At 40.8% G+C, this 121,896-nt stretch overlaps 8 protein-coding genes across 15 annotated transcripts; 2 read left to right on the top strand and 6 right to left on the bottom strand.

The window, feature by feature from the left end:
- Positions 1-362: 362 nt before the first annotated feature.
- lin28aa (lin-28 homolog Aa) lies at positions 363-9,241 on the bottom strand. The gene is made up of 4 exons (XM_053881490.1): positions 9,232-9,241; positions 8,414-8,586; positions 3,523-3,707; positions 363-582 (listed from the first exon to the last, which is right to left on the bottom strand). Exons 1-4 carry the CDS (start codon positions 9,239-9,241, stop codon positions 363-365), a joined length of 588 nt encoding a protein of 195 aa, XP_053737465.1.
- Positions 9,242-11,722: 2,481 nt separating this feature from the next.
- LOC128768406 (glycoprotein endo-alpha-1,2-mannosidase-like protein) lies at positions 11,723-30,001 on the top strand. The gene is made up of 4 exons (XM_053881274.1): positions 11,723-12,415; positions 16,633-16,742; positions 28,484-28,560; positions 29,000-30,001. Exons 1-4 carry the CDS (start codon positions 11,920-11,922, stop codon positions 29,634-29,636), a joined length of 1,320 nt encoding a protein of 439 aa, XP_053737249.1. The 5' UTR covers positions 11,723-11,919; the 3' UTR covers positions 29,637-30,001.
- A 508-nt stretch (positions 30,002-30,509) lies between these two features.
- yrdc (yrdC N(6)-threonylcarbamoyltransferase domain containing) lies at positions 30,510-33,929 on the bottom strand. The gene is made up of 6 exons (XM_053880671.1): positions 33,155-33,929; positions 32,237-32,423; positions 32,049-32,163; positions 31,845-31,964; positions 31,641-31,771; positions 30,510-31,197 (listed from the first exon to the last, which is right to left on the bottom strand). The coding sequence occupies exons 1-6, from the start codon at positions 33,324-33,326 to the stop codon at positions 31,128-31,130; spliced, it is 795 nt and encodes a 264-aa protein (XP_053736646.1). The 5' UTR covers positions 33,327-33,929; the 3' UTR covers positions 30,510-31,127.
- Positions 33,930-34,064: 135 nt separating this feature from the next.
- Positions 34,065-45,437, bottom strand: mtf1 (metal-regulatory transcription factor 1). Of its 3 annotated transcripts, none has more exons than XM_053880669.1 (11): positions 44,666-45,270; positions 43,913-44,428; positions 40,652-40,890; positions 40,441-40,572; positions 40,269-40,342; positions 40,024-40,157; positions 39,719-39,796; positions 39,533-39,635; positions 38,670-39,214; positions 38,444-38,513; positions 34,065-37,389 (listed from the first exon to the last, which is right to left on the bottom strand). In XM_053880669.1, the coding sequence occupies exons 1-11, from the start codon at positions 44,687-44,689 to the stop codon at positions 36,947-36,949; spliced, it is 2,358 nt and encodes a 785-aa protein (XP_053736644.1). In that variant the 5' UTR covers positions 44,690-45,270; the 3' UTR covers positions 34,065-36,946. The 3 variants fall into 3 exon arrangements, with proteins under 3 accessions (XP_053736644.1, XP_053736643.1, XP_053736645.1); XM_053880668.1 differs by having other exon boundaries at positions 34,066-37,389; positions 38,670-39,217; positions 44,666-45,269; XM_053880670.1 differs by lacking the exon at positions 44,666-45,270 and adding an exon at positions 45,310-45,437 and having other exon boundaries at positions 34,067-37,389; positions 38,670-39,217.
- An 85-nt stretch (positions 45,438-45,522) lies between these two features.
- On the bottom strand, positions 45,523-58,933 carry inpp5b (inositol polyphosphate-5-phosphatase B). 3 transcript variants are annotated; one of them, XM_053880665.1, is made up of 23 exons: positions 58,681-58,933; positions 57,624-57,703; positions 57,397-57,494; positions 57,297-57,326; positions 57,108-57,218; positions 56,217-56,360; positions 53,228-53,297; positions 51,352-51,522; positions 49,953-50,054; positions 49,764-49,878; positions 49,060-49,176; positions 48,747-48,934; positions 48,524-48,635; positions 48,320-48,429; positions 47,927-48,062; positions 47,735-47,845; positions 47,466-47,631; positions 47,089-47,324; positions 46,904-47,008; positions 46,695-46,779; positions 46,416-46,543; positions 46,215-46,326; positions 45,523-45,917 (listed from the first exon to the last, which is right to left on the bottom strand). In XM_053880665.1, the coding sequence occupies exons 1-23, from the start codon at positions 58,735-58,737 to the stop codon at positions 45,802-45,804; spliced, it is 2,700 nt and encodes an 899-aa protein (XP_053736640.1). In that variant the 5' UTR covers positions 58,738-58,933; the 3' UTR covers positions 45,523-45,801. The 3 variants fall into 3 exon arrangements, with proteins under 3 accessions (XP_053736640.1, XP_053736641.1, XP_053736642.1); XM_053880666.1 differs by lacking the exons at positions 57,108-57,218; positions 57,297-57,326; positions 57,397-57,494; positions 57,624-57,703; positions 58,681-58,933 and adding an exon at positions 56,431-57,088; XM_053880667.1 differs by lacking the exons at positions 56,217-56,360; positions 57,108-57,218; positions 57,297-57,326; ... (1 more) ...; positions 57,624-57,703; positions 58,681-58,933 and adding an exon at positions 55,164-55,724.
- Positions 58,934-59,556: 623 nt separating this feature from the next.
- LOC128768621 (mucin-19) lies at positions 59,557-67,293 on the bottom strand. The gene is made up of 13 exons (XM_053881616.1): positions 67,233-67,293; positions 66,798-66,911; positions 66,679-66,749; positions 66,335-66,399; positions 64,775-64,821; positions 62,731-62,958; positions 62,492-62,587; positions 61,838-61,884; positions 61,657-61,749; positions 61,052-61,202; positions 60,877-60,956; positions 60,672-60,767; positions 59,557-60,264 (listed from the first exon to the last, which is right to left on the bottom strand). Exons 1-13 carry the CDS (start codon positions 67,291-67,293, stop codon positions 60,010-60,012), a joined length of 1,404 nt encoding a protein of 467 aa, XP_053737591.1. The 3' UTR covers positions 59,557-60,009.
- A 1,434-nt stretch (positions 67,294-68,727) lies between these two features.
- LOC128768536 (CAP-Gly domain-containing linker protein 4) lies at positions 68,728-72,613 on the top strand. Its single transcript, XM_053881488.1, has 8 exons — positions 68,728-68,826; positions 68,974-69,081; positions 69,604-69,685; positions 70,429-70,619; positions 70,686-70,761; positions 70,823-70,949; positions 71,123-71,365; positions 71,881-72,613. The coding sequence occupies exons 2-8, from the start codon at positions 69,010-69,012 to the stop codon at positions 71,936-71,938; spliced, it is 849 nt and encodes a 282-aa protein (XP_053737463.1). The 5' UTR covers positions 68,728-68,826; positions 68,974-69,009; the 3' UTR covers positions 71,939-72,613.
- Positions 72,614-73,157: 544 nt separating this feature from the next.
- Positions 73,158-79,186, bottom strand: LOC128768341 (endoribonuclease ZC3H12A). 4 transcript variants are annotated; one of them, XM_053881161.1, is made up of 6 exons: positions 79,151-79,186; positions 77,986-78,366; positions 77,660-77,799; positions 75,538-75,772; positions 75,326-75,432; positions 73,158-75,238 (listed from the first exon to the last, which is right to left on the bottom strand). In XM_053881161.1, the coding sequence occupies exons 2-6, from the start codon at positions 78,327-78,329 to the stop codon at positions 74,358-74,360; spliced, it is 1,707 nt and encodes a 568-aa protein (XP_053737136.1). In that variant the 5' UTR covers positions 78,330-78,366; positions 79,151-79,186; the 3' UTR covers positions 73,158-74,357. The 4 variants fall into 4 exon arrangements, with proteins under 4 accessions (XP_053737136.1, XP_053737135.1, XP_053737138.1 ...); XM_053881160.1 differs by having other exon boundaries at positions 77,986-78,369; positions 79,151-79,176; XM_053881163.1 differs by having other exon boundaries at positions 79,081-79,167.
- Positions 79,187-121,896: the final 42,710 nt, after the last annotated feature.

The raw sequence follows: 121,896 nt of genomic DNA, 5'->3' as shown, positions 1-121,896 counted from the left end.
ACTGTTACTTCTCTGCCTTGTCGAATCATCAGGTGTAACAGTCAGGAAGGAGACAAAAATGTAAGGCAGCATATGTGGAAACGCATCACTGTAAATGGTAGAAAGGAGTGGGGGTCCCACGAGAGAGACAACCCAGATCACTGCTCTTCGGCAGTGAGGCGAAAAGGAGTGCAATAATTCAGCAGTATTCCTGAGTGTTACACCAAAATGAAAAACAAAAAGAAAACTCTAGCAACATTCTTCATGAGTATAAACCTGAGGTAGTTCTGAAAGAAGCTCGGGGTGGAAGGGGGATCCTTCATCCCGCTGCTCCATCTGTGGCCTCTCTGTGCTTCCACCACCGGCTCCAGTGTCTTCCTCGTTTAGTCGCAGCTTTCGGGGGGCGGCGCCAGGTAGCTGTGCTCCTCCTCGTCTCCTTTCACCGACGACGCATTTCCCTGAGAACCCGGTGAGGACTGCTGTGCTTTGATTGGGCAGTGGGCGACCATGTGCTCGATGCTCTGGCAGAAATGGCACTTCTTGGGCTGCGGGGGCAACTTGCACTCTTTGGCGTGGTGGTCCAGCCCACCACAGTTGTAGCACCTGAGAGCAAAGATCACCGTAGGGCAAAGGTTATTCATCAATGCAAGGTCAAAAAACATAACAAAATCTTGTTAATGTACTACCATCCAAAATATACTGCAGTGGTGTCATTAAAAACATTGACAACTACTGTAATAATAATAATAATAATACTGTAATAAAGCAATGATATTGTATTAACTGACAGTCATAACCTTTATGATCCCAAAACGAGTTTTCAGCATAGATATTTATTTTCATGTCAGGTTCCAAACGATTCAAAATTCAGATTTATTGAATGACAGGATTTGACGATGATGAACACTAAGGTTGTGAAGGACGCAGAAAGTTGTGGTCGTCATACTGTGGATGTAAAGTGGCTTGTAGTTTTATGTCTTAGCCACTAAGTGGCAGCACTCGTTTTGTTTACGACCGTGTAAAGGGCATTTCAGGTCACACGACACTGCACGAAGGCAAACGGCGTCCAAAAAACATTCGTAATAATCAATGTTTATATGAGATAAAATCAACAGGAATAACGCCATTTGAGTTGACCACAGGAAAGTTTTTTTTTCCTAAAAATGTTGGAAAGATAAATGAAAAAATAATCATAATAATAATAATAAATGAAACAGTGGTTGAAACCCTGACATGACAAAAGTAAAATAAAAATGAATCTAAAACATTAAGGATATTAGAATTGTTTTTTTAATTTTATTTTATACAGCTATTGCACTGGTCAGGCCAGGGGTGAATGGTGGCCCTGTTCTCGTGATGCCCTCGACCCTTCGAAAGAAAAGGAAGAACTTGCGGTCTCCGCTGAGCAGCTGGACAGAAGCAAGGCCACCGCTTCTGTCGGCATTGAACCCGAGCAGTGATGGACACGTGTGGTCAGCGGCCACCATAAGGAGTCATATCTTTAGAATGGCCACGCGTCCTCCGGGTCGAAGACAGATGCATGGTGGGCGTCCAGCGGTCAGCTACTGCCACTGCCACCATTGAAGTAGCAAATGAGCGGCGGACAGGGGCGTCCACTGCAGGGTCACCGGCTTTGTGGCACCCATGTCAAAGTCTATACCATCACATGGCAGAACCTCCCTATATGAGCATCCATCAGGAGGCAAGTGGAGGGAATGGGAAGTGGTCCTTTGTCTTGGAAAAGCTGCAGTAATGACCTCTGAACCTTGACCCCCCCCCCACCCTTCCTCCCACCTTCTCCTCAGTTCTTTAACCCTAGAGTCCAATCCCCCGCCCCCCGTCCTCTTACATTTACTCATACACTGTTGCTATGACAACAGTGACCTTTCACCCGCTTGCCTCGGCTCTTGCATCTGTTATCAATTAAATGGACAGGAGTTTTTTTTTTTTAAACTTCATTCAGAAATATCCACTCAAAAAAAATGTCCCAGGCCACACATGAACCCAAGAATTCAGACAAGTCTCACACACACACACACACACTCACACTTCCGCCGTTCGAAAGATGATCCGATCCCATCGATGAATGGCATCACAACACAGCACGGTGAAATTTGCCATGGGGGAGCGATATCTTATCCGTAGATCAGTGTGGTCTGCGGAGATTTATTGAGCCACTGCAGGCCTCTCAGGGCTCTTTGAAGCAGTAATGATCTCTGTTCTCACACTGACTACTCTCTGGCTCTAATCACAACTGACAGTGGGGTGAAGTTGACAACACCCCTAACCCTGAAAACCAACGACGTCCAAATATTGAGCCCAAAAGAAGCAAAAACAAGGGGACAAAGGGAATGATAGTTTCCCTCACCGGTCGGAGAGCCACCCAACAGGTCCCTCTCCACCAAGCCCTCCGTCAAATTAAGACCATTATAATAAATTGACTTTAATGTGGTTCCAGAGCGTGATTGGTGGATGAGATTTAGAGAGAGCCGTTGGGTGTGAATTCACCAGGGGCCAGCAGATTTAAACAGTTATTGATCCAGGTCACACGGCAACCCTGCTGGTGTGACCCTTGCCGGTAAAGGAGGTGGGGGTTGGCGGTGCAGGAAGAGGAAGGAAAATTAAAGGGAAGCTAAAAACAGTGTTGGATATCACTGGTCACAACAATGAGTCAGGTTGCAAGAAGGAAGTCAAACAAACCTGTCGGCACATTTTAGCAATCCAACTACAGCGCCATTCGATCATGAGGTGAACATCCACTAATGTGTTTTATTTAATGATAGCTAAGGACTGCAACATTGAGTCAGTCAATTCTCAGTTTAGCAGTATCCACAGCTCACAAGTTGTTCACAGTTCAGACCCAAGGCCTGTTGATCACATCCATCTCACAATGTACCACAGCCCACAACTGATGCCCATAATGCACTGCAACCGTTGAAGAGAGAGAGAGCTCAGATTGCTCAAAAATCCCATGGTTCCCTCTGTGATTTCTCGCTTTTCCACCTAGTGGGAATTGACTTGGTTGCCACCTGGTTACCTTCCTTAGTACGGCTGTAGTCATTGTTCTACTCTAGCGTGAGCACATCTCTCAATCTTGAATACTGAGGTTGCTGACCTAGACATGAACAGGTTGGTTCAAAACAGCCGGACGCTTGGTGGCGCTAATACACCAATGAAATGACAGAAATCTGAAATTCTGTTTCCTACAATGAAGTTTTTTTAAATGGCCATTTGTCTATCGCATTGTGATTTTGGTGAAGTTCTGGAGATCCACTTGGAATGATTTTGAACCGTCAGTCACGTGTCCGCTGCAGCTCATGCTCTGCTCCGCTCAGAACTAAGAAACCCATCTTCAGAAAGCACAGCTACGAATGGAATGTGGTTGTTAGAATTTCAACAGTGGTGCCAATGGTGAGAGTCCAGCGTCTTCACCCTCCTGTTCCCTGGTTTTTCTTCCACTGTTTTTACACTCAGCCAACACCATTTTTGTAGCATGGAAGCTCAGTGTTTCTCATGTACTCATGAGGCACAGTTATCACTTACCGGTCGCCTTTAGATCGTCGTTTCTGCACTTTCTTGCCTTTGGGTCGCCGCTCGCTCCCCAGACAGTGGATGCCCCCTGGTCCCGTCACCCTCTGCGACTCCAGACCCTTGGACGACTTCTTAAAGGTGAACTCGACGGCCTCGCCCTCCTTCAAGCTGCGGAAGCCTTCCATGTGCAACTTGCTCTGCAAACAAATTCAACAACTTTACATTTCAGATCAGGACTAACCGCACCCCATACCTCCCCCCATGTCAGAGGAGTTATCAGGTGTGTTATCAGGTGATAGCCCACCAGCCCGCATGAGAAAAGCCACCATCACTTAATGCTTCTTTGTCTTTTCCCTCCTTGTTTGAGTGGTAAACCTGACGAGGATAACCTTCAACCCATCCCCCCCCTAGAGGAACAGCATTCCACACTCCTGCCCCCAACCACATCACAAAGCTCCACTAACACACTGACCACCAGCGCTAACCCTAAACTGCAGGATGCAGGGGTTAGCAGCGGGGTGGGGGGTGGGGTGAGAAGTCGGCATGAGGAGGTTTGGGTTCAGGGTGACATTCCTTGGATGGTTGTTTGTCAGAAAGACACGCGATCATAACAGTTAGCGAAGGATGACTGGCGTCTGAAGTGAGGATCCTCCAGCTTCGGGCGGCGATGATAAAAGCTGCGGTTTATGAGAAACGTTGCTGGCGGTCGACTCTCCTAATCAATGGAATAACAATGGAACCGCAGGATCCAATTTACATGATTGTAAACAAAAGCCTCGGCTCCTGCTCACCTTCAGCCTCATTTATTTTCCGTTTAGTTGGAAAATCGAGGTTTCCTTCCACACTGCTTTTACGCTCCAGTTACAACTGCATCCTATTGTCCAGCAACACTTTAGTTTCACTTCTACTGTCTTTTTGGAGGCGACCACAATGTATTGTCAAAGGCTTTATTACTATTATTTATTTGCTTTATTATAGGGCAACTCCACAGTGATGACAGAGCATGGATTAAAAAAAAAGATCTACCCTGTGTCTCAGGTGGAGGAATGAGCTTCTTGTTGTATACATAGTTTCAAAAACAGGAGAAAATTGGATTGAAAATTAAATGGAAAAGTGCCACCTGACTTGCCTCATTGGCTTCAGTGCAACATTTTTACAAAAAAAAAAGTCATATAGAACCAAGTATTATCCTGTTGAATGCTGGTCCTCACAGACCAGTGGAGCCAGAAAGATATTTTTCTTTGAAAGACAAGCGTTTTCACCATGAAAAGCTTTAGAGTTTTAAAAGAAAAACAGACCTCTTGATGTAACAGCCCCAAAACGCCTTCGTCAAACATCTTATGATGCAAGACTGTGACCTCAACAGATTTAAGGCCCTTGAAACTCATTCATTCCGTCCAACTTTCAGTTGAGCATCCGCTCTATATGAGCAGCTTTATGGCCGACTCGCATGTCCAGGGAGTTTCATCGGGGCCCTTCAGCCGTTAACCCACTTCCTCTTCCATGTGTGACCGAGTGCCCCCCCTTCCCCACACCCTGACAATGGACGCCACTCACCAAAACATAAAGTTCAGTTATTTCCACAGACAGGTACGGTAAGGACCGGGGTCTTGACATGAAGGGGCCTGATGTTATGGTATTTTTTGGGGGGCGCTCTGGTGCCGATAAGGAGGAGGTGGGGGGGCTCTACTGTAAATTATGTTCAGAATGTGTCTGCAAACTCCCTGAGATAAAGGAAGACATCAGAGCAGAGTGGGACAAAAGCTGCGATGACCGAGGAGACAAAGAGGGACCCTGTCACGGTTGAGGGGGGCTCTTTTCACATGCAAGGGGCTATTGTCCACCTGCACAAAAGGCCCAAGGATCCTGGGAGTTTATTTCCCTTGACACGCGGCCGCTAATTTCAGGGTTGAGGCCAGCTACATTGCAATAACGCCGTATAATCCATCAGCGACACGCGCTGCCAGGCAAAAAGTGGGGGACCATGAAAAACAGGTGCCGAAATTCACCATTTCATTATATTGATTTTTCAAGCTACAGCTATGGATGTGGTCTTTTATTAATAAATAATTTTTAGATGAAAATATCTCATATAAGATCTACAAAATGCCATTTTGAAACAGTTTCAGATAAGTCGTGCATTCTTACAGCAGACATTTTTCAACACTATCAGATACAGAAATAAAATTTAGAATTAAAAAAAAAAAATAGTGAGGCATAGAATTTTTATGTTTGTTCTTTGTTTCAGAAAAGCAGGATATAAAAAGGGAAATGAAACGGGATCCAAAAAAACATGTTTATCTGCATTAAGCTAATAAATTGCAATAACAAGCAGCTGTAGTTGAATTGTCATTAAGGGATTTTTAAATATATGAAAATATTACACATATATTTCAGATAATCTGTCAGATACATTAACAAACCAGAATGATATCACAGGCCTTTTTACGGTCCTTCCAGACCAGAGCCTCCCGTCACAGGATCAGACTTTGTTGTTTGTAGGTTATTTATTTATTTTCATAATTATTTTATCGGAATTTATTTATTTTCTTCTTGTTATTATCATTATTATGTTTTTGTTCATGATTGCACAATATTCCAAAGCACTTTCCTGGTGGGATCCTCACTGACCATGACAATAAGTCTGATTCCTGTTGCGCCACAACTTTATGAACTGAGGATGACTAAACGGTTAATGGATAGGATATAAATCAATCTCTTTTTCTTCACCTATATTCCATCTATGTTGAGGCAGAGCCACAGAGGTAGTCATTATAATGTGACAAATGCATGTGGTAAAATATTATCGCACCATTTGTAAAGTTTATGGAGAGTATTTAAGATGTAACGCTCTCAACTTCCCCATTGTGTGATTTAGATTGAAACCAAACCACCACAAGAGGAGTAGCAAAGTAGTGACAGAGATTGAGCCTGCAATTCTAACCGTGTGGGTATTCTCACACCACCAGGAAGCACAAAGGGAATTACACTTTGGTAAGCTGGTGTCCCACCCCACCCCACCTGGGGGTCTTGTGTGGAAATAAACCCTCTCTTTTCCTCTTTAAAAGCTGCTGTAGACCATTACCACACAGGCAGATGGGGAGGGTGAACTGACTGGGAAAATCTTTAATCATTTATGACAGGAACCTTGAGGTGAATGAGCAGCAAGAGGAGATTCCTCTCATGCTGAGGCTTTATCTTATCAGACAGCAGTGTGGGGACGGAAAAGTTCAACCCCTTTCTCCTTAATCTTCGTTCAATTGTTCAATCGGATTGCATCAGATTTAGGAAAACTTCCTCCAGCTACTATGTCAGATAACATCCATATGGTTGTGTCTTCAGAGTGGCATTATTGTTAGTATTTTATTATTTTTCTACAGTGTTCAATAGCTCTAAAAAGCCTTCAGAGGAACCCTGATGGTGATACAATACTGGGTCAGTGCAGCGCGGGCACAAAGACTTGGATCAAAATTTACTTTCACCACAGCTTTCACTCACAAGTTTTGTTTCCAGATCAAATCTGACCATTGTGTCATCGCATCATGGCTGCTTTGTCATAACCAATGAACAGCTTTACTTTGATAGCCAGAATGTTTTGGCAGATTGCTGCAGTGTAATTTAATTTTCAATATATGAGCCAAGAAAATATATATTGTTTACCTTTTGTAATGTATAATCAGTCAACCCAGAAGGTTTTAAAATGATTAGCATAAAAAAAAACAGATTTTAATATAAGTTATGATGGATAACGCACTTCTGGAATCACAATGAATAAGTTGCATCTTAGCGTTCTAATAAATGTAAGAAAGAATACTAATATTTAAATATATGTAAAAAAAAATCATTTAACTGTGGATACAAAAGAGTGATCTGACTTTATTTCAAGATATTGGTTTGTTTTAAATATGTAATTTAAAAATGCTATTTCAGTTTCACAGTCCCTGAGAGACTCCACCCACCAACTCTTCCATCTCTATTCTGCCACACCAACAGTTCATCTCAACAGATAAATGCTGGTTATTTTCCCGACAATCCAGTTCAGCCATCCACCGACAGACTTCATGAGTCACTACACAATCAGAGCTGAGTCAGCAAACAATCCACTCTGAATTTAAATTATTTCAAAACCTCGTGCCCGTCCTGAGCTGGGGGGGAATGAGTGATCCAATCAATAATGAGCAAAGACATCTGTTTAAGACTCAGTGTGGAGCTTCCCCATCTGTTTTGTAAGAGCAAGAAAAATCTGTTTTGTAACCCCTCAACGTAGAAGGAATAATCCCAAGAATAAACCGACATGACACATGTGATCTCCCACTAAAATGCAAACATTTGAAAGGGTAACCAAAACTATAGACAAATAAAATATATATATATGACATTTTGATTAAGAATATGGCTTCAATATTGATGTTGATTTTATATATACACACTTTTTTAAAGTATCTTACCTACATATATTAAGATACTTATATATTAAGTATCTTCCTCTCAGCATGAGAGGAACACATACAGAAAAACATTCCCATGCAAAATGTACAAGTTTATTTCTGTGTCTTTTATGTCAAAAAAGGATAAGACGACTCGAATTCCACACTGCCTTCATGAAACTAGACAATGTGTTGGGGTGATTTTTGGGCGATATCTAAATCATCTGCAGGTAGGTGAACATCTCAACCACGAGGAGGCCTCTTCCACTCAAACACGTGTTCTCTTCCCCCCCACTGCTCAAGAAGAAACACCCACCTAAAATGTGCATCAGTCACTTCTCCGAATCATAGATTTGCAAACAAAAGAAGACACATTTTAGAGTGGAACACCTGAGTCGGGGCACGTGAATCGGGCAGTTATTGAATGAATTGCTCGCATTCATCGATCGCATTGTGAGTGAGCGGTGTCGACCTACCTGATGTACGAAGACATCAACCGGTTCGTCCAGCGGGAGCCCTTCTCTGTTGGTCATGGACAGAAAGCCGAAGCCCATGCGGACGTTGAACCATTTACACACGCCGAGTCCGTGGAACGACTGTGAATCCTCCTCGGTGCTGGGACCCTCATCCTCATCGGTCCTACAAACCCCTAAAAAATAACACCGTAAAAATGTATAAAAATTAAAAATATATATTTATATAAATAAGAGGCGTATATTTCTTTCCTTCTTTATCGTATCAGAATAAAACAAGACGCGTCCGTGAACGCGTCATCTCAATTTGAATTAAAACTCAAAAGGTTATTACAACGTTTTGTATTTAAAAAAAAAGCTAAACGAAGTCGCTGTAGAAAGGAACACATTTATCACGTGACTGGGTTATTTTAACTTATTTAAAAAAGAAATCAAATAGCATTAATCAACTCCTTGGTTACTGCACCTGGGAATTCCTGGTTGGACACAGATCCCATTTCTTCAGCTTTCCCTTGAGTCAATACAAGCACTCAGGATCCCCGAAATTTCAGCCCACACGCCGGTAAAATCCACGCAGATTGCCACTTTCATGCAAAATGCGAGTGAGAGGGAAAGCGCGTAAACAAATGGGGGCTGGCAACCTTATCCCCCCTAAACAATGTGGGGTGTGTGTGAGAAGGAGGGGGTGGTGGTCATCAGGCCAGAATCTGCTGAAGAATCCCCCTCTCTTCCCCCCAAAAAATGTAAAGACAATGCAAAGGAAACCCAGCCCCCTTTTTTTCAAAGATAATTCCCTCCCCTGAAAGCAGTTTCCAACTCACCTTCTGCCATGTTGCTGGGTTTATTCCTCTGTTCCTGCCGAGGGTCCACTGCTATTCTCTCGCTGTGGTCACTTACAAATGACCATTTCTCATCAATAAACCCCCCACTCACACGCACACGCTCCCTCGGTCATGTCCACGTGATTCCCAATTAAAATTCCCAAAGGAGAGGACGCGGTGTGATGGAAAAGTGGGATCAATGGAAACATGCTTTTCATATTTGCTTAGTTTAAGGACACTGGCCTTACTCAGCAAGAAACAACAGACTAAAAATGCTTAAAATGAGGGTGGAATTTCTCCATAGGATCACATTTCACTGGTAATTGATCATCCGATCATGGTGATTTTGGATCGATAAAAAGGGAAAGGGGGGAGGGGGTGAAAGGTGCGTAAAGGTGTTGCAGGAACTAAACAAAAGGATCCGAAAGTGTCTCTAAAAAAAGCCCAGGAAGGGAAAGATGAGAGGAAAAACAAGCCAAGCTGGTCAAACGGATCAATGCGAGATCGATATTGATTGATCGCCTTCAGATGTTGACGCTTGTCCTTGTGGAATGATGGATGAATCAAAAACAGGAGAAAGGAGCAGCGTTTACCAACACGCAATGATCAATGGCCAGAACTGAAGTTTTAGAGGAGATCTTCACACTGTATTCGATGAGCTCCAATCGCCAATAAAAATTGTTAAATATCCCAACATTTTTTCTGAGAATACAAAAAATGAACTTTTAGACTTGATATGTCTTTTTAAATATTGATTTTGCATTGATTCTTCCGGTTCGATTTTTCCCCTCCGACCACAACGACCCCTTGTGGAGGCATAAACCCCCCGAAACTGACAACTACTGCAAACTCTAATAACGCACATATTGTATCTTAACTTGATCCGATAACAGACTATGATTTGAGTGTAAACACGCAATTTATTTTACTGCTCAAACAATATTCTTTCAACACTTAAAAAAATACTGAAGACAGAATATTTACTTTCGGTAGCAACAGTGCCATAGATTTAAGACCTAATCTTTACTTGTACTCAACTCAAAAAAACTGAAAAATGAAAGAAAAAATAAATAAATAAATAAAATAATTTAAAATAAATATCTGGTCGAATATAAGTGGTAATCAACATAAATCCAACTCTTTATGTGTGCAATATTTATGTATTAAAACTATTTGTTTGTTACTATCATTACGAAAACACAATTCCACTCCACCTGACAATTTTCTTGAGAAATTGTATCATATTTCCGATGGCCCCTGAACGCCGCTTCAACGTGTATCATGTTTGTTTGAACTGAATCAAAAATGAAGCGTGACACAAAGAAGCCTGGCCGATTTAATCCCGGGATTGAATTATGCTCGCCGTCAGGGTCACAATAATGGTGAAAACTACCCAATGGATGTGAGTGCCTCCCCAGCGGCGGGGTCAGAACCTCTCCCCGACACCGCCGCGCGTGTTGGCCGGAAGCCAAGCCGTTTGGATGTCTGCCAAATATATATTCCCGGGTGTCAAAGGTCACTCAGACAGTGAAACGAGCCCAAATATATTTCATAATCGTTAGCGATGACTGACAGTTTGTTGGATGAAACGGAGGATTTTCTCTTTTCTTATCATCGAAAACATCCGGGGACGATGACGCTTAGGTGACTTCTACTGCAGTAAATAGATCCATGAAGAAAACAGAAGAATGATGGTCGTATGCATTTTGTTACTGTTTATTTATGTTTTTTTTTGTACATTTGCACTTTATTTTTTTTTTTTAATTAAGACTATTATTTTATTTTATTGATTGAACAAATCTGTATTTCTTTACACTATGAAGAAATGGTTGAAATAATTAGAAAAAAATACACTAAATATTTATTACCTGCATTATCGTTTTATGATTAATTCGACTAATAATAATAATAAAAAATCATAGTATCCTCAGATATATTTATTTCATTTAAATTTTAATTTTGCAAACCTTAGGGGTTTTCCTCACGTTCAAACTTTTGATATTTTCAGAATAATCCATGTCAGAGATGTGATATGAAATAAAGTTTTTTTGTAAATTCGTTTCTTCATCACGAAGTAATATTTCCATTTATTCCATTATCTGATGACAAAAATACTAATACTTAAATAGGGGCGAAACAACTTTCTTAAGAGGCAGGCAATTTGTGCACAAACTTGTACATTTCAATTATAATAAATGACAAAGTATTTTTTACCTTCAACTCATGTATTGCTCTCATCGCGTCGTTTATCAAAATGATTTCATTCAGTATTATGTCAAATCATCGCTAGAGGTCAGTGTTGCTTCGGAACCGGAGTCTCACTTCAAGTCAACTTTGCGTGAAGGATTTCTCCCCTTATTAAGTTTATATTTCCGGACTACACGCACGCACCCAAGCAGTGATGGGTTAAATAAAGCAAACAGTGAAGTGGAAACATTTTTATCCGAGTCTCTCCAGGAGTCCCGCCTCTGTGGTTCTGACCCAGCCAACCACAGGGAGCAGAAAAGTCACATCATCGCCACTCCAAGCATCAAGGAAACATCTGAGGAGTTGAGCCCGAATCATGCCACTGAATTGGACCGCTGTAGCTATGTAGACGCAGTCCAAAACTCGGGAGGATATTCGCCGCCAGGAAGCCGGACCGAAGGGTTCGGATACAGTCAGAGAAGATTCCTCTCCATCTCGAACATGGCCCGGCTCCGGAGGAGAGCTTGCGTCGCTCTTTTTCTCTTCGCTCTCTTCATATTCGGAACCATGATGGGACTCCGGACCCTGAAGCTCAAGGACGGACTCCCCAGCGCGGTCTCAGGTGCGCAGGTTCTTCCCGTGGTCGCGGGGCAAATGGACCGGCGCTCCGTGCCCCACGAATCCTCCACACCCCCGAACCTGGCCGACACCAAACAACTCAACTCAAACTCCGGACCTCAGGGGACGATATTCTATGACGTTCACATCTTCTACTACGCGTGGTACGGAACCCCGCACATGGACGGGAAGTACATCCACTGGGATCACATCCTGGTGCCACACTGGGACCCCAAAATCGCCTCCAGTTATCCGAGAGGGCGACACATGCCGCCGGAGGACATCGGATCCAGCTTCTACCCGGAGCTGAGCCCGTACAGCTCCAGAGATCCGGACGTGTTGGAGTCCCACATGGAGCAGATCGGAGCTTCAGCCGCAGGTCCAGCCAAACCTCTTTCTTGTTTGTATCTGTAAATAATGGCGAAAAGGCTCGCGCGGAAAGGTTTTCAGAACCACAAGTCAGCGGACAGCTCCGCACGCGAACCCCTTCATCCACTGCATAGTCCATTTCTATAACTTTTCTCTAGTGATCAACTTGTTTAAAAATTCATCGCTAATACATTCAACTTGCTGTTGATGTTTTAGGATTTGGGAGTTTAATCGTCTGAAAACTGACTTGAAGCCAGGAACCATCTGAATGGAAAACTCGAGTCACAGCTCAACATTTGTCGGAAAGATTTCACAAACGTGTCTTAAAACCGAGCGCAGACTGACATAACAATGCTGTCAGTTTGCTGCACAAACCAATAATAAGTATAGACTTGAAGCCTGAAGTCTATGTGACTCCTTGGATACGTTTGTTACTCATACATCTGCAAATATGCGTGTTATCTAAAGTGAGCCGCAGAATATGTTACAGAGACCCCTGGATGGGTATGAATGAAAATATCGTCTAGTTGTCAATGATGTTGGGTTCTAAGGTTGAACTTTGTTAGTTGTACTGTCAAGTTAGGGCCATTGTGAATGGAATGAGCCAACATTTGATCATTTAAAACACATAAAATGAAATAGAATAAAATAGTTATTTTTACTTTTTTAAATCTTATAATATTTGATCGTGATAACTTGATAACTGCTCAAGTTGTTTTAGGACAACGTGTCTCTGGCATTGAGGGTAAGGGTTGTCTGTCATACAGTCCAGTTGCAGACATGACCCGCAGTGTTGTTCCTTTGCACTTGATGTGGCATTTTGTCACTGCAGGAAGTGAGATGTGAAGTTAAATACTGTTAACCATAGATGAGTCAGGATGTATATCTGTCTGTCTGTCTGTCTGTCTGTCTGTCTGTCTGTCTGTCTGTCTGTCCGTCCGTCCGTCCGTCCGTCCGTCCGTCCGTCCGTCCGTCCGTCCGTCCGTCCATCTATCTATCTATCTATCTATCTATCTATCTATCTATCTATCTATCTATCTATCTATCTATCTATCTATCTGTCTGTCTGTCTGTCTGTCTGTCTGTCTGTCTGTCTGTCTGTCTATCTATCTATCTATCTGTCTCTGTCTATCTGTCTATCTATCTATCTATCTATCTATCTGTCTGTCTGTCTATCTATCTATCTATCTATCTATCTATCTGTCTGTCTATCTATCTATCTATCTATCTATCTATCTATCTATCTATCTATCTATCTATCTATCTATCTATCTATCTATCTATCTATCTATCTATCTGTCTGTCTATCTATCTATCTATCTCTATCTATACTCTGCTCTTTATTGATGTTTATTCATTGCAGAAGTATAATTTTCATTTTCAATTTTCATTTTTTTGTATTATCAATACATTTGTTTGCCAAGCCATGATTTAAAAAAGAAAAATAAATAAAATATTTAAATAAAATAATAATAATAAAAATATAACCAAAAACATTCAGGCATGCGGAACCACTGTACTTTTGCTGAATAAATATTATGACTCTCATGACAGTGATAGAGCATGAGGGGACTTCTGGTAAAGTCATTTATGAACTCTTCAAAACAAAGCAAAGTTTCCTGTTGCTGTTGTGATGCATTGCTTTTTGATTTATGGATGTCTGGAGGCAAATACTAGTATCATCAAGTGTGATCATACCATCCAGTCTGCATAACAGAATTTCCTCTCCCAAAAAAAACAGCTACTCAGAGGAGATTAACAAAGTGCTCTGTTCTGAAGAGGGTGTGATGCTTGGAAGTCTGCATTGTTGCACAGATGATGGGTGGCATTGCAAGAACAATTGTATGTTATGAAATGCAGTATTTTATTTAACCTTAAGTGAACATATATGGAGGAGTGACTGTCATAACTCCATCCTGACAGTGGGATCCAAGCGTGTACAATTACATATATGCATTACTTGCACCTTCAGAACATACCAATACAATTGAAACCTCATTTCTAAACTCAAAGGTGTGGTCACTCCAACAGGTGCTAACAGGACTTCACAGTTATCCAAACAGTGCTGGTCTGGTTGGTGTTATACAGAGAGCAAACAGACGTTTCACAAAACCAGGAGCAACACTTATGCCCCAAGTCCGTGTGACTGAGCTCCTGACCCTGATGAGTGATGGACCTCATGATCAATAATCATAACTCTTGTCTTTCCAACTTTGCCAGTCTCCTCCCCCAAACTTGACTCACCCTCCCGACACAAACCTATATAATCTTGGTATCGGACTACCCTCAGGACCCCGGGCACTTTGCACTTTGGTGTCAGGTATCCGCCAGCGTGTCCGACGAACAGGCAGTGGGATGTCACAGGACACCACATGGAAATGACCAGAGGATCAAGCGTCCCTCTAACGTGAGCTGCCATGACAGATGGATCACAGGGGAGCTGCCTCTCCATGTGTACTTAAAAGCAATCCATTTAATTAGGCTCCACACACTGCCAAATACTTGAGTGATTCCCTCTCACATAAATACGCCGCCTGCTATTCATCTTGTTTGGCGCTGCTGTCAGCTTGATATTGTGTTGTCAGAAAGCCCCGCTCTCGGAGCCGGCCACCACAAAGTAAATGAATGAAGCTGCTGTTGGGCATCTCACGGCAGGGCCACGAGGAGTCGGAATTACAGCGTGAACAAGCACTTTTAGGGGAGCTGACGTAGATTCAGAGCGACGGACAAATTTTGGTTCGCCCATTGGGCAGCGAGAGTATAGGACAGTGTCATTAGTGATAGTGGATCTAAGAGTGTGTCCATCATGGTGTCCATCATTTACACGTGATATAAGGCGCAAGAGTGGAAGCCAGACTGCGGGCCAGGGCAGGTTTTATGTTTCATGAGAGGAGATTACTCACCATGGGCATCAAACAAAATCATGGATCCTACTTTTTGGGGACCAATTCTTGACAAAACACTGTCCTTGTGAGGACCGTATTGCATTGTGGGGCCATTTGGCTGGACCCAAATAGAGGTTAAGCTTCAATTTGAGGATGAAGACTTCTTAATAACTGGGTCATTGTAATTGGGTTTAAGCATGGTTCAGAGTCCTGGTTAAGGTTAGCCATGTGTTTTGGATGGTTACATTTAGGGTGAGAGGCTGAGGAAAGGGTTATGTCAATGAGAAAGCTCACAATGTCCCCACAAGGATAGAAAATCAAACATGTGTGTGTGTGTTTAAGCATGTATATCCTAGTGATGTCTAATGTCGGGGAAAACACCTCCTTGTGGGGCCCTTATTTCTTAGTGGGGCCCTTTTGCCAGACCCCACAAGGTTACACATCAAGTTGAGGGTAAATATATCAAACAGCAAGGTCATAATAATTTGGTTTCAGTTTGGTTCAGAGTCCTGGTTAACGTGAGCTATTTGTTTAAGAGAGTGGGAAAGCATTATGGCAATGTGAGGTCCTCACAAACATAGCGTGGGTGGGTATGGGTTTTGCCATACTTGAGTGAGTATCAAGCCTTGACAAGCCACCTTCTTGTGAAAATATTTTGGCCTGTCCTCACAAGGTTTAGAGGGTTAACATGTCAATAAAATTGGATGTACGTTTGGTTAAGAGTGCTTTTAAGGACAGCCATTTGTTTTGGTTGGATAAGTGAGAGTGAGAGAGGTCCTCACAAAAATAATAAAAATGACTCTGTGTGTTGGTATAGTTGTGATGGGTCGATGAGGCTTCATGAAACAGTGTCCTGATTTTCAGAGGCCACCATATGGCACTGTCTGCTGTAAAATGCTTGGATTTGAACAGCTAATTCAATGAAACATCACATCATTTCTAAACCAAGAGCGCCATCTAGTTTATCTAAAAAAAAAAAAGTGATTGCAGGCCACTAAAAATGACTTGGAGGTCCAGATTGAGCCCCCGGGCCTTGAGTTTGACACTAGTCTCATCAATCTGACAACGCCGGCTCTTAGAGGAAGAAACACAGATGTCCTAAGTTCAAGTCTTGCTGGAGTGAAGGTCTAGGAAGCTATAGGTCGAGCTTGTGCTTGTACGTATTCTCTGGGTGGTTGTGGGTTCCCTGCTGTTCTTGCTCTGTCCTCCCAAAAAAATCATTTCTCAAATGTGGAGTTGCAATATGGCCTGTGTTGTAGCTCAAAACAACAATGGAGCTGGAATTGCTTTTGCAGTTTGCGTGTGGTAATGCTGAGCTGCAGCTGTTCCTTTTCCTCTCCAGGGGTGCTGGTGCTGTCCTGGTATCCACCTGGCCTGGCTGATGACAACGGGGAGCCCACAGAGGACGTGGTGCCGGCCATTCTGGATGCGGCGTACAGACACAACCTCAAGGTAAAGCAAGGGAATTTTCCGAAGAAGTGATTTTGAGACATAGCAATTTATCTTTTTACACAAGTCATTCCAGGAAAATAATTCATTTAATAGAGTTGCCTTCTGAACGGAGGAATGTCTTCAGATATGAGTAAATTCAGGGTGTAACTGGCAATAAAAACAAGCAAGAACGTCTAGAGAATAGACATTTTCATCAATTGTGAATGAGTCTGACACAAAAGATGGATGATGCATTTATTAGGAGCCTTTCAAGTCATTTATTCGCGGGTCACTATGTAGGAGATGCTGAACTGACTAAGCAGGTAAAGGGATGGAAAGACAAAACTCTTCACATAGGCAGAAGGAATGTGCGCCTCCTACACACTGCCCACTCCACGCACACTGGAAAAAAAAGGAAAAGTACACATATACACAACAGCTTTACAAACACTTAAAAACCAATGGACAATTTACTGTCATGTAATGTAATGTATCCCAGCGAAGGTGCACTATATTATCTTGGACATTCCTCAACAATTTATTTATTATTGACCATGCTGCCTTTAAAAAATATCCTGCCGTATCTTTTGGGTCAAACTCATTTAATTTAAAGTGAACAAAAACATCTGCCATGATGCACGTTGATGTTGATCCGGGCATGAGATTAAGCTTCTTTTTGCTGGGAAATTCTAATCCCCAATTGGACCTGAAAACGCAGAAGGCAGAAGGCGATGGACTGAGATATTTGAAATCTATGTGGTTAGTGAAGTTACATTTGCGATGCACCATGTTTCGAAGGGACAAAAATATATAAGATCTGTGTCTCAGGTGGAGAGGTGGAAACAGAGAAGACAAAAAATGTACAATTAATTCCAGTCCAAATCACTCCCCCGACACAATATAAATAAATAAATGAAATAATGCTTGAATAAATAAATTTAGCAAATAAAAAATGGTCACGACATACATCAGAAATATACTCATGTTTTTATGGGATTTCTTTTAATTTATATTGATATTTTTTATTTTATTTTATTTTGCCGGAAAAGTATTATTAAAAATAAAATTATTTCAATTGTTGGAGAATTTTAAGACTTGTATCGTAACAAATGTTTACTAGGCAAATAAATTAATAAAAAATAAATGTTTGTTATGGGAAATGACAAATTTAGCAAAATATATATATAAATGTAAAAAAGTTTTAATATAATTTATTTAGATAAGTTAAGGGGTAAAAAATAAAATGAAATTGTAAAAAAAAAGCAGGACGGTTATGTATTTGAGCTCTGTTGTGTTCATGGTGTATTTCTTCATGAACAGCTTTTTTCCTTTTAGCCTCATGAGAGCAAATACTGGCAAAGGGCCTCATGTGGCCCCTAACTGCACTTTGGCTCGATCTGTTTTAAGAGATAATATCTTTAAAAAAAAACACTATTGGACACTTGTTGAGGGTTTGTTGATGCCAAATGGAAATGATAATTGCAGAGCACGCACAACAGATCTGGAATTAAAATCAAGCCGCTTCGCTGTGGTTGACTGCACAGATGTGTCGGAGGAAGCCAGTCTGAAGTGAAGAATTTGCCTGTGAGGACGCAGCACTTTGATATTCTTGACATCAGTGGAGGCCGAACTCCCTCCGCAGCTCTGCGGAGTATATATAAATGCTGCCTTCGCTACTCAGGGACCCGGGATGTTTGCTGCTGTGACAATTTCACCATTAGAGAGAGAAAACGGGTCAAAAGAGCCGCCGCTGCTGAATCAGTGGTTCAGCAGGGACCCAGTCTGAGTTCAGGAGCACATCAGCATATAGTGCAGCAGATGAGGGGGAGGAAAAGGAACACGCAGCCGACTGCCAATTAGGTCGGAAAATGCCACTTTGGAGGAAATAAGTGGTCGACACGGTGCGTCCACTGGCTGTCAATGAAGAAAGGGCTGATGAATGTTTCACGAGGAGTCGCGGATGGTAACACGATACATGCGCTCAGTGTAGAAATCAAGGGAAGGTCAATGAGGGGAGTCACTTAAATATTATATGTCGGCCCTAACAGCCAAAGTGTGGAATACTTTTCCACGCTGGAGTGACTCAAAAGACGTATGTCATGTTAATAATGCAGCGGAAGCTCTTCTGACATGTATGTTCAGTCATACACCTGGCACGGAAGCAGGACCCGACGGCGCCGTTTGAAGGGGAAAAGTAACTGAAAACAAGTGGACTGGAGGTCCCTTTTAAAGGCTGCAAACTGCTGCCTTTTATATTGATATATAAGATCTGGCTGCACTCTGAGTCTCTGAAGGATGATTGTGCCCCTCAACAGGCTGCTTGCGGGTGGCACCCTAATGTCCAATAAAGATCCAAGATGGAATTTTTCAACATGAGCCAGTGTTCCTTTCCGACCATGGGCTTTGAATGAATGTCAGCTGAGATATGAAGTCTTCTGGCTCAGCTCTGACATTTTGAGTCTGGAAAATTACTACAAGTAACATCCGACTTACGACCGGGATCGGTTCCAACCCACTGGTCCTAAGTCAGATTGGACGTAAGTCAAATGCCATTCAAAACACCCGAGGCGAGGGTTATAGGTGCTACTGTAGTGGTAGATCACTGTGTGAGAGTGAGATGCTGGGATACTGTGGTGCTGTAAGTGTCGTACGTGTTGCCGGGCTGCTACCTGCTGCGGTGCCAGACATTGAATAAAAACAAATAAGCATCTGCTGGCTGTGGTCGTAAGTACGGGTGGACGTAAGTCGAGCAGGTCGTGAGGATGACGTCATTCACTGACGCTAAAAATGCTATATCAAATTCCTTTACACTTAAAAGTTCTTCCACTATAGATTTAGACTAAGAATCTTTCAGCAAAACTTCATCTAAATATCTTCAATTTTTAATGTCACGGTGTCGATTTATCTTTCTGCCGAGCCCTAGAAGTGACATGCATGTGTTTATTTTTTTGGATGTATTTTATCCCGAGATAAAAATGATCTCAAGATACAGATTATCACACATAAAATTTATCGCAAGATAACAGTTATCTCGCAGGTTTAAAAAAAAGAAGTCATGCATGTCACATTAAAAAAAAAAAAAAAAAAGACATACATGTCACTTCACGTAGTTTTCCCTCAAATTTAAGAAACATTTCTTTCTGGCCTTCTGTCTTCCCTCCCTCACATTAGTTATGGTTAGTGATGGGCAGATGAGGTATCATGAAACTATTCCAGGGTTGATGAAACAGTGATCCAATTTTCAGTGGACACTAGATGGCGCACTTGGTTTGGAAGTGACGTGACGTTTAATTGAATTCGTTTTATACAGCCGACAGTGCCACCTGGTGGCCTCTGAAAATCACGACACTGTTTCATGAAACCTCATCAACCCTTCCATACGGTGTCACAGTTAGTTTCATACAGTCTTGATCTACTAATCCAGATTCAAGGCCTAACCTGGCAAATGATCCTTTCATCAGTGCAGGTCACAAAATAAATAAAAAAATCTGACATGAAATTAAAAACCCATTCCGTTTTTGTTGAGGCGACCATTAAAACCACATCAAGAATAACAATTATAGTCTGGGAAATTAATTTTATTCAGAATTCTGGCTGCAGGAGCGTCGATGCCGAGGGCTCTTAGCTGCAGTGATAGTCTTATTTCCTCTCTGAGGGAGCCTGGAGAAGATGCTGTTGATCTTGGTGGACTAATATTTACACAGCTTGGGCTTCTCTCCACACGTAAAGCAGTGCATTAACACAATGACAACCACAGTTTTCTCCTTCTCAGACAAGCAGCAGTTGGTCGATTCATCAGCTGATATTACTTCTGCCGTTTGGCTGCGGGCGAAGATATAACGCATCTCTGTGAGCTCGCCTGCATTAGACATGCAAGGCTGGGCTAACAGGGTTTTTACACGAAGCTCAGTCAGGAAACCGCATTGTTAAATTCATGGCCAAAAGAGAGCGTGATACTCATGTGGGAAATGAAAACAGACTTGGGATCCATATACATGAACATGTGATCTCTTCAGGCAAATAGTAAATAATGAGAACACGCAGAATTCAACTCAGTCGCAGAGGCCGTGTGGACATGAGCGAGAAACTGAGGATACATTCCTAACGTGTATCATAGTTTCATTTCTCTAACTACGTATAATGTCACTTGGAACTGAAAAGGCCATTCGATACACAACAGTTGATAAATATTTCATTTATTTCAGTATGTCAACTGAATTATTATTCCAAAGAGTGTTTCTCGGCAACACTCTGAAAAAAAATCGGTCCTTGCTAGCGGCTCGGCTCTGGAGTCTTGCCTTTTGTTGGCGCTTTCATAACTATACAGAGCAGGATTAGCGCTTGTGGCTATACATGTGATGGAAACCATGATGTGCTGCTTGTCCTGCTTTCAAGTCCTTTCATCAAAAGCTACATTTAGTTCTAGACTTAAGTTGGTTTAGCTATCTATGGCTACGGCAAATGTTATGGGAAGTACAATGCAAGACCCTTAGATGCCGCTTCAGAAGACGCAATAGCAATGTACAACCCCACCGATGCAAGGGATGGTCAGGGAACAGTCTGACTGGATGGATGTGAGATGAAGAAGTATAGATGGTGTTGCCTTCCTGAACGTTACCACTGAACACAAGTTGGTGAGACTTACGTCTCAGTGGCCATTGGTTTCTGACGACTTGGACGACTTCCTCCCTCATCTACAGTCGCGCTAGGAAAAGAAGGTCTCTCTACAGAGAAGTGGGTAGTGATGGGCAGATGAGGTATCATGAAACAGTACTGCAGGGTTGATGAAGCAGTGTCCTAATTTCCAGAGGCCACTAGATGGTGCTTTTAGTTTTGAAATGATGTGAGGTTTCATTGAATAGGCTGTTCAAATCCAAATATTTTACTGCAGACAGTGCCATCTGGTGGCTGCAATACTGTTTTAGGGCGTTACATGTATTCATAGAACTGAAGTTACGTTTTAGTAACTTAAGATTTCAATATCATATGTACGTTTATTGGTTACCTCCACTCTGAGGCCCCGCGCTTGAGTGGACCGAATATAGCCCACTGGAACATAAGGTTGCTGGTTCGCGTCCAGTTTAAGTTAATACATTTACTGCATTTCGTCATGAGCCAGTTTGAAATGTCAAATCAAATAAAAAGGCCATTTCCTTATTATTTTTTTTACAACTAATCAACAATCCAATAGATTGATCCTAATATAACGTATTAATATTGGGATCACTAGAGAGTAATTTTTAATCTCAACAATTTAAGAGCGAGGGAAAAAACAGGGAATCGGGGAGGAGGCACTTTTAGCTAGCAGGAAAAAGTGTGAGTGCTACGAGGGGTCTACCTGTGCTTGTCGCTGGACTAGACCAGTGATTCTTAACCATGGGGCTCAGACCCATGGTTGAGCGCCCCCTAGAGGGCTGCTAGAAGTGTGATTTTTGCTGCAACATGCTCAGCCTTAATACACTTGCCACACAGTGCATCACTGAATTGACTTGGAAGCTGCAACTATGGAGAAGTTCTTGAAAAGAAAAAAAATGATAAAGTGATGCTGCTCCCAACAGTAAACACTGTTGAAAGCGCCTGTTGAAGCAGTTTTTAATATCAGTTAAAAAAAATTTAAACACTTTTTCTTCTTTAGTTTATGTTTTGAAAAAAAAATCTGTTATTTTTATTTCATGATATCAAGGCATTGTTTTATTTGACAAATTTGATGGCTGCTTCTGCTGCTAGTTGGACTTTTAGATGACAAATAAATCTCTTTGTGCTGATCGCGTGGTTTCACAAGGTTTTGGTTTGTTTACGTGTAAGTAGATTAAACATAGTTATTGTACACAAAATAAATCAAGAGTAATGAAGCAGTTCTATTCCTTGAATGGGCCCCGGGCCCATTTGTTCTGGGAAAGGTGGGCCACCTTAACACGAGGCTCCCATGAGCTGAGAAACAACCCCAGGGCTTTATCTGTCTCCCTCCGCGCTTGACTGTTGACTCCGTGTCTGTTGGCTTGAAAGCCTCACCTGTCATTCTGGAAGGGGGCGGTGGTAAATCCAACAATGAGCTCTATGAAGGCTGTCCTTCTTCTGCTCTCACTCAAACCCTCCACGGTGTCACAAGGTTCAGTATGTGACTGTCAAAGCAACTCAACCTAAGTGAGTGACCGTTACTGTCAGTGTCCAGGTCGGGATAGATGCCCTCCACTTTACTGAGTGACGCTATATTTGTATTTCCAGATTCACCAATAGATGAATACAGAGAAAAGGATACACTCCCAAAACAGACCTCCATCCACATCTGACAACACACAAGCTCTTCTTTGGGAAAAGGCTAAAAAAGCAACGTACTTTTTTCATTATATAAGTTGAGTATTGTTTCACCCACACACTGGTGGAGCAGGAGAGGTTGAGAGCAGAGCTGACTGGAAGCCAAAATAACCCTTTCAGGAGGGCGGGGACGAGAAGCAGAGGGGAGACGTTCACCCTGGGTCTGAAGCTTCTCTGAACACCCTCAAGGAGACGTCCGCCTCCTGCCGTGGAGAAATATGGAGCGCACGGGGGGGATGTGACCCGTGGGGCCCACTAATGGCATCAGCTGTACTTATTTTCCTTCCAAGTAGCGCCGATCTGACGGAGTCGTCCTGCTGCTCCGGCAACTACTGACACGAATAGAAATGTCTGTTTTATGACGAGCTATAATCGTTGTCAGTGCCTCTGGCGCAGATGCGAGGACAGATGGTCTATAAGTAAACAGGAGAAATGATCATGGAAGGAGACGGATGACAGAGGAATGGGGCCGCAGACGATAGACGTGTATCATGTATAGTCAATCGCTTTGCAGACAGTGAGGTTTGCTGGATTTTAAAATGCAGTAAAGGATTGTGTGGAGTTGAAGTAGAAAATTCCATCTGAAGCGCCGTAAGAGCTTCAGCTGTTGTAGTGCATTGCGAAATTACGAGTTGAACTGGGCGACATGTGGTCCCTGACTGAGGCTTCGCGGCACCGTATGAGGCTGTTCAGAAAACCTACAAGAACAGAACTGAATTTTTAACTTGAATTATTTACAGTAATCCCCCATGTTACGCTTCTAAAAACGCTCGTATAGACATTTCCCTCCCCCCTCCCTCACCAGTTTGACCACCTCTGCTATGCATAGAAAGCGTTTTCTCTGTTACTAGTCAAAGGCATTCATCTTTCATTGTGAATGTGGATGTGAAGTCAACAAGGGGTGAAGGGCAGTGCTTATATATATGGGCTATTCATGCTACCTTCCTGATCCGCAAGCTCCGAATGTTGCGTTGCAATTGAAAGTGTTACACTAACAAGCTTAAGTAGCCTGAGCTTATACAAAAAGCCAATGATACACTAAGAAACTTGCTGCTACCGCTGAGGTTACTGTGTGAGTTTGACTGCAACAAAAAATAATTCAGGGACATGTTTTGAAGAGATGGGTCGAGGTGCGAGTGGCAAGACTTTGGGGCTAGTTTACAGGGCTCGAAAAGGTGATGTTCAAGTACGGAACAACAGCAATGTACAGTGGTACCTCGGTTCTCGACCACAATCCGTTCCAGACGGCCGTTTGAGAAGCGAATTGTTCAAAATCTGAATTGATTTTTCCCATTACAATGAATGGAAAAAGAAATAATGTGTTCCAAGCCTTAAAATAGTCTTTTGTAGGAGTGAATGTAGAGTGTCTGCTGCAGGTGCGCTGTTCCTCGATGTGTGTGGCCGCTGCATGTGGGAGGGGTTGCCGAGTGAGTGACGTCTCTCCAGAAGTGAAGAGGTGCCCGGTGCGTGTCCAGCTCTGAATGTGCGCTTCTGTGTAGTTTCACTGTGACAAAGTCATAAACCAAGTCACGCTCTGTCCCAGACTCGCCTCATCCCTGTCCCAGCTCCAGCCCACAACAGGACATCAAACCCTGGAGTGAGCGCTCCAGCCTCGGAGGTGTGGAGAGCGAGCACCTGTGACACTCTACCACGGTCCAGTGTGGAGACAGGAAAGGTTTTACACCTCAATATGAAGAAAAAACTAGAGCTAACGGGACACGTCTGCATACAGAGGCTGTGTTATACACAATAACAAAGCGCGTCGCGGGTCAGCTGATCGGTCCGCGCACGTTATGTTTTTTCCTGGCTTTTTTCGGGGGCGTTCAACTCTGGATGTTCGAAGTCCGAAGCAAAAAAAATCTTGAAATTTTTGTTTGAAATCCGATTTGTTCAAATTCCGGGACATTCGAAAACTGAGGTACCACTGTATTGTGAATTTATACATTAACTGCAATGTATTCACCATACTGTCACCAGCTCTCAGCGCGGTTTGTCTGTTTAACGTTGATCATGAGCAATTGTGCTGAGTTATTAACTGCCACATTCATTCAAACAATGGTTTGCAATTGTTCTCCCTTCAAAAGTGGAGGTGAGAGCCAAGTGCTCCGGGTCTCGGAAGGTAGCTTGAGTAGCAGCCACATGACGGCCCAAACATCACACGTTGACGGAATCACTTGACACGCGTTGGTGTGTTTGTGGCAATTTTAGACTGTTTGAATCAACAAGATGTGAATCAGAGCATGTGTCATGCTGTCTCATCAGTACAAGGTAAGCTACCGCCAAAGTAACTCACCTAGCTTCACTCAGCAGAGATTGATTTGTAGTTTATTGTTTTTAACATCTTGAGTTCATGTTGTCTTTTACGCAAAGCTTGTGTTACTGCTGTGTCATAAGTAACACATAACATACGTGGTGATGCCACTTGTTACGTAACGTTTTTCAGCAACTCAAGTTCACGACATGCTCAATGAAATCATGACTCAAAACCTGTGTTATGTGTGGAATAGTGATAGAGTGACAAATTAAGGAAACAAGTGAGGAAATAAATGTGGTAATATAAAATGAAATAAAGGGGGAAAATACACCAAGTGGAAATAAAAAAGGAAGAATCAACATGAATGAATATGGAAATCTACATCGAAATACGCTTCCCCATTCATGTCCTCATGTATTTTTGATGTATTTTGTTTGTCACACCCAGTATTCCATATTTATGCTGCATCACAAGTATCATGCAGTAGTGCCACTCGAGTTAGCACATGTAGATGCAACAAGCATACAGAAGTCGATCATCCTGCTTCACTCACAGTAGAATTATTTTAGTTTAAGAAATGTTTTAATTTCAAATTCCACCTAAATATGTGCTGTTACATAAGTTGCAGCATTCAAAAGCATAGCCCGCCTCTATTCAGTCAATGTCTCTGCAGTTTCTAAGGAACTGAGCCTTTGTACATGGGTCCAGTTTGTCCAGAGGGTCCATCGACTTTTTCTTTTTTTCCTGTTGCGTTGATATAATCCTTTCTCGCAGCGCTGCATTTGATAATTGTAAACAAAGTCTGACGACTGTCTACATGCCGACCGCGGCCCACAATGCATTGCCAAGTCATGCGGTCTTTCAAGTCCTATTTGGATTTTATGAATGTTCTAAAGCAGTGGTTTTCGAAGTGTGAGATGGGCCTCACATTAGAGGTCACCAGAGGACAGAGGGGAAAAACTAAACCTGAAAAAAACGAAATATATTCAGAAATATGTGTAACATGCAAATAGAAAAAAGGTCATTAAATAACACAATATAGAAAAAATAGCCGTGACATCAGTCTGCAGAATGTTATTGACATTTGGACTCATACTTATATAATAGTGTGAAGAATATTTCAATCACCTGCAACCCGCAGCATGCAAAACGTCCCCCCTTTTCCCTTTACCCATCAGTCTGACTACCACAGCTCCTTGCCGCTTGACTTTATGCTTTGTGAAGTGAAGCCCTTCTATTATATCCCACTTGGAGCCAATACAGACAGCTGGAAAGAATACACAACATTAACTGATTAGTTCTTGAAAGTAGGTGGTAAGAAATACTTCAAACACAATTTGTTTCAATATGTTTCTTACTCAACGATTCAAAGAGGTTTTGCTGCCTCCAAACATCTTCAGCTCATGCTGTTTTCCTGCCCCTCATGGTCATGCTTTCTGCTTACCACGGCAAAAATATGACTTGGCTCAGCATGAATCTTTCTGCCAGTGTTTGCAGTCAATTCTTATGAGGTATAAAAATGCATGAACTCTGTTTCTCACCAAAATTACCCAACACTAATGGTCCTGTCAGCGTAGTTTGTTTCCTCACATGGGGGATCGCTATTTTAAGTTAGGATGGAATGTTTAACAAGTAAAAAGTGTCCCACTGTCGACCCAAATCTAGACTTGACAAGAAATAAACAAGCTACACATCAATGTAAGCAATAGTAGATAGGTGGCAGAAGGAAGTGCTGACACTTTGGTGTGAACAAGTTGACAGATTCATTGTTGTACGGGAAGTGATCTGAATTTTGATGCACTTCAACTTTGCCATGACCAACAGGGAAAGAGGAAGGGCCAGACTTGGCCCCTGGGCCTCGGGTTTGACACGTGGTCTAAAATAATCGACCAATTCCACACCCATGACCTCCAACTGAGTGTTTGAAGGTTCCATTTCAAAGCTTCTCTGGACCAGCTGAAGGTAAATGAAGAAGCTTAAACATCATAGTCGACAACGTTAACAAGTCGGTGACATCACTTGAAGCCGTGTGACACCGGCAGTCAGTGCAAAGGTATCTGAGAACGAAGAGTTCTGGCAGCATTCAGACAAGAACGCACCATAAAACAAGCGTTGCAAGTGAGACATGTATTACCCTGAAAGTCGAGTTGCATTCTCATGCAGAACCCATTCCAATCACACTGTCCCGTCGCCTTGCTCTGCTCAGCCACGTCTTCCCTGCATTATTCAGAGTCGCTGAACTACGGCCATTCCTTAAAAACGTTCTGGAGCGTGTGTCACTTTGGATTCCGTGTGCTTTTGTTATTCAGTGCAGAAATGTATACAGTGCCATTCAGCATGTCTCCAGAGTGGCACCACTTAAACTCTCCAGCAGAGCCTGTGTGACGGGATTTGTCACAACTGGAGAAAAAACAAACAGAACAGATGCAGCGAGTGGCTTCTCTGTCACTTTCTGTCCTGGAGAAGCTGCCAAATTGCCTGCGCCTTCCTTTGGAGTGAGAGATTTTAGTGAGCATTTGACATTTTTCATGACATGTACAACACTTTTGAAATATCCCCCACCCCCTTTGAATTTAAATATATATATAATACATATATAATACAATATATAATACAATGTATTTGTGTTTTTATAATAGTAGATGGATTATTATTATTACTAATTTTGTTCAGTTACATTCATTTTATTTTAGATTTAAAAGTATTTTTCTTTTTTCCTCTTCATAATATTATCCTTATTATCATGCCTGCAGTCTCCACCTGCTCCACCCTGCCTGCACTTTCTTCTTCACCACCCCTGTCCATTGCTCTGGTTTTTTAACTCTGCTTCAATCTCCATATTTTTGGCAAGCATTAGCATCCATGTGGTCTCCTAACTTACTGATATTAAATATTTCCATTTTTTGCCCCCCCCCCCAAAAAAACAGCTGCCAGTCCAACAATAATACATATTTACAAGGGTAAAATCGATTATCGATACATGATTTTTGAGCTCCAAATACTGCCACATTTATTTTATCATGCACCGGATCTCACAATAAGCTTCATTGTCCTAATGTTTCTGCATCATATTTCATCGCTTCTCAAGGGTTTTAATATGATTGCGTGCTGAGGGAGCATCTCTGGCGAGTGACAGTAATGATGAACGGCAGCCATTAACTTATGTCCGTGCTCCCTCGCTTGTGTTTTCCAGGTTGCGTTTCACATCCAGTCGTACCGAGGGCGGAGCGACCAGAGCGTGCACGACAACATTAAGTACATCATCGACAGGTAGGAGCTCCTGACAGCAGAGCTCCCCGACGCACACTCGACTGAGGGGCATTAAGATGTCATGTTTACTTCGGCGCTGAAAGACTTGTGATGTAATTCCTGATCATGTCGGATCAGCTCAGAACAAGCTTGACTTTGACTTGACGTTTCAAGTCAGCTTCCCCTCTCTCTCATGTTTTTCTCTTCCTGTATTCATTTTTTATTTATTCATATACTTGGATCTTTCTCTGCCGAATCTCCCCACTGTGGGATGAACACTATCTATCTAAACTAATATTACAACCATATTTTAGTGTTGTAGTTGTAAATGTAGTTATAATACACATCTTTATCAGCTTTATCATATGCTTACTATTTAGCCCCAACCTGACATTCAAGTGACTGTCTAATGTTTATCAATGATGCCCTTTTTGTGCTGATATTTTTTCTGTCTCCAAAGATATGCTGACCACGGGGCCTTCTACAAGTTCACCACTAGCAATGGGAAGAGCCTCCCCCTGTTCTACATCTATGACTCATACCTGATTCCTCCCGAGTCCTGGTCTGAGTTTCTGACTCCCACTGGCTCCCACAGCGTCCGTGACTCGGCCTACGACTCGGTCTTCATCGCCCTGATCGTGGAAGAGCGACACAAGCACGACATCCTCGCCAGCGGATTCGACGGCATGTACACCTACTTCGCCTCCAACGGCTTCTCCTTCGGCGCCTCGCACCAGAACTGGAAGGCCATCAAGGCTTTCTGCGACGGCAACAATCTGCTCTTCATCCCCAGTGTCGGACCCGGATACATCGACACCAGCATCCGACCGTGGAACAACCACAACACCCGCAACCGGGTGAACGGGCGCTACTACGAGACGGCCCTGCAGGCGGCGCAGAACGTGAGGCCGGAGATTGTCAGCATCACGTCCTTCAACGAGTGGCACGAGGGGACGCAGATCGAGAGGGCCATGCCCAAGAAGACCCTCATCAGAGTGTACATGGACTATCAACCGCACGGACCGGAACATTACCTGGAGTTGACCCGGCAGTGGGTGGAGCAGTTCAACAAAGACAAGCAGCAGTGGCTGATGTAAAAAAAAACCCAACTGGACAAGTACAGTTCAGAGGGCGCCAGACAAGCAGCGAAGCTCTAGTTTCTGCTCTTAGAGAAGCTGAGCAACGTCTCATAAGCAAGTCGGGAGTTTTTAATGATCCAATTGTTGGCAGCAAAATGACTGAATGAATGAATATTTTCTCCAGTACATGTGCAGAGTATTCCGATACCTGTCACCTGGTGTCAGGGGTGGGATGCTCCACGTACAAGGACAAACCCAGAGCTACTTGCTGAATGATAAATCTTCGAACATGATGTTGCTGAACTACTACACTCTCACTACTGTAATTCAACAACCCGCCATGCGCGTTCTCTGAGAGACGGTATTTATCACTAGATCAATAACAATAATAAAATGCTGTCCTTCATTGGACATGTCAGTGTTTTTCATATTGAAGGTAATAAAACCTCAACTACTCAGCACATATGAGACATAAGGCAGAACAATGTCGACAGGAAAAATGCTCTTTTAAATAAATATATTGATAGATATTCCTATACTGTTCGAACAAAACTACAAAATATCTTTTTTAATTAAAAGACCCACAAGTGCTATTGCTTGACTGCAACACTGCTCAGGAGCCTCCTTTGAAACATTCAATGCCACAGTCCATCTAACTTAATTCTCTTTTTCCTAAGTTAACTGTGACAATCCTTGTTTACAGGAAAGCTGTCTCCCACCAAAGCCTGAATATTACCCAATGTGCAGTTTTTTGTGAAACTTTAAATGAGTATTTAAGTGAATGTACCAGTGCACTTATTGACGAGCATGAAAAAACACAGCGTATAAATATATTTTAATGAAACAAAAAGAAAACAGCATACTTTAAAATGACAGTTTTACAGTTTGATGTTCCAAAAAAAAACAAACCCAAAAAACATTCCAGTTCCAGACACATTTAACAGTCAATGTGAAACCAACCAAATACATTTTAAAATATTCAACATTCCAACCAAATTCTGAATAATATATTTCCATAAAACAAAGTAAAAACTCACTTTTATACACACTGGACCATCTCTTTGTGAAGAGGGAAATATCAATAGAAAGCTATATACAGTGCAGTTTTACACAGCGAATATCAAAACTGTGAATAAAATATTAACTCTAACTTAATGATGTGAATTTCCCCTCTGATACCACAAAGTTTTATAGCAAACGCACTGACTATTTAAATAACTTTTGCCCCTGGTAACTTTTTAGAATCACCACTTAAAGTAGACCGATAGCATAAGTGGCTAGTGCAGTTGAGTATGGAGGTGACCCCGGTTTGGTTTTGCAAGAATGCAAGAAAGACAAAAGAAAAGGGTCCCAGGGACAGTTGCCACAAGATAAATAAAGAAGAAGTTCCCCTCGAGGCCATTATTACTGGACATCAGTAGGAGTTCCATCCTCCGTGTCACGGCCACACCACCCATCCAGCCCTCTCTGGCTTTGGTTTCAGCAACAGAGTTCTGAAGCGGTCAGAGGTCATTTTCCTCCAGAATCCTCTGACAGTCCGTATTTGTGTTCCAGCACGTCAACCGTGGCGGAGAAGGCACTGGAAGGGAGTTGTTTGTGAGTCCCATTAGGATGTGAGCGAGCGGAGATTTAAGCAACACAAACTAAACTGAGCTCAAAACTGAGTACATCATTTGGCCATGTTAATATCTGGGCACTGTGTTTTGCTTTTAACCAACTCTAAACCTTTAAATATAAATTATTCAGCATAAAACTGAGTGGAAAACATGAGATGATACTTCAACAAATTTAATGTTGTTTTAATGATCAAATCTTCTGGCCACAGCAAGTCAACCACCTCCAATATCCAACCCCCTGCACAACAGCAAGCCTGACAATATTTCGACGCGCCCCCTCGTGGTTAGTCTTAGTAGTACAGCAAAGATAGCTCCCAAAAGTGAAGTGTGTGGATGTCCTCCATCCTGTTGAATCATCTCAATAACCTTAACTGTGGGAAAATGAATGACTTCTTATGACACTCACCATCCCGGCCTTATGATGCGGTACCTGCTGGGCACTGACAAGTCGACCACTGTGGACCCCAGGCGATTCAGGTCTCCTATTGGTCCGCCGTCCACCACCACTGCTAGTTTAGGCCAGAGATCCTGAAACTCCTGCGTTACGAATTAAAGAGAAGCTGTTTTTTTTCTATCATATCTTCTTAGCAGGAAGAGCCCCATGACTCACGTTCACTTCCACTGTGCTGGTCTGGGAGCTGATGTTGGCACTGGTGAGAGCGAGCGGCTCCTCACACATTTGGCAAAGACGCCTCATGAAAGGGTGGTCTGGGATCCGCACACCCACAAGCTGAACATGACCATGAATAATAAATAAATAAATAAATCAATACACACTTGACAAGTTAGATCTGCTCAGGAAAAAAAGACTCACTTTTGTAAAAGGGTTGAGATCTTTGTTAAGAACTTCAGCTCGTTCGAAAACCAGGGTCACCGGCCCCGGCAGCAGGTCCTCCAGCAGCGCCTTCTCCACCTTCACGTCACAGTACCTGCCCACAACCATGTTTTTGACCTTTACTTTACTTGTTTGTGTTGTACGCTGGTTCAAACCTCGACGCTCACTTGTAAATATCCGGAATTTCTCCGACACAGATGGCGAGCGGTTTCTGCTGGTTTCGGCCTTTGATGTCGTAGACTTTTTTGATGGCGTCACGGTTCTGAGCCAGACACGCCAGGCCGTAGATGGTGTCCGTGGGCACCCCGACCACCTGGCCTTCCTTCAGCGCCTGCACGGTGCGGCTCAGGATTTCTGAGGACAAGCGAAGACACCAAGTCCGGAGCGTGTGAGTTTCACGTCTTCCCACATGGCAGGTGTAACGTGGGTAATCCGAGTGCGTGTAGCCGAGTGTGAAATTCAAATGCATGTTTCCCAGGAAACATAGAAACGCAATTATGATAGTTGTATTCTCTTTAGTTGAGTTGCTCAGAAAGACTGTGTAAAAGTGTGAACCTCTATTGGCCAATGCAGATTCTATAGTATTGAAAGACCAATGAGGCTAAAGTTAAAGGCAGTTGAGAACAAATCTATAGTCTTGAGTCGCAAAAAAATAAAGTTTAAAAATATGCATTCTAAGATGTGTTGAATCATGATTGTTCATGATTTAATATGGTTAAAACATGATCATATCTCAGTTGGTCTTGAACACAAACTCAAAAAGTTAGCGACAATGATTTAACTTATAGCGATGATATGAATTATTGTTCACAACACCAACCTAAAAACTCCTTGGAATCGCATTCATTTATAGTCCTTCAAACAAAGGTAACTGCCAAAACATTTTGGATGGATTAATAAAAATGTTAATGTTGTCCATTTGCGTCACTCATCTGTTTCATCAGCACGTGGGCAGGGCTGAGTCAGGGAACGCAGGAATCTGACGTAACACAATGCAGGGTTTGCGCGATTTACGGACAAACATCCCGAAGACTTTCAAATAAACTCCATCTATTTTCCGTGTCAAAACCTCAAAAAACGCTCACCCGTGTGGGGCGCCTTCAGAGAGAGAGGTCCATTGCAGTTTGCCGGTAGCAAACGCAACACTTTCGTCTTCAGCTCGTTACACATCTTGCCTTCTGGTCGTCGCAATAAAACAAAACCGCGACTCAGTCGGGATGTAACTAATTTAACCCCCGTGTCAAAAACAAACTTCATAAAACAGCAGGAGTCGATTTGACATCTTCCACAACCATGCAGCTCAAGAAGCGAACGTGCCTTCCGGGTTACGCCCACAAACAATGACGTCGATTTTCTTAAAGAGACAGTACTACTGAATTAAATTCACCAGTCAAATATTTGTGTTGTTTTAGTTACTTGGCGTTCAAATTCGAGAAACTATAGAAATCACTGGGAAGGAAGAACACCTGTGAATTCAAAGCCCACCCACACACACTCATTAGAAGCTTTGAAATCACCTGTTTGCGCTGAACAAAGCGCTTCAGGATCCGCTTCATCATGTCGTCGGACGCAGGTCAGTTTGTGCCCAACCCCACATGACCGTCACATTCCTCATTATATTTCAAACTTCAGTTTCAGATTCTGAAGAAGACCAGAAGCTTCTGCAAGAAGATAAACAAGATGGGCAGGTCCTTTAACTTGTGTTTTGTCTAGACAATCCAAATACACCGGGAGGTGATGAGGTCACTGACAGCATGGCACGTGTTCAGTTGAATATACAAAATGTCTTGCAGTTTTTGGAGGAACTCGACGAGAAACTGGCTCTGCTGTCGGACAAAATATCGCTGAGCAAAAAAATCCTGGAAGATTTGAAGAGCCTAAAGGCATTTCTGACGGTGAGCTACGTCTCTAAACCATCTGCTTAAAATCTCCAACCTCTTCCACTCTTGTTTTACAGAAGAAATCTCTACAGGATGTGACCTCTCCAAAGAAATAATTTTAATCCTTTAATAAAATGCATTTTTCCACTCTTGATTGAGCACCAGAAACGTTTCAGTGACAAGTATAAGTTTTTATTAGTATTATATTGCTCTTCGGAAAGTATTTCTTATATTACTTGATACGAAAAAAAAAACAGGCAAACTTACACATTCTTAAAAAAAAAAACCCACAAAATTCCTCGCTCTTTGGGTGACTTGACATCTTTTTGGAAGCATGGTCTGCTTCCAAATTAACGTCTCCTTCATTGAACCAGATCCCGAAGGAAAAAAACAAAAAAAAATCACGACACATCTCGGCAGCTTGCACGTCATCAAAAGCCGAATCAAAAATCAACCACAAGCGGTGAGATTACGTACAACGGAGTGAGCCCAGAACAAACACGTCGAGGGGGAAAAGTGAGGAAGAAGGAGAGAAGAAAAAAAAAAAAAAGCTGCGTACACTTGACCAAAGTAATTCTTAAAACAGAATCAATAACAAACGCGTTCATTGAAATAAATCCAGTTGGTTTAAAACCAGTTACCTCAGAGGCAAAGACGGCAGGTACAAAAAGAACAAACACTTTACACCACTTCAAATGTGAAATAGAGCTGAGGTGAATATTAAAAAGCATGCACGTCACGGATGCATTGGAAAGGCTACCATTGCCACTAAACCTCTGCATATAAAGCAAACATTTTCATTTCTTTTGGACCCTTCTGAATGCCAGTTGCATAGTTCACAAGTGGTTGACAGTATGAAGTTGCCTGTTTCACTGATGCTAACTTCAAGATGTAGAACTGGAATGTTCAATGACAGCTTTGTTAGTCAACCATAACTGCACTCTCGGCCAGGCTGGGTGAAGAGGTGACCGGCAACTTTATATTTCATGAACGTTCTACCAGCAGTTATTTTGGGTTTCAGCTGTACTTGGGGAAAAAAAAAATAAGAAAAAGAAAAATAATGCCGTCAATATGGTGCTTGAAAAACTGATGTCCCACATTTTTATAACTCTTTTCTACTATTAGTTGTCCACAAGCCTAAGTTCACAGGTTGAATAACTGTGACAATGTCCATTTGTTGTCATAAAACTATAAAGCCATCATACATTTGAACAATAATCGTCACCCAGCCTGTCCACAAGTGTCAAAATCTTACCCCTCACAATTAAATAAATCTTCAGCGTTGCTGCATTTTTAACAAACAATCTGCATCAATGAAAATGAAAAGTTGAACTGTAAGGCCAAGTAACTCACATACATGTCCCTCTTCTGTCATTGCATTGTGTCCCATGTGAAGGAATACTGTGAAACTATTGATTAAATATATTTATATATTTATAGATATTATATTCTGGGGTCAGTAAAGAAATCTAGCTGCTGGTCAAAACACAACGATAAACTGCATAAACGCAACAACAGGGAGTACACATAAGCTCCAAACTCTGCAAAAAATTCTATACAAAAATACAAATTCTAGAATACTCTACACTGAAATGTACTGTATTTACACGGTCGCCAGGACACCGTCTGGGTAAATGCTACTTTACAGCAGTTGTGTACAAAACAAATCTGTAGTGGTGCTGCACCTCAGCTGAAGAGTTCTTGCGTGTGCAATAAAGAGGGAAGAGTGCAGCAAAAACGAAGGGCTACTGCGAGTGAGAGGTGAGGGAGGGGTGGGGGGGGAGCCATACCAGTAACAAAATTCAAACATCTGGGATCAGTCGTGACTTGATGCGTCCCTGAGAGGGTCACAACCCTAAAACACATGGGATGATGACGGCAGTTCCCATTTCACATTACCAGGCCCGGTCACCGCTTTCTCAATTTCAACTGTCAATTCACTTTTATTCTGGTAATGTGAACGAAACAGCACACATTTCTGCAGAATCTTCTCCCAGCCGAACTTCTTTTTTTTTTTTTTTTTTTTTTAAACAAGACCCAGTTGAAAAGCAAAAGATTCAGTAACAAGTAAATAAAAATCAGAATAAATTAATAAACTATTCTCTTCTCTCATTAAAACACCATAACCAGAAATGAATCATATATATAAATAAAGAATGTACATTTTTAAATTAGTTTTAAGTTACAGGATTATTTGATTTGCTTGGATCTTTCAGGCAGATGAGATCAGGAAACTTAAACGTCTAACAGCCGCGTCAAGAGGAAACCTTGCTTAAATTTCAGCGGCAGCTACAGTGCATTCTGGTCGCCAGCGTTCTTTCAGCTTCTGCAATACAGTACAACGATACCATGATTCCAATTGAACCTCTTGCAGGTGCCATTTTAACTCAACCGATATAAGGCCAAACGAAAAGTGGGATAAATCCTACTTTTCTGTTGAAGTTCTCAGAGGAGAGCAGACTATAAAAGCAATAGTATGTGAGGGGTATTTCTTTTTTTTAGGCCTAAAACACCACACAATTTCACAAATAAAAATGAATTATCCAGTTATTATTTGGTTGCTTGTCTATTCAGTTATTTTTTTTTCAGAAAGACTTCAAATTTGCAGTAAATATGTAAAATATATATATATATATGTTTTTTATTTGAACACATCCTGTTGTAACCAAATATTTCAAGTGTGACACCTTAAAAAACAATAACTTTCTTGACACTTAAATCACTGGCTTCTTTCTGTCGTGCACTACAAGTTCTCAACTTTCTGAGCTAAGAATGTGTTCTGTTCCCCTTCACTTTTAATGTGGTAGTTAGCATTAAGCTTGTTCATGCTTCCATAGAACCACTGAGACTAACCAGCAAACAAATTCATATCAAGTGTTTCCACCAGAAACTGAACATAACTTCAAATGCGAGGATGAGGAGTTACTGACTGGAGGTGTGGGTGGGCTTGCGGCAACAGACGATCACATGACTCCACGCGCAGCTCAGAAGGCAGCTCTAGGGATTGCCATCGGTGGACATGCTGAAGTCCTCGGGGACGAGGACCAGGGCTGTTTCGGGGCTCTGCAGGGAGAAGAAGTCGGACACGTCCATGTTGGCGAGGGAGGCAGGGTTGTTGGAGGTGTTGCTCTCTATTCTTGAGAAAGTCTCAACCGAGGAGGCAGGCGGGGCCTCCAGCCTCGCTTCACCGGCTTCAGAGGAAGACTCCGGGAGGCAGCATGAGGAAGATGAGGTGTTGGGAGGATATTGAGGCTCTGTGGGTTGTGGTGGAGGTGGAGGAGCTTCTGGTGGAGGGGGCTGATGCGTGGAGCTAACAGAGGAGGCACTCTTAGAACTCTTGTCTTTCCCTGAGTCCCTGCAGGCACACTGGCACTGGCAGGACTCCTCCTGTTTGATGATGATGACTGGCAGGCTGAGCCCGATCTGCTGCACAGAGTTGCCTGGAACACAAATTCAGCAGGTTGTCGACTACCGTAAATTCTGGACTATCGAGCGAATCGGAACATTAGCTGCAGGTTAGTGGTGCAACCGGCTTTTAAATGCATGAGGATCACTTCTAAACTAGTTTTGAAAACAGGGTTCTGCATCGAGACTGACTCATGAAACAAACCCAGCAATTTTCTGAACGTGAATCATGAACTCCTCACGTCTTTTATTTACATTAAAGTGCTCATGATATGGTGTTTCGCCCGTATGTCCAAAGTTCCGACACCACCGCCGGTCTCAGCTGCCACGTCTCGTCTCCAGTCCTCCAGGAGATCGGCTCTGTGGACGGAGCTGAGGACACGCGGGCAAAAACAGCGCATCTTGAGCGCTTTAAGGTAAATGAAACGCCTGTGATTTCATCAGTTTGGTGTGACAAGGCTCAGTATTTCGGCAGCACAACGCTCTGTAAATATCCCTATACCTGCCGCGTGGTTGTGTAAGCCGCAGGGTTCAGACCACAAGAAAAAATAAATTACAGCAAGTACATTAATATTTTAAACAAGACTGTATTTTAAGGTATTTATTTTCCCTCAAAACAAATGCATAAAAGATATTGAAAAAATACTTTATACCACTTAAATGACCTTACAATATATATATATATATATATATATATATACTCATATTAGGAAAAAACATGTTAACCACAGTGTCATGGGGTAATTACAATTTTCCCCATTTTTCCCATATTTTATTTATTCAAAATTTACGTTAAATTTAACACTGCTCTGTCTTTCGGTATGATGGCCCCTCACCACAGTTATTTTTTATAAAGTGGCTCCTTCAGAAATGTTTCTGCCCAGCTCTCCTACAGAGAGGTTAGGCTGCATTAAACATGAAATAAAGAGATGATGTGCTGCCTCAAGTCGTCTTTGTGTCTTAATGTTTTCATGATTTAGCATATTTAATGTGTACATTAAAAACCCTTCATCAAAGAGGACATCCAGGAATGATAATTTTCTGGTTACTGGCCATATCAGTCAGACGATAATTCAAACCGTTTCTCACCAGGATTTGCTCCCATTGGAATGGCTGTAGTGAAGTAAACCTTTTCCACTTTTGGAGCTCCTTGATGAGGCTGTCAAAATGAAAGGAGAAATAACTTCAAACTACTTTGTCATCCATGGTTTATAACAGGCTGTGGTCATAAAATTCATGATGTGTAATAATAAAAATAAATAAACCAGACTTAAACCAGAATTAAAAAAAAAAAACACACAAAAACAAAACCTACCGCTTGATCTTGACTTTGCTGGCTGTTAGCAGCGCTGCTGAGGATCCACTGAAGATTCTGGTCCGACATGACAAGGCTGGGCTGCAGCAGACTCTGGGGTGGGGCTATAGTGATCGTGGCTGGAGCCGGCGTCAGCCCGGTCCCGGAAATGGCAACAGTGTTGTTGACCAAAGGCACAGCTTGTGCAGCATTTGCCATAGCATCCGTGGTTACAGCCACAGCAGCAGTGGTGGTGGTGATTCCTGTCGGCGCAGGGGTCAGTGCGGGTGCAGCTGAAGGAGGAGGAGCGGAGATGGGTGGTGGCAGAGGAGTGGGCTGTGGAGCACCTTCCGGCTGAATAAAAGTGGATGGCATTGACATGAAATGTTGAGGTTGGTTGGTGGTTTGGACAGGGGCTGGAGCAGGCAGGTCCGAGATCTGCTGGGGTGCTGTCGGAGGCACGAAAGCTGGAGGTTGTTCAGAAGTGCTTGCAACAGTAACTGGAGCTGGGCCGGAGGCGTGAGAGGAGCAGCCGTTCCGGGGGTGAGATGGCGCGTCAATCACTGCTGCTGAAGAAGTGGAAGGATTTAAGTGTGAAAAATCTGTGTTTCGGTGGAAAAATGTTTTGAGGCTTGATCAAGGTATTTTTTAAAGCTCTATTTTTAACAAAAACGTGGTTGTCACTGAAAACGCACGACAACGCAGGACACAAGTTCCTTAGTGAATCACTGTGTTATGAACATCCATCAAAAAGTTACAAACAAATCATCGAGAAAATCATTTACATTTTATAAGCCAGATTTGGTGTCGGTACATAAATCAACATCTATTTCATTTGACTAAAAATAATCAATTCATTTATTGTGGTGAAAACTTTCTACTACCTTGGTGATTAGCCTCGTCCTGGCTGATGCTGTTGTCTGGACTCTGGAACATGAGCTCAAAGAACCTCACAGGTGTCACGTTGTTGAGGTCCAAATTCTGTGCCTGAGTTAGTCATTAAAAAAAATGAACTTCATTATATATATATATATATATAAAAAAAATCACTCAGAATAGGTTTGACTCACATTATTAACGTTCTCCCGAAGTTCAGAGTCAGTGGAGATGAGGCTGAGATCACTGAGGCACAGGGAATGGTTAGCATCCTGCAGCAAGAAAAAAAAAATTAACAACAAACTTAAAAAATAGACAGGTTCAGGTATATGGCTTTATGATATAAACAGAAGCAGATGTAATGCAAGAATGACAGCTCTGGCTCTCAAAGTCAAATTCTTGTTGACACTGCAAAGAACACGCTCAGAGGCTTTGAGAGAGGAACGTTCTCCCAGGAGAAGCGGGGAAAGTGTTGAGAGACCGCGGGACTGTGACTCACTTCAGACAGCGGGTGGCTGAGAGTGACGCTGAAGGGCTGCCCCTTGTCGTGGCCTCGGATGTGACTCTTCAGGCTGTACTGGCTGCTGAACGTCTTCTCGCAGCCATCACTTGGACAGTTGAAAGGCTTCTCGCCTAGATGTTAAAAAAAAAAAAAGCAGTCAGAACACAGAATTCTGTTCGGAAAATGTCTACATTGTCCGATTGTCAATGACAAAAGTTACAGACGGTTGGCTTTTCAAATACCTGTGTGGGTCCGTACGTGGGTTTTCAAGTGATGACTTGCAGCAAACGCTTTACCACACCCATCATGGTCGCACCTTATGCGATGACATAAAAAGCAGGTAAAAATAAAGGAAAACACAACAAGATGAATGCTACTGTTATCGATCATGACAGAAAAACAAAAGCTTCTCACCGGAATGGTTTCTCTCCAGTGTGAGTGCGAATGTGCTTCCTCAGATCGCTGAGTGTGGTGAAGTACTTGGTACAACCCTCAGACTCACAGTTGAATGTTTTGCCCGTGTGAATTCTCTGGTGTGCTTTTAGTCTGGACAAACAATCCAAAGCATTTGATGAAACAGTGATGGACTCTGGAGGAAAGAGATGCCGGATGAAATGCTGCTCACCTGTACAGTGTATTGAAGGCCTTCTCGCAGCCCTGCACGTCACACTCGAAGGGCTTTTCCTTGGTGTGGACGCGGACGTGGATTTTGAGGCTGTAGGAGGTAAGAAAAGCCTTTCCACAGCCTTGCTGATTACAAACAAAGGTGTATTCTCCTCTGTGGGTCTTCTGGTGCGTTCGCAGGTTTCCTGCAGTGCTGTACGTCCTCGTGCATCCTTCAAACATGCACTGGTAGCGCTTCACCTGTTTCACAGACATCAAGCACAGACAAGACGGCGAGGAAAGTGAGAGTCTGTTCGAGGATCAAACATAATTCTGAAATCGAATAAACCCCTTTTGCTTTCACTATTTCAGCCAAGCAAATGATTCAGCAGCCAACACTCTGCTTTAGCATAACCTTTCGGAGACGACTTGAACTCAGTGACTCAGCCCCCCATCAGCACAAAGACTAACAACATTTAGAGCAGCAGGGACCACAAAAACCATGTGCAACACACATCTCTTTATGCAGTGGTGGACAAATCTCCATCAAAGAGCAGCAGTCTGTCTAAACAAGAGCCCCGGAGTGATGTGCATAAAAGCAGGTCATTTATCTCTGGAGGAGTCCATTCTATCCGAGCAAATGGGCAAGATGAAGCTTGCCCTAGGTTGAATCCCCACTTACGACTGCTTTTACTTTATTAGAGAGTTCCCTTAAGCAGGGAGATTTATTTATAAAAACCCTGCATAAATCTCAGCATTATTGGAAAGCATATTTGACCAGAAATATCTTTAGATTCATGGATTATCTGCCTGCCTGAATGATTCAATAAAATGTCCTAGCAAACCTATTTAGAATAAGGATAAGTTCGAAATGCATGTGCTGCAATGAGACATCGATTTGGACGACGACGTAGAGCAACATTACCAAGGCGACATGAACAAGCTACGCAAATGGCAAACCATTGTCTGTCAATTTTAACGTATTTGCTGCTTACTTCATCACTTAGCTCAAATTAAAATGAAGGTAAAAGACAAGTGAGCTAAAAATAAAAACATAAACGTCCCTCTGCTGGAGACAATGTTGCAGTTCTAAATCCTCAGTTACTTTTGTTTTCAGTTACTGACCGACCTATTTTGCAACTTTCCTCTTTGCCTTCGATGTTTTCACTCGCACTTCTCCCCATAAATCTTTTACAAAAGATGTTTTGGCATTTTCTTCTCACAATTCCTCACTGACTCGCGTTGAAAAAACATTTACAAAGTTTTAAACTTACTCTTGTATAAAAACACAGAGCGATAAAATAACACAGCATGACTCAGGGAATGCTAACCTAACAAACATCACTCAACATTAACAAACAACCTACACACGCGGACAACGTTTACAACGGTATGATCAGGCTTTACAGCTAGATACTGAATACCTCCAAGTCTCATTGCTACCCACAAGACCTTTTGTGGACTATAGCTCAATGAAAAGGGGATATAACCATCAGTTTATGATGACTCACATACCATGAAGAATGTTTGAACACTTCTCTCTTGTTCCTTTCACTCTATATGCAACAAAAACCTTTGGGCAATGCTCTCACAAAATACATCATTTAAAATTCTAAATCCATGGCTACCATTCTGCACCCTTACAGGAGTCATAAAATAAATCTGTCTAGACATTTATTCAGGTCTACATTTCAAAAAACAAAGGCCATGAATGTAAACATGGTCTGTTGTAGTAAGGTGGCAAACAAGTTCAACATGTTTGAAAGCCGAGACCTTTTTAAACAACCAAGGTTTCCCAAAGCTGATAGTTACAGCTGCTAGCGGCACCTCACTATGTCCTCATTCAAAAGAAATGGCCAAACCACAACAACAGATACATAACATAAGCACAATACCTTTCTGTCTATTTCCCCATCAGCAAATCATCATCAATAACAATACAGAAACATGCTCTTGATAGTATCACAGACGACACTTTGTCAAATCCTTCTCAGCAGAGAAGCCAAACACACAAAACACAAGTGACTTTGAAGCAAACTTTTATTTCCAAACCAGAATTCAAGAAGAAATTGAATTTAATAGTATACAAGAATCTTGAGCCATCTTTATTTATCCTCATAGAAACTGCTCACATAGTTTCATTTTCAGCGAATTCTGAGCTAGCTAACACACAGCCACAAACATCACGCCACACTACGACACAGATCATATGCAGATACTACCGACTTCTTCCTGTGGACGGGTCTCAGGCCCACTCTCTCTTTCTCACTCACCATCACACTCAACCACAATTAAATTCCAAAATGAAACCCACAGAACAGTCTGTGATGTTAGCAACACAGTGCATTGAGTGCTTTAATACAAATAAAACATCCGGTTCATTGGTTTGATGAGATGAGTCTAATAATATTGTCTGCATGATGCACGTTTGGAACATTGCATTGTGTATCATGAATTCATCTTGAAGCTGGACGTTGTTTTCGTAACCAGCAAGTTAATGCCCACATTCAGCTCTATATTTAACATGCATCACGTGAGCACAATATGGGCCTTCATTTCTGAACTTCATCCATAGCTAACATCTTAAAAAGGCTGCATGTATCTAATCTAATCCCCACAATAACATGCAGGCATTGATAGAATGCAATATTTTGAAAGACAACAACTTATAGTTCAGATGACTGAATACTGAGCACATGGAAATGTACTCTTTATAAAGTAGTTACACGTTATATGTGTTGCCACAGACCATTTTTGTCATTTTTTTGTCAAATCAAGAGTCACAAGTTAATGTTTGGGGCATATTTTTCATGGGCTCATCACAAAAATGTGCAAGATGAACTCCCATAATGCAACCTGAATTGGAAAACCAAACACTGCAAACCTCAGTTAACATTCAATTCACCACATCTCATTGTAGTCACACACTGCTGAAGCAAATGGACAGATATGACTCACTCACCAACTTACATTTCAAGCTTGTGTGTTCTCAAAACAGTCTATATTGTTTTACTGTTTTACTGTGCGGTGACTCTGCATTTGACGTTACACAATAAAGGTTAGGTAGAACAGAAGGAAGTTGGATTTTGAAACGAGAACAGCTTTGCACAATGAACACCAGCCAACACCATCAACAGTCTCATATTTTCATCAATCAAACAGCCACTTTGATCCATCTGGGTGACCTGTACAGCTCAACTAATACTGTACTCTGGCGAAAGCTGCACATCATCCTTGGCATGTTTCCACAATAAACAAGTCTTAAAATATGGACTCCTCTTACCTCCCTTTGTTTGGTCTCTGGACACTCAGAATGAAGGGTCAGTGTAGCCCCCTCTATGTTGCGTGGCATCGGCGTAGACCCTGGATTGATGGTGAACTGGATCTGGTCTGGAGAAATGGTGTGGTGCACGTAACCCTGAGACATTGCGTCAGGATCCGCCATGAAAGACCCATCCTCTTCATCTCCTTCCACCTCAGTTAAAAAGTTGACTCCATCATCATCACCTCCACAGTGACCTTCTTCTTCACCTTCCTCGTCCAAACGGATGGGGTCTCGCTCAATGAGCACTGTGGTGCGGTCGTACACACGACTGGTGGAAGATGACGGCTCATTGATGTTCTCATCTTTGTCATAGTGGAGTTTATCGTCATCTTCTTCTTCCTCCTCCCGCTCCAGCCGTTCCACCTCAACTTCAAAGTACATGGACGCCTCCGTATGAGGGCCATTCCCACTCATGGTCCCTGGTGCCACTCCTTCCCCAGTGAGCTGGACTGCACACTCACTGGTTGGTGGAAACTGAGTAGTAAAATAAAAATAATAAGAACAATTATAATAAGAATTGACTATTACCACATTCATAGAGCAATGTATATAGTAATGTAAGGGTCTCACATTTAAGGTATGAAGCCACAGGTTTGTATAATACATTTGAAACCATCCTCTAATATGGATTTTTAAAAAGTAGCGTGGGTCAACACAATAGTCCTCCACTTAAATCCTGATCACCTTACAATAAATACCAAAAGGAAGCACCTTGCGTGACTGAAGATAATGCATTACATCATCGCCCTCTGGAACTCTCCGGCTGACAGACACGCCGATACCCTGAACTTGGACAAAGTGAACCGAGTACTGACATAAAACCTTCTAGCTGACACTCAAGTCACGATTGTGACACTCGACATTCATCGCCAACGAAACGAATAGCTCGAATGTAAAAGCAAACGAGTCTTCATTGTGTCGGAGAAAAGCAAAATTGTCGATAATTTCGGAACTAATATCCAGTCAAAGTAAGTATGTCGTGAGCTGACATCTGCTAACATGTTGGAGCTAACATCTCATCGATTCGCTACTCGAAATCACACATTACTGCCCATTACGTTACGGTGTAATATCCCAAATACTCGAGCTCAAACTTGCAAATATATGCAATGGCAACGAAACAATATCCCCAACGTTGTCTTGACGATTCGATGGAAATATTCATATTAATTGCTACATTTAGATTTAGCTGGTTAGCGTTAGCCATATCAAGCAACTTATTTTGAATAGCTTTGCGATCAAAAATGTAGCATGTAGCTTAGCATTTTTATAGTAACCGATAAATTGACGAGAAATGTAATACGCGCAAAAATACAGCTGCACGAAATCAATAGCCAAATACATGACAATTTTACCGTTCTTATTCTTGTGCTTTTTGGATGTTCAGCACACTCCGTCTGTCCCCTCCCTTGCTGCCTAGAACACTATACGTCAGAGCAACCCCGGTGGATTATGGGAAATTATAATAACCATCGCCGTATACATTTCTTGATGTACATTTTGGAATATTTCAGTTACATTTAGACAAAACGGAAAGCAGTCGCAATAAATAGCACCACACCCATACGTTGTTTGCAGGATCTTTATATATATGTATATAAAAAACCACATGCTATTTAGATAACATCAAAATACAAATGACTTTTTAAATAAAATATACATATATTGAAATTTCTCAAGATGCTTCATGAAATATAAACTGTGCATTGACCAGTCACAAACATTGAAATATTTCAGATATAACAACGTACAATTTAAAAACTGCATTATTTTACTCTTAAAAAACAAAAACAAACAAAAAAAACAACTCCACCATGTAGTTCAGTTAGTGTTCTTGTGAAGGTGATCTATGGGGTGGTGGAGCTGGTGATCAAGAAGTGATGGAAGAACTCCCTCGCTTTCCTCTTCTCTGCAAGGTCTTGCTTTGTTGGTGATCTCAGCAGCAAGGAGGCGAAGATGGTGGCTGTGTGGAAGAAAATATTTCATACGTACTTAACTTGTCTATTTTGACAAAGAAGTTTTAATAGAATTTAATTAATTAGCAGCCAGCGCTCAATAATGGACTATTAATGATACATTGATATTTTGTTTCCGTTCTACTTTTGAGTAAAAAAACTATAATAACAAAAACATAAAATGATTCATAAAATCCAGTTTCTTCAGTCAAGATCATAGGTGACGGTGGACAAGGCGAGCCAACGAAGTGATAGAATTCTGTATCCAACAACAGTCTGCAACACCATATTCATCACCATCTTACCCAGGATGTTGATATCTAACTTGTTACTTGAAGAATTCTTCAACAGCTCACGAAGAAAGGCAGCTAGATAGTTGAAGACGTTTTGATGGCACTGAGGTAGCATGGAGACAACCTTAAAGGAGACGTGGAAACCATTACAAACAGGCTTGCTCGGATCACACCAGGCGTGTCAGAGTTAAACTATAATGGACTTTTAATTACCTTCTCACACAGGCTAGGACTTGAGCAGCAGTCCAGTGACTGCTGGTAAAAAGAGAACGGAATCACAGGCTCGGGGAGGGCGTCCAAGAAGAGGAGCAAGGCCTCTGCAACTGAATGGTTGCTGCCAGCTGGAGCAAAAGGTCAAGGACAATTCGGAACTGTGCGTGTCCATCAGGAATTTAAAGCTTTTAAATTTGCTATTTTTTGCCAGTTTAATGAATATAGAAGAAATCTTTAAAGAAATCTAGCTCGGTTTCTTTCATGAAATTCAAAGGATACGAAGAGAATCCGGCATGCCAGTGTCAAGGCAATCTCTAATCTCTGAAAATTCACTACGGAGTCCAGGTTGCTGAAATATGTCTTCCTGAAAAACAAAGGATGACTCCTATGAATTAAAAATGATGACGACCACCCAAATGTGGAATTATTATTTCAAACAAACAAAACTATGATACAATTTAGTACAATACTAAGTTATATTTCCGGACCTGTTTCACTGCATTTCTGAACAAATGGTCCACCATCATCCAGAGCTCTTTCGGAATGTCAAGAGGTTTTTCAGCACTTGACTTTTCACTCCCATCCGTTTCGAGCTGTTGCAGAGAAAGTCGAAGGAATTGTTGCAGTTTGATCAAAACTCAATGATCAACTGTGAGGAATTAGCAGGCCTCACCATGTTGTGTAGAGTCTTCTGTGGCATTTCTCGAATGGGCTCCCTGAGCTGACACAATGATCTGATGGATGTGCCGTAGCAGCTGGGCAGGTAGTTTCCTGTCACTGAGATGAAGTAGTCCTTTCCACGCTCCAGGTGAAGCACTAGAATGTCTTCGATCTGCTGCTTGCCTGAATTGAGTTCGGGCGCAGTTGTGCGGTTCACAAAAACCTCCAGCTCAATGACCACAGAAACACCTATAAAGACATCATGTACACCCAAAGCAGGGATGTTTAACCGAGATATATGCACTGAAAAATGAGTATAATATATTGTGGGATAGAATGAAAGTATTTTCTGAGAAATGGTGATAAGACAGAACCTCTCTTTTCACTCACCCTGAGCAATGAAGCCTTTTTGGGGATTGGCAGTGAGCCAAGCTTTGCAGTACGTGCTTTCATTTGGCTTCTGAATGAACTCAAACTGGCATGGGACCTGGCCGTCATTGAAGAGGCATAATCTCTGTGCTTGGTGCTCCATATACTTCACATCATTAAAGTGGAACTGAAGAGAAAAGAAAAACAAATTCATTATTATATAGTGTTGTTTTTTTTTCAATAAAACAGTACACATTTTAGTCAAAAAAAAATATATATATATATATCACCTCTCGTTTATCCAAAGTTACAGATGGAATACACTCGTTCTCCATTTTGTCAATATTACGAACGATATCTTCCAATGTCTTCTTGTAGGATTCAGCATTCACTCTTTTAATCTAAATGTTGACCACAGTAGGCAGAAACTAATGGTTACAGAGAGCCTGGTGAAATGTGAACACAGACTTTCATCTCCTCACTCCGATGTCCAGCAGGGAACTGACTGGCTTGTGGTCACTGGTCTTCAGTGCCATGTGACTCAGGTAGTGCTGCTGCGAGATATTCTTTCCTCTCCAAAGAATACGGTCGCACCACGCAGGCACCCGGCATTTCTCACTAAATGGAAAGACATGGACATTGAACTTCAACTAATTGAATTACACTATAATTTTGTGTCAATACCAAACACATCTTCTTCAACAGCTGTTTCCAAAACTTGTACAAGCTGTAACACTTTCCAATATTTTTAATGGGAAACACCAAACAAGGACAAATATTTACAGAAACATTTTGCTCAATCCTGGAATCGTGAGTTAGTTGTAATCTCCACCCAGACATATATTATTTTCACAACCTCAATCTCAAAAAATTACCTTGTATCCCACATGTCAGAGCCGGTGTCGTACTTGTAGGTAGGCTGGAAATCAATCTCACCCTCCACAAAGCCTACAAACACAGCCTCCTCATCGATCTGCCTCTTGAGCTGTGGAGAAGAAGAAGAAGAAGAAGAAGCAGCTGAGCCAAAGCTCAACAGCACAGCTTTGCATCTAAAAAAGAAACATGAGACTCGGTGCTACCTGGTCATAACTGTGCAGTGTTTCAAAATCCTTCTTGCTGATGAGCTCCTTCACATTGTCCACAGGCAGGTCACAAATTCTGTAGTTCAGGTCTCCAATCCATAATACTACACTGGTGAAGGAGGGAGAGTCATATTAGGCTTCAACACACGCGCCGGGCAGGTAATGTAGAAACAAAAAAATAAATGTTGAGACGTAGACAATATTTCAATGGGCTTCATACTCATGCTTCATAATGGTAATAGGGGGCTGGGTCGGATCTTGCTGGCGAAACAGCAGACGACTGCAGATGTCTTTGTAGTCTTGATTGCGTCTCTCGTACTCTTCAATGTGGGCAGCGAGATGAGAGTTGACTACACAGATCTCAGAATTATGGAAGCGGAAACGGATGGCCACAGCTCCTTTATTGCCCTGTCAGTCACGAGGCAAGATGGAGACCATATGAACTTGAAGTCTAACAACATAAATATTTTTTCTGATCACATTTGATCGTAGGTTATGTAATAAACCAAAATATATGCGACACAAGAACTCACCATCCTTCCCATGATGCCAGTTCCCACATGCTCAGCCTCCACTTCTGAGATGAACTCGGCATGCTCATTCTTCACATAGAATAGTAGCATGATGCCCACCAGCCGGACCAGTTTCACCTGAGATGAAACAAACATGAGTCAAATGAAAATAAAAAGTGCTGGAACATGGTAACCCAAAAAACAGGGTTCAGGTGCTAATCAGTGGCTGTATATCACAGTTACACAAGCTGAAAGGTAAACTGAGAAATGTCGATAGTTCAGGCCAACCCTTCTGTGATTGATTTTAAACCATAGATCACATTGCTCAACATTTAAGTCCACGAAACGAAGCTGGACGACCTATTTAGTCATTAAATAGTTCATTTCTAAGCAAGTGAAGATTGCCTAGTCATCTGAAATGAAAAATCTGTCCTCTAAAGATTATGCAAAACTATAATAATAATAGCTTTGTCATGATCACACGGAGGCTGCAGCTGGGTACTATGAGGAAGTGTTCAATTTAGCCGGGGCAGCACTTATGACAGCTTTTGTTCACACAGGTCCTTCTCATGGTCATAGAAATATCATATCATTTGCATGTACGGTGTTTACAATCTGCTAGAGGAGATAGAAATAACAATTAATTCATAGTCATACAAGTAATGTAATATAAACCTGAGCTGAAGCTGAATCACAAACAAATGACTGAAACCCAAAACACTCACCAGTGCATACTTGGCATCCGGATGCAATGCTTCAGTCACAGCCTTCAACCACTCCACCTCCTTAGGTGTGTCGTTAAAGAAGAAAGCCTCTTTGCTCAGATCAAGTTCCTGGAAACTGCAAAATGGGATAGAATCGAGTGAATGAACAGCAGATTTGAACACAGACATTGGTGTCCGGGTGAGACATACCCAACGCAATACAAGTCTGGAGGTTTGGATGTGTAGCTGAGCCAAGGACTGAGGCTTTCTTTTGGTGTCTGACCGTTCACATTGTAGGTGCCAAGGAAAAAGCTGTGGGAGAATTGGAGAGGAGAGGCAATTAGACAGTGAACTTGTTACATTATAAGCTGGTTGGACTAAAAGTATTTCATAAATTATTTTACCTTTAGCCTTCCACTGTCGCTTTGTAAATTGAGAAGTCAGTTTAAATAGAGGGCATTTGGACTGAGTGGTAATACTCTTGGAATTATGTTATAAATAGTACATAATAGTGAACTGTTTCATTTAAAATCTTTAAATGTTAGAGGATGAGAGTCGAGGGGGCGTTTTGGCTTCATGAAGTATCTGTTCCCACGCCAGCATCAGTCAAGCTGTTAAAAATTTGGGAAGGCTGAACTGCTTCCTCTTTGCACTTTGCTTGAGAAAAACAGTTCCTTTTATTAACACTTTCCTTCATTGACTAGACAGCAAATGCTACACCACCGAGTCCGCTGTTTTTATTGGTGTACTACCATCATTAACAACATTAACAACTACAATTAAGATGACAATATTAAGGGTTGTCACACACACACACACACACACACACACACACACACACACACACACACACACACACACACACACACACACACACACACACACACACACACACACACACACACACACACACACACACACACACACACACACACACACACACACACACACACACACACACACACATATATATATAACCCATTGTTTAGTATATCAGTTGATATTTTTAAGATACAACATTGAAGTGCCCAAGAATAATCAGCAGGTGGCAGTGTGGTCAAGGAAGTTTGAGAAGTTTTGTAACCACATCAAACCAGAAAGACGAATTTCAAGACCACACTACTATTTGAAAAGTCAACAGCCTGACTCCTTATCTGGGAAAACAGATAAAGTGCGGTTTGCTTAAAAAATGTATTTATTGAAAGAAATAATTAAATTTCAACACTGAATGGACAATGTTGATAAAAGAAGACAGTAACAGTCTCAAGGAAGACAGACACATTTATTCTCGGGTGATATTTAGCCCTGAGCTATTATGTTATCCAAGCATTTTGATAATCAAACAACAGTTACATTTTCTAGGACAGAACTATTTGCTTTTCATTGAATAACACAGAATTCTTTGCACACTGATGAACAGCACAGAGAACATGTTGAAACTGTGCATTTGTGGCCACGGTCTACTGTTTGGGTGATTGTGTAATAGACTCTTGGTACACAACCAACAAGAACTGTGAGTTCACAAGGAATTCAACTTTTTAGATCAATTTAAAATGGTGAGAAGCAGTCATCGCTGACATTAATGCACCAGCCAGTTCAATGATCGTACCTGAAGTCTTCTCTGTAGGTGTAAAGTTCTTCACTCTTGAGCAGCTCACACCTGATAAGGTTATCTCGCAGGCCGAACTGAGGCATGGTCAATATCTGAGCTTTGTTGGATGTTGAATAACTGGAGGAACGCACCAGGTCATCCCTGCCCTCCCGACTCAAGTTGCTCTGACTGCACACAAGAAGAGAAAATGTAACAGTTAGGTGAGTGAGTCACTGCAAGACTCCCAAAATACAAAGACATTTTATCACAGGAGCGTGAAATTACAGTCACTGCGCAGTGCAGTGTAGAAGGCACAAGACCACTGGGACATGAATTACTTCAGTAGCGGACAACCTGGAGTAAGTGTTCTCCAAAAAACTGCAATTAAAATATTGGACTCCTGTTGTAGAAGGGTTAACAATGAAAAAAAGCAAAATAAATGATGATTATGAAAAAAATATTCAGCACCAGAAATACATCAATACAAAAAAACCCACTTCATATAACAAAACAAATATTTCCCATATAGGTAAACTATCATGCTATAATAACCTGCAGTGGCAGAGTTCATAAAATCAGCAGTCGAACTGAACAAATTTACATTGAGGACTGCAGCTAAATACTCGATTTAACCCTTCATTTGACACTGGCAAATGACATGTCTATATCAATATTGATTCCACATAATCTGTTGTGAATGCTGCCATGGTAATAAGTTTTTGTGTTTGCATGATGATGCAATGTACAGTGTGTGTGTTACATTAGTCACACTTTCACTTTAAGCAAGTTCAAATTCTGGATGTATACTTTGGGTGTACTGCCATGTCTGGAGAACAAATAGCTCCCTCAAGACCTTCGGTAAAACGTGACAAAGTCATAGGTGCATGACTCTAATCCTCTTAATAATAATCACCGTTAAACTGTTTACAACCTTCTGTTGACTGCGATGAATATAAAGTCTCAAGCGTTTTCATTTTACTGGGCATAGTTATCACAACAATGTAGACGCTCAAAGCTGATTGGTTCTTTGCAATTCAAGCGGCACACAGATGAGTAATGCTGGATGTAAACACCGGTTTGCTTTGTGTTCCACACAAACCAGTTTCCATGCTGACTATAAACACATGCGTTCACGTCTTCTAAAAGGCAAATAGAAGCTGTCTCACTTTATTTGTGCATCAAACTAGTAACTGAAAGTGTTGGTTCTACACATTAGCTGTAACTAACAACAGTGGTTCAGCCGGGCTCTTTCATGTCAGACCACTGCTGCTGTACAAAGGATGTCAAAGAGAACAAACAGTGAGACATAACAGCAATTTGCGCTGGGTCAGTCAAGCAGCGTTGCTTATTTCAATAATCATTTTCGATTTTTGGAGGGGAATTCTTGATATATATTTTTTTATTTTTCATATAGAAAGCACTGTAGAGAGCACATGTGAGTTCCAACTGAAGCTTTATTTTGATCTTAAATGTCTGCCATACTGCACAAATGTGTACATATAAAACAGACTACATAAAAATGTCACCAATGACTGTCTTTTACTGAGAATCCTTTATGGTTGAATTTGCTTAAGAGCAAGAAGTAAAAGTCAAGCCACAAAGGGGAATCGGTTTGCAAAACAATCTTGATGCAAGACAAGAGGATTTTTTTCAGCAATGGAGTAAAAAATGGCATCACTGCTATTTTAGTTGCTTGGTGTGATATAATAATAAACTGGCAAATACTGGCAAATATTATTTTTGCTTGTAGACTGAGGGAAAAAAACCCAAATTAATGTCTAGAAAAACTATGATTCAGACTGTGCTCAAAATACGCCAATTATATATTCCAGGATTTAGTACTTGTAGTAAAGTCTCCTATATCCCTGAATAATGGTCAATGGCAGTATCTCACCTCTCTGGAGTGGAATATGCGCCAGATGTTTTCTCCTCATCTAAACTCGCTCTTTTGTCAGACGATCTCTCTGTTCGGAAAAAAAAAAGTTGATGAATAACAAAACAGCTAACAATGTTGAAGCTCACAGTGTTGAAGGACACAGAAACTACAGAAATAAATCAGTTGGAAATAGGGATAATCAAAAAAAAAAGATTGAAAGGTTATTTCAGTTAGAGGTGGAAAGAACATCCTTTGCTGTGTTCTGAATTCAGAAGAGCTGGACTTGTTAAGTGAAGCCAATAGGGCCTTTTCTCTCTGGCGGTTTGGCAGTGAATACAGAATACCCTTCTGAAAGTTAGAGCCAGCTGCTTTGGCCAGGATATTAACTCACAAATGTGCTCAAACTACTGGGACTTGCTCACCAAAGTTGAATATGACTTTTGAAATCAAACCAACTGTTGTAAATGGACACAACTGAATTAAAATGTCACTTTAGATTACATATATAAAAAATATTTGGTGACAGAAAATGTTTATATTTTGTGGCAAATCCAGGGAATGTGCTATTAATGAAGAAAAATAAAACTAATCACCAACATAAAATACAAATAGGACTGGAACAGACAACTATGACAAGACTTAGTTTGTCTGAGAAAACTTGAGTTTAAGTGAGAAAGAGCAACAACAAGAAGTGATAAAGTTTCCAATTAAACATTTAAGTGTAAATTAATGTATAAAGTTGGCTTTTTGATCTCTCAAGCACACTACGAACGATATGTTTCCCCCGGTAAAAGATGATGATTACATAAGAAAATTCTGAATCATGTGACTGATAATTTGTGTGTTCAGTTGGTATCTGTTAATTAAACGTTTTGCCACAGCAGTTTCAACATTGCCTTTTTGCTTCAGGCTGCCTTCCAAATCTCTCATATTCTTGGTACATGTGAAACACCAGCCGTGGCTCACTGTCAAGCGAATACTCAACGACGACTGAGATGGAGTTCCATTCCTGCACATACTTTAACACTCCAAAGCTGATCAGCATTCAACCATCAGCAGGTTGCATGAAGGCTGACTGGTTTAGTTTCAAACTAGTACTCCACAGTTTCCGTGGTTTCACTCACTATCATCTGTTAAGGCACTTCCTTATTACAGGCGCGGGCTTTATCAGTTCAACGTCTTTCACAAAGCCTTGGTTTAAAAAATGCAAAAGGCCATGGCAAGGAAAGAAGTCGATATTTTCAACTCCAGAAACATAGACAGCACATCAATACAGGAGTGACAGCTTGTCATTTTGAATATGTTTATATACAGCAAACTTACATGCAAAATGCTCACAGTAAATGTGTTTAATACTGGCATTGACGGTTACATGTGACAAAAACCAAGCTAATAAATGGCATCTTAACGGTTACAATAGTATTTATAGTACGTTAAAGGGCCGTACTTACAGCTTTTAAGCACGTTATCAAAGGTACAGAAAGTTGCAACCATATCATAAACACTTAGTTCGAAGTTGTAGTCACAGCTTGTGTTGCAACCATTCAAAAGTGACTTTATTAACGTACCGAGTTACCAGAGAATGCAACAAATCTGAAGTATCCTAGAAATAATAGCCATAATAAACAAGCAAAATAAGCATACTGAAGTACTAGTTTCGGCATTAGTACACCACGTAATACCGACTACCTCAACAGGTGTTTTACTGCATAGCGACCCTGACACCACTGAATGCCATTAATAATCGAACACTGCAGCACTCAGCTCTATAAATATTGTTCGCATATGCCAAATAAGAAATTATAATCTGGTTTATCTGCATGCACAAGAGTGTTCGAATTCACTTCCGGTCTAGCTTTAGCCATAAAGCTAACGAATCAGAGCAGGCTACAATGAAGCAGCGCGCTGCGTTCACACTTTAAAACGACAATATTGTGGGGAAACCTGATATTACCAGAGTCTGTCATCACCCTGGGCATCTCACGGGATGGCTCCCAAGCATTCTGGAGAATGTGGGCAATGTCCAGAGTCGAAGAACAGAGCTGCCCGTGCTAACCAGGCAGAGGGAGGAGTTTCCTTCCTGCGGCAGAGGGGCATGTTGGCGCTTCACAGATGCCAGATCAAATCTGTTAAAAATAGCCTTCCAGTCTAATTTTGGAGTCAACAGACAACTCATGAAAGTCTTTAAATGCTATATATATAAAGTTTTATCTATTTGTTTGTTTGTTTTTGCTTCCAGAAAACCTGAATTCATTGCATTTTCTTATGGTGCAACATTCCATGAGACCACCATCCTCCGCTGCTCTGGGTTCTTTCAATGGAACACCCATTGTTGGGGCATCCCAGGGGTCAAGGGTCATTATTGGCCTCATTACTAGTGTACTGTGTGACCCATTTTAATTCAGGCCTTTTTTTTCATTTGATGCTGTGCCACTGTAATGGAAATTACTCTATAACTTTCAATTAAATAATAGAAAAGAAGACTCATTTCAAAACTATTTTCGTCTCTAACAAAAACAAGTAAAAACTGACTAAAAAATGAGATATGATCACACTGGCAGCACAATGAGAAGAGATCTGAATGGAACCGCATCACCGGACACACAGTTATAGATGGAAAAAAAGGAATGCGTGGGAATTGTTTCATATTATTATGAATTCTTCAATGGATTGTCAGTTTGTGTTTACATTTTTACCCATGCAAAAAAGGGGATCATTCTGTTTCATGGCTCATTTTAAATTCTTCAGCAAGGGTAGTCCTTTTATTTACTGTTAAAAGAGTCAAATTTCTTTTTCAAGACATTGCCAATTTCTAGTTAAAATGAAGAGTCCTACCTAAGCAGAGTCACATGTGACTAAAAAGACTGGAATGGGTTACCACCAGCTGTTTCATTAAGAGGTGTGAGCGCAGTTAAATAGCCTTCTATTTTCAATGTTTGGCCTTGATTCAAACAAACCTGTTGTTGTGACAGCGGTGAAAGATAAACATACATAAAGAACGACAGACCTGTTTTACGATGCTGGTTGAGCTTAGTGAGAGTAGTCCCGAGGGGCGCGAGGGCCTGTTTGACAACTCCATGTCCTTTTGAGGCTTTCTGGTACTTGCCGATCCACTCGAACTTGGGTTCTTCAGTAGGAGACTTGCACACATCTAGTGGTCAAAGCACACAAGAGTAGATCAAGAGTCATCCAAGCGTCATAACCGAGTTAATTTGGCTTACCTTTATTATTTCTCAAAGTCTTCCTTGTCACAACAGGTGCAACCCCATTAAAATTTTCCATTACTCAATTTGTAGTATCAACAGCCTGCGTGGCTCATGCTAAAATACCAACAAAACACAGTCCATCTCAGACGTCCACGTTCATTTTAAGTAAAGTAGCGAGCCGGTGACTGAAGTGACACTCCTCCCAACTGTTTGCAGAAAGTCTTTTAACCCATTCACGATGATCATAGGAGGTAAAAATGTAACGCGCAGACGAGAGTCGAAGAGGAAGTCTCATATCCTTCTGACAATATATTCATGCCATCAGTCGTGCAAATGCTGACAGTCACAGACAAACCACAGAATGTGAGTCTCCACCCCCAACTGGCTCGTCTTCAGTGACTTTGACATGACGCTACCAAATGTTTGCATATGGAAATTTCTTCCCCAGAAGCAAAGAAGTCACAAAATATTATCCATTTGATAAGTTTAAATATTAAGCCGAAATAAAAGAAGGACATTTCTAAGTCTGGGTTTCGTTTTAGTCAAACTTGCTTGGCAGGATTCCATAACATGGGCGCTGAAAGGTGTTGAGTAAAGCAGCTAAGTGAAAGAAATAACTTGAAAACTCGCACTAGTTGTAAAGGGTTCAGCAGGTTTCCGATTCTGCATCTATTAAAACGAACATCACTCACCGCTCCAAGCCCTGTTCACCTCCGTGAGGAAAAGCCTTGAGTGGGAGCCGAATGGAAGCTTGAGGTCTATGCTTTCTTCTTGGTAGGTGATTCTCACCCGGGTGTCGGCACCTTGACATAATAATAACAATAACAACAGTTATTATCAGTTTTAATGACATAGTGAAGAGGTCAGTAGCAGAAACTTACCCACAACTGCAAGTTCTTCAGGAGAGGAAACTGAAATATACAACTGTGTTATTGTCAGCGCTTGAGAGATATTCAATAGTTTAATATTAAAGTCGCTCACCCTCCACAATGATGAACTCGAGAGAGATAGGAATGATGCCTTCAAGACAGACGTCCTCAGCAGTGATGGCCATCCTTCGATGAGTATAAATAAAGAGTCTATGGAGGGAATATAAAATGATATTATGCTTATAAAATCAATGTGATACGTGAAGAAAAGGATTTTCTTGGGGATAATCATTTTTTCACTTCAAGACAAATTGACAGGATGGATAATAGAATACTCACGCATATTCCTTCGATGACTCCACCAATCCCAGTAGCCTGCTTTCCGTGACATCATCAAAAACCATGTTGCTCTGGACAGCATGTTTACCGATTCATTGAGGAAATTGCCCATGAAAACACTGACTAGCAGCTACATTGCTCTGAACAATGAAAGTATCACTATACAGTAATTGCAGCTATTCAAATACATAAATAAATAAACATATTAAAAAACACAACACAAGCAGAAAAAGAATGTACACGTTAATGGAATACTTAATGAAAATGAAGGCTTTTTAACATTATCCCAGAAAAAAAGAAAAAAATAAAGAAAATAAAGAAAAAGAAATGGCAGTGAAAGTTGTGCAACACAACTTAGACTACACAGGTATGGCTGATCTCTGAGTTAACAATGTATAAAAGTTTCGTTTTGACCACAGGTTTTTACACACACGACCTTTGCTGACACCAGCTTCCCTATTGACCGTAGCCTGAACTAGGATTTGGAACCTGTTTCTCTGTGTGCGTTCTTTACTAGGTCAAGTGGCGAGACTCAGACCTTGCTTTCAAAAAGTACACAATCTTTGTGTACCTATAAAATACATTTGTAGGTAATATAATATCAACATTTGAAATTGTTACTGTGAGTATTTATCACATATCTCTCTTTAGAGAGACAGTATTATTAAATTTGTTCAATAAAAATGAAACGATCTTTTCATCTTATTACTGAATTGAAATAAGAAGTCATTATAAAAATACAGTAAAACTTCGTATTTTGATTATAACAAAATGGCTGTACGCAACGCTTACAAAATACAATGTCGACATCTGGTGGTGAGCGGCTGGTACTGCATATTTTTGAGGTCACACCCGAACGTTCAAGTTCAGAACTCGGAGTTCAGCAGACGAATTAGTTTTGTTAGGAAACACATCTGGATGGTTAAACACTTAAATACACCTCACACTGCTAGTCTGGAAGCAATCATATCGACCTCGCAGTTGGATAGGAGTTAAAAACATGTTTGTCAACCTTGACGTAGCGACATTCCACCATTCTAAAGTGTCAAAAGGATACTATGATGCAGGATTCTGTCTCCTCCAGAGAGTCTTGAATCGCGATGGACTGATCCATATCTCTGTCCGTCACTGGGGAAACTTGCTTCCGACGTTACCGTGCACACGCGCGTCGAGCTGTTTCCACCCGGCCAGAACTTTCACTTCAGAAACTACATCCAAGACCGTCCGAATTGAACACAACGTTCAAATTCCACATGGTTTCTTCCCGTACAGATGCCGTCTTCTCCGTGGGCTCCCACTGCCACGCACTGATTCAGACGCACACCGCCCCCGTGACGTCACCGCGTGGGTGACAGCTCATGTTTGTGTGGATTGTGGACAGTCGAGACTTGAAACGGCTCTCAAGTAAAACTATTCCGGAGTCGCAACGACATAAAACTGACAATGATAGTACACGACATCATTTAAATATATAACGCTGAATAAGGGACGAGTTACCGTACATTTACCTAGCAAAAAACAAAAAGAAAACAATATATTATCGAAGATTTCGATTCATGTTGACTTTAGAAACGTAAACTAAATACAATAAATGCAACTAAAATGATGGTTCTATCTGTCAAACCAATAAAAGAAAACTCTACGAAAGCCATAAAATTGTGATAATCTAAAAGTAAAAAATATATATATTCATAAAGTTATAATAAAAACACATACAGGGGAATTCATGTGTTACTGTAGTCTTTAGCAATAACAATGATTTTCATTTTTTCAGATCCCAACACAAAGCTGCATCATTGTGCTATGAAACATAATAAAGGCAGGATTGAGATTATATTTTAGGAGGCAAAATAAAGAAGACCACTTGTAACAAATGTTTAATACACCATATCAAACATCCAGTTAGTTTTGCTTATGATACCAACCTATGTTTTGAGATAATCGTAACCCTATTGAGAGCATGTACAGACGAAACTTCAGCATATCCGATGGTGCAAGTCTAAGAAGTCTTCCTCACAGCGTCACCTCTGACAGCTCAACATTTGTGCTGCGTAAAGTGCATGTAGTCATAGCTGTTGACGATGGCTTGTAGGGCAGGAACAAATCTTGGTAGTTTCAAAAAGATTAATATGTATTCGATCAGTGCAAGTAAAAAAAAAACAAACAAACAATAAGATTTACATAACTGATTAGCAGAATGATGAACATGCTCTGATGCTGATGTTTAATTTAAAAATGAATTAAAAATGAAATTAATGAACCCCAAAGTTAAATCACTGCACATACGTCACATATTGGCATGAGATAATGACAATAATATATTGAAAAGCCACAGATATAAATCAACCTGGTTCCCTTAAAAGTCATTGAGCTAAACTCTTCGCTCCTACAGCAGGAAACCAATGGCCAACAGGCACAGCGAGGAGGTTACCACTTCTATATGGCCGTGAAGTCGACTTGCAAATGAGGAGTCGTAGACGTTCAATGTACCGTTGAGGAACAAACAGGAACTTGTTGTGGCTGTGCAGCACTCCAGCTGACATGGTGGTTGCGTGGATGATTTACATGCTGTTTGGGCCGAGCAGTCGGTGGTGCAGCCTGCTGTCCACTTCGTGCCAGCGTTTGTAGCCTCCTTTTTCAGCTGCCAAAGCCAGAACCAAGGACAATAACCTGACAGGATTCTATAGATTAACAGTTTCAAAATATTATTTGACTCGAAAGTCAAATAATATTGTGTGAAAAACTTTGAAAACCACTGGTGGGCTGATGAGGTTTCGTGAAACAATGTCCTGATTTTCATTGGCCACTAGATGGCACTGTCTGCTGTGAAATGTTTGGATTTCAACAACAAATTCAATGAAAACTCACATTGTTGCTCAACTAAGAGAATATTAGGACACGGTTTGATCTACACAGCAATACTATTTCATGATACCTTATCTGCCTATTACTACCAAAGGTTATACAGGCTATAGTGCAAACATCAAACTGTAAATTTGCCCTCAAAAACATTCAGAACATTCAACATAAAATGTTTTTTTTTCTTACCTGACAGTGTGACTGTGTGGAGGAGCATTTCTGCACAGTCTTGAAATTGGTGTAACAAGTAGCACCGGTACATGTTGCTGAGTGACATTTGTTTCCCTGTTTAAAAAAAAAAAAAAGAGATTACTTTCTAATTTTTTTGTGTGTATTTCTTCTTTCTAAAAGCATTTCACTGAGAATGAATTCAGAAAACACATGTTGTTCTCACGTTATCTGCAGTTGTTTGCGGTGCCGTGGTCATCATGGAGGTCGTCATAGACGCGGTCGATGCTCCTGGCATTGTTGCCGCTAAGAACAGAACACAAAATTAAAGATAGGATATTCAATATTTGTTTGACATAAACCACATTTGTTCATCATTTGATTCATTCTATTGCGTTTACTTGTCATTGCCATGGCTGCGAAGTCGCCACTGAGGCAGTTGGTTGTGTTGCAGCAGTTGACGGAGCAGTTGGTTTGAGAAGAGTTGGTGCAGGTTACTACACAGGAGGCGGCGCAGCTGACTGTGTAGCACATGTCCATCTGCCGGATGAGCTGGTGATTTGAGGACAAAAATAATGAGGCTCCAGATAATGAAGGTTACCACGTCATACACAAATAGCAAGGACGGAAAATTTGAATTCAGTTCTCCACAACAGCACGGCTATATCCTGCATGTCCAACTTTTCCGACTTTCATTGGTTTTCCATGACGTGTAGGTGCAACATATGAGATGCGGTTAGGTGTTCTTTTCAAGTCATTGCCATTTTAATGGTGCGGCGCTGTATAATCCTGTAACCCTGCTCATCCTTTAGTTACCACAGGGAAATCATCTTGTGAAGCATGTATTTTATTCCAATATAATTCAGTGTTCTAGTGGGAGAATATTTTTGTGACTATTATGTTATGAAAATCCAACATAGATAACCCTAAACTCCCTCTTGCACGTGTAAATCAGATTTATTTCAAGAGTAATGGTCCATTAAAAGCCTCTTGTCTCATCTCTTACCTGACAGTAGCCATCAGCGCAGGCAGTATGATTTGCAGTGGTGTACATCATGTTGCAGTCTGAGTAATTACAGGTGAATGATGGACAGTTCAACTGTAATTGAAAAAAAAAAGGTTGTTATTGTGGAATTACAAAGTCAAGGGAAGAAGAACAGGAACAGATGAGTAATTTATTAACTTGCCATGGTGTCATTGGAGGAGCTGGTCCCATTTACACCAGTGGTGGCACCTTTAAGAGAAGAGAGGCCCATTAAAGTATTGAATTAAGTCAGTAACTTAACTTTGGGACAGTTGACTTCATAGCAGAGCAGCAGAGTTTTTTTTTTCTAAACCTATACATGGAGAATCTCTTCTCTGTAGCTTTACAAACCCCAAAGGAATTGACGGGATTAAGAATAGATAATAAATAAATTAATAATAAAAACATCTTCTGGCCAATACCAAGTAACATTTTGCATTAGGTTCATCTTCATTTATTTAACATTATATTTCTACCTGTTTTCTTCATCTTATTTCATATTACTGGCTGATCTCCCATGGTCTTTCAATGTCATTGTTGTTCCGATCAGAACAGGACTGAAACTATTGCTCCAAACTTAGAGGTAAATTTGAATGATTTAAGGCAGCATCTTGTAAGGTCATATGATGGGATAGGGCAATGTTTATGCTTACCTCCCAGCCCTTTTAAGTTACGTGGTTCAGTCAATTTTGACCACATATTTTTTCGCTCTCATTATATTCACAAAATAAAGCCATATATTTCTTCCTCATCAGCACCAACAATGGTTACTTTTTTTTAAAAGGGAGAATACAAACTTCTCCCAGACAAGACTCACTTTGAATTGAATCCTGAGTTGTCATTATTTGAGTTTGGAAGCTGGAGGTCATGGTGGCTGGTGTTCCCGTCAGACCTGAGGTCATCATGGACGTGACTGAGGTCAAGCGTCAATTGAAAAGATGAGAACCGATTAGTGCTGGTCTGTGATCTTCACTGACAAAACTCCAACTATGTAAAACACTAGACAATGTAAGGTTTGCTACTTTTGTTTATCTTTGGTATATTGTTGCAGTTTACCTGGATCAGGAGTGGACGCTCCGGGCTGAGTGTTGGCTCCTGAGCTGCCAGGGCTCGGCGACATCTGGCTCATTGTTCCAGTGTTGGCTGCGGTCATGCCACTGGCAGTTGTGCCTTGCGCTGTTGAGCCCGCAGCACTGCCAGTGGGCGTGACTGGTGCTTGACCTGACACTAATACTGATGGTAGAAGAAGGCCAAGAACTACAAAACGCATGGCCTCGGAAGAAACTAGTTTGTGGAAACAAAGAAGAGAAACATATTTTTAAATATATGAGCAAATATTATATCATATTAACAGTGAAACATTTCAAGAATGATTTCATATAGTAGTCCAGTTTCATATTGATCATTCAGTTATTCTGTTTTCTGTTTCACACTTTACTTTACATACTTGCACTGTTCTTTGCACTTATAATAATAGTTTTGCCCTCATGAGTATTTTATTATATTATTGTTTGAACCGGAAGCCAAGTAACGACATTTCGTTGCCAAGGTCTCGCTGTTGTGTTTTATTGTGCAATGACAATTAAAGGAAGTCTAAGTGTAAGGTTTGTTTTATGCATGTAGATCAACCCAAAATGATAAGTGGAAAAACGACCTGTGTGAAGTTAGTTTTGGATCAAAGTTACAAAGTGCAGCTAGAACCTCACAACACAATATTACAGTCCAATTGTCGTTCAGCCAAAAAACAAAAAAGAAAATGAAATAGGCAAATGGCAGTTGACGGATTGAAAGTGACTCGGTGACTGTGGGTTCCTGACCCACTAGTTGAGAACATCTGGTTTACTATGATACTAAGAAGAGTGTTGCTACTGTTGCTACTGTCTGCCCTTCGACCTTGAGGTAGTTTTTTAACGGTTCTAACCAACATAGCAAGGTGAGTTGAAATTATTCTCTAAAGCTTTCTACTCCAAAATAATGAATATCTATCATGAACCTGTCAAGATGCTGTGCCCTAGATTTACCATCTTAGCTATAATCACAAGAGGAACCTGGCGGATGAACTCATCCTAAAAAATGTTCTGCAGGTGTTTTCTAATGTGAAAGTCACAGAGTAGGAAGGAGGCAGAATACAGAAGCTCCTGATCCGTCAAACTGAGTAAATCAGAGGATCGAGGGGCGATACTCGAGCTCAGGAGTCTACTTCAAGAACAAAACAGAGAGATCGACCAGCAAGGACGTTTTCTCCAGGAGAAGAGTACTGAGATAAGAAGGTCGAATTGAGCACCTGGAAGTGACAGGACACATGAATGTACAGACAGAAGACCTTCTGAAATCTCCACTGGAAAGGAAAACATCCTGAGAATCAATCATTTTGATCAAAGAGGAAGGAGGAAGCTATGCGTTTTTTGGCCTCTTTCACCTCCTCCCAAGCTCGAAGTACCAAAAAAATGGTTTCAGTTATATTCCACACATTCTGTAGTAGAAACTCCTTTATAAGGGTAAGTAACCGATTCCTACTTACCAAGATCGCTCAGTGGAAACATGGCACAAATGACGAATACAATACCAGAATCATGACTTCTTCATGACTTCACTTTTGAGTGCGTGAAACCACAGAAATGCAAGACTTCACATGGCCAAGTTGGACTGAAGGGATTAACAAGAAAAAGAAGACCCTTCACCAACTCCAAAAAGTAGTGATGGGTAGACGAGGTTTCATGACCAAATAATGTTTGGACATGGCCTCCGAAAATTAGGACGCTGTTTCATCAACCCTGCAATACTGTTTCATGATGCGTCATTGACACTACCAAAGAGTGTGCCCTCAGAGAGGGAAGGAGGTATCGACCCAATGAAGCTCAATAGCAAAAAACAAGAGATGGGAAAGTCACCACAGAAACACGTGAAAACAGACTGTCTGTGAGACACATCAGCTGCAGGAGTCCAAATCTGAAAGCCTTGTAGGAGGAAATATTCATAAATCTTACTTTACAAGCTTTAAGGTCCCATTGTATGTTGAGATTTATTGCCAGCATTGTCTTCGGTTAGTGACAAGTACCTGGAAAAATCTGACCCGTGATTACCAAATAGGTGAACGTACCCTTTTTCAATGTACTGGAGGCCATTCCAGCGAGCTCTTTGTCCGGCCTGTAATGACATCCCAAAATCACAGGAGGTTCAACAAACACTGGTGATTAACATTCTGACACTATTGTCCACAAAACTGCGTATTGAATGACGCCATCTTTGACAAATCCCTGGATTGTTTACGCAGGCGATACGGATTTGAACCTTCAGTTTCGCCTGTGCAGGTCTTTTGATAAGTGAGTGCCAATTCTTCTGCGCTCTTCTCTTTTTACAATTGTCTGTTTGTTCAGTTGAACCCGATATCTTAATTCTTTCATCACTATAGGCACTGGGAAAGGAACGTTATGTACAGATGCTCTGTTTCAAATATTGGAGAGATTTCTGCGATTTTTATCAAGATTTGAAAGTTCGATTGACCTCATTTGGTTATGTTTGTCAGCCAAGGCAATTAAAATGTGTTTGTTCCTCCATGGGCCCCTCTGGGAGGAACGCTAAGCAGCAGTGCTTGTTTTTTGTTCCTCTTCCCCCAGAGAGCTGTGCAGGGTGTCCAAGGTGTCACACGCCACGGTAACAATGACAGCAGCAGACATTTTGGCGCTAGAACATGTCATCGGTTCTGTTCCGAGTTTGTTAGATTCTAATACACCTGAGACAAGAATCGCACGAATCACGCCCAACACACAATAAAGTGTGTGATATGTTATTAGTATTGTGAGGTCTATTTTTAGCAACCTCAGCACCATAGTTGGGATCCAAGTCAAGTCATTTGATCTCCGTAGGTTAAGCCTATTACATTTGAAAATACACTGTACAGTTTTTACATTTTAAAACAATTCACTCACATAACTTTGTTTTCTATATTACTTTTATGAAGGGAAGTCTAGTTTAGAACAAAATTATCATTCCTATTGAGTTTTATAATCTTTATTTTTTTATTTATTATTCAAATTAAAATGTTTATTGTTTCAAAAATATTTTTTCTACTTAATGAATTATCATTATATGTCCACGATTTCATTGTGTAACTTAAATTTAAATTAAAATTAAAATCATGTGTTGTCATTCTTTAAAGTTATTTTTAGCAAATAAATTATCACTCAACAATTAATATAAAAATAAAAATAAGCGAATAAATGAATACATAAATCACAATTTATTTATGTTTTGCAGGAATATAAATATGTGTACATTATTGTATCTTTCTGACAGTCTCTCTCTCTCTCTCTCTCTATATATATATATATATATATATATAGATATATATATATAGATATATATAGTGAATGTTATTTAAGATTAGCTAATTCTAATGATTCAACATAAATAACATTACAATTACAGAATATATTTCGGTTTTCTTTTAATATATTGACAAACAACAAGACAAAAAACACAAAATATTGATTTGTTAATACATTCGGAAACTAATTCATATATTGCAAAACTATAGCTAAGGTTCCAGATGACTTCATCTAAACCTGCTCAAAAGTCCTGGCATTGCTGCATCTAAAATCTGAATTGAAATCCATCACCATACATTTGCGCACTATAGTTTGAGGTTTAGCCTACTCACCGTTTCAGGTCTGATGCTGTTGGCTGTGAATGAATTAACTTGTCCTCATAAACTCCTCTCCTCGGCTGCTCTCAATCGTTTGTCTTTCCAATAAGAGGAAACTCTCACCTGTTGTCCTGGAGGAGGAGGAGACTAAATAACCTGTGGTTGCTGGGTGGGTCTCATGATGCGGCACTCTCACCATAGCATCAATGTTCCAGCAGAAAATGCAACTGAGGCCCACATTATCAGAATTATTCTGACTACACAGCCGAAAAATATATTTAAATATGGACTTATATCCATAAAACTTTGTTGCCACCTCTCCTGCATTTGCTCTTAATGTTTGTAAATCTTTTCCTCACTATAACAAATGTCTCAATAAACATGTAATAACCAAACGTCAGTTGTGTTATTGAAGATGGCCCCTTGGTGACTGGGTGAGAAATTACAAATAGAAGCAGTTGGTTTCATGACACACTACGGTGAGTGAAATCAGAGACCCGATGTCTCCCCCGGGCCACAAAGCCCCCACAGACTACAATTACTTCATTGTGGCAGTGAGCAGCATAGAATTCTTTGGACGCGGCACAAAAGGCTGCAAATCAGGTGACAGAAGTTCTCTGTTTTCACTCCAGTTGCCTTGCAATTTAAACTGTTTTGGGTCAGAGTGACGAGGAATTATTCAACACCACTTACATCCAATGCAGTGTTACTTGAACTATTTCAGGTCACAGAGAGTCCCGAGCCTTTACTTCTCTGGTGTAGAAGAGCGTAATTATCATGTATCGCCTCAGTCAGTGCCTCTATTGAACACTGTTCTGAACTGCTCCCTGCTTCCTATAGTGACTCATAGTAGGCATTGATTTTATCACCACTTTTCATCCAAAAGATCCCATCAAACCCGCTCATAACTTACGGTCTTCTTCCTTCTCTTCCTCAGCTCTTTTATAGAAGACCAAAAAAGAGTTAGCTACCATGTTATGTAACTGCATTTTCGATGAAATCTTCCAAATAATTGCTGCAAATTTTCTCCAGAAACAAGCTTCAAATGCAGCGGCCCGTAATTGGACTCATTCACTGCTGACAAAAGAGGTAGCAGTGATTTACTCTGGAAGTTTGTGTTCGGCATCTCCCAGTCACCAGCACTAATGATGTTATTTAAAACCGACCCCATTCAAGAGCGGCGATGCTGTGTATTTGCTTGTTGTCTTATGTTTCTCCAAGTCGAACAAAAGATGGGATTATTATTTGCTCCCAAGATATCAGATGATGGCGCAAACCCTGCTGTGGCGCAATACACTGGTGTGACAGTGAGGCTAGGTCAAGGTTGTGTGTCGGGCACGTTGATTTGGAACAGAATAACTCCTGGGATGGTTCCACTTGGGATAACTTATAGAAGCACGTTCTATAATACTATCTGCTGAAACCTGGTTTACTAAAACACAACATGCTATCTGATCCTAATGTAGGTTTAGGCTTCTTTCGTGGCTGTTTTGGGAGCTATGTGACACTACTGCCACCTGCAGTCCGACTCAGCGCATTGCACTCCAAATATTATGAGTGAATTATGCAAATACAATCCATGTTGGGCAATAATATTGGGTAGCAGTTAGCCAGAGGTATGAGCCTTCCCGAGCCTTTCTAGTTGTTTATATCATGTAAATTACAATTACATTCAACAGAGAAAAGTAAGGATTATCGTTGCAATGCGAAAGATGATTCATTTTCATCCACAGAAGACAAAGCTTTGGCTTTTAAATGGTTTATTTACTGTATGCTGAGTAATTTTCATAACTTTGTGATGTTTCCATTGTGCACTTTTACACAGTAAAACTAAAACAGTCTCATATACTTACTAGTTCCTGGTAAACAAAATTATGATTACTCTTCCATTGGGTGATGTGATGCTACTTACAATGAAACCAAACTCACTATGTTCTGTTCTGAATGGAAAACATCTAAGTAAACCGAGGTCAGATTGCTTTGCGCAGAAACACTTCATATCTCTAATGGTTATTTTTCCAAACATGACAAATAGTCCACACATAGTTAGGCTTCAAGTCTTCATATTTTTTGCAACACAACTTTGATACTGCAAACTGCTTGAATTTTAATTTTAATTCATGTAATTTTATGTCAATCATGTACACACTTGTGGCAATGTAAATAAATAAAGAAATAAAGTTGATTTCACAATGAAAAAAGATAAATGAAACGCTATTTAGAATTTTAGCTTTTCTCATCAGTTTAGTTAAGCACAAACAAATGTGCTACGTCAGCACTCCGTAATGTGAGTAGAAAACCGCCTTGTTTCCATTGTTTAAATCGACTGGGTTCAACCTGCTAAATCCAGCTACCTGGATGCAACTGGACGGTGCTACTTGGTGACTAAGAAGATTAGAGCAGATTTACCTACACAGCAGTTGCCAGCAGCACCGCTTACACAGACTTCATAGCAACAGGTCAGCTTTCGTGCACCGTTGGAGATGAACCAGGCCACACGCTCATTGGTAAGGAATGAGTGCAGTCGAATATGCTTTGATTTGCTTCGTATGATTCTGGTGTCAAGCTTCACACAAAGTTATGGGATTTCTGCGTCTGGTAGTACAGCAGTATTCACAACAATATTATATATTTTTTTCGTCTACCTCGAACAGATGAAAGACGACGTGAGATGAACATGCATTGGTATCATGACCACCACCCTGTGGACCGTCTTTACATGGACTTTAAAGGGACTTTTGTGCACGTGCAGATTCCTCTGGGTAAGACTGTCCCAAGTGATGATGGCCTCATATTGTTTATTATTTAAAACATTACTCTCATTTAGTCTTCACTGAATGCTACTCTTTTACTTTTTACTTACTCTTTAAATTGATATAGTTTTTCTCTGTGGGTGCATTAGGTTTCCTCTTGAGTCTGTGAAGTGATCTTCATGCTCTGAGCTTCACCAGTGTAGCCTGTAGTAGACTGTTTTTAATACCCTCAGGTTAGTTCAGTTGACTGTCTGCCTCCGTTTTTGCGTCACAAGATCCAAATGAAACAGATGATAGTAACCACTGTTGATTGTACTACCGTACAGTTCCCCATTTGGTGTCAGCCAAATGATTTGAGAAGTTGATGCCTGAAAGGACCTGTTTTGACTATTTAAATGTTCAAAATGTATGAATGTCTGTCTTTGTTTCTCTGGTCATATTATACTGAAATACATTCATATTGCCACGGCATCAACTACACTGAGATGCAATGGTTTATATCTTTGACCAATGTTATGTTTTCAATTACAGGTGTGCCCATACAACGCTGTCAAATTCTTGCCGAGGAAAAAACTTCCCAAAGTTCCCAGAAGCAGTCAGAGGAAGCGGACAAGTAAGGAAGGACAAGTAACTCCATCATTTGAACTCAGATGTCTTGATCCTTGTCAAACATGATGATAAGTTCATAACTGAACCCCTGTGACGGGTAGATGAGGCTTCATGACACAGTGTTGAAGGGCTGATGGGGTTTCATGAAACAGTGTACTGATTTTCAGAGGCAACCAGATGGCACTGTCTGCTGTAAAATGTTTGGACTTGAAAAACGAATTCAATGAAACTTCACATCATTTGTAAACCAAGGGCGCCATTTAGTGGCCACTGTTTCATCAACCCTGCAATACTGTTTCATGATACCTCATCTGCCCATCACTGCGGATGAGTATTTGAGATCAATCATCCGCAGTAATGGAAACAGATGGTGGCAGGCGAAGAAGAGAGTGCAGGCAGGATGGACAAGTCAACTGATAGAGGAGACAAGGGAGTTAGAGGGACAGTACTCGGACCTGCCAGGATCTATGCTTTATAGACTCAGGGAAGAAAAAGCAAGAGGCAAAGTGAGAAGGGATTTTATTGTTATTATTATTATTATTGGTTGCAAAGAACCAAAGTATTTCTTAGTAGACAATCTAGATCTTCCAGTTCCTTGTACATGCCTGCTCAAAAGCCACCACTGAAAACACTGAAATGTAAGTCTATTTAATGTCAGTGTTGTTTACAATGACAAGTAAGTACTAGCATTGTCTTGCTTGCTATTATTAATGTTTGCTGATCGCGTTTATTTGGATTCTTTTCAAGCATCAGGCACTGAAAGCAAAGCGATAGCAGCAATACCTGGCAGCCCTGATCGAGCAGCTGACCTTCAGAAGAGACTCACCAAAACCGAGAGAGACATTTTGTCGCTCAGGACCAAGATTGCGTGCGAAAAAGCATCATGGGAAAGACGTTTTGAGGAACTGAAGAGAAAACAGGAAGAGATCTGCCAACAGGTGTGCGCAACCGTGCTGGAACTCTGCCACTTCCCAAGCTACACTAACTTTAAATGTTCATCATAGCTTGGTGTCAGTGTCGGAGTCCAGTCCGAAAGTCAAGAAGAGTCAGGGGTTGAGAACGGCCTTGATGCAATCTCAGGTGTGTTGGACGCTCTAAATGTTCCGGGAGGAGTTTCAATTCAAACAACACTGGTTTTCAGGGTGCAGTTTATCGCGAGATGGGTCGTCTGGATCGTCCTCTAGAAGACATTCAAGCGGCCAAATTTCCACGTCATCTGACCAGAGCTCGAGGAACACCTCCTTATCAGCCTCAGCCTCCACAAGCAGGTGAAAACATTTAACTTATCCTTGGAAAACCGTCTTCAGTTATTGCTATTATTTATTCACATACTAATAATAAATACTGATATTGAAAAAGATTCAAAAAGTAGATTATTCCACTATATTGTATTTCATATCCTTATTTACTGTCACAATTGGCGCTGTGTGTCTCCCCTCAGTGTGCGATCATGGAAGACAACATCTCCAGGGCCTCATCGAGTGTTCGTCCCTCACTCTCCCATGGACCTGCAGCTAGGTCACCGAGTCAGAGTCATGCTGCCATCGGGCCGCATCAGCACGGGAACTGTCCGTTTCCTGGGTCACCTGCAGGGGGAGACAGATATCCACCTTGGGGTGGAGCTGCAGAAGCCCGATCTTGGTTTACATGACGGCAGCCACAAGGGCCACAGCTACTTCGAGTGGTAACTCCCCGTATTTTATCATATAATATTAATTGTGGAAAAACTAAATAAAGTAACTGACAATATATTGCAATAAATACATATGTTTCAGGAACATGTTCGCCAGTAGTAAATCATAAAGAAGGCAGACTGTATTTTGCTCTGAAATACTTGCTCAAAGGTCACAGTCGACAACATCATTCAGCTCATTATTTACTGTAAATCAGTTCATAATTAGTGTATTAATTATTAACACACACAGTAAACCATTTAACATACACTTCAATTACGGGATATCAGAGGCTATTGATTCGTTATTATCAAGCTCGTACAATAGCGATCATGTCATTAATAAACCTTGAAGGAACACGAGGTGCCAACATGATCGCTGATGTTTGTTCACATATCAAACTGACACTGAGCAACAATGCTCACATATATTGTTTACGCCATTTCAAGCTTTAGATTTCACTTGAGTCATCTGAATTTTGCGTGTTAAATTCACCAATGTGCTCTGTTGTTCCGTGTCTTCCCAGCAAGCGCGGCTATGGTGCCTTTGTGCCGTTTCACAAGCTGCTGATGGCCTGGGAGTGATGGCATTTGAACCTTCGACCACGACCAAATCATTGGCAAAACCGATGCCAGTTTGACCACAGATCTACTCACAATTTAAGCAAAATGTTCGCAGTGTTTGAGCCTATAAAAAAGCGCCAATAAAACTGCATTATGACTGTCCAACTTCCTGTTGAGTTTAAGATTTCATCATTCAGGTAAATGAAATGTGTCTGCCAATGCGACTCAAATGGATCACCGTCACTGCATTATGCAAAAAATCTCTCTCTGACTAAGGAGAATAATGTCAATAATTTGACATTTGAATTTTAATAGAAATACATTTGAAAGCACTGATTTTAAATTTCCCCTTGATTAGAATTTGTTTTTGATCATACATCTTCAATAGGTATAACTACTTTAACAATGTTTATACCTCTTTTACAAACCTTGCCTCCTATCTGTGGTGAAATTACTTTATTAAGCTCATGGCTACAACACTAAACTCAGCATGACTGAAGGGAAGAAAAAAAAAAATCAGTAAACTTTCACTCATTGAACCCCAGTTTCTCATCATATTACACCAGAATGTCAATGTCAAAAATCATTTTGCAAAAAGACTTTTTTGATCATAAATTTCAGGCCCTGTTGTCGACACCTGAACCTGCAGGTTTTATGACCACAGAGTGATTCACTTAAACTGGGAACTAAACTGGGAGTAGGACAGCTTAATGCTAACAATGATTCAATGATGAGACGGCACATTTTTTGTTTCACTTCTGTCAAATCAGAAACAGCCATAAAGGTCAAATAAGGAAGGGTGCGACGTGCCCTTTCTTTAAAAAAATGGCTGCCTCGCACAGTATCATGCAGTGACTGAAAACAACAAGGCATTGTGAAGAGAAACACCTCCAATTAGGTTCATTTACATGTGAATTTTCACTTAATATAATGGAACGCATCAATAAATCATGTGTTAGAATTGATATATTACATGTAGATAAGTAATCATACAGAGAAGAAGCACAATGGAATCAGCATACAAACACTCTTAAAATCAACTGCATGTTTTGCTGTGACCTAGTGGAGCTGCGTAACAGCAGGATGCGTTCAAACTTGTCTGGGGCGGAGATGTCTGCTCCCAGCCGCTGTGGTGGAGTTTGTGTGCAACACGGTGAGTCATTGGAACATTTAAAAGTTGTGTAAGAAATGAGCCACCTTTGGAAAACTTGTTTTATTCCTGTAAATGATAACATCTCAGTTTTTAAATTTACATTTGTTTCTGAAGTATTTCTCGATTCACAGGAAGTCTCAGTGGCTAGATAATTCTCCAGTAGCATTTGTGATTACATGATTTAAACACTGTCGCTCGCGCTAAAACTTGAAAGAAAACTCTAACCTAATACTTCTTACAACATGAGAACTTTCTTAAGCATAAAAACTAGACACAATATGTATCAGAAATGTTGGTTATCACCATAACTCTAGAGACACTTTGTCCCCCAATGACCTCAGGTTACAAAAGTTCTACACAAATTCTTAGAATTTTATTTTGACTGTTGATCTACATAAGTCAACACAACACTGCCTCAACAATCCAAGACAGACATCATGTGTCGAATCATTCTTATCTATCGAGACCAGGTTAGTCACACTTTCAGTTGTGTGAATGGAGTATATAGAAACAATCAGTGGCAAATAAGTAACCAACCATAAAACTTACTGTATGGATGGTATGTTGAGCTTATTTTGCAAAATCTGTGTTAACAGTTTAGTAACTATGAAGGAAAATCTGAATATTCAACTGAGACTGGGGAAAGTGATCCAGGTTCTTCCGTAACCATGCATATGATTCCTTGTGCCAACTGTGACCCTTATCATCCAGCTAGCTAAATATATAGATATCAACCATGCAGTCATATTGCAAATGTTTTCTTGGGAATTCAAAACAAACCTCTGCACAAGATGTTGCAGAAATATTACTTTTGTCATGTTTTTGACCCTTTGTACCACATTGTCCATCTGTCCATTCATGAATTAGTTGATACATTTTCAACCACCTTTATCTTCTCATCATTGTAGCTGATTTAATTCATGATGTACATTGTACACCCAAGTCTTCTAAGAAGAAAAACTCCCTCCTCTTACACTATAAGCCCCAAAAAACACTGCAACAGTTGAAGCCAAATGTCAAAATCAAGTTTGTGTGAGTTTCACACAATAAAATACACGCTAATCTAGTGATGGGTAGATGAAGCTTCATGAAACAGTGGCCTTGTGTTCGCAGTTCAGTAGAATCTTGGTACATAAATGATGCACATTTTCAATAGAATGGTTGAGCAAACCCAAATATTTTAGAGCTGAGAGCGCCATCTAGGGGGGTTCTGAAAAGAAGGAGACTGTTTCACGAAGCCTCATAAGCCCATCGCTTCAAGCATCTCATATTCTTATATCTTCTGACTCAGTAAAAGCTTCCCTGAGCTTTGAAGTTGAGGATTTTTACAGCGAGCTTCTCGGTATCAGTCAAATGAGGGAACATTTCCATGACCGCATCCACCTGATGAGGGTTGAAGATAGTATGGAGTTTCTGGCGAAGCTCCAGCCTCTGTGGGTCCAACGCCTCCTTTCTCTGAGGCTGATGTCTCCAGGTGTGATGTCCATCAGAGGAGCAGCTGAAGCTGCTCAGCTCTGGAGCTTGGGTGGATGACTGAGGACTACATGACGTTCTTACTTGGCGCTCTCCTTGGAAGGGGTTTGACCAATGATAGTGATGATGACCAGACTTTTCGCTGTACCGGAGCTGGGATGGAAGGCTACGGTGGTTAACTGGCATGTTTGGGACCTGTGACTCAGGGAAGTAACCAAAGGCCAGTGAGGGTGGGACAGGTGAATAGCAGCCCCCAGACTGCTCCAAATCGATCTGACAAGGGTGCTGTCGGTGAGGTAAGTAAACTCTATGGGAGTCGCAGTCGGAGAGCAGACTTTCATAGGAGCCGAGGCCAGAATCCAAATGCTCATACGCAACGTTGGTGTGACCGTGATTCAGCCACAGGGGGTCCGTTGCTACCGGCCAGAGTTGGGAACCCCTTCCAGGGTCATCCCATTGGAGGATCTTGTTTACACTGACTTGAGCAGGAAGCGAGGACCAGTTCTGCTCCTGTTTTGATTGTTGCAAAATGTTTCCAGGTGTGGCTTCAGATATAGAATGAGGTAACATTTTGGCTTCCCTCACTTTGGAAATGTTTGCTTTCTCACGCAGCTCGTCGGCCAACGACACGTAGGAGTGGTTGACCCGCTCGGGGTGGAAGAACTTGCATTTGATGCCATAAGTGCACTTTTTATCTGAGAAGGAAAACAGAAGAAATCCATCATCTAGCTGTCACACATATGTTTTGACACCATGCATAACAAATACAACAATATTCTCACCATACGGACAGAGCTGCTTTTTCTGCTCAGCTGGCAGAGGCTTTTTCCTGAGTAAGTTATCCAAACTCGGACCATGGCGGCCAAGAGGATCATCTGGGGGCATGAACCTGTCAATAAGAATCATTATTTATCAAATTAAATAATTCCCTTTTTGTATTATACAGATCAAACAACAACATTAGAACACGGCTGATTTAGTCACGGCTTCTTACTTGTCATTGACAAATGAATACATGAGGAGCCTCTCCTCGATGCATTTCTTCCATTCAGGTCTTTCACCCTGCAGGTCCCGGTAGGTGTCGTTGGACACGATCACACCGTCCGACTCGTACGCCAGCTTGACTATAAAGCGATCATCATAGCAGACCACTCGCTTCCCTCCGACGCGGCGTGACGGAGTGAAGACTACAATTTTTTGTTTCTCAAGCTCTATTAGAATGTGTCGATCTGAAAGAGAAAAAAATAAAATAATAATAAGAATACATTTTCTACACCCCTCTCATCATAGAACCGTCATTTACAAACCAATCTGTGGTCAAACAACGGCACAGGTTTCTTTAAATTTATATTTAAAATACATAAATAAAAAAGAAAAATCTAAAAATGGTGTTCATAATCTGCTAACATTAATAAGAAATTATAAATAAAAAAACATTTTTTTTAAACATTTTTCTCAAAATGGGACACGTGAAGCCATGACATTAATTGTCATAACCAATAGTTTTCATACAAAACTCGATTGGTCAGGTTGACTCTCAAGGATGAAGCTCAGAGTGTCTGTCTTCAACACAGCATTTGCATGTAAGTAGGTGTTGAAAAAATAGAGCTGCACTTCCTGATGGGGTTTTCCCACACCAGAGTGTAGGCTGGTATTTTACTTCCTTGTTTTTGGATTGAAAATTGAACCATTAGATTACTCCACCCGCACATGAGGAAGACGAAAACATGTGCAGGACAGCGTTGTAGCTTGTCCATTAACTGACTGTGATTGCCTGTCATAAAATTCAAATACTAGAATTAGCTTGACACATGACTTTTTTTAAAACCGAAACTTGCTTCAGGTTATAATGGCTTTAAGTCCATATTGTCTATGTCAAAATTTGGTTATTCAACACTGAAAAAAGATGATTCGTCATCACACTTTTATTGTCGCTACATGTCTTGGGAACTACAATGCAAATTGTCCTTTAATCCAACATTTTATTCATCCACTCATTTGACATGCCCAAAGTCTGGCCTGCGTGCTATTTGCAACCCTGTGTAAAATTACAAGGCCCACACAATGTGTTATTTATGACACGAAAGCCAGTAAGCCAACATCGAATAGTGTGAAATAAATAATAAAATGACTTTCAAACCATGGCAGGAATGAAAAATAAGACACGCCACATGATACACTGTGCTTTCCTTCCCACCCTAAATATATTACTCTTTAAAATTTAATTAATTTAACACTGTGTTTAATTCATCTGGGAAGAAGACTACAATGGATTCCCCTTTTCTCATGGTGAAAGGTGAGGGACACCCTTGACTGGTTGCCATTCCACTCAACCACTTAACACCTACATGTTTTTGCACTGAAGCAAACAAACAGGAAGAGTTGCCTCAAGCTGCAAGTGAACCTGTAGCCCTCTGGCTGGAAGCCACTGTATTTGCTGCGATTTTGAAAGCTCTCCTTGCTGCTATAACTCACCATTAACAAGTGTTTTCACCATCAATATTTCAGATCTAACCCAAATATGGAAGAGCTTAACTTGGGCACATAAGCACCATTTGCTTCTGTGAAAGAAACAAGGGAGCTAGAGAAGCCTTTTTCTATCACCTTTGGACTTAAGTCCAACAAGATGTATGGAATCCTATGTGGTGCTGTAAATGATTCTTTATTAACAGTGTACGGGGAAAAACATCTTAGGGCAAAAGGTATTCAATTACAAAGAGATTGAAAGACATATAACAAGCATGTAAAGCATGTTGGCAGTGGTACAATGTAAACATTTATGTCAAAACCACAAGCATCTAATACGCTACATGATGTAAGGAGATTGTTCTCCTCTCCTGTTCTGGGTCAGATTTTAATCTGTATTCATGCTCGTCTTACATTCCATTCTAGAGTGTTTGCGTCACTATTTATTATTCCACTTATCAACCGTGTGTGTGAACCGTTGACTTTATTTTAACATTTTTATTTCAATTTTAATTCGTGGATGGCTGAGGTTGATTTGTTTGTTTGAGTTGTTATTTTTAATTCCACATTTTCTTATTACTCCGAGACCAACCAAGAGTTCCGTTTTCAATGAAAAAAAAACCAAAAAACTCATAATGTCTGACTCATACCAGATATTGGAGCGTCAGGTCTGGGCTGCTCCTTCCTCCATGTGGGAACAAACACTGTAATACTTCTGTGACCTCTCTCCAGAAAGAAGTTGGTGGCAAGTTGGATGCCTCGGCAGGAAAACACTTCCTTGTTTCCGTGACTGTAAAAGGAAGCAGATATATATTTATGTGTGCACAATGAATGCAAATCTCATTAAGGAACTAGATATGTATTTATTTGAACCTCCGCCCTGTTTATTACTTAGTGTGAACAAGTAATGCTTCCTCATATGGCAGCAAAGTCAACACAAAAGGAAAAGCTTTCATGGTTTAAAAGTGACTCTCACCTCATGGCAACATTGCTGCCATCTATAACAATTGGCCTCAGATCCGAATCCTCCATCTTGCTATCCCCAAGATGTTTTGAGGGTGTCAGCGGGTTGGGGTGGGGTGCTTCATCAGAACGAACTGAGCTCCTCTTACTGAAGCTCCCACGGGATATATGAGGCGTGCTGGTCTGGACCAGTTCCCCCAAGACAGAGTTGGTGTCAGGGTTTAGGCCCAGTTTACTCAGAGCCGCTTTCACCTGGGGTGTGGAGTAGCCCAGTTTTCTGAAGAAGAGCACATGTTGCTGGAGCTCCTCGTGCTTTGGTTCAGGACCAGAGCGTTGATGTGACAACACGGAATCCATCTTGGGGGAAAACTTCTTGAGAACAGCTTTAAGTCTGCTGCTGGATGAAGACACAAATGAAAATTGAATTAGGGGAAAAAAAAGAAAGTAGTGTAGTTATATCCTGTGATTTATATTTATATATATTATATTTATATTATTTTTTGAAGATTGGATTTAATATGCGATCATTATTTTGGTGCAGAAGTACTTTAAAAAATTAATAACAAAACAGAAATCCTTTCCAGGACTACGTTATGAAACATTTTGTGGTAGCAAACACGTCTTACATGTCCAGGTTAACAGTTAGAATTGTATACAAGTATGCAATTTATCTAATTATTAGTATTATTTATTATTATATTAAATTAGGTACTTTGACTTTATGTAAACAGAGCAACTGCCAAGAATCATTGATCAATCTGACACCGCGTTGTTCATTTGCAATTGAATATTGTTTTCATTTCTGATTCAGCACATAATATTGTACTTAATATTTCCTTTCCGTTATCTCTTCAGCGTCATGAACAGTTTTTTAGCTGCGTTAAGTTGGCTCGATATTGACAGACACTACTTTATTTTTCAGGTAGATGTTCAGTAGAGAGGTAAAAAATGGTACAAAACAAATCGTGTATTTCAGGACAAAATACGATGGGGTTGTTTTACATTAAAAGCACGTTTAGATCTCACTTTCCTCACAATTTCAGGGGAAAAAATCCACATCAATAACGACGTGAATCAAATACTTTACACTTCTTTAAACGGAACTCACCGATCGGATTGATAAGCCAACTGATCCGCAAACAGCGGAAACAGTCTGGAGAGTTGACGAGAGAACTCACCTCTTGCTGACGTTTTCCTCTCCTCTTGTTCCATTTATGAAGTTAAATCGGTGTTCCAAGCGAGAGTCTACCTGTGGCCCCGCCCCTCCCAGACTTCCTCTTGCGTCACCGATTTGCATACGAACTGCATCGGAGGGCGTTCACTGTTGGCCTCACCAACAGGACATGATATTTGAGAGTGAAGTTGAATAAACAAATAATTTACTCATAATTTGAGCCATTAAAAATGACTCAAATTATGAAGAGTCACCACCGCTATAACGGTAACATGGTAATGGTGCTGCCATCACTGTCATATAGTAAATAGTAAATTACAACAATTGCTACTTTTGTAAAAAACATGTTATTTTGATGTTTTTGTGATCCAAACAGGTCATGGTATCCTGCAGCACTGCCGCTGCCTCGTCCTTTAAAATGACAATATTATGATAATATATATTATACTTTAATAGTTTCTGGTATCTGCTCTCCTCAAAATCGCCTCCTCACTGCAGCTGACCCCGGGACTCCTCTCTGTCCGCCTTCTCTTTGACCTGAGCATGTACTTTCATGTACTGTCACACCCCATATCTCAATAGACCCTCAACCATTGGCATCACCCCACACCCCTCAACTGGTTTCACTCATACCTGCCAGCCCGCTCGCAGTTCATTCAACTCAAGTCCACTCCCTCCACAGGTGCCTCAGGGGTCTGTCCTAGGGTCCTTCCACTTCATTGTTTATCTCATGCCTCAATATAAATTTCTGCTGCCCACCCTCCTCTATTACCCCCTGCCTCTCTGAAATACAAACCTGGTTCACCTGAAACTTTCTTCAACCCAACCGCTACAAACAGACTTCGTCTTTGTTGAGATAAAGTTGCCAAGAAACCTGTTTGTAACTTGCTGCCCATTGCAGGTGATCAAAGGAACCTCCTGCCACCAACATATTGTCCTCATCCCACCTATGGTCACAAGCCTTGGGAAACAAGTACAAGTACAAGCTCCCATATATGAGCGGCTTTCTCTTCAATGATCCGTGAAAGACCTTCACTTGTACCACAGTTCCCTCTTAATGCGAGTCGATCTTCTTTCAGGATGCCTCTCTGGTGAGGTACCGTGGCCATGTGCAACTGGAAGCAGGCCCTGGCGCAGACCTTCGACACCCTGGAGAAACTATGTCTCATGGCTGCCGTGGGAACACAGCGTGAGGAGAGGACCTCTTTGCTCTGGCTGCTGCCCCAGCAACCTGACTTTGAATGTGTACTGGAAAATGAAATAAAAACATTAACGAACCTCCTATTGTTAGGGTGGTTAAATATATGTTAATGAAAAATTTGGGCGGACAAATCGAAGGTTCCAACTCTACAATTATTTCCCAATATATATATATATATATATATAATATACTTTACTTACAAATGATATTTTATTTCATTTTATTTATTTATGTATTTTTTAATGTATTTTATTTTATTTTATTTATGTATTTATTTATGTATTTTTCTATTTTCCCAGCTGCTAACCTGCTCATTTTACAATATTCCTGACGAAGCTTTTATTGACATCTGGTGGCAAGATTTCAGAACGCCGAGATGTTCGCAATATCTGCCACTAGATGTCACCCTCTCTCCATTTTCAGCTTCACCATCGTCACGAGGATGATATGTGCTGCCCGACAGAGCTGCGGCTGGAATGAGACCAGAGTTCCTCCACTGCCAGTGTGTGTGTGGCCTTTGTAAACATCCTATTGTGCACAGGGTTAAAAGCACGCTTGAGTTGGGCTCACAGCGCGTGAAGCTGCTTAATGGTATATACAGAGTCGAGTTCCGGAGAGTGGAGAAAGTAATCAGGGCCAGTCGCCAGCCGGGTGCCTCCTCCGAGGGGCCCCACCTTTGGTCCCAGGTGTCGTCGAGGCCTGGTATTACTGCAGGGCAATGAGCTGCAGCCACAGACGATGGGAACAGTCTCACACACGAACACACACACTTTTCTAGGTACAGAGCGTCACAAATATTTATCCTCATCTTCATATCTGAGCGAATGATGAGTGAAGGCAGCTCTTATCGCACTTTGCAATGTTGGAATCTGGCTCCATAAAACAATGGTTCTGGAGGTTTGAATGGAATCTTTGGACTGGAGGTGAATCAAAAATAAAGCTGATGGGATGGAGAGAGCAAGTGACAGAAAATATATATAAAAAAAAAAATATATATATATAAGAGAAAATAAATATATACATTTAAATACATTTAACAATGTGTGGATGCAGAACGCATCTCTGATCTTGCTGAGAGAATGGACTGAAGAAGGAGTCTTTAGGGCCGAGGAGACATATTCAGCCCTTCAGCTGTCCTTGTGTGACCTGTGTGAGGTGAGGCCATTAATCTTATGTCTTACTCTGTTCAGACTTCTTAGCTTCATCACCATAAAGAAGAACAAAATCTGCTCTCTGCTTCCATGTATCCAGAGCAGCTTGACTTAGAAGTCACACTTTTTGATTTCTGATTCATTCTGTTGTTATTGAGACAAAAAAAAATCGGAGTCATTTCTCACTTCACCACAGCTTTTCCAATTTCACGTTATGTTTTTGTTATTTTTGACATACATGAAATGTTTTATCACACTGATGGTGCTTTAAAACAAGTGCTGCCCCGGGGCCACATAACACCCTTTGTCTGTTTTTATCCGGCCATTTTGAGGTAGATTTTAAACTATAATGTTGAAAAATGTAGATGTTGATCTTAAAAAAAAATCTAATTAATGAGAGCTTTCACAATGAATAATTCACAACTAATAACATTTCAATATTTGACAACAGAGAGATCAAATTTAAGTTAAATCCATCCACGTGAGCTTAAACATCAGGGCGGAAGAACCAAGTCTTTGCTGCAGAAAGTAAGGTTTTTTTGTGTTTCTATACTGATTTTGATTTAATTTATTTTTTACCCTCAAAATGTATTGAAATCTCATTTAGACTCCTTCATCATGGATGTTTGCGTAATGACATCACATTGGATGAAGTGCTGCACCTGGAATCGGTGGCTGAAAAATGCTCCCTTCGAAGGAAACTTAATACATGATTAATCTGTGTTATTTGACTCGATTCATTATTTTTGTCTTTGTCTAGATGCATCTTCTTAAACTTCATATCAGGAGTTTATCATACGACTCTTCTTGCGATGACTTCCTTTAGCAAAACCAAAAAAAAGAGAGAAAAAGAACCATATAACTTGGGTGATCCATCTTTTGCCATCGATGTCAATGTGATTCACGATTTCCAATTTAGCCCCGCTTTGAAACTTTAGTAAATCAGACAGGACCGCGCCGCCCTTTGTGTAGCCACACGCCAAACGCCCGGTGACAAGTGCTTTCAAATGAACGCATCCAGCGCATTCATCTTGTTCAGGTCTTACTTCAGACACAGAGTCTTACAGATCAGCAAGCAAAGAACTCCTGGCGTTTTGTGAGTAAAGGAGGTGAGGCATTAGTTCCAGAGCGGTGTGTGGCAGTGATGGACAGCATGCGGGTAGGTTGGAGGGGAAAGGTTCCATGTTTAATCGAATTTACTTTGATCACTGACTGCAGATTCTTTCAACACAACACGGGAGCAGAATAGCAATGTGGGCTCTAATTCAGCCTGCTGAAATACAAATTGGAATCCACTTGATGTTGAAATAGATATCTGAATCACTTAAGGTGGCTGCTGAGGTCTTGCCTCATCACCGCAAACTTCTTCACACATTTGTCAACTCTGTTTACACGGACATTGTATATATATATATATATATATATATATATATATATATATATATATATACATATATATATATATATATGTAGTATGTGCATCACTTCAATTCAACCTGTTTTTTTTTTTATATTTTTAATATTAATATATTCAATATTTTTAAATAATGTTTTTTCATTCATTTGCAATTATTTATTTATTTCATCTACACAGAAAGAACAAGAAAACAAACAAATAATCCAACATTTAATGCAACCCTCTGGAAAGGAATTCTAGGACCAGCATAAGGCATTAGCAGCATTACATAGTTTTGTGGATGAAAACTTGAGACTGTTAAAGTTAATATTAGCAATGAATTCTATATTACGTTATATATTTATTTAATTTAAATTTCCCTCATTTATTTTGTAAAAAAAAGTCATGATGTTTGAAACTCACCTTAATACTTGGTCAGAATTGACTTAAATTTCTTGACTTTTCTTAAAGTTCTATTAAAAATCTTGTATGTTTTTTATTTTTATTTATTTATTTTTAATGTATAACAAATCTAATTATAGCTAAATAAAGAAGGAAGAAGGCCTTAATAGACTTCAGGAAGGAGTTTTATTTTGGAAAAATTTTCACAGTATTACCTTCAGACATGGACTCTGCAACCAGGTCGGGAATGAGTCAGGTCGTGAGAGTTGAGGAATTTGACGCAGTCTTGGTTGCAACACAAAATTATGGTCTTGATATTTGTGAAATAACCAAGAATACACGCTCCAGTAGGTTCACTCTGAAGGGATGACATTCTCAGGCATCACATATCGACTTCCATAAAGTGGATTCTTGTATCCAAACTGACGTCTGTGCTGCATGTTGATGCTTAAGTGTTTCAAACGAGTCAAATGTTTCCCCTCCCACATGGAACTGAGCACCACCCCAGAGCTTTACCCTCACCCCAAACGCCCTATTTCTTTACGTGATGTGCAAAGGAAATGACACAGAAGGCAAAACATGCTTTAGTTGCCACTGCTGAGACACAGGCTCAATTGTTGACTTGAGAAAAGTCAGTTTGAAAGCGAGAAACAGGGACTTTCGGGGAGCTTAGTCCAGGAGGAAATCTGAAGTTAGTCGAGGCGGTATCTTCAGGTATAAGCCTTGATACATTGTTGTGCATTGTAGTAAACAACATCGCAACACCTTTATCCACATGAAGCCCTGGATTCATCAGCAGACATATTCAATAGGTCGAACCGAATGTAGCCCACAGATGATTTAAAGAGCAACACAAATGCAGCTGTGACCCTCGCAGGTGTAACCTCTGCATGAGCCCTTGCTTCGGTCCGAAAGCAGCAACCGTGTTCTGATTAATTACCGCTGTCAGTGCGGGTCATTTATGCTTACCTGGTACTCTGCATATGACTCACGCGCTCCCCTCCGAGCCACACACTCACACGTGCTGGAGGATGTTCCCACCGACACACAGAGGCATGCAAACCAAACCCCCCCCGTCCAGCGCTCAGCCTCATGTGTGACGGCGATTCATGCTCAAGCAGGCAGGAAGGCAGGCAACGCTCCAAGCTATTCATTACTATTGATGTCGGAATCCACAACAAGAAGTGATGGCTGAACCTCCTGCAGTCTGTACTGGTTAAAGCCAAAAGCTCCTCTCCCCCAGCTGTTGCTCTCTGTCTTCACGTCGAAGGGGAGACCGTGATGATTAATGCACACTCTGCCGGGAATCTCCGGGAAAAAAAAAAGAACCCCAAGTTTCAGCTGAAGTGCTTCGTTCAAACCGCAGTGAATCAGTCTCAGAGCAGAGAAAAATAACAGCATCAAAATTGGAAATCAAGCATTCAGCCATGTGTGATAGCCTGCTGCTGGAGATGAATCTGACAGCGCCGTGCTGCCGTTCCTCCGCACTCTGACAGTTTTTCAACTTTTATTAATCAGCTCAGCCTTAAGCGGCGAAAGGGTTGGTTTATCCGAGTGGCAAATAATGATTTAAGTCACATTCAATTGTGATTGAAAGGAAGTTAATGGAGGATTTTTCTTTTGTACTGAATACACAGGTAACTGTGATTAATGATGTGACGGCACGTCTGGTGCGATGCCTCTCCCCCGCCAGGGCTTTTGTTCTTTACCGACGGTGCTCAGTGTTTAACTTGTATACTGATAAGTTGATTCGGCTTAGCGGCGCGGGCTGAGTGCCGGAGATATTGTTCATCTCTGGGAGCAGCTGTTCACTCGTTTCAAGGCTGCTCCCGAGGGTTTGGATATTTAGCTTTGCAGTAAAATGTTAAATAATGTTTTAATAGACTGTAATTACATCTAATACCCAACTTCATGAGTCAGACTGCATGGCGGTTGGTGGCGTTGGCTTTGTGGCACAAGACAAAAGAGCACAAAAAGTGTCTTCTTCACTCATGTTTTTGGACTGAATGGGAAATTTTTCAGTCATGGAAAAGGTGTGGGGTGGGGATTCAAGAACATCCCAGTTTCTAAGATGTGGGACACACTAGGAAAAGCCGTAGACAGATGACTACTCATTTAGAACTGCACACATGATGACAACAAGGGCTGCCACACCAACACAGCACAGGTTCCTCCCAACCAAGAGTAGCCCTGACAGGGATCGGTTCCGACCAACTGGTCGTACGTCGGATTGAAGTGTTACAGAGTGAGTGAGTCAACACCTAACTTTATTTTATTGTATCATGTTTTGGTTCGTATTCCATAGCATTTTCCTTGTTGGTGGATCCCCACTGACCATGGCAATGAAGTTGATTCTGATTCTCATTCTGACCAAGACTAGGGGGCCGAGACCGAATGAAGACCTGGACGAAACTTGACACAGATGCATTAGTGTATCTGTCCAGTTGATAAATAGATTCAGTCCTTTCTGTTGGTAGGGTGAACTCATTTGCATTAGAAACTCTAATGAGTGGTGAGGCACTTTGATCGCAAGCCAAGGCAGAGACCTGAAAATGCAATCTTATTATATGGTACTGACCGGATGCGAATGCAACAGCACTAGATTGGAGTGAACCTGGTTCTGTTCCATGTGTAGTTTTATTTGTGAATTTGTTTGTCGTTGCGTTCCATTTTTCACCAAAAGTTCAAAAATATACAGAGGTTAATTGTCCATGTATGTGGCAGACTGTCTACTTGTACCTTGTAATGGACCAGTGACCCCTCCAGGGTGTCCCTTGACCTTTGACCCTATGTAGCTAGGACAAGCTCGAACTCTTAGCAACCAGCCAAAAGGGAATAAATGGCAGATAATGGATGCGAAAACAGAGTTGGAGGAAAGCTTTAAAACTTTCGTCTCAAGTCAGCGTTTACAAATAGCTCTCTGGGGACTTTGGTGTCCTCTTAGAGTCCAGAATAACACGCTGAGGCTAGTTTTTGACTCTGAATTCTTCACTCCATTAAAGAGAAAACAGGTCCAAAGCAGCAAAGTGGTCAGGTCAGATTTACAACCTTTGATTCTGTCTGTTAAAAATGCTGACTGTTCAATGACTGTCTCTGAATCAGACTTTGAGAGTGGTCAAAAATTAAAAGGCGGGATCGTGAGTCAGGCTTCCAGTGGCCTATAAAAGTGTCTGAACGACGGAGTTCATCTTAAATCTGCAACCTATAGAACGTGGAAGTGTTTCCTCCTAAAGGAAGACGTATTACACGTGCGGTTATGATTAATGAAGTTCTGTAGAATTGACAACTGACTCTGTAATAGCTCCATTAGGAACGCCCCCCTAAAGATTGATAGATCGCCCACACCGCGCCGCAGCTTTTTGCTAAACGTGCTTTGGGGCTGTATCACTTGATTTTGATGAGCTCTAAATCACTCACACCTTCCACTGTGGGGAAGGCTTGGGCCCCAACGGATGAGCGATGGCTTCCTTGTTTCATCTTTATTCTCCCTCAACACTTTATAGAGTTCTCAACCTCAGCGCAGCCACTGTTTTCCTCTTTGCTGTGATGTATAAAATGTAATTCCTCCTTTTCATGACCCAAACATGGAGTCATTCATCCATGTTGCCAGCTTTTATTTGCCTGTGGCTCAGTCCGTATGCCAAGAATAGCTAGAATTGGAATTGGAAGCGGTAAACGCAGGTAGTAATACATTATTTGCTTATGAAATCATTAGCATACAATAATACTGCTTTTCAGCTGTGGGGCAGAACCGCTTTTAATGATTGAAGTACTACGGAGGTTCCCACCAGGAGAGCAGTTATGTCCTTTTAAGTCGGCTTTTACGTCACATTTAAAAACATATGGGTTCTTCTAAGTGTGTAGGGTTTTAACCTAAATGTACGGTGGCTGGGAAGGCTCACAGCAAATGCAAAATGCAGCAATAAATGCAAACGCCGAAACACAACATTAACTCACAACACATCTGAAAAACCCACGACAAATTCAGACACTACAACACAACAACATTAAGTCTCAACATGACTAAATAAACCACAAAGGAAGTCATAACATAAGTAAGCAGGTGAGAGCCAGGACTGCGGTTGCCGAGGACCAAATGACTGATGGAGAAAGTGGCGAAAGATTTCAGAAAAGTAAGTTTAAGTGTTTGATGTCGCTTTCTGGTATTCAGAAATGTTTGACTTTTAAAAGTACAAGTAACATCCGACTTACGTCCGGGATCAGTTCCGACCAGCTGGTCGTAAGTCGACCGCCAACGCGAGGTTTATAGGTACTACTACTCACTACTATTGTAGTGAGAGTGAGATGCTGGGATACTGTGCTGCCATAACTGTTGTACGCGATGCCGGGCTGCTACGTGCTGAGATGCCAGACATTGCATAAAAAAAAAAAAAACATCTGCTGGGCGTGATCGTAAGTACGGGTGGACACAAGTCAAGCAGGTCGTAAGTCGGATGTTACTTGTACAACGACAGTAACAAGCCCATGTGCACATTTGTGCTATACACATGTATCATGTAGTAGCTCTTGCTACAGTTGCTATAAATGCTAATGCTCTGATTTTGAACACAGGCAAATAATTCAAACATGTAGTGGAACTTGAGAAAATTATTTTCTCCCTTATGTAGTATTGTTGTGGCTTAATGTCATTGTGTTTTAGAATTTGAATTTGTTTCAGCGTTTGCAGATGTGTTGTGAATTAATGTAGTTGTATATCGGTGTTTGCATTTGTTTTGCATTTGCCGTGTCCCTTCCTGGGCTACTGTACTGTATAAATGTGAGGCAGATGGAACTGTGTAGTCAGTGAGCGAGGGGAGGAGGAAGGGTAGACGGGATCCATCGGAGGAGGAGATGAGGAACATAGCGAGGGAAGGAAAGCAGGAGAGGGAGGCAAAGCCACCACTGAATGTCAGGAGGGGTTGGTCACTGTGGTGCATTCAAGACCAGTTTAGGAGTAGGCGTGATCAGTCAAAACAGGGTTGAGTCAGGCAGATTGTTACAATTCTGAGACAGATACATTGGAACAGAATGGCTACACCAGACAAGAGTAGTGGCTACTTTACAGCTACGTAAGTGGCTTTCGCCAAAATCTCAGTTGATTTAAAAAAAAAAAGTATGTCTGCTGGGGGTGGGTCTAAAGTTAGCATGAAGACCACATGATGGATCAGAGAGGCAGGACTGTGCTGCTTTATCTCCCATATATTAAAGACAACAAATGATATGGATACTGCTCTCTCTGGGTCCATCAGATCCTTCAGACCCCCTTTATGGGCGGCACACTTCGCCCCCATATTGTACTCTGACAATTTGTCACACATCGTGCGTCTACATTGACTTCCAGTATAGATAATTCACTATCCTTTAGTGTGGACCACTGACCGCTGCCTCTGCAACCGTTTTGGATGAGCAGCCTCTTGCCAAATCGAACTGTACACACTTATTTATTCCATACTGGGACTTTTGATTATTGATTCCACACAAATGTCTGACCCAAGGTTCAGCTTGTATGTGTGTGTTACGTTAGCAACTAGTACACATTTATAGTTTTTGCTGCCATTTATTGTAGCTTTTATAACCTGTGGCTTCTGGCGAGGAGATGGAGGGTCGAGTCGGTGCAGAAACAGAGCACCCACTGGTTGCACTATAAATCAGAGTGTATAGTCACAGGAATCTTTTGCAATGCAAATCTGCTGAAGCAAACAAATACCAGCAGGGTGGTTGAATGAGAAACAGCGCTGCATGCTGGAGACAATCAGGAAAAATACATCATCAGGATTTCGCTTGCCAATACATGAATATAGAAAATGAGATGACCAAAAATAAGCAGTCAAATAGACGTGAATGATTCGCCAGTGTCCAGAAAAGCAGGGCTGCGGGGGGAAACTGCCATTGTTTCCATTACACGATACAAGGAAAGAGCATCTCCGCAGTGAGATTGATATGTCACTGTAACAGTGTCCAATTAAAAATCGAGAATGCCTCCATTGCTCTTTTATTAGAATACCCACGCCAGAGACCGCATCACAAGACATGCACCTACCAGTTAAAGGTGAGAGCCGATCAGGCGTGAAATGACTACGGCAGACATGTCATAATTTATATTTCCCCGTGGTCGCCATATAATTTAGCCTCACTATAATTGCCTGTGTGTACCGGGGGGTTCTGTTGTGGTTTACTGCCATCGAATCGCTCAGAACTGTCTTTTCAGTTTGTTGTTTTTTTTGGTTATAATTGAAGACATTCAGGATGGATTTATGCGCCTTAATGTCTATATGCATGATTAAAGTAAACACTGACTGCCGAGCACCGGGAAAGAATGTTTATATTAAAGGGAACAGTTAAAAGTCACTAATAAAAAAAGATTTAATGACACAAGACATGACTCTAAATGGGTACATAAATTTGTTTTGTCTTTTACGTTTACAGTTCAAGCCTTTTATTTGATGGAGGAACAGTTCACTTGTGTTTTCAATTGTTTGCATAACTTTGAATGACATGGAAAATATGGCAGTGGCTTCTTCATACGCAACAATGAAGAATCTTACAAAACCAGCACTACTGTGATTGAGAAATATTCTGATATAGAATATATCTATTGTCTGAAAAGCACCACCTGGATGATGAGTGAGAGAACAGGCGGCTACTGTGTGGGGCGGGGCCGAGGTGATGACAGTCATAGTGTATACTCTGGAAGTTCTTGTGCGTTGCTTCTCTGGGAGAAATGTGTGTTTATTACCGCCCCAAGTATCATCTCACACAGAGATCTAAGATTCATTCCAGCCCGACAAAGTGAAGCAGAATATTTTAATCGTAAAACTGAGTACTTAACCCTTAGGGTCTTGATTTTTTGCATGCTTATCACACAATAATGAGACAATATCCTGAAATAATGTGATAAACATCAGGAAATAACATGATAATATTGCGCTAAAAAAACAAAAAAAAAAACAAAAACAAAAAAAACATATATATATATATATATATATATATATATATATATATATATATATATATATATATATATATATATATATATATATATCATGAAACAATGTGAAACTGAACCAGAAGAGGTTCTGCTTTACTGGCTGCTCTGAGCTTCTGTAGTTGTGTGTCCTTTTATCATGGGAATAGTTGAAAATACTGCATCTCTTTTTTTGTTTTTGCCAGTTTTTAGTAAAGCCATGAAAATATAAACGTGTTTAAACATTTCGAGCTGGAGCATATTAGCTGTTGTTGTTGTTTTTTTTTTTTTCCAGCGGTGCATCGGGTCACATGGAAAAACACACTGTTCCCGTATCTGGTCTCAATCTGGCATCACAACAGAGAAAAACAAATGCAGAAATGGCCCCCGAGGGTCAGGACCAACGTATTTGGTGAAATCTCCATGCGCTCTGCTACCCGAGAGTACAGTGGAAGTGTTGGAATATTTAAACGCCAGCCTGACCTGACACATAAATCAATGGGGATGAATATTTGCCAGGCAAAACTGAAAGAAACGGATAGAGCACTTAGTTAGTTCCCCTGCGACTCTGCTGGAGAGTAGCTCAAGTGCTTAACAGTATGGTAGAAAAAAAAACAACAAAAAAACAGTGAGTGAATCCATGCACTCACTCCACTCCTGCCCCCTCCTCCACATACCACATTGGAGCTAATTATCCAGTGTAAGCAGCAGCCTGGGGATGAGCTGCATCTGAATACCACAAACTGTCTCATCCAGCTCACAATTTAAACCTGCGTAACACTGGTTACCACCATCATTTTTCTCCGGCTTCAAGCCCCCATTTCCATTTTCCGTAATTGTCTTGATATGCTTGTCACGTAGCGCCGGAAATGTTGAATCCCCCTTAATGATCTTCCCCAGGGGTCATCGCTGTGACTTCTGCAAATGTAAATAAAGCATCCAGTCGAGCCTCGCGGCGCTAGTTACCTGCCGTGCAATTTTACGTCCTGCCCAAATGATTCTCTCTTCCGCAGTAATTATCCAAGCCACCTCCACAACATTTACTGTAAGTTTCAAGTGAAGGAATGTGTTGTGGCCTCCGTCACAGTTCATCCTTATGCAGGCCTTTGGTTGCGAGCCTGGTATGGAGGGAGTTCTACAGTAGAACTGTTTGTTTTTCTTGCAAGACTCACAGGAGCATATATTTGCAGTGTGCTTGAATTGGTTTCCTCAAGGTGGACTTCTTCAATCAAGGCATTCCTGGGTGAACTGTGAACTGGTGGGTTAACTGAAAAAGTTTGAGGGAGGAAAGCATCGGTCGAGATCGGCCTACACACTTGAAGCAAATGTTTTATTCACATAAAGGATGGACATGTAGATTCCCTCAAAGTTGCATGCTATACAAGGGCTGCCACTTTATTGTACAGAAACAAACATGCAAAACCCAGCCAATTTGATATACTGTTTTTGCCACAAAACACGGAACTGAGTGGACCCAAATGCGTGTGGTGACTGGAAACATACACTAAAATAAAGGCGGAAGAGCATCACTGAACTGAGAGAGAGAGAAAGGAGGAGGAAACCTGAAATGCTCACAAACCAGATGTTAGAGACAAAATATGAGCAGAAGAAAACATGCTGGTAGAATCAGAAACCTGCCTTAATTTTGGTTTTATTTTGTACCCCCACTTCTGCTCTCCTTTCTTCCATTTTTTTCGAGCTTCACCTGTGGCACACAGCTGTTACTAATCCCCAGTCACCTGCCGGGGGCGGCAGCCTTTATATTCCACCTGGTTCCAGTCTTGTCTGCCAGTCAAGTTTCCAGAGAGTCAAGTTTACAGACTCAAAATTCCTGATCTATCGGTTTTGTATTTTTGCCTTGATACCTTAGTTGTGTTTTTCTTCACCATGTGCTGTCTTGACATCCACGTGTGCGCTTTTTATTTCCAGATTTTCCATCCCTGGTTGATAGTTTGTTTTCTCCCTGGTTTGGTGGATGTTTTGGATTTTGGACTCTTGAGAGTCTTTGGACTTTTTGGATATTTTGTGGTCATGTACCTGGACTATTATTTGACTATTCCGAAGTGTTCGTGCCTAGTTGTTACTCCCTCAACATGTTCCGTCACAGGTCCAAAAACTCATGGTAGAACACTAACAAATCAGGGAACACACAGAGATCAGTATCATAGGTGCATAGATGGGCTGACACCGCAAGCTGAAGTTGGGACCTGAAAAATCTCAATCTTTGTAATATTTAAGTGTTGAGGTACTGTGTGGAGGCAAATTGTTATTTGTGGATCCCTGGCCAGCTGCGATAGGCTGGTGAGGCTCCATGAAACAGTCACTTCATTTTCAAGTCGTCAGTAGGTGCCACTATTGGTTTGAAAAGGTTGTGAGGCGTCAATAACATGGTTCTTTGAATCCACAGATTTTTTGAGTAGATGGCGCCATCTAGTGGGCTCTGGACAGGATCCTGTAGATGAGGTTCCATGACGCATAATTGAAGTGATGATGAGGTTTCATGAAACAGTGTCCTGATTTACAGAGGCCACCAGATGGCGCTGTCTTCTTTATAATGCTTGGATTTAAACAACTAATTCAATGAAACCTTACATCAAAGATTGCTATCTAGTGGACTTCAGCCTGACAAAAAAGTGCTATACTTTTTTGTAAATTTTTATATTATTTAAATTATCATTAGCCATTAACAAGTAAAGCACATTGCAACAAGTGCTACACAATGTCATGCAGATGGGCATGAAAAAAAGTCTGTGTTTTTCAGTTCGACTTTCACATGTTCATTCTGCTTTGGCTTGTTTGAACCATCATGACCAATATTGTCATTTCCCACACTGCAAGAGTAGAAATGCAGGTGAGCGGTAATAACTGTGTTCAGTGATTGTCCCTGCTTTAAGGCTCTGCTGATTGCCTCCTTCCAGATCGAGCACATTTGCATGACTTCTACGGCCCTGCCAAGGACACAGGAAACACTAGAGGCATGAGAAGCGAGGAGACAATGCAACTCACCCCACCTGCCGAGTGCTGCTTCTTCCCAAGTGAGGAGGGGCGGAGAAGAGGACGTACATGGCCCTGAGACAGAGGGTCTGTTGCTGTGTAGTCAACGCCAGGAAGATTTCACACTTGATAGCCTCCAGAGAAGACAGACAAGTGCCACTTCTGCCTGCTGTTTCACCATACGCCATCAGGGGTCACTCTGCGCCTGGTAAAAAAAAAAAATGCTGGAAGCGGAGAAAACAAAATCCAGATGGAGGATGAGGGGAGAAGCTCACAAACAGGTCTTGCAGGGGGGGAGGGTGGGACGGAGGAGGGTAGAGTGGTCTTTTTGGCAGATTGATTGACACAAATTATCCAAATAACAGTCACACCGCCGTGGTGCAGAAAGACAGATGGACGAAAGACAGCAAGGGCAACCTCAAGGATTCCAGAAATGAAAACAAATGAGCTTTCCAAACAAAGGAGACAGTCCGACTTGGCAGCGACGTCCTCAACTTCTCCTCTTGAAATCTCTTCAATTGAAAAGTTCCCTGAAATTCCAGCATCGCACTGACGTCTGGGATGATCTGACCCAGAGGGACGGAGCAGGATGGATTAGTCCATTTTTATTGCTTGGCAAACACAGCCAACACCCCATCCACTCATCAATCATTCACCGTTCACTCTTATTCCCCAGTAAGTTGCCCCCTCGTCCTCCATTTTCTCCTTCCAAATTCTCTCTTCCTCCCCGCCTGTTCTTCATTATCAGTCAGTCAGTGGAGAGATGTTAAAGATGAATGGGTCTACAGCTTTAACTTTTGCTTTGTTTTATTTTCCCATTCTTAGTCTCTGGTTGGTGAAAAAAAACTACTCGCTGTAGGCGGAGATACACTTACAATATTTAATACATCTGTATGTATGTTACTACACTATACCATCAAGCACCTCCGCTGACTACATGGCTGCACTGGTCACACCTTAAAATAAACATTTAAAGAATTTCAAGAAACATTTTCTGGTTCACTTTGCAAAAGGGCACTTTTCCTTTACTTGCATGGCAGTGTCACAGAATATGTTAGAATGAAATAGCGTGGAATTCCCTGCGCAGCCTCGTAAATTGTGTGCTGCAGCTATAACGCTTCCTGCCTTCAAACAAAACACCAGCATTTATGATCTTATGAGATTTGAAGTTCAAATATTTGATATTTTCATGAAGCACTTGAGTGCACTCGGGCAGCAATAACCCCCCACTCCTCCACCGCTCGCGCGCCCCGAAGATACGGTCCCACTGATGAAATGGCTTCATTCGTGACCGTTTATTTTTTTTTGGCTTTTCAGTTTACATTTTTAGTTTTACTTCTATTTTCTAAAGTTTTTGCTCTTTAACTTCGAGGTTTCTATGTGCAGTGACGGGGAGTGTATATAATTCACTTTTATCTTCATGGCTTTATCCTTCTGTGAGCTTCAGGGCTCATTTCACTGCTTTGCATCTGACTGTTAACCAGACGGGTATCAGCCCTTTAGACAGAGGCCACAGGCTTCACCACAAGTAGGAAGTCATTGTTTTCTGAGTCTTGGATTTTCATTATCTTGAGTGTTGGGTTCATTTGGTTCGTCATCACATCATATAAAAAAGAAAGTAAAGACGAAAAGCCAAAGTTATATCTGGGAAAACTGGGACAATCTCAAGCCGACCTCCATGAGCCTTTCTGCAGCGCTATTATTGGGCTTCATGAGCACCATGGTGTAGCAATAGTCATGACTTCAATTCCCTCCTCCATATGAAACAGTTGTGCTACAGATCTGTTTGCTTCCATCTCACCTGTGGCCACACACCTAATGACAAGAAGACAAGATCCATTACACATTCATCCAAAATGAGTTTTCAGAAAGTAGTTGGCATTTGTCTCCATATGATGGTCGTCGACATGTTTTTTGTAATCGGATACGTAGTGTTTGGACGATCCCAAATGTGTTTATATTCCACCTAAAAGAGCAGGTGCTATTTGTGAAACTGTTTCTATTGAATGGTTTTCTCATTTCTAAAGAAAAGTCGCTGTCAGACCAAAGCAGTGTCGAGGTTTCAGAGACTTCAACTTTAACTTTTTAAAAACGTATTAACTATAAACAAACACATGTGCACAAGACTCACTGAACCCCCAAATTGGCATACTAGTGATGGGTAAATGAGGCTTCATGAAACAGTATTGGAGGGTTGAAGAAAAAGTGTCCTAATTTTCAAAGGACACTAGATGACACTCTTGGTTTGGAAATGATGCAAGGATCCATTGAATTACTTCAAATCCAAACATTTTAGAGCAGACAGTGCCATCTGGTGGGCTCTGAAAAACAGGACACTGTTTCATGAAACCTCATCTACCCATCACTACTGCAAACTTCATCCCCAATCTGGCATGCATGATGCGGAAGTGCTGCAGAGTTGAGGTTAAGGTGGCTAGCTAGAATTTGGTATATTACTGAATCAAATGATTGACCCATACATACATTTAAAGAACAAAATAGCACAATAAATCACAATGGTGGCTATATTCATGTTTGTATTTAAACTAAAGCTCTTATAATGTCTTGAAAATATTTGTATAAGAATTTTAATTTTCAGTTTTTTTTTAAAGAAACCCCAGCCATTGTGTTGCAATAAACATCCCTGAACAAAACCAAACTGTTATATGGCATATATAAACATATTAAATGTCCAAGATGTGAAATGAAAATGAGTTTTCTTCTACTGACTACACACACAGCGAGTATATAATTGATGAATAAACACCTGAACTGATTATGACTCAGTTAGAATGCCAAGCACATATACATTTGCCACTTTAATGTCACCGTCATACTTATTCAACACGCTCTAAATTCTCCATCTGAACTGAAAATGTTTCATTCGGTGTCATCAGGCGACAGAGAGTGGAGGATGTGACGTTCCTCTCTTGTGCTTAAAACTGTAGCCACATACCAATGAGGTGACTCAACGCGCATGTTAAATGCATGCAGTCAGCCATCAGAAAACGCATCTTTGGCCTTGAGAGATCATCGGACAGCTCAGACAGCGACTTGGAGTTGAGCTGCGGTTTCTGTGAGAAGTATGTATGACATGCCTGCGTCTGCTGAGGAGCATTCTAGAACGCTCACTCACAGCTTCATCTGAAACATCCCTTTCTCTTCTAATGAAGAGCGTAGAGTCTAGAATTGCAGCCTTAACTGATGGGTGTATAGTTATTGACAAACGCTTTCATTCATGTCTAAACACTGGAGTCAAACCTGGGCTCGGTGACCAACCTCAGATTTCAGTTTTAGTAAACTTGGCTGCTCCAAATGTTGGCACTTGTCGGTCCCACACAACTCAGGTACTTCAACCTCTATCGACAGGAACTGATGATATAAACGGCTTTTATAATTCAAAGATATCATCTTTAAAAAAAACAAAACGTGCTTGAATAAGATTTCTGTCTGTTGCAATATGTGCGGCGGCTGATTTCTCCCATGAGCACAATTAAGCCGCTTGAGCTCTCCGAGTCAATATTAGTGTTTACATTCAAACTCAACTGTTACTCCGCCTGGTGCCCGAGTGCCTCGTCGCCTAATCTCGCCTCGTGTCCCTCTTAATGTCGCCGGCAAATGGCGGGATTTACTGACTAATGACTCAGCGGACTAGTTAAGCAGCAATTAATTCTCCAGCATGTTTGTGAAGCGACTGTGTTACTTGAAGTATTTTGCGCGGTGAAGAGGGTTTGCTTCAGCCTGTGTTTACAGCTTCATTAGCTTCCTGTTCTGCGCTCTGACCTGTTAAGCGTTTTTGTCACGGTAATCCAGCTAATGAGTGTCTGCTCTTTTCGTGAACCTAAAGATCACTCGGCGACACAATAACACTGCTGAGGTTCTTTACCATGAAGGAAAGGCTAGTGCTGCAGAAAGTTAGCAAACTAATGCCTCCCGTTTCGGTCAATACATGATGTGATTTTCAGGTTTTGAGTAGCAAAACACTGTCTTCTTGAGTATCTTAACTAAGAATTGTTCTACAATTATGGGTAAAATGGGTTAAAAATTTGGATTTTGTTAGGTGTTCTTGAGCATCTTGAGCATCAACAAAAGGTACATTTTTTTGAAAGATGGATGTTTCGTCACTTCCTGGTTGTCGTGGTCGGATGTATTTCTGTTGAACATATATTTCCAACTTTGCCTTCCATGTCATTGATGACGGAAGGAGAAAAATGGTGGACCCAAACATCAACTCCCAACTTGAAAATTGGCAGTTGGGATTCCACCTGGGCGCTAAACCGAAACGTTACCAAAATTTACCACGATGACCCTTGTTAAATTCTGTTTTAATAAAAAAGAAAATATTTTTTGTCCACTTTGACTGTGTGTTCTGGTTGGCAATGTGCATTTGCCTTTTAGACTGTAACTTGAACCTCGTAGACTCGTAGGACCTCCGTAGATCATGTGAATCGGGGTTAGCCACGCAATGCTAACTTGTATTCACTGAAACCAAGGTTGAAGCCTGAACCACAAAGTTGAGGTATACGTCAACAGTACCTCACCACACCATCATACATGCTTCCCAATATGCACAACTGATTTATCGTGCATTTATCGTTATCGAGGTAAACAAACCCAAATTTTTTTGTGATGTTGATTCGAGGTCACATTATCATATTGAAGTGGCTATGTAAACCGAGAAGCAGGGTAAGAAGCTGAAAAGGTTCTCAAAAAGACAGGTCCAGTGGAAGACAATGGGATGCTGAACGAAGCAGTTGCTGCCTGTGCTGTGTCGTTTTGATGCCAGTAAACGGTGACCCTCGAATGCTGCTCCACACTCATAAAATGCATTTCCAATTTTCAAAATGTTGAGAGGAATTGTGCTTCGAAGAAGAAATAGTACATAAAACAAAGCCTCCTCTTTGTCCCCTTTTGCCTCACTATCGTAGCCTAATAAACATTTTAATAGTCGAGTTATATACTGCAGGCGTTTCTATTTTCCCACGCCCTTAAGCAAGGCGCGCAGACGTTGCAGTTAAAAGCAGGCATGATGATTATCATTTCAAGGAGTGTCTTAAAATGTTGATGTTTATTCAGTCTGTTTAGGAAGAGTTGAGATAAAACACGGGGTTTTGCCGTGTTTGCTGTGCTGACACATGGCGAGTGTTTGCACCAGTGCGTTTCTTCTCCGGGATTTAACTGTGTTTCTTGGTAATCTAAGTTTTTAGCTGGCTTTGGAGATAAATGGAGATTGCGCTTGTGCTACATCAAAGCATGAAAGCAGACTGAGATGCAGATGGACTTTGTGTCCCTTCATTACACATGCATCAAACCTCTTGGCTGTGATTTCACTTGCCACTGCTGGAAGGATCTGTGGACACTTAACCAGCTGTAGCCGGAGCCTGTTGTGGTCAAATACGTTATTTTCTCGCGATCGATATCACCGACGTTACCGCCGCATCAGTAAACAGTCTTTATAGAACCTCATTTCCTGTGTCAGATATTTCATCCCCCTTTTCTTTCTGGCTGTCTCTTCTTTGCTTCCCCTCTGACACACACACACACACACACACACACACACACACACACACACACACACACACACACACACACACGTACATCTGTAAGGATGAGAACCGGGTGCCATGACAACGGGGAACATCAAAATCCAATTAAACGCAACTTCCTCCCACTTCAGCAGACCGACAAATAACTTCCTCCTTCCCTCGTCTCCCTTTTGCATTAATATGACTTTAGGATGTTGAAGTTATCCGGAACTTACACGCCGATCAATATGGTGAAATTTGCCATTATTTTTTTCCCATCTCTGACTTAATTCAACTTGTGGATCCCTTAACTGCATTTGCAAAGTATGTCTCTCTGAGCAAAGTGGAGGCAAATAACAAGAATGTAAAGATGAATAAAAAACCCATACATTTCATTGGAAAATAAAATCATTCTTGCTGTGAGAAAGCTGCGTGAGAAACTTGAAAGGCACTATTTGACCCTGTGTCTAGTACCAAGCTAATCCTGATCTTATGACTGAAGGAGAAGCGGATCCAATGATAATAAAAATAAACAGACTGATTCAATAGGACCATACTAATAATAAAATAGGAGGATGGACCTTCATCCTCCTCAATGGATTTATTAAAATTATTATATTTTTATGATTATTATTTTTATTCCCAGGTTGGTCATGAAGGTATTGTTATTGCAAATACTTTGTCATATTTACATCCACCCTCTTGAAATCCTCATGGAGTGGTAAATTAACTTTGCAGATGCTCCAATATTTTGCTATGTCAACATATATGTCTACAATCCTGCCCTTTTCATTGGCTTTTAAGAATTATATTCTTGACACCTGCAGCACTGAAGGAAGGCTCTGCTGAGAAATCAGAGAAATCGAGAAATCATTCATTCATTTTAATTCAGCCTCGTAAACTTCTGTTGGCTTCTAGTGTTTATCATGTTAAAATAAACAAATAAATCTGTGAAATGTGAAATTGAACCACAGTTTTTCAGATTCCCTCCGCAGTGTTCTGACCGAAGGAATTCAGTTCACATTCTCAAGTCCTGTGAAGTGGCTCCATAGATGTGGTTCCATCATGATGTAGCACATGATGTGGCACAATATTTTAATCCTATTTCAGTTAGAAATGCTGGACAGTGGTTACGTTTAAATATGGAATTACAGGGGTGCAATAATTTAAAAAAAGGGAATAAATGATCTAAATAGATAAATGTTGAGGTATAAAAGAAAATACATTTAGACATAATAAATACAATACCACTTTAGTTTTGTCATTTTTTCCATTTGATTTTATTAAAAAAACAATGTAACCCCAATATTCCACTGGTGCTAAATTACTGAGTTTGCTCTTTTAATAAATGATTTTACCATTTTTACATCTTTATTTCTTTAGCTTTTCAAAAGCATGATGTCCAAATATGAGGTTACTTGCCCAAATATGAGGTTATTAACAATAATAACCTCATAAAGTGTTGTGAAACTGTAACTACAGCGATATATTATAGCCTGAAGACAAAGAGAGTAGGTTCTGCTTTTCTAATCTTGGTGATAATAGATGTATCAAGAGCGCCGCGATGATGCACACGAGAAGAGACGTCACTGGTATATAGTGAACTTGTGAGCTAAAACAGTGCGGAAAAAAAAGCCACTTCCACAGGACCTGGCTGTGTAGCTCTGCACTGAGACTCACATCTGTGGACGTCCATCTGCCGCTGGGCTTCAGCAGTGTGTTAAACGAGGTGGGCATCATCAATCACTGACGCCCCCACATGGGCACTGCCAGGCCCCGGGAGAAAGATGCAAGAGTCAGGCGAGACGCAGCACCATGCCCCCTGCCTCCAGAGAAAAGACGCTCACATATCACGCCTCCAAGAGGGCTGGTCTGCTAATGTCCCTCAAGGGCTTCCTTCACGCTGCGCTCCGCGGCTGCCGGGAGGCGGACTGCTGAATACATGCCACTGAACATCACATTAGCACTGTGGCAAGCCTGGTGAGGCCTGCCATCGCTGACGGAGAGGCCGGGTCCACCACCACAATTAAAAAGAAAATTATTAACAATTAGCTTGCAAGCGACAAATAAACAAGCGGTTTGCCGTAGCGACTTTTCCACCGCCGTAAACCCATTTGTGTAATGGGGGGAGGAGGGGCCATGCGTATTGTGTTGAAGATACTGAAGTGCACTTCATGTGTGGATGAGTGTTGGTAGCCCACAGGGCCCGGCTGGGTTTGCGCCTCCTACACCACGCAGCCCAAACCCACACACTCCACTCGTCTGAACAGAGCGAACAAGGTCATGTGATTAGTTTGCCTCTCACTGTTGGCCTCACTACCAAACAAATTCCGCATTTGCCAGATACATAGAATTTTCCCAGCTTGATAATAGACTATTATTCGGAACACTTTCTCTTCCGCTTTTGTGTCCCTGAAAGTGGGGACGCTGGTTCGGTGCTTTACTGAAAAGGGCTTTTATGAACGGTGAAAAGAACAACTGGTATAAAAACATAGATTAAAACCCCCGGCGACCGACAGGTGAATACTTGTGCTGAGGTTATTGCTGTGCTGTTTATCCTCAATTTATCAACCTGAAATGGCACCAGTTGACATCTGTCTCAGACAGTATGTGCAGAGAGCAGAAAAGATGCACCAAACTTTTGCCTTGTCAGCACCATTGGCTGTCCACCCCAACAGCTTTTAAATATTTAATAGGGCAATAACCACCTCCATAACCAAATATACTGTATTTTATGTACTAAACAAATTTAGCATTTAGACTAACAAAACGCTTTGTGTATTCCCATGAGCAAGAAAAAGCAATTATCATTAACAACCACTTTCCCCACTAATGCCATTTTAGCATAGTTATTTTGTGTTCTTGGACACACTTTGTTTCAGCTTTGCGGTCGTCAAAACTTGTTGCCTCAGTGATCAAAAAGAAAAGCCATTTTTCAGAAGATTGTTCGAAGGGGTCATTATCGTGTGATAATGGTGCTCCATCATTTTTTAACATTTTTTATTCCTCCACAGGGTCTGTGATCTTTGTGCCCTGATCAAAAGCGTAACCCTTAGTCGGGCATGAAATTGCTGTTACATTTAAATTCTGAAACTATTCTGGAGCAGCATGAATGTTTTGACTTGCTCTGTGGTCATTTTTTCAGTCAAAATGTAATAAGTGAAAAGAAAAAAAAAAGAATAATTTCCAGTAAATAGTAATTTGCCTCTCAATAAAATATGACAGGCAAATTCTAGTTCAGAAAATATGCAAAGTGTGTATTTAAATCATAAGAGCTCATTGGACATTGGCGCAAAACTACCTCCAAAACTGGCATGTAGACTGGCACCTTGTGATGGGTAGTCGAGGTTTCGTGACACAGTGTTGAAGGGTTGAAGAGGTTTCATGAAACAAGTGTTTGGATTTTCAGTGGCCACCATATGGTACTGTCAAACCTCACTCCAAACCAAGAGCGCCATCTAGTGGCCTCTGAAAGTGATCTAACTGTTAAACTCCGCAAACTGTTTCACGATACTTTATCCAGCCTTTACTAGCATTTTAACTATGTTAACCTAGAGTGTCTGTGCCTGTTCACTCTCCTAATATTGACTGTTTTGAAATGGACTTTTTCGCATCACAGACTGATGCAGAAGCAACAGCAACATGCTACCTGACAATCTATGTTACGTGTTTCCGCACTGTAAAGCATGTTTGTCCTTTGTACGAAGTAAAATGCGGACTGAGTTTGGAGTTAGGGTTAAACCACCAGGTGGCACTCCACCTTTCTGAATAGTCAGTTGTGTCACTTGTTGAATGTGGCGGAGAGCTCTTGATGACACTGCCACATCATGTGACCTATGTGCGATGAAGCAACAGAAGGCTGACTTCTCTGTCAAAAACAGACTCAAAAGTCACTTCAAAATAATCGCTATTTGAGGCCGTGAGAATGTGTTTAGTGGATGGAAATTTATGTTTTTTCATGACTCAATTTTTTTGTGTTTTCAGAAGTGTGAATTTATTATGTTGGCTTCAGGCGTCCCTCCAACGCTTTGCACCAATTTAACCTCGTAAATCACCCACAATCCATGCCTCATCCCTCCGTCCAAAAATCTAGACTGCATGAGCTACTGGGACTGGACTTGCAAACAGGGCTCTAAATTCACCTCCATGTGAACTCAGGAAGAGACATAGGATGCTGCAATAAAATGAATCTGTGTTTTAGTAATTCATATAAAAAAAACAAAAAAAAAACATCTTGAAACGTAATAACGCTCTCGAATTGAGCTATTCGCGGAGCAGAACTGAGAATGTTGATATAAAAAGAAGCAGCGACGTGGCACTTGTGTCTGGTCTCGGTCTCAAGGCTGATCTCAAGGATGCCTTTTTCGAGTAAAATGGAAGCAGGGCGTTTTTGTGCTGTTACATTTCCGTTCAAGAGAGCTTGAGCTTGGGCTGGAATTTGAAAAAAGGGATGAGAAACTTTGTTCGACTCTTTTTTTTAAATAATTTTTTAAAAATAAACATAATTGCCAAAAGCCAGGAAACAAATGAAGGATGTGGAGGCAGATTTAAAGGAAAGAGGTGCATGTTATCACATTTATTTATTCATGTAAATAAACATCAATGTCACAGTGGTGACTGTTGCTATGCGAGAATGCATAAATATTTTTCTGATGTTTGTGTGCGTCCGAGTCTTCAGCTCCACTATCATTTTCTAGATTCAGTAAAACAACATCCGTTTTCAAACCACCTTCTTAAAGCACTGTTATTAATTCCTCAAGCTGATTCATTATGAATTGAACTTAAAGTCGTGGAACCAGCGTTCATATATAGAAACTCCCCGTATATGAATATCTTATAACATTTGGCTGTGCCTGAGCCAGAGAAACTGACTATGAATATTCACGCTTTTTCAAATCCAGAAGTCTCGCACGCTGTTTGGGACTTTTTATTCAAGTGTTAAGAATCGCACTGTGAGCACACCAGGGAGCCTGCTGGAGAGGCGCGTTTTATTTTCTGAAGATAAAGAGAACAGCAGTATAATGCGGCGCCGCGTTCACATCTGCATCAGCAGGTGGCCGCACAATGAGGTGGGGTAGACAGACAGCGCTGATACGAAACTGATTAAAATCTTCAGTCATTTTAAAGTGTACAGATGTTGATTTGCAGCCTTTTTAAACATTCTGTCTCTTCAATTTTGGCTATTCTGCAGTAGGAACCTCCGATCTTAATTTGTTACTAACCTTTGTAAGTCACAGGAAAGATGTGGATAAATTGATACGGAATGTTTCTGAAATATGGGGTTTGCTGACCGTCCAATCCCAGTAATAATGATAAAAAAGATGGTAGTGATGCATACAATATTGCAAGGTTGATGAAACAGTGTACTAATTTTCAGAGGCCACTAGATGGCGCTCTCCGGTTAAAAATCCAAACATTTTACAGCAGACAGTGCCATCTGGTGGCCTCAGAAAATCAGTACACTGTTTCATGAAACCTCAACCAGCCACCACAAGTTCCAGGGCCACATGAGACCCTTGGCCTGTACTACAGTGGCTCTCATGAGGTCACAGCGCTAATACAAATTACATTATATGTTTTTCCCTGTTCAATATGATTTGAATTCTGAATAAAACTGGTATTTTCTTTTTAGGTCTTTATTTCCTCTTCACCCATTTGTGTGTCTGTTTTTCTTTCCCTGTAGCTATTGCTCATCAAAATGTTTAAATATTTTAAAAATTCTATTTACTAATGTTTTATTTAGTCTTTTTTATGTTCATTTTAATACTATTTCCTGTTCCACAAAACAAATTCACAAAATATATTGGGCGAAAACACTAATTAAATGCCTTTATATAATTTATTGCCACTTCTGAAGCTCATCATTAACTATGATTTCTATTGAGGATTTTTTTTTAATCATAAAAAATGAATTAGCAAATGACATGACTGCATCTTGGCAGTAAAATACAGACTCAAACCTGTTTGTAAGAAAAAGGAAAAGAAACAGAAGGCAGTGATTGAATTAATAAGAAGTGAAAAAAGAGACAATACTGTTCAGTGTATACAAATACAAGCAGTGACACAACAGTAACAAACAATAAACACATTGTTAATAAATACAGAAGCACTGTGACTAACCCCGTCATCTAAAAATGGTCGAAATCCTGCCAAATGTCTCAGTTTTCTGCCTCTGCTTTGAGTGTGTTTTCTCTTTGAGCCGCTGCGATTTCTTCCCCTTCATCCATCTGTCAAGACGGAGTTGCAGCATGTCGACGGTGCACTCACCGCCTTTGTCTTGTAAATTCCACTTCTGACATCGACGAAACTGCAGAGGGTTGTCGCTTGACAGAAATAGACTGTTGTTTTGTATTTTTTTTTTCATTTTTTTTCTTTCTGTTTTCGAACAACAAAGAGGCTGTGAATCAAATACGGCAATGGGTGTAGCTTGAAGTCAGAGTTGTATATGGAAAATCATGTAAATCAGATGTGAATTAACACTTTGGTGCCGGTTGACTGCAACTTTTAATGCACTATAGAGGAGTATTAAAGCCAGTGGAGTCTGGCGATGATAAAAGCGTGAAACAGGACAGGATTCTGAGCAATTGTTGAGACGCCTTTAGCAAACACGTATCCGATCTTTCTCTATCTTCATATCTCAAACATCTTGCAGCACCCTACACTCTACATCTACAGTCATTGGAATAAAAAATGCAGCCTATAAGATTGTAAAAGGGTTCAGATCATGACAATTATTAATTTTTAAAAACGGTTTTAATCTTCACAATTTTTCAAACATTGTCCCAGTTACCTTGTCTAGTTCTACTAGAGGAATACTGAGACATTTCTTTGACAACACCCACCACTGGCTTCTCCAATCGACTTGGCTTAGCGTCTTCCCCAATGAAAGCCAGAGACCAAAAACTGTCAGATTAAAAAAATAAATAAATAAATAAAATTGTAAATAACATTTTCCTATGGGTCACTGCAATAGGCTTGTGATTGATGGGGAGACTATATGTAGTATTAAATTTCTGAGCTTTGCCTTGAGTCTTCTTCAGCAGGACAGATTGACACCCCTTTAGTCAGCACTCCTCTTGGAATCACCATGTTGAAATGAGGTGGGGTTTGAGGGTCCCATTGTTCCTTGGCTCCGTGATGGCAAATGTTATAGGTCTCACTAAACGCAATACATTGATGACCATCAAGTGGACGTTGGGTGTCGGTCTTCATTGCATGTTGTCACAGTCGGTTTTCAATTGAATCACACTCAAAACCTAAGGTGACATTTCCAGGCAGCATCGGCAGTGAGCTTGACTCATGGTGCCGCCTTCTAGGTTTAAGTCACAATCCCCACCCCTAAGTGAGATGCCATCGTCCTAACCCCAACTTTGGTTCGAGCGTCAAGAAATGCTGTTGAAGGGGACATATTTGAAACTTTTAAAACTAATGCGTCAACAGTGGATGCCTCCACATGACCTTCAACATGCTAACACCTAAGGAGTCAGAGTGCGTTGGTCATATAGGTTTGAACGAGGATTGGTTCAGACGGATCGCGATGATCCCTCACGGATGTGATGTGTGATGTTAAATAAATGCTGATATACAAATGGATGCACATTTGTGAAAGAAACAACTCTGGATAAAACCATGCTTTAGTGACCAACTCTTGTGTCAGGAGTTATGAGGCTTCATGAAACGGTGGCCTCTTTTCAGGGCAACTAGATGACACTCTGTGCTCTAAAATCTGTCTATTAGAACAGCCATTTAGATGAAAGCTAAAATCATTTTAAAACCAAGAGTGCCACCTACTGATCCCTGAAAATAAGGACACTGTTTCATGAAGCCTCACCAGTCCACCACTCTTGAGTGTGAATGCATTTTCCTCAGGCGTGGATATTCTTGCCTTCAGTATTTTTCAACTCCATGTAACTCATGTTTTCGGTGATCACCGCCAGATGGTGTGACATGATGAAACCTGAACTTGGTGACATTTTGAAAGTTCTTTGATGGACAGAAATGATCACAACTGTCGATCTTCTCCAGGCAAAAGAACGTTTGTCTGAAGTCTCAAAAACAAACCCCCATATGAAAGTAGCACCTGGCAGACTGATGGGACTGATGATGGTCTCGTCGCTGCTGGGGAATACAATGGCTGCAATTAAATAAAAAAAAGGAGAAGAAAAAAGAAAAATAGCTTTTTGATTTTCCCGGGTGAGCTATTGAAGCGCCTGCGATTTTCAAATCGCTCTGGAGCTGAAAACGACTCTCCCTCCAACTTCTTTTTGTGTGTTTTGAATGGAAAAATGAAAAGTTTTTCAAAATCAATACGTAATAGCCGGAGATTTAGAAATACTGTGCCGGTACGCTGCACAGTGTGATGTAGGATCAATAGAGAAATGCATCTGGTTCACAGCAAGAGAGACGGAACGCAGATCAATAATAAGCAAATTTCCAGGAATCGCAAGCGCTATCGACTATTTAATTAGCCGTTTCTCTCAAAAGGTGCACGAAAGACTCCTGATGCAGAAACGGTAATAGACCTCTGAGAAACTTACAACACACAGATGACTGGATGTTGGATAAAAGCCCAGCAAGGCAGTAGACAGGCATGGAAAAACAAACGCTCCTGACTTTTGAAGAGCGTGTTGCCACATGTTAGTGATACGTTGACATTGTATGACCTTGGCTTGTTTTAAGTGGCTCGACTTTAGACAGAAACAATGATTGTTCACTGAAAATAAATCACATCTGATACATTTATCAATATTTACCTGTGAAACAAGACTCTAGAGCAGAGGAGGGCAATTCAGTTTGCAAAGGGGACAGGTATATATTGCGACCACTGAGAGGGGCCATCAAAACCCAAAAAAAGGAGGGTCAGAGAAAATTGAAAATAAAAATAATGTGATGACACTTTAAATTTTACACTTTAGAAATGCACAGAAAATGATAGTCTGTTGTGTTATATTCAATTTAAACCTCATTCCATTGAAAGATTCTCGATGAGTCTCATACATTTCAAAATCTACTTTTCAATTTTGACGTATTTTAACGGACAAGAAATACTCCTAAAATAGCCAACGGAAAAGACGAAAAATTAAGAAAAATATTCAAGCAAGAAAGTTATGTTTCAGTTGCATCATAATGAACAATAAAGATGTCAGAGACAAGAACAATGTCAGTTTTATAGAGAAGGGACAAATAGAGTCAGAGGGCCGCATTTGGCCCCCGGGATGCACTTTGCTCAGGTCGGCTCTGGAGCTCAGAAACCTTTTATTGCCAGAAATTGTAGTGATTTGATCACGTTGTTCATTATTGTAGTTTTATTTTATATGTTGGCATGTGCTGACCTACAAGATACTTGATACTAGCTGGTTACACTAGCTGGAGACCCTCAAAGCCACCTGCCTCTTTCTAAACCACCTGACCTTTATAAGTAAAACACGCATTGTTTTCTTATATCAACCCAAATTTATGGATCTTTCAAGAAGTAATTACAATGGTTTTTAAAAAAAATTCACAAAATAATGTTTCATAAATCACCTTTGTCCTCTATTCAACAACTTGATATATTTAATTTACTCTTTTGCAAAGTACTAAACACCTTTTGGAGTTAATACAACTGTCAAGTATGAGGACAAACAAATGGACTGATGGAGGGAGTGAACACCGTGACAGAAACACAACGCTCCTACAATTCTTGTTTCATCTGGCGTTAATATGAGCAGGGTGCAGCGGCCATCTTTGTAGTCCACTTTCAATGTTTAACAGTCTCCTCCTGAGCATGGCGCCGACTTTGTGAACTTTAGCTTATTAAAACTTGATAAATTCAAACATTTATAATCTATTTTGAGTTGAGTTAAAATTATGATTTTATATATATTTTGCATTTCATTTAAATGCTAGTCATTAGTTTCGAATTTTATGAGTTTTTAATTGCATGCAATTCCACATCAGGACAGATATTATCGAAGGTGTAGAACTTTGAGGTGCTTTGCTAAATAAAGAGAAGAGGATAATGTGAACTTACTTTTTGTGTATTTTTAAGGCAGGATAATTTCATTTAAATTGAAATGACAAACATGGCATTTTGGCAACATGGTATTAGTCCAGCTTTACTTAAGTATGGATTATTTTAAGAGACAAACAAATATGTACAATAAAATAAAATAAAAAGACATTAAATCATACAAATGATATAACAAAGAATGAAGGACTATGTATTTCTCTATTTTTCATGAAATGTTTGCAGTAATCATAGACAAAACCTTGCGGTGGTGGATGAGCAGTTTGCAGATTTTCATTGAATTGATGCAAAAGAGCACCAGCCGGAGATTTTAACTGTGCAATATGCTTTTAACATATGTCACCGTTCTCATCAGCAATCTGCAAAAAAGATGTGATTCTGGCCTCCGGGGGAGAAATTTCAACAGATATGATTACACTTGGAGCGCGGAGATGAATAGAGACGACGTCCTGATGATAGCAATAAACATTAACAACTTAAACATATTAAAATAATGGATGAGAAGCTGTTAGAACGCATGGTGGAGCAGATTTCATTCCTGCTTCTTCCTAAAGCATCGGCGGTAATGCTCTCTCTTCTCCCCCTCACATTCTTCCAAGACATTCCGACTTTGATGGCAGAAGCCTGCTGGCAGTGGGATTGTGAATATTCACTCTCTGAACTTGTTCTTAATACAGTACAAACACAGGAGATGATTTTGTTGTGCACCTACAGTAGATAAGCCTGCCACAAACATCAAGTGAAAAAACAGATGAATCATCACAAACCGAAACAGAGAGCTGTGAAGGAAAAACAAAAAAACGGATAGATGCTTTTGCGAGGAAACCGAAAACTGCTGAGGCTGAGTGACGCTTATGGGCATTGGAGTTTTTCTTGTGATGACTCCTCTCATGATTTATGTAGGTAGAGGCGTCTCCTCTGACCTTGAGAGCCGCTTCGCTTTGTGCTGATGTTCGGGTTAACCGGGGATTGTGGGAATTGAAGGTCCCTCAGTGGTACTTTTTTTTTTTTCTCTCCCTCAACCGCACACAGATTCAGAGCGTGCTATCATGATCAATATATATCCTGCTCACTTCATGTGGGTTTTTCATAGGTTCATGCGTCTGATGATGGATTGAGGGACTGATATGGAATACAGCGTTCCTGGAGGTGTTCTACCTCTGCAAGAAGATCACTGCACTCCATTTTTCTCTTTCTTTTAAACAATGTCAGCACAGAGGCCACCCTTTTCTGTTTCCAGTCGCACATATGAGTCAGCATTTTCAAAGACTAGTCCATTGAAAACTAGTGGGTGAGTTTTCCCCAGTTTATTTTATCATAAAATATATTTTTGGGTTCACAAAAAATGTGTGCTTTTATCCTCACTGAAGAGGAAAAAAAATACAAAAGACACAACGAAAATAAAAGCGACAGACTCATATCTGGATCTTAGAGACATACCACTTTCTATTTAAGTCTATTAATTCTTTTAATGTTTGCTTAGATATTAATATACAAAGCCAAGCTCCGTGCAGTTCAGTACCAGAACCAAGTGAAATGGCATGTTTTTTAAACACAACCTAAAACTTAACAGTTTCAACTCACTGAAGAGCAAAGGAAGAAGAAGAGGAAGGGTAATATTGCTGAGCTCAAACATGTTGGTTGAAATGCATTAGAAATGTATTTCTGTAATGGAGCAAATGTGCTGGACCCAGGAGAGCGGATGACTAAATGGCAAGATGTTTTATTGTCTGCAAAGGAGACAGTTGTGGAGTCCGCTGAAACAAAAGGCGCTGAGTTCTCTAGCTCCATAATAAAGATTAAATGGTCTTTGGGGCGAGGTCAGTGAGTAGCAGTGAGTAGGATCAGGTGTGTCGATCAGAGATCAACCGGAAATAGATCAGCCACGCCTGTCAGAGCCACCTGCTGGAGACAGACTGAAAACATGAGAGGAAAAACATGAAAACCAGCCACAAAGAAGCACCAACAGAGCAGACCATATCATGATCTCATGAAGCGATGATAGTGGTGAGGCTTCATGAAGCATTGCCCTAATTTTGAATGGCACACACAACTACACTGTTTCATGAAACCTTGGGATGCTCTTTTGCAGCTTCATGATTCAGGAGGAAATGGTGCACCAAAAAATGTTCTCTGTGAAAGACGGTTTGCGCACAATAATTTACTTATTCCTATGAACATTATTTTTTTTGGTGATTTATCAATCACTTGCAATATGTTTAAGTCTGAGAAAGAGAAATAGAAAAATAGATGAATAAAAAAATTGGAGAATAACTGACTGAGTCTATATGTTGTCTGCCCTTTAAGACATTTTTAGTAGATCTTTTAAATATTATTGTGGCAAAATGAATTCATATTTTAACAAGATTATATATTTTTTTCATATGTTTCATGATTTTGTCAACAGTGATCTAAAAAGTGCTATATGAACTACACATTATTATTATCATTGAATTATTGAATTATTAGGGAGTAGATAATAATTTGAAATATCATTTGTTTTGCCATCACATTATTATTATTATCATTGAATTATTAGGGAGTAGATGGTGGCGATAGAAAAAAAACACAGTTTAACAAGGTTAGCCTGTAAATTTATATTTTCATTTTTAGCTGTGAAACCATTGGATCATCGGCAATTCCATGCTTTCAGTTGAACACAACATCCATTATTATCAATTCCATCTCGTTTCATATTTTCATTCAGCAGCAGTTTCCTGTAATTTCACAGATTACCGTCCATCATCTGCGACTGACTTTGAGAAACTCCTGATTACCCCTCGGGGGCTGTTCAAAGCTCCTAAATCAGTGTATTCATCCGAAGATTTTAAATATTCAGATGAGTCCCGTGGGCTTGGATGCAATAAAAGCTTATTTACCGGGACACGCCGAACGCTTCTTGCATCTTAATACGCCGGCGGAGAGAGAGGAGATGAATAGCCACGTTACATCTGTATCGTGTTCACGGTAGATCAATCTGTCACTCGGCAGCGGTCGCTTATTCAATATTGTCCTTGGCCTTAAACTCTGCCGAGAGGATGAGTGATGCCAGCGTGACCTTGAGGAACACCAGCCGGATTCAAGTGCCGGGAAGGTGTCTGATCCGAATGCTGTTGAGGACACTTGAGTCCCAGCTGACTGTCTGTGTTTGCGTCAGCCAGGAGGGCGATTACATGACTGAACTGTGTTTATTGTGATGGGCGTCAATCTTGCAACAGACAGTGAATATGATGATAATAAATGATGTGCCAAACTAAACGGGATCTTGGCAGCTGGACTGGAACTGCACTGGGAAGAAACTTGGAACTGGCACGCAACATACAGAACTTTAATTATGTATTGAAAATAACAGAACAAATTGAGTTTTTTACACTCAATATTGCAAGATGAAGGCAGGGTCTAGGAAAGCTGGTGTGATCTTGATGGTGGCGACGTTCAAGAAACTTCACCCAAACCTTATTTTAAAAAGCTAAAATTGCTTTGTTTTTACAAATAAAAATCAGTAGTTACGAACATGACTTGCTTTATGTTACTGTATGTATATTCGCTGAATACAAGAAAAGCATACAGACAGTGCAGACCTCCACCAAGCTGCTCATTTCCACCCATAATGCAATTTATTCATCAATAAATTAAATACGTATTTTTAATCATTTGAAATATCATTAGTTTTAAATTCCTGACTATAGGGCACATCAGAATATTAGTCCCACCCACAAAATTTAAGAGGAAAAACAGATCTTGTTCATACATAACCTGCAGGTGCAGTGGTGCTGTCTGCACCGTAGAAAGGTCAGTGGTGCACTCGGCTTAAGAATGTATGAGGATCACGTTTAAACTAGTTTTGAAAATGGGGTCCAGCATGCAGACTGACTCAGGGAACAACCTCTGCAATGTTCTGAAGTTGAATCATGAACTTGTCACATCTTTCCTTTACATGAAAGCCGTTTTTGCTCTGTTGGTGGAGCTAGCCGGTGGAATCAGTGCATTTTGAACACTTTAAGGCAAATAAAACGCCTGTGATTTCATTGGTTTGATGTGATGAGGCTCAGTATTTTACCAGCATGACGCTCTTTAGCTTGTAGCCTGGATTATAGTTAGGAAGTTATGGTAGCTAACTAACTAAACAAAATGAATAAATAAAATCCTGAATGTAAACATAAACCTCGATCACTATCAATATCAATAATATAAACATGTTGCAACTGTTTTCTGTTGAGTTTGGATCGAGGAGCAAGCAATGAATGCGAAGCCATTCTGTTTTATTATTCATTTATAGATGAATGTTTCTCTGCTATTTTTCCCATTGTATGAGGAAATTTGAAGGTCAAAGATTCCACCTTTCACAAACTTTTTACTGCCAAATACACCATTTACAATGGATGTAATTGATGGAATTAAAAGTTGGAGGAGTTCAACTCCACCTGCGGCCATTTTCTCAACTGTGTTACCGGACGCTGTGTTGTGGTGAAAGTTCTCTTGTTAATGAGGTGTAAAAGGTTAAACCGCTTCACTCTCTCTGTGTGTGTGTGTGTGTGTGTCTATCACTGCTCTATTCCCTCACTCGCTTCCACTTTCAACCCACACATAGTATTTCTCTGTGCGCTCCTGATAGCTGGTGTCAGAGGAGGTGATGCGGTGGGTCGAGTCCAGGGGTCGAAGGTGAAAACAAGATGAGCCGATCTCGCGGGAGAACTCGCCGCTCATTCAATTCTCCTTTTTAAATTGCTGTTTGCGGACACACACAAAAAAAAAATGTCTCCGCCGTTGCCCGTGATTTCCGCTCGCCATGTGACCAATACTGACAGCGCTGATGTCTCTTTATGCATGTTAATATTTTCATCACATTAAACAATTCCCTCTGTGAAAGCCGGCGCTCAGATGAATATTAAAACATCATGGAGCTCGAGCAGACAGTTAAAAAAGAAGCCAGTGCCCACCGCTCGCCTGGGGCTCCTGTCATGCCGTCGCCAGACAAAGAAGTGAAGTAATATAGTTTAGATGTAATTACTGCTCGTGCATTATGGAGTCTGAACTCCCAATTCCCAGCTTGGTTATTGAATTAAATGAAGAGCCCTAATTGACCGAGCTTCCAGCGATAAAAGGAGACATATTCACCTTAAGCTTGTAGGGGAAAAAAGCAAGTGCTGTCTTCTTAGCACGGGTCAGGCTCAGTCCCTGTTTTCCCTGCCATCGCACGCTCCTCTGGTTGTTGAGCACTACCATTCACCCAGAGCCCTAATGTGACATAATCCAGTTTTATTTTATCTATTAGAATAATTAGGAGGCAGATCCGATTGAATTCAAGTGTTGAAAATGCGCAGAGGAAGCAGATACACATGACTGTGCTTGTTGGTGCCAGAGCTTTAATAATTATTCCAGACCTGTTTATTCATCATTTAAATAATGTGTTAAGCAGCTGGGAATCTCCGTTTCTTCTACTGTTGTAATGTCACAGTCATATTGGAATCATTTTAGTGAGGATGAATTAGATCAGTGATTCTTAACCATAAGGCCGGGGAACCATGGTTGTACTGCGAGCGCCTCCTAGTGAGCAGTAGTTTTCTGTTGTACACCTCTTGTCATAGCTCTGGATGATGGACCCAAGTGCAGGAAGTGTTGGTCAGCAGAAGGCACTGGAGGCCAGGTTAAATTATAAACATTTATTTGTTGGAACAAACAAATAAATACAGAAACTAAGGACGCCGGGAACCAAAACGCGGACCGGGAACAACACACAGGGAATGGAGTAAATCTGAAAACCGATTAGAATCAGCGACCTACTATATAAATGGGAGAACAGAAAACACACCTGGAGTTAAGCTCAATGTGGTGGCGGCACTAAACTGAAAGACGCGAGGGGTAAACTGACGGATCTATAAGTAAAAAGTGAGGCTTACATAAACAGCTCACACGTGGACTGAATTGAGAGTAGGGAAGTAAACACAGGAGTAGCAAGGAAGAACAAAAGGCGGCGACAGAATAGAAATTGAGCACGGAGGAAAAATCTGGAAAAGGTCAGGGAGTAAAGCGAACACACAGGAGCCTTGAAAGAGTTTTATCTTTACGAAGCGAGAAGCAACAATCCGGCCAACAGGACTGACGTTGACAGGTTTATATCTTGAGGAGACTAACGACAGCTGTGTTGCCAGTGAAGCTGGACACAAAGCAGGAACAGGAAACAAAGGCAACCGGGGGTAACAAAATAGAAGCACGAGAGAAACATACAAAAAGGAACAGACAATAAAGTGCAGACATGACACCTCTGGGTCGTGAGTTTTATTACTATTAATACGTTCAGTTTTAATACATGAGTCACGTATGGTGGCAGTAATGTGCCACTGAATTGACTTGACAGCGGCAAATCTCTGATAGTTAACAAATATGGACAAGTTCTTAAAAAGAAAAAATGATAAAAAAAGTGATGTCGACCCCCAACAGTAAAAACTGTTCATGAACGCACCTGTTGAAGCAGTTTTGAACATTTTATGGCAATACAGTCATTGACACTTTACTTATATTTCCTTTGGAGTTTAAATAAAATATATTTTATTTTATTATATTTAGACACGGCTTTATTATATTTATTTTATTCAGAATTTAATAATTCCAGTTTCCTCAACAGTTTGCATCAAGTGTATTTCTTCTTCTTTTTTTCTGTAGTAAATTTGATGAACACCTGGTTCTGGTGCTAGTTGGACTTTTCGATGACAAATAAATCCTTGCGATGATCACATTGTTTCATGTCATTTCACGAGGTTAAATAACTGTGATATTTTACTTCTCTGCCCAGTTCCCAATGGAAATAAATCTTTAAGATTTAGTAACAAACTCAAGCTGCTTAATTCACATGTTCATTATTGCTCTTATTTATGGTTAAATTTAGAAAATGTATTATATTCTTAGTCTGTCAAAAGTAATGTCAACATTGTTTTGCTCATTTTACATCCCCGTTGATAAATCTCATTTCTAGTTATGCTTATCTTAATTCAAGAAATCTTAACTTCCTGCATGAACAGATAGTTTCACTTGTTTCAAGTACGTGTCTACTCACAATGGATTTTCCCTTGTTTTTAGATGTCCCTTTTTGCAGTGTGGTCATTTGAAGACTAACTTTGATAAAAAGCATCCCCCGTCAGACAGTTGGGCGAACAGCACTGATCGATTACAGTCTCTGAACCTCATAACAACAAGCACCAATGGTGAATTTGGATTTAAGTTACGTTTTACCATATCTATTGTAGGGCTCTCAAATTGACTAGGCAGGCCAGATTTGGCCCTCAAGCCTAAGGTTTAACATCCTGCATTTTTTTGTTTACGGCCTCACTGAGTCACTGGGAACACCCTGTTTTGAGATCTGTGAAACATGGAAACAATGATTTGTGTCATGACTTCCACACTTCCTGAACAACAGGAACCAAAGTCTAGAGGAGTAAAGGTCATGGCAAGGACAGCCTTAAACCTCAAGTACATCTGCCTTAGTTTTGGACCCATTTTACCGAACAAAATGGAGAGTGAGCATCACATATCTGCAGTACACCTTTAAAAGTAATGAAGTGAATTAAAGCTTGGTATTGAGGGGAAGAGGAGGCGTCAGCAGGCGAGTGAGGGAGAACGCCTCAGGCCTCTCTGGCTTCTCACGATAAGATCATGAGTCTCAAGGATCCCTCTTCACCTGCATGCCTTATCTCTGTGTCACACACTCACAGCGCAGATTAACTTTCATAATTTGGTGTTACATCTGGTGCCAAAAATGCTTTCACACAGAAGCGAAGGAGGACTGCGTTCTCTCCCTCCTTCATTCCTTCCCTCTTCTTTTTGTTTCCATCCTATTTTTCTCTCCTCTGTCCTTTTCCTTTCATATTTGGCCAGTCTCTTGCCCACCCCAGTAAGTTGATGCCTCCTACAATGACAAACGGTCATTTAAAAAGGCCAATCTGTCAGACAGCCAGCACGGCTGAAGGCGCTGCAGAGACAGATGAAGGAAAAATATACTCAAGGTAAAGGAGACAAATGATCCGGGAGAGCTGAACGGGAAAGGATCAAGATGAAGCGAGAGCAGATGAAGATTCCTTGGAGGAAAGAGACTGAAGGTTTTTGAGTCATTCCTCCAGCGTGCTGTCTCTTTTCATACAGAGGGAGTTCATTCCGGCTGGATCCCAAACTTGGTATCAATCATTCAGCGCGAGTCCTCCTGAAAATATCTTTCAATAAATAGATGTCATTTGAAAATGATGTGGATTTATTGCCTTAAAACACACTTGAATAATCCACCTTGACTCCCTTTTATTTCTTGACCTGATGAGAAAAGGTTTGTGACTTTGTGAAATTATGGTCCTCTCATATTATCGTTGGCAGATTAATCTCCGGATATGACGTTAAAAGGTCAGAGTCAGGGGAATAAGTAACGTAATAACAGACATGATGTTTTTGACCAAATGAAAATTGATGATCCATCAGTATGAAAGCAACAAGGACAAAAACAATTTAAAAAATAACCAAGAATGCACATTGACTTCAGTGGCCACAATGATGAGGAGCTGCTGCTGCTGCTTTAAATTCAAGATCAACTCAAACAATATCTCCAATTTAGCTTTTAAATGAATTTTGTGTCCTTCATTATTCATTAAAAGTGGAGCGTTATCTTTCGCTTTGTTCCAGTCTCTTATTTGCCTTGGGTTTGTGGACAATGCTGTCAATCAAGGGGACAATTACAAATCAAACAGAAGCGAATCTGTCTTCATTAAATACATCTCTGACGTGTTTTCAGTAAAACGGCTCAATGTGTTGTTGAATGGATCATTGTAGTTCAAGTAAAGTTTAGTGAATAGCCATTCTGGTGATATACAACAGGCAATTGGCAAAGTATGGTGAGCCACATTCAGCCTTTCGAAGAAAGGTGGAAGGTGAGGTGGAAACTATTTCATTTTATTATATATTTATTTACTTTTTGTAACACGTTCAAATAATTAAAACAATGCAGGGATTTATGTTGTTGAGATGTTTTGTGTCGTAAGTTTAAGATCGTAAAGGGCCATATTATATACAGTGACTGTTGCTAGGAGCCAAGAGCAAGAAGGACAGAATAAAGAGGGTTTAAATTAATTTTTTATTAACTTTTTTTATTTTTGTCAAAAAATAATATACTGAAATATTACTGATGGGTAGATGAGGTTTCATGATACAGTACTAAAGGCTTGATGAGGTGTCATGAAACAGTGCCCTGATTTTCAGAGTCCACCAGATGCCATTGGATTTCAACAACTTAAGGCCAATTTATACTTCCTTTACATACGATTTTACCGTCAATGGTTAGATGACTCCATGCATTCTTTGCGTCGGTATTGCTGTTCACCAATGTATCCACCAGGAGTAGCAGCCCACAGTCGAAAGTTTATGACTACAACAAACTCCAAAACAACTGTGGAAGAAGTATTGATAATATACCTCTTACACAAAAGACGAAACATAGGCAGCATTGTAGGAAGCGGTCGGTGAGACTGTTAAATATCTCGCGACTACAGAACAGAGAATATACTTCTTTCTTCGCGTCTCATTAGAGCATTTAATAACAATAATGATTATTTGTAATGGAGGAAATGAACACAGAGCACGGACAGAAGGCTCAATGGGCCTTAATTCAATTAAACCTCACATCATTTCTAAACCAAGAGCGCCATCTAGTAGGATCTGAAATTGAGGACACTGTTTCATCAACCCTACAATACTGTTTCATGACACCTCATCTGCCCATCACTATAAAATATGATAAAATAAGGAGGGAATATGCAAAATTGTAAGCCGTCATGCGATCTAAGGGCCACATGTGGCCCCCATGCCGCAGTTTGTCGGAAAGTTTTTTTCATTTTAAGACATTTGTTGCTGTTTGAAATTGATTTATGTCAAGCGAACTGTTTCATGCCGGGATGACACATCAGCACAACTTGAGTGCCAGAGACCGAAAACTTAAACCTTAACCTTAACCCAAACCTTAACCTTAAAATCTAGCATGATAACTTGCTTTGAATGTTTGACTTCTCCCATCTTTCTCTTTTTGACAACATGAAATTTGTTGCACTTCCTGGTACTAGTCAGTGACCAGTAGCCGTGAGTTCATTAGTTCACAGTTCATTAATGAGTTTAGTTTTTACAAGTTAAAACTTTTTAGAAAATCACAATGAGCTTCTTGAATTTACTACATTACAACTCCATTACTCATCTGATCCAAACATGAATCTCATCTCAAGTGCATGTAGATGAAACTTAGTGCAATCCACTCTCTTCCTCTCTTGAAATTGACACCGTGTTTCTCATTTAAAAGTTTCAAGGTCCCTTTCTTCTCCCAGCTGTGAAGTTGAGGCTAAACTTTCCCCACATTTAGAGAATGCATTTACATCCACCTGTAATGCGAGAAGAAGACCTTCACATTACATCCCAGTCACACAATGCGAGCGGGGCTTCACCGTATGAATTCAATTTTCATTACTCCTTGTAATAAATACAGTGTGAATCCAGGGAGGCCGTGGCAGCGAAAAATAAATCTGATACATGAATAAGCGATGTCCCCGGGGACGGCAGGCTCCTCCTTTTGTGCGGGAGATTGACTTCCCCCAGACGGGACACATCAGCCACAAGCAACAGAAATAGAAATTGCCGACAGACTTTCTGCACAACCTCCAAACCAATCTGAGAGCAGTGTGTGATAATAATATTAAATATTCTGTGCACTGCGGACCATCAAATCCGCACATGAATCACCTCGATTGTCATTTTCAAACGGATTTAATACAATTAAACTTTGATTTAAACGTCTTAAAAGTTGGTTGAGCTGTTGTTGCAGAAGCATGTTGTTGAATTGTTGTTTTTTTCTGAACTTTTTTTTCATCTATTTTCTCAAGTGGCTTTGTCTCTTGGATCCTCTAAACCCACATTGTCACCTCTCAGTATTATGGTGTACTCTATAATAATACATACACAGAAAAAAGGGACCTTTATGAATGTCAAAATACTGTGCAGAACATGGCTGTAGAAGGTAAAGAAAAACTATGGTGAAATAAAGAAAACAAAGATCTTTTTCTTCCTGTGAAACGTCATGCAAGCATGTGACTAAAGGCTCTAGACTTAAATCTGAGGGAGTGAGAAGACCACAACTATTCCTCCGTGCACAGGAAAGTGGAAGAAACAAGTCCATGACAGCAGCAGAACTTCCTACACAGAGCAGAAGGACACTTGTGTTGTCCATTTGAAGTCCTGATTGTAGCCATGTTACGGTCTCACGGAGCAAAGATCACTCCCACAGCTGACGTGTCACTCGGCAACACTAAATCTAGGTGGCGAGCCCAACCGCCTGCAAACATGGCCTCTTATTAATTTGCAAATCTCCAAGGGATCAAATGCTTAATTTACAAATCATCTGATGTCACAGTGGCGAATCTCACTGAGGACCATTAGCTCGGCCGGTGAATTCAACCTTCCACAACCCCCAGTCTGGCGTCACAACAGATGGATGGAGGTCTGTGATCTGTTGAAGCAATTTTGTGCATGGCTGCCGTGGCCCGTCCTGGTGTGACATCTCCTGCTGTTAGTCCAGTTCTACTTTGACCTTCACACTGGGCTGGTGTACAGCTGTCTGGCTGAGAAACTCTCCCTCGCACCCCGACACACACGCACACAAGCTATCCCTGGGGAGCAGGAAAAGAGAGAGAGAAAGAGAGAGAGGGATAAAAAAAGAAGTCTTGCGAGTGGTTATGGTGTTATGTGGCAGCTAGTAGGCGACGAGCTGGCAGGCAAAAGGGCAACATGCGCTGTTGAACAAAATGTCAAATGTTGCTCAAGAAAATTGGTGCTTAGCCCGTCACATATAGATTTGTAGAATGTGTGAGGTCATTTCAATTTCAGGAATATTTCATTTCTTGCCCAAACTCAATTTCGATTCCAAATGCCTCAATGGTTTTTAATCCGTCATGGAAGGTGCAAAACTCCTCCACTAGGAGGGAAAGGTGTTTCCAAAATCAAACTTGTGCAGGTTACATTTGATCCCCGGATGACTACTACTGCGGCTTGTTTTTTTAAATTTAATTTAATTTAATAATAATAAAAAAAAAAAAAATAATAATAATAGTTGTAGTAGTAGTGTCATTGTAACAATAAAATTAAGTCGTGTATATGCCACATGTTGTTTTCTAGTAATAAATAAAATCCAGTTATATTATGATACTTAAAGTTTCATTCTTATAAGCCAAATACTTTCTGTATTGAGGAATAAAATCCACAAATTCAATGAAGAATTGTGATAAGTAAAAAAAAAAAAAATCCACAAAATAGACGTATGAATATATATGATTTATTTATAAGATATATGATTCAATATTTTAAGTTAACAAAAATAAAAAATGGGAAATATTCATAGCTGAATGCAACATGACAAAACAAATTCAGCAAAAATACAGCTGATTAAAAATTATTAATGCTGCTTGTTTACGAAAGGCTACTTCTTTTACTTACCTCTATTTTTGTCAACGCAGAAGCAAACGTAATATTGAATCAACAACAGCTGCTGTCCACCTCCATCGGCATCAAACACACACAAGCTCACACATACAGTAAACACATGTTTCAGCCTCTGCACTTGCTGCTTGTCGGGTCAAGGCGCGAGTACACAATGCAAACCCGGAGAGACACTTCCACCATGGGGAGAGATCTCCTCTCATTACTAGCAGGATTGACACTGGGCCTGGCCTGTCCAGAGGGAGGTCTAAACCAATAAGAGAGTAATTGAAAGAGGCGCTTGACTTCCCGTCTGGAACAGCTTACAGAACCGGGTTGATGTGCCTGAAGGAGCGCGGCATTTAGACACCAGATGTGCAAAGACAAACAACGTGGAAGTTGGGTTTGCTGTGATAAAGCCAAAAAATAAAAAGCGAGAGGAGAGCGTTACAAACACTCTCTAGACAGCACAGTAAAAGGAACCTCTACTTATTGAATTATCCTACTGAAAAGATGAATTATCATCCTTTTATAGTCTTTTTCTCAAACAATTTCTTTGTTCATATGAGGCTCTTGTCCCACAAGAATGCCTCTGCGATCAGATGTGTGATCCATTGGAATG

The sequence above is a fragment of the Synchiropus splendidus genome, chromosome 12 (assembly GCF_027744825.2).
Source record: "Synchiropus splendidus isolate RoL2022-P1 chromosome 12, RoL_Sspl_1.0, whole genome shotgun sequence".
NCBI classification, from domain to species: Eukaryota; Metazoa; Chordata; class Actinopteri; order Syngnathiformes; family Callionymidae; genus Synchiropus; species Synchiropus splendidus.
Note: the sequence above shows the minus strand (reverse complement) of the source record. Positions and strands in the feature narration are given on the sequence as shown.

Excerpts from the sequence above, each read along its gene's own strand:
- lin28aa (XM_053881490.1), bottom strand. Across the intron at positions 3,708-8,413 it reads TTGATGTCTTCGTACATCAG|AGCAAGTTGCACATGGAAGG; the intron begins GTAGGTCGACAC and ends ATTTGTTTGCAG. Across the intron at positions 583-3,522 it reads CGACGATCTAAAGGCGACCG|GTGCTACAACTGTGGTGGGC; the intron begins GTAAGTGATAAC and ends CTTTGCTCTCAG.
- LOC128768406 (XM_053881274.1), top strand. The coding sequence starts at position 11,920 with ATGGCCCGGCTCCGGAGGAGAGCTTGCGTCGCTCTTTTTCTCTTCGCT. Across the intron at positions 12,416-16,632 it reads GATCGGAGCTTCAGCCGCAG|GGGTGCTGGTGCTGTCCTGG; the intron begins GTCCAGCCAAAC and ends TTTCCTCTCCAG. Across the intron at positions 16,743-28,483 it reads CGTACAGACACAACCTCAAG|GTTGCGTTTCACATCCAGTC; the intron begins GTAAAGCAAGGG and ends TGTGTTTTCCAG.
- yrdc (XM_053880671.1), bottom strand. The coding sequence starts at position 33,326 with ATGAAGTTTGTTTTTGACACGGGGGTTAAATTAGTTACATCCCGACTG. Across the intron at positions 32,424-33,154 it reads TCTGAAGGCGCCCCACACGG|AAATCCTGAGCCGCACCGTG; the intron begins GTGAGCGTTTTT and ends GCTTGTCCTCAG. Across the intron at positions 31,772-31,844 it reads CCAGCACAGTGGAAGTGAAC|GAGTTTCAGGATCTCTGGCC; the intron begins GTGAGTCATGGG and ends TTCGTAACGCAG.
- mtf1 (XM_053880668.1), bottom strand. The coding sequence starts at position 44,689 with ATGCATTATCTTCAGTCACGCAAG. Across the intron at positions 40,891-43,912 it reads CAGAGACCAAACAAAGGGAG|GTGAAGCGCTACCAGTGCAT; the intron begins GTAAGAGGAGTC and ends TCTGTGAAACAG. Across the intron at positions 39,636-39,718 it reads TTCGGGAGAACGTTAATAAT|GCACAGAATTTGGACCTCAA; the intron begins GTGAGTCAAACC and ends TGACTAACTCAG.
- inpp5b (XM_053880665.1), bottom strand. The coding sequence starts at position 58,737 with ATGGATCAGTCCATCGCGATTCAAGACTCTCTGGAGGAGACAGAATCC. Across the intron at positions 48,063-48,319 it reads TCTGACATGTGGGATACAAG|TGAGAAATGCCGGGTGCCTG; the intron begins GTAATTTTTTGA and ends CTTTCCATTTAG. Across the intron at positions 46,327-46,415 it reads GTCCTAGCCTGTGTGAGAAG|GTTGTCTCCATGCTACCTCA; the intron begins GTAATTAAAAGT and ends GTCTCCTTTAAG.
- LOC128768621 (XM_053881616.1), bottom strand. The coding sequence starts at position 67,293 with ATGGTAGCTAACTCTTTTTTGGTCTTCTATAAAAGAGCTGAGGAAGAG. Across the intron at positions 62,959-64,774 it reads CTCCAGTACATTGAAAAAGG|TTTCTTCCGAGGCCATGCGT; the intron begins GTACGTTCACCT and ends TCCACAAACTAG. Across the intron at positions 62,588-62,730 it reads AGCGTCCACTCCTGATCCAG|TCACGTCCATGATGACCTCA; the intron begins GTAAACTGCAAC and ends GCTTGACCTCAG.
- LOC128768536 (XM_053881488.1), top strand. The coding sequence starts at position 69,010 with ATGACCACCACCCTGTGGACCGTCTTTACATGGACTTTAAAGGGACTT. Across the intron at positions 70,620-70,685 it reads AGGAAGAGATCTGCCAACAG|CTTGGTGTCAGTGTCGGAGT; the intron begins GTGTGCGCAACC and ends TGTTCATCATAG. Across the intron at positions 71,366-71,880 it reads GGCCACAGCTACTTCGAGTG|CAAGCGCGGCTATGGTGCCT; the intron begins GTAACTCCCCGT and ends GTGTCTTCCCAG.
- LOC128768341 (XM_053881161.1), bottom strand. The coding sequence starts at position 78,329 with ATGGATTCCGTGTTGTCACATCAACGCTCTGGTCCTGAACCAAAGCAC. Across the intron at positions 75,433-75,537 it reads TATTCATTTGTCAATGACAA|GTTCATGCCCCCAGATGATC; the intron begins GTAAGAAGCCGT and ends TCTTATTGACAG. Across the intron at positions 75,239-75,325 it reads AAAGCAGCTCTGTCCGTATG|ATAAAAAGTGCACTTATGGC; the intron begins GTGAGAATATTG and ends TTTCCTTCTCAG.